This window comes from Bactrocera tryoni, chromosome 4 (genome assembly GCF_016617805.1).
Source record: "Bactrocera tryoni isolate S06 chromosome 4, CSIRO_BtryS06_freeze2, whole genome shotgun sequence".
NCBI classification, from domain to species: domain Eukaryota; kingdom Metazoa; phylum Arthropoda; class Insecta; order Diptera; family Tephritidae; genus Bactrocera; species Bactrocera tryoni.
The window spans coordinates 71501387-71645164 of record NC_052502.1 but is presented as its reverse complement, the minus strand read 5'-3'; the positions used below and the strand labels follow the sequence as shown (position 1 = coordinate 71645164).

The 143778-nt window shown below is 33.1% G+C and overlaps 15 protein-coding genes across 22 annotated transcripts in view; 8 read left to right on the top strand and 7 right to left on the bottom strand.

Annotated features, from left to right (window-relative positions):
• The window catches only part of LOC120776082 (putative mediator of RNA polymerase II transcription subunit 26), a 64339-nt gene extending 52401 nt beyond the window's left edge, over positions 1-11938 (bottom strand). Inside the window, exon 1 of the mRNA XM_040106555.1 lies at positions 11598-11938. The gene's annotated coding sequence lies outside the window, so the exon portion shown is untranslated. The remainder of the gene's footprint in view (positions 1-11597) is intronic.
• Positions 11939-12745: 807 nt separating this feature from the next.
• Positions 12746-15046, bottom strand: LOC120775153 (60S ribosomal protein L22). The gene is made up of 3 exons (XM_040105190.1): positions 14958-15046; positions 14104-14688; positions 12746-13159 (listed from the first exon to the last, which is right to left on the bottom strand). The coding sequence occupies exons 1-3, from the start codon at positions 14967-14969 to the stop codon at positions 12893-12895; spliced, it is 864 nt and encodes a 287-aa protein (XP_039961124.1). The 5' UTR covers positions 14970-15046; the 3' UTR covers positions 12746-12892.
• Positions 15047-15304: 258 nt separating this feature from the next.
• Positions 15305-16173, top strand: LOC120774034 (aprataxin-like protein). Its single transcript, XM_040103334.1, has 3 exons — positions 15305-15557; positions 15618-15843; positions 15903-16173. The coding sequence occupies exons 1-3, from the start codon at positions 15387-15389 to the stop codon at positions 16067-16069; spliced, it is 564 nt and encodes a 187-aa protein (XP_039959268.1). The 5' UTR covers positions 15305-15386; the 3' UTR covers positions 16070-16173.
• Positions 16105-23469, bottom strand: LOC120774028 (poly(U)-binding-splicing factor half pint). Of its 3 annotated transcripts, XM_040103324.1 has the most exons (6): positions 23311-23469; positions 22688-22784; positions 18472-18707; positions 18343-18401; positions 17580-18083; positions 16105-17510 (listed from the first exon to the last, which is right to left on the bottom strand). In XM_040103324.1, exons 1-6 carry the CDS (start codon positions 23311-23313, stop codon positions 16442-16444), a joined length of 1968 nt encoding a protein of 655 aa, XP_039959258.1. In that variant the 5' UTR covers positions 23314-23469; the 3' UTR covers positions 16105-16441. The 3 variants fall into 3 exon arrangements, with proteins under 3 accessions (XP_039959258.1, XP_039959260.1, XP_039959259.1); XM_040103326.1 differs by lacking the exon at positions 23311-23469 and having other exon boundaries at positions 18472-20743; XM_040103325.1 differs by lacking the exons at positions 22688-22784; positions 23311-23469 and adding an exon at positions 20560-22092 and having other exon boundaries at positions 18472-19894.
• A 288-nt stretch (positions 23470-23757) lies between these two features.
• Positions 23758-24574, bottom strand: LOC120774036 (V-type proton ATPase subunit G-like). The gene is made up of 3 exons (XM_040103336.1): positions 24375-24574; positions 24157-24257; positions 23758-24100 (listed from the first exon to the last, which is right to left on the bottom strand). Exons 1-3 carry the CDS (start codon positions 24454-24456, stop codon positions 23930-23932), a joined length of 354 nt encoding a protein of 117 aa, XP_039959270.1. The 5' UTR covers positions 24457-24574; the 3' UTR covers positions 23758-23929.
• A 301-nt stretch (positions 24575-24875) lies between these two features.
• Positions 24876-27878, top strand: LOC120774035 (gamma-aminobutyric acid receptor-associated protein). The gene is made up of 3 exons (XM_040103335.1): positions 24876-25118; positions 26962-27159; positions 27221-27878. Exons 1-3 carry the CDS (start codon positions 25029-25031, stop codon positions 27287-27289), a joined length of 357 nt encoding a protein of 118 aa, XP_039959269.1. The 5' UTR covers positions 24876-25028; the 3' UTR covers positions 27290-27878.
• Positions 27879-28421: 543 nt separating this feature from the next.
• Positions 28422-32886, top strand: LOC120774032 (vacuole membrane protein 1). Of its 3 annotated transcripts, none has more exons than XM_040103330.1 (5): positions 28422-28697; positions 30323-30849; positions 30913-31194; positions 31248-31554; positions 31630-32886. In XM_040103330.1, exons 2-5 carry the CDS (start codon positions 30491-30493, stop codon positions 32062-32064), a joined length of 1383 nt encoding a protein of 460 aa, XP_039959264.1. In that variant the 5' UTR covers positions 28422-28697; positions 30323-30490; the 3' UTR covers positions 32065-32886. The 3 variants fall into 3 exon arrangements, with proteins under 3 accessions (XP_039959264.1, XP_039959265.1, XP_039959266.1); XM_040103331.1 differs by lacking the exon at positions 28422-28697 and adding an exon at positions 28806-28948; XM_040103332.1 differs by lacking the exon at positions 28422-28697 and adding an exon at positions 29215-29365.
• Positions 32887-37738: 4852 nt separating this feature from the next.
• Positions 37739-61595, top strand: LOC120774027 (rabphilin-3A). 4 transcript variants are annotated; one of them, XM_040103320.1, is made up of 5 exons: positions 37739-39069; positions 58082-59468; positions 59549-59763; positions 61183-61514; positions 61546-61595. In XM_040103320.1, the coding sequence occupies exons 1-4, from the start codon at positions 38990-38992 to the stop codon at positions 61484-61486; spliced, it is 1986 nt and encodes a 661-aa protein (XP_039959254.1). In that variant the 5' UTR covers positions 37739-38989; the 3' UTR covers positions 61487-61514; positions 61546-61595. The 4 variants fall into 4 exon arrangements, with proteins under 4 accessions (XP_039959254.1, XP_039959257.1, XP_039959256.1 ...); XM_040103323.1 differs by having other exon boundaries at positions 37739-38318; positions 38515-39069; positions 61183-61582; XM_040103322.1 differs by having other exon boundaries at positions 37739-38323; positions 38515-39069; positions 61183-61582.
• A 2395-nt stretch (positions 61596-63990) lies between these two features.
• On the bottom strand, positions 63991-66742 carry LOC120774031 (skin secretory protein xP2-like). Its single transcript, XM_040103329.1, has 2 exons — positions 65706-66742; positions 63991-65653 (listed from the first exon to the last, which is right to left on the bottom strand). The coding sequence occupies exons 1-2, from the start codon at positions 66499-66501 to the stop codon at positions 64875-64877; spliced, it is 1575 nt and encodes a 524-aa protein (XP_039959263.1). The 5' UTR covers positions 66502-66742; the 3' UTR covers positions 63991-64874.
• Positions 66743-66920: 178 nt separating this feature from the next.
• LOC120774030 (T-complex protein 1 subunit zeta) lies at positions 66921-69692 on the top strand. The gene is made up of 2 exons (XM_040103328.1): positions 66921-67193; positions 68014-69692. The coding sequence occupies exons 1-2, from the start codon at positions 67057-67059 to the stop codon at positions 69470-69472; spliced, it is 1596 nt and encodes a 531-aa protein (XP_039959262.1). The 5' UTR covers positions 66921-67056; the 3' UTR covers positions 69473-69692.
• A 149-nt stretch (positions 69693-69841) lies between these two features.
• LOC120774033 lies at positions 69842-71163 on the top strand. Its single transcript, XM_040103333.1, has 2 exons — positions 69842-69976; positions 70040-71163. Exons 1-2 carry the CDS (start codon positions 69894-69896, stop codon positions 70914-70916), a joined length of 960 nt encoding a protein of 319 aa, XP_039959267.1. The 5' UTR covers positions 69842-69893; the 3' UTR covers positions 70917-71163.
• Positions 71164-71401: 238 nt separating this feature from the next.
• LOC120774029 (ATP-binding cassette sub-family F member 2) lies at positions 71402-75070 on the bottom strand. The gene is made up of 4 exons (XM_040103327.1): positions 74887-75070; positions 73191-73923; positions 72075-73117; positions 71402-71996 (listed from the first exon to the last, which is right to left on the bottom strand). Exons 2-4 carry the CDS (start codon positions 73855-73857, stop codon positions 71874-71876), a joined length of 1833 nt encoding a protein of 610 aa, XP_039959261.1. The 5' UTR covers positions 73858-73923; positions 74887-75070; the 3' UTR covers positions 71402-71873.
• Positions 75071-76074: 1004 nt separating this feature from the next.
• On the top strand, positions 76075-116561 carry LOC120774026 (ras-associated and pleckstrin homology domains-containing protein 1). The gene is made up of 3 exons (XM_040103319.1): positions 76075-77689; positions 111492-112509; positions 112569-116561. The coding sequence occupies exons 1-3, from the start codon at positions 77639-77641 to the stop codon at positions 114836-114838; spliced, it is 3339 nt and encodes a 1112-aa protein (XP_039959253.1). The 5' UTR covers positions 76075-77638; the 3' UTR covers positions 114839-116561.
• Positions 116562-138299: 21738 nt separating this feature from the next.
• On the top strand, positions 138300-139172 carry LOC120775495. The gene is made up of 3 exons (XM_040105702.1): positions 138300-138337; positions 138394-138575; positions 138624-139172. The coding sequence occupies exons 2-3, from the start codon at positions 138441-138443 to the stop codon at positions 139137-139139; spliced, it is 651 nt and encodes a 216-aa protein (XP_039961636.1). The 5' UTR covers positions 138300-138337; positions 138394-138440; the 3' UTR covers positions 139140-139172.
• Positions 139173-139474: 302 nt separating this feature from the next.
• On the bottom strand, positions 139475-140748 carry LOC120774679 (putative nuclease HARBI1). Its single transcript, XM_040104410.1, has 4 exons — positions 140645-140748; positions 140183-140588; positions 139846-140118; positions 139475-139531 (listed from the first exon to the last, which is right to left on the bottom strand). The coding sequence occupies exons 1-4, from the start codon at positions 140722-140724 to the stop codon at positions 139475-139477; spliced, it is 816 nt and encodes a 271-aa protein (XP_039960344.1). The 5' UTR covers positions 140725-140748.
• Positions 140749-143778: the final 3030 nt, after the last annotated feature.

The window sequence follows — 143778 nt, the reverse complement described above, 5'->3', positions numbered from 1 at the left end:
CAGCGAAAAATAGCGGTGCATACACGGTATAGTATTGAACCGAGCACTGACATCAATTGTATATACATATATGTATACGGATGTACATACGTGTATGTAAGTACTCAAGTACGTATGATATAAAAGAAAACGATATTTAGTGCTTAGTAGCCACCAGTGCGTATGAGTAACATACATATACAATGTTCGTTTTTTATACCCTGAATTGCGTATAGTAAGTTTGCCATGAAGTTTCTAACATCTAGATGTAAACGTCGGGAATCCTATAAGATTTTTATACAAACGATCAGCGCCAAGAGTCGAGTCAATTTAGCTGTGTCCTTTTGTCTGTATGTCCGTTTATATATGCATATGTGAATTAGTCCCTCAGCTATTGGTATATCGAACTTAAATTTTGCACACGTACTTTTCTCCCCAAGAAGCTGCTCATTTGTTGGTACAGCCGATATCGGATCACTACAGGATGTAGCTACCTTACAAACTGAACAATCAAAATCAGGTCCATGTGCGGAAAACTTTTTTTATTTTACGAGTTTTCTTTATGAAATTCGGTCTGGATTATTGTTTTGGGCAGCACTACAATCTCCGAAAAAATTGTTCGAATCAGTTAGCTGCCATACAAACTTACCAATCAAAATCAAGATAAAGATTTTTTATACCCCTTTATGCCATAAGAAATGCACTCGTGAAGGGTATAATAGCTTCGGTGCAGCCGTAGTTAAACTTTTGTCTTGATTGTTTTGCGCTGACTTCGTTTCTAATTTTATATTAAAAGCACGCGAAAGTGAAAAGTGTCGATTATTATCAAAATACGCTAATCAAACAGGAAGAAAGCAATTTTATTTGATTAATTGTGTAGAGCTTTTGATATTTTCAAAAGCTTTTGCAAACACGTGCTTATAAACAAAGTTGTTTTGTACTTTTTTGCGATTTTTATTTGTATTTTTTGTTTTCAAACATTATTTACGTAAATATTTTGTATGTGTTTCGCGTGAAGCGGCTGTATATGTACATGTGTTTGAATGTATATTTGCTTTTCTTAGGACAGAACACGCAATGCCAAACTATCTCAAGCACCCTTAAAACTATTTTTAGTGCGTTTAGCGGGAGAATACAGAAAAGAAGCGGTTGACGCACAATGTGTACCTGTTTCGGGAGGTAGTCAAGCAGACTGCCAGCAAGTTGGACAAAAGAGCCAAACATTCAAAGATTTCTTTAAAACAATTTAAAAATCAAGCGTTTAACGCTAAATATAAATCAATGCGATGAAAAGGTAAGTAATTTTCAAAAAAAAAAATGCTGCAAAGAGATTACAACCACACATAAGTTTTTCATATCGGCTGTGGCGGAGAGCAAAACATATATTATCTATACATATTTCTACAAGTAGAATATGAAAAAATAAATAAATAGTTTTTGTATGCGTAATTGTGCTGGTATTTATGTATAACATTTCTATTTAAAATACACTCACTTGTTGTTTGTGCAAAGTGTGTTTGCGTTTGACCGCGATAACCAATGTAAGTACATGTGTACGTCTAATATTAGCTAATACCTCATTAGGTCGGCACTTTGTAGTCTCTAAAGGCAGCTTATTCAACTTTAATGTTATTAGCGTTTCCCTATAACTAACACCTTTCTGCGAAAACCACAGCGAAGAGAGCCTGCACTTTGTATTAAACTTTTTGCTAAACTTTTGCAAAGCTAGTGCAAAAAAGCTGGATTTGGTAAGAAATACAACAGAAGACAATAAGCGTGCAAAATCATACAATGCAAACAAGTGCGTTGCGATAAGCGAAAATCGTATGACCGCAGACAGTATAAAGGATTTGTAAAGCAAAAATGCGAAATAGTGTTTATAGTATTTATAGCAAGAAAAAACGTAAACTTCGGCTGCAACGAAGCTATAATACCCTACACATATGCACGTCTTATAGCATAAAAGGGTATAAAAAGGTCTTTATCCAGATTTGTTTGCGATCAGTTTATTTAACAACAACATAATTTGTGACAAAAAAGCACCCGGAAATCGTAATTAAATTTCTCTGGTAAATGATATTACAAAAAAATATATTTTGCTAAGTTGGTAGGACTGTCCTAATTTTCATGCCAAATATGAGCATTGGTTAACAGTTTGTTTACAGCAGCTGCTTAACTCGGTACACCTCAGTAGTGAGTTACGATTTTTCCAATGGATAAAAATATCGAACATAGAAGTTGGCCCACATTTTGTATTTCTAACCAAATATTCGTTGCGAATTTTGGAAAAAAAACTCAAGTTGATTCAAAAACACAAGCCTGCGTTTGGTACAAGCCTTCAAAGACAGTCGAGAGATTGTTGAAGATTCGTTCTGGACGACCTTCTACCTATTCAACTGATAAAAATATTAAAAACGTGAAGGATATGGTGCTTGAAAATCACCAGGCAAGTGTTAGAGAGATGGCAAGAGAGTTCGACATCTCTCGCGAGTCCGTTCGAATGATTTTTCTGATATTTTGTGTATGAAACGTTCGACTCGTCCCGTTAAAGTCGATTTTTTTCCAAAAAGAAGAAATACCGTAAACTGGTCTCTTTGGACATGCTTGATCGTGCGAATTCCGATCTCACATTCATGGAGAGTATTATAACTGCCGATGAGACATGGGTTTACGAGTCTGACTGTTTGCTTGTCGGCAATCTTTGGAATGGAAGCCGTTTTCAACCGATCGAAGAGATAAAACAAAATTTGCCGAAGGCCGTCCCAAGTGTTGATGAAAGTGTGGAAATGAGTGTTTGGAGTGGAAAAATTGTTGGCATAAGTGTATTACGAACATACTCTGAAGGCGATAAAATAAATATTGTTGAAATATTAAATATTTTGCGTTTTATTTACAATTTCCGGGTACTTTTTTGTCACAATGTATGTACATAAAAAGTTTCCTTCTGGGTATTCAGTGTATAATTATGAGCTTGCACGGGGAATTGAATATATGAAACGCAGAGCACGAATTATGTATATATGTATATACATATGCATGTACGTATGTATGTACATCCATATCTACTAAATGAACAAGCATTTTTTTTTTGTTTTTAAAGTAAATTTGAATTACTTACTGACACTAATTATTTGCAGGAGTTACGAAAATACCAAAAATTTATGGTAAACTTTTTGTAGATGAGACTCTGTCATTTATGTAAAATATAAGAGTCGATTGCAATCGATGATTAGCGTTATCGACCTTACAAAAAATCGCAGCGACAAATAAAACCAACTTTTAGTTTTTTCCTTAAAGTCAATAGTCTGTATAAATATGTATTATTAATTATGTATTTCGCAGACAGTTCAGTCCAGAAGCTTCTGAACGCATAATAGTGGCGTCCACAAAATTTTTAAATAAACAAAAATGTGTTGCGTATACATACATACGTGTTACGTCAGCGAGGCGATAACGACGCCACGCTTAAAACAAAAAATAATATAAAACAAAACTAAAGGAAAGCGAGTGCAAAAAATAAAACTATGCACACACTTTATTATGAATGTGTGAATTTTTCGCAATTTGCCAAATTACACTCGTTCTCTTTCTACCGCAAAGCGTTACCTTGACGAAAAAGTTTAAGTCAATATGCACTGATATTTTTAATAGTAGTATGTATGTATGTACATATGTACGATACGAAGAACAAGTAAAAGCGTATAAATAACTATCGAACAAGGCAGCAACAAACTACCGATCGCCGGTGGCTGATTATGCTTCGGTTAGACTTGTACGTATTTATGGATGTATGAGTCCTAAACGCACCATAAGCGGATCGGTTTTTGGACAGAAGTCATTCCTATTGTAAGGTATGTATGTATCTGCGATTGAATATACGACGTACATAGTTTGAGAAGTATATTCTTTTTGATTAGTAACTTACATAAATTTTAGGAAAATTGTCTGATCATCTCAAGCATTTGACTTCAAAAATTATGTAAGAAAATATTAATCATTTTAGGAAATTCTAGAAAAGTTTTGGTTTTACGCTTGTTTTTAGGATGTTTAACGGTTTAGACCAGACTAGAGTCCTGATAAATGTTACAACTTTGGAAATTTATTCTGAAAGCATAAACAAGGGTTCAAAATTCTTTTAGTAAAAAAAAAATCATATGCTGACATTTTAATACTAAATGCCGCTACTGGGAAGACCTTCGGAATAACCATTTTTATGATTCTAGAGACTTGGGCTATTTTAACCAAAATAGAAAACAGGTATCTACACACATATGCACATACATTCATCTGCATAAGAGCACATAAGATTTCTCGTCAGAATGCGAACTTGAAAACAGTACTTTTTCACCTAAAATATAGTACAACATTTTTTGTAGAAAAAAGTTGCAAAAATAAAAAAAAAAATTGTAAAAAAAAAGTTGCAAAAATAAAAAAAATTTGTCCATAGATTACTAAAAAATGGGACTATATGGATATGTGGAATAATCTCCGTTAACGTTCGTCTCTTGATTGAAAAATGCAGTTTCAAGAAGCTAGCGTTTTAAATTTGCATGCGAAAACTGACTAAGCCAAAAGCTTCGACACTACAACGTATTAAACAGAGAAAAAACTTTTTAGTATTTCACTTAGGACCCTAAAGTTTCACAAAGGGCCTCCTAAAGGCCTGGGAGTGTCGTGGTTCTAATCTAGAGGCGTGGTTTTCGGGAAATTTTTGAAGTGTCGTAAAAATGCAATTAATACTTTTACTAATTATTTAATAATATTAATATTTTTGTAATCAATTTTTTTGTTAGTTATTCATTAACAAAGCAAATAAGATACGGGAGAAAAACAAAAAATAAAAGACAAATGATTAATTAAAAATGAATCGGCAATGTCTGAAACTACGGGAAAGTTGGTGAAAAATACTTTCTCGAAATTGGAGCTGTCTAAAAAAAAAATTACCACTTTTTTGATTGCTCCAAGACAAGAGAAGCCTATTAAGACTCTCTGAAATTTTCATGTAAATCGGTCCAATAGAACCTGAGGAATCGTAAGTATCGTTTACAAACAACAAAAAAAAAAAAACATTTCGATAAAACGCAACCAGTTTGGATGCCGGGTCAGCGAAAAACCAAATTTTTAAAACTCCTCTCGTAGACATATGCTTGAATAGTTAAACTTTAAAAATATAAAAAAACGAAAATCGTTTTTTTTTTTTAACTAAAATACCCCCTTAAGCCAAAAAAAAAAATTTTCGATTTTTTGAAAGCCATAGACTGACCTAACCCCTTAAAGAGAAAAACAATAAGAAGCACAGACGTCAAGGTAACTACGATTGCAAGAGGTAAAGGCTGCTTTGCACTCTGAGTTCGCCACGGGAACTGAAGAATCAGAGAGAAGAGAAGTAGCTGTAGAACACATATTCTTATATGTGTAATAAATATATTATACATAACTACATACAAATGTGTGCACAATATGAACTGGTACATGTAAGTATTTTAGCTTCATATTTTTTAGCTTTAACATACACAGAATAAAAAGTGTGAATGTGTGTGCATAAAAAATAAATTAACATTATTAGAGCGCCAACTAGGTTTTCTATTGCCTGCCTCAGCGCTGATGAATACAGAAAAATGGTGCGTTCCTCGTTATCAGCGAGTAATAAACAATAAATATTTTCCTGATGTCGTCGTTGTTACCCCGTAATAAAACTGGTGCAGACTGAATTGAGTATACATCATGACTTGTGCAGTCATTTTGTTAAGAGAAGGGGCTAAATAAAAACTTTGTATTGAAAAAAGCGCTTGATACAGATTTTTACCGCTCCGTAATGTCTATTAAAAAGTTAAAATAAAATTAAATAGTTTCGCATTAAACTTGGAGTGGTTTGGCCTCCAAAAAGAGTAGTCTGTTATTATATATATACATACATACATATGTATGTACATATATACTAAGTATTTTTCCATTTTTTATGAATTTGTTTGCCCTTTATTATACAAATAACGTACATGACAACAAAAATAAGTAAAATAAATAAAAAAATGCGATTAAGTGTGTACGCATTCGTACTCGTACTCACTCTTGGTAGTTGCAACATCGACTAGAACAGCACAGCAAATGGGGCAAGACAAGATCACCTCATGTAAATATACTGCATATGCCTCTGTGTACATATGTATGTATGGATGCATATTATATTATAGTGCTCCACTAACCGATGTCAACAACTGATATACTACATATGTACTTAATAGATATACTTGACACATACATACATAACAAACAAGTGCAACACATCATTTTTATTTGAACAATTAGGGGAACAAAGAGTAAAAAATAAATGAACAATAAAAAAAATAAATAAATAATTAAGAAAAATATATATGTATTTTTAAAAATTAAAAAAAAAATTAAGGGTGGGTTAGAATAGAATTGATTGAGGCATGCACTGCGACCTTGGGTCTATTGTGCCCTAAGGGTGGGTTAGGGTTTCAAGACTTTTTTGCGGATTTACTTCTTAAATATGGATTGAATTTGCCAAATTTTAGTCAAATCTTTACACAAACGTTCTGTTTTTTTTTTATTTAAAACTTTTTTTTTAAGTGTAAACTGTTATTTTCCACTAAAAATTCCGCCATTTTGTGGGTGGAAAACACCCTTAATGTAAAAAAATAAATTACTAAACGTTGGGGCGGTTTTTTATATGTCAAAAATGTGTACAAAATTTGAAATTAATCGGTCAAGTAGTTTTGAAAAGAGAGTGAACACGGACTTTGAAAAAGTAATTTTCAAAAAATCGCGCCTAAAGCTAAAAAAGTGACGAAAAAAATTACCTTATATTGTCAAAAGTATGCTCAAAATTACTCAATCCATATTTAAGAAATAAATTCGCAAAAAAAGTAATTTTTTTACCTTGAAACCCTATCACCTCCCTTAACTATATTCAAATAAAACGAAAAGTATAAATGTATTAAAAAATAATAAAGAAAGTCCATAATTCAAAATAAAAAATATATATTAAACAAAAAAACGAAAATATGTAAATAAGAAAATATTTAAAATGACACAATGAAGAATAAATAACATATAAATAGAAGTAATAAAAAAGTAAATAAGAAAATTATACTCAAAATGTAAATTAAAAAGTAATAAATAAAATAAATTAATAACCAAAAAATAAACAAATTAAAATAAAAAATATTACATGAATTAAAAAAATTACATACATATTTAAAAATAAGAAAATTTACTTAATAATTAAATAAACTGTAAAATATATCAACATTAAAATTTAACAATTAAAAAAACTTAAAAAAAAATTAAATTTAAAAAAATTAAAAAAGTATTTGAAAGTACATATATAATAAGTAAAATTAATAAAAAATAACATATAAATTAAAATAATTTAAACTTTACATAAAAAAAATAAAAAATATTCGTGTATTTTTCAATAATAAAAAAAGTTTTAAAAAATTATTTTAATATAAATAAACTGAAATTAAAAATAAAACAAAATAAACAAAAACTTATGAAAAATATTTCGGAAACAAATCTTACAAAAATTGCGAAACTAACTTTGTTGAAAACATGAAAATATAATTACAATATTTTAAGTGTAGAGATATTCATCGAAGCATGAACTGTTCGACAACCAGCAATAATCTTAATAAGTCTTAATGTAAAAACACTACTCAAGAAATCTGAAGGAAAAAATTACAATTGATATGCTAAGAGATCTGTGGGCTACGTGTTAAGAAATTTTTACTGTCATTTTCGATTTTAGCAAGCCAAAATTAGCAAGAAACATCACAGTCCCCAAAATGACAGAATTTGACAGAAAAATATTTTTTACATTTGATATATTTGATGTTGTTGTTGTAACGGAGCAATTCCAACGCAACCGATACTAGCGTACTGGATTCGATCCGGATTTTATCCAACCAATGGTTGTTAGTTTTGAGAACTAATTCTCTTTGGATTGGTAAGTAAAGCTTGTTATACCATTATTCATCATTTTCGATCTTTTATTGAACGCCCCTAAAGCTTTTGCATATCCAAAAACTAAGTGCATAACAATTAGCGTAATGGACAACTAACTACACTTTTTAGCATCTGTTCACCGCCTTCATTTACATACTACATACATATGTACATATGTATGTACTTTTATATTTTTCTTGGCAATCAATAATGGACATTTAAATATCTATCTGCTGAAATATATGTATATAACTACATAAATATGTATCAATGCATGCATGTATAATGAACAAAAAGCCTCACGTCAATGAAGAAAACCTTCAAAAATTAGCATAGAACTGCGACTTGATCTCATTCGTCACGAATTCAATCTTATGTACATATTTACATATGTATAAAGAACAACTTGGCCACACTGTTTTAGTGAAACTTAACGATGATATGCGGCACAGCCGATTGATCGCGCAATCGAATCAAGTACATTTTCTTTATAAATTTACTTAGTTTAATCATACTAAAAGTATGAGTATGTACAAATGTATGTATGTAGATACATACATATGTACAAAGTAATTGTTAATATCAATAAAAATGTGACAAAATATGCATAGCGCAGTGTTTCTTTTAAAAACTTTACATGAGCAAATAAAATTTGACACACCGATAATATATATACATACATATATGTATGTATATGGGTTTCTACATACATCACTCTGTTTATACAAATTACTATCATTAACCTATTATATTCATAGGTATTAAGTATTGCTGATTGATTGATGTCTGAAAGTGTTAATAAATAATATAAATTATTTGCTATGCTTCAGATATACGAAAAAAAACAATAACTGCCGAATATCGAATATACACGCATACATACATAAATATAATATTATAGGGTATATGTACATATATACATACATACATACATACATACTACATACTTATGTTGTATATAAATTTATTTATGATTTATGAATTATTGATATGTTGATAAACAAAACTGTTAGCATGAAAATAAAAGGTATAATATAGTTATAAAAAAAGTACATATATGTATAAAATATGTAATAACTACACCTACATACACATGTCTGCATACTATCGTACGTCACGAGCCTCTGTCGTCCACAAACATATAAGTTTTGAATTTTCAAACGCCAAAAAAACTTCAAAATTTATACAAAATACAGTTCAGTTTAGTTGAAATTTTTTTAACATAAATGTAGGCGTTTTGAGTAGTTGAATTTATATATATGTATGTATGTACATATGTATATGTAGACACATGATACGTAACTCGTAAAGCGATGTTGTACCGATGATACGGTGTTGTAAAATATGACTTTATGTGCACGTGCTAACTGAATCGTATACGAGCAGTCAATTATAGAATTAGAGATTACGACAGTTACGCTACTGAGAGTTTATTAAAGAAATAACGGAAATGTATTCCCTTACAATAACTCTGAAAGTACTCATATAAGCTCTCTAATATGTATATTGAGTCATAGTATTGCTTCGTTTTGTATTTAATCAATCAGTGCTATGTTACCAAACTTAGGAAGTAATTCAATTTATGAACTTTTTAGATTTTATAAAATATTGCAAGAATAAAAAATAATTAAAAAAAATTAAAACCTTAAAAGAATGCAAATAGAGTTGTTCTAAAACAAAAAAAATTAATAAATTATGAAACAAAAATATAAATATAATTAAAACATCAGTAAAAAAATTTATACATGTATGTATTTACATAAAATAAAAAATTTTTAAATATAAAATAAAAAAAATTATAAAAAATACTAAAGAAAATTTTAAAAAGTAAATTGTAAAAAAAATATTTTTAAAAAAATTTGAAAGTATTTAAAAAAATATTCTTTTTTTTATTTAAAAAATATTTCATTATACATAAATATGTATGTATGTACATACATATGTATGTATATAAGAAATGTTTTACAAATGTTTAAAAGTATATAAAAAATATTTAAAATATAAAAGCTTAAAAGAATGCAAATAGAGAATAGAACAAAAATAAATAAAATGAAACAAAAAAAATATAATAAATTATAAAACAAAAATATAAAAATAACATAAAAAAGTTAAATATAAAATAAAATATTTTTAAATATAAAATAAGAAAAATTATAAAAAAAATACTTAAGAAAATTATTCAAAATAAATTGCAAAATATATAAAAAAAATAAAAATATTTGGAGAAAAAAATATTTTTTTAAATGTAAATATGTACATATGTATGTATGTACATACATACATACACGTTTTACAAATTTTTAAAACCATATAAAAAATATTTAAAATATAAAAGCAAAAATTTAAAAAAATTAAACTATTCAAAAATATATAAACAAAATTATTTCTTAAAAGGTACATACATATGTATGTACATATGTACATATGTGCAGCGGATAATTCCCCCCAAAAGTTAAAAGTTATACATTATTTCCATCACAAGTGACACTCCGCAATTAACGTCACTTTGGGTTGCAAGTACAAAATTATATACATAGTTCGGCCCCCAAAATTCTACCCTGGATCCGCCCCTGAGTACATAACTATAGTAAAAGTATGTATGTATGCATAAAAACACTTAAATATGTTACGGATTCTGTTAAAAACAAACTCTAACACTCAGCAGTCAACCCTGATCTGTTATATGCACTATGGTTGGTTGTTTATGTGAATTCAACGTTTCATATACATACATACATACATATACATAAGTGTGTATGCATGTATAAATGAAAAAGAGGAAGCACGGGAATTTTTGTTTGCAAAACAAATGCTAAAACAAAATCTTAGCAACGCTAAAGCTCTATTAGACGCCTTAACCTAGTAACTGACCAAAAAAGGTTGACAACAATGAACTTAATGCAAAAAAATTTTAAACTCTCGCGATATTCGTATACACTTATGTATGTATATACTTACATACATGTATATATGTATGTACATATGTGGTCATATACTATACCAATTATGACACACATACATCATCATTCCATAAACGCAAAAAAAAGAATTGAGGAGGAAAATATATGTATGTATGTAGTAAGTGTGTACATATGTATGTATGTATGTATGTATATATGGTAGCATTTAATTAAAAGTAATCACTTTAGACTTCAGTTTGCACTTACCTGCAACAAATACATATGTACATATATAGGTAAATACATCTGTATATATTTATGTATGTACGTATTTACGCAAATATCAATAACATACCTATAAACATATGTATGTATGTACATATTTATGTAACAACATTCCATGCTGTAGTACCCACAACTGGCTACTAGCATGCAGCAACTTTTGTGCCCCCCACTCTGCTATAACACATTTGTCACAAGATTCTTATACTGCAGTACATATGTACATACAACTATACGCAGATATTCTGCTTACTCGCACTCCAATTGGAACTTGTCCGTATTGCGTATTTGCGTCCACATGGAAGCGCAATGCGCTATGTTGTTGTGTAATCACACCTAGGGGAAGCCAAACGGGCAAGTGTATCGGACAATGAGCACAGAACAAAAATTGACCGTAGATATAATGTGGTCCAGTTAAATTAATCATTTAGACAATATGTACTAATATTAAAGTTGATTTTCACTTACCACTATGGAATGCCCTTTGGAACTTTCAATTTATACACTTAAATATATTTATGCAATATAAACGTACTATATGTACACATGAATGTTTATATGTAGTTAGTTTTTCATAGTCCTTTGCACAATTAATGGTTGACAATTTGTTTGTTTGTACACTAAACACAACTTTTGCGTCCATTTAGGATTTATTTCATAAGAATAGAGTATTTATTCTGTATTTTGTCGATTGCACAAACACTTTTGTTCGCTAACTTTTCCACGAGGTGAAGAAAATTTAAATTTTTGTCTATTTTGCGTGCTGCTATTGACTCGAGTACACATCTGATGACAACGACAACACGACGCGTTTTAGCTTTTTAGCGCCGAATGTCGGAATTCGTGCGATAGAAGCAAACAACAAAAGCAATGTCAGAAACGCCAATAACCCAACGAAGTCGACGCCGCTGTCACAGCATTCTGCGGCCGATGAAGTACATATATGCATAAATATGTATTAGGTAAAAGATATTAAAAAGTAATGAACTAACGGCGCAAAACAACAATGCCCTAAGCAATACCCCTTCGTATACACAGCAAGTAGAACGCATACATAAGAAGCGGCAGCGACGTCGTCGGCACTTGCTTTCTTGACTTCGGTTGTTTTCTGTTTACTTTTTACACCGACAGCATCGGCCAAAAACAAACAAAGTTAACAACAACAAAGTAACAGCGACAAAATGCCATAACAAATGCGTTCGGGTGCGTTCAATGGCGTTTGTTTACGTCTGTTCAGCAGTATGTTCAGGCTAAGCCATTTCCGTCGAAATTTGTTGAAAAACATGTGACTGCGTGAAGAAAATTACAGAGATGTGATACTGGCGAGACTACAGGGTGTCTAAGACGATTTAATAAGTGTTACAATGAAGAATTTAATAATTCATTCAATTAAATATATGACTAAAATTAAATGTGTAAATATCATTTTCTAAAATTTTTGTAATTAACAAAATACCATTATTTTATTGTTAATATTTTTTTTCTCTTGTGTAGAAAGTCATCCTAAAAGTATGCCAAAATTTTAAGCTACTAATCAAAATCCCGATTGTTCCAACCGAATTCATAAATTGCTTTCTATGCAACTACCTCCAAAAATCCAATATAAAAACCAATAATTATTTGTCCACACAAAATCAATTTGTGCTCCAATATATTTTTTACCGTTGGAACAGAACTTTAAACATATTTAACATGTTAAAAGTTCTAAGCCAACAGCATCACTTGTATTTTTTCTTTTGGTTAAAAATATTATAAAAACAAGTTTACTCGGCATCCTCATCTTCATCATCGTTGGAGCTGATTCTGAAGTAACGGAGTTCATAGGAATCCTTATCGTTGGAAACGACACGGATCCAATCACGCAAACTGTTCTTCTTCAAGTAACGCTTGGTCAAGTACTTCAGGTAGGCCTTGGAGAAGTGCACGTCCGAGTTCACGTACAATTTCATCTTCAAGCGCTCGAATGTGACGTTGTTACCAAGGTTGTTCACTTTGCCGTTGACCTTTAGGCGGGCTTTAATGTACTTTTCCTGCAGATTTAAAGAAATAAATTATAATAAATTGTCGGAATCATTTAAGAAATCAATAATTTAAATCAAATAAGCTGAGCGTGTCTCTTGCAGTGTTAAGCTACAAAACCAGGCGAGTCATTTTGCAACCAAAAATAGCAGAGTGTGTGTTTACTTTGCCACTGAGTACACTGCCTTCAGAGCGACAGGGCCGAAGCTTCACTCTCTGACGACAAATCGGACGTGGCAAACACCTGGAATTAGGTATTCAAAAATATGATTGAAATTAACTAGATATTTACCTGTGCACCCTGCGCGTATTTTAGGGTATCTTGTATTGCGTATAAAAATACTGCTGCAATTTAGCTTCCTGCGACAATATATTTGATCCGCTTTGAAGCCTACAACGTTCAAAATTTCGAACGTTAACGCAGGGCGCACTATGGGTTTTGGCCTGTATACATGCGGGTGCATGTATTACAACCCGGGACCCACCACTGGGCGGTAGACATAGCACGACTTGGCACTGTTCACAGCCGGTTGCACCACTGGCCAGACCTGGTTCTGGCGATCAGAGGCTACCCCGATGTGCAGCACCCAGAGTCCCGTTTCGAACAGCAACCCCCAAAAAGTTGGGGAAATGAGGATCTTGTAGGTAGATAATGCAGGCTCGTTTAGAGCCGGAAATAACAAGAAACTAAATGGCAACAGCACAATAGTGTATCCATAATTGTTAGACTACTGCGATTGGCTAAAAGCCTGTGCACAGCAGTTTAATTGTTATGGAAGTCACTCTACCACAATTGGAGCTATCACCGAAACTTTCGAAGTTGCAGCATCGATGACGAATAAGTTGTGGGCGCGCTTACATAATATATAAAACTTATGAACTATAATTTAGTAGACAAATGCTGTTTACCGAATTGCGGCAAATTCCTCTTGGCGTACACAACGAAAGTACTTACAAAATCGGCAACATCCATGATGTTATCTTCAGCAATGTTGGTGCAATCGATTCCGAAACGAAGAGACACCTTCTTCTTCTTCAGTCCCTTGCCGCGCAACACGTTCTTCTTGGTAACTTTGCCAGCGGCAGTAGCAGCTGCAGCTGATACGGACTTGCGTTGTGGCTTGACAGCCTTAAGAACTGGAGCCTTTGGCTTCTCAGCTGGTGCGGCAGCGGGCACAGCGGCTTTAGCTGGCTCAGCTTTTTTGGCTGGTGCAGCGGCGGCTGGCTTAGCTGCAGCAGGTGCTGCTTTCTTTGCGTCTTTAGCGGGAGCAGCCTTAGCATCTTTCTTGGGAGCAGCCGCAGCTGGTGACGCCTTCTTTGCATCCTTGGCGGGTGCTGGCTTTGCAGCAGCGGGTTTGGCAGCAGCCTTCACTTCCTTGGCGGCCTCGGGAGCCTTCTTTACATTTTTGGCAGCAGCGGTCGCAGGCTTAACTTCAGCTTTTGGTTTTTCAACTTTGCCCTTAGCAGCGGTAGCTGCTGCGGGTGCAGCCTTTTTTTCGGCTGGCTTGGCGGCGGATTTATCACCTTTGTTGGTTTTAGCCTGTAATAAGCGATGAAAGTTATATTCATTAATATAATTTTGAATAATTTTACAATTTATATATAAAATGAGCAATTGTCATAGACGTGATGCAAATCTTTTACTTCAATATTGAAATTTAATCGCACTGTTCTTTATACATCCTTTGTTTATTCTTATACGAATTAACATTTCCTTTTAGTTAAACTTATATGAGACATTACTTTAATAATATTTCACATTTACATATACGATTGAAGTGGTATTTTCAGATATTTTGGAGCACTTACAGTTGGTGCCATCTTTAACAGCAGGAACCACGGAGAAAAAGAACTTTAAAATTTGCTGTCAACCAAGGTGTTGCCAACTATCTTTCATACAAATTTCCCCAGTATATAGTTAAAGCTGCCATATATTTTTTAATCAAAATATCCCCGAAAGTTGTATTGCCATTATTGTCATCTATTAATTACAATTCCATTGATTTAAGGCAAATTTCACACATTTCATGTAGTTGTTAAGTAGATACCAATAAACAAATTAATAAAAAATATATTAGCATTTATAATAATATTTTTGAGAGAATTAAAGATTTTTTAAATATTTGTTTTTTTTTTTTTTTAATTTGGAAAACTTAGCAGGGGTATTGACTTAATTGGTAAACAGCTGTCAGCGAAGCAAACAAATTTAAATAACTAAATGCACACATAAAACTTGATATGATGAACTCGACTGGTAAATGCTGGGCTACTGGCCTTTTACATACCATTAAAGATGCTAAGAATCTTATAATATCATCTGAAGATGCTGTAGTGATAAACGACAAGTATCCGAAGTCACAGCATCATTATCTCGTACTGCCAAAAGCCGACATTCCGGATATTTTCCATGTAAGCTATTTGTAAATGGTATTTTTTCGATCCAAAACTTTTTTTAAACAAATTTTACAGCTAAATCAAAGCCACCTACCATTGCTAGAGGAACTATTTCTGCTTGCACAAAATGTGATTGAGGCAAAGCGTTGCCATTTAGACGATTTCAAAATTGGATTTCATGCACAACCTAGCATGCAAAGATTACACTTACATGTGATTTCCAAAGATTTCGTATCAGACTGTCTTAAAACCAGGAAGCACTGGGCTAGTTTCAACACTAAATTGTTCCTGTATTATCAAGGTTTTTAGCATATTTTTGATATTTTGTGCTTTTCTCCAACAATAAATTATTGCAAATAGATGTGTATGGGCTGATAAAGGCAGGAGACCGGATCCAACGACTTGACAAGGAAATAGTGCACCAGTTGTATGCCTCTGCTCTGGATTGTAATCAGTGCAAGTTTGTGGCAAAAAATGTACCAGACTTAAAACGACATCTACTAGAACACTGGTCCCATAAGCAATAACAAATATCAATACAATGATATTTAAAAATAATTCATTATTGTTTAAATACTTAACATATTTATTAGTAATTTTACAGAAATTAAGATATTTCTTCTTTACTTAATTTAACGGCATTTTACACGCGAATACATTCATTACATCGTCAACGGTCAAAGGTTTAAGGGGGGAACTAGAAATGGTAATGTCGAAGAAAACTTCAGCTGTAGACAATTAGTGCACATAAAAGGAAAACCTTAAAAACACTCGTTTGTTAAGTATGAAAGCAATGACGGGGATTTGGTACAATACCATATACATTTGCAGCATGATGTTTTTAATTTTTTACCACTATTATTGGGCACACTTTTTCTCATTTCACCGAAAATTATATTCTAACCCGATAGATCACCATGATCAAAAAGTGATTGATCATATAGTTCGGCAACAACGCGGCGCCCACCAAAGAAGCGTCCGTGTAAAGCATCCCGTCCACGCATTGCCTCAATAGCGCTTGAAAACTCGACAAATATTTTAACAATTATTTCAGCTTCTTCATCATCTTCGTTCTCCGTTTGTTTTTCATTGAAAATTATCACACGGCTAACAGTGCCGAATTTTGTGCACTCTTCTTGTATCTCCTCTTGCAGTGTTTCGTCTACATCCTCTGGACCGACCATGTTTCGCAGTATGATCACACGTGACTCTTGTGGTCGCATTAGCCTCTGCATAACTAGCTGCCGTGCGCTCTGGCCCTTAATCGACATATTCTCCTGCTGCTGTAGCGTCTGCGTTTCACCCTCATCCATTAATTTTTTTTGCAATTCCTCCTGCTGTGCCTTCTCGTGCGCCTTTTTCAGTTGCTCTGAATTAGCGGATTGTAAGTTATGCATCGCTGTCACATTATTCGCGGCGGCCACGGCGGCTGCGGCATTTGCACTTACTGCCGCGGCTGCAGCAGCCGCTGCGTGTTGGGCGGCTTCAGCACCCAATACTGTACCAGCACCAAGATTACCAATTGTAGCCATTGAAGGTGCGCCCATAGTTGGTGTTGCTAGTAGAGCGGTTTGTGTAACAACAACTGGTGCAGCAGCAGTGGTCACATTTGGCATACCAGGTGCGGCACCCAATAGATTTGGTGGTAGGGCTGCTGGCGCTTGGAAGACGCCAGCGGGAAGGAATGCAGCGGCACCGCCAGTAGCAGCAGGTACGGCAAGACCTGGTGGATGTAATGCACTGGCAGCAGCAATTGGCAATGCACCCACCTTAGCTGCTGCAGCTAATGGAGAAATACCCAGTGTGGGAGTAGTTGCAGAAAGGCCAAGCACCGCGTTGCTGGCAACTGCATCAAGTGCCTGTATCTTAGCGGTGGCGGCAGCGGCGGCCACAGCAGCGGCTGTGGGCATTGTGGAATTCGTAGAAGCGCAAACCAAAGCATTAGGCGGTGTAATCGAACGGCCCACTCTGCAAGTTACAAAAATATATATTCAAAATATTTTATATTTAAATGGTGTAAAGCCATGAGAAATATACCTCAGTAATTGGCCGCCCAAATCGAACAAATTCATGCTGGCGATAGCTTCATCCATTGCCTGTTTGTTGGCATATTCAATGAAACCATAACCTTTGTGTGTATGCAATGATGTTCCCTGCGCCAATTTGCAATATAAAATAGGACCAAATGCTTCAAAAACACTTTTGATATCCTCTTCGGATAAATCTGGATGTATGGAGGCAACATAAATGCGATTGAAACTCTTTGCTTCCTCTTGTATCTCATCAATAACTTGCTGTGCTTGTGGCATATTACTAGGCCGGCCCACCTTAATGTTACGGCCACCCATTAATGCGCCATTCATTTGCTCCAATGCTAATTGTGCACCTTCAGGAATTTCATATTCAACAAAGGCGAAACCTTTGTGCTTCTGAGTGATGGGATCCCAAGACATGTTGATCGATTTTATTGGGCCAAAAGGTAGAAAAGCCGCGCGTATGGTATCCTCTTTTAATTCAAATGAAATACTGCCGACATATACTCTGCAAAATAGGAATGTTTATATTTAATAATGATAGAAAAGTTTATTAATTTTAAAGGAATAAATAAAAAAACTCAGATCTTATCAGCTATTTGTGGTAGGCACATGTGGCGATTTAAATGTGACAAACACTCATTAACTCGAGCAGATTGTTGTAACATTAAAATTACCAGTTCACAAAGCAAATATGCTTCTACCATGATTCACATCAGGGTTTGTTTTACCAAATAATTTGTATAATATTTGACATTTTCACTTACCTGCACATGAGGGCGAGTGCTTGCTGACGCTGCACCTGTGTACGTTGTGATGCCAATTGCTGCAAAAAAAAACAAGCATGCGTTAATTTTAATAGTTGTGTATGGTTACTTTATCACACAAAAACTTACTTGCTGCTGATGCGCCAATGTTTGTTTCATTAATACCATTTTAATACTTTGCTCCATGGCATATTTTTTAGCCTTACTGACCGTGTCATGTTGATCGGAACTGAGTTTTGGTAGTGCACCACCCAATAGGCCAAGTAGTGCCGAACGTGTACCAGGACCGAATTTCACATCGCCTGTCTGTTTCAGATCATAAATTGGCTGCGAAATGTATGGAATTTTCGGTTCCGAGGACTTGCCTAGAATATTAGGAATATTAATTAATAGCGCACAAATTAATTTACCCAACAAAACGTTTGTTGGTAAATAGAGCAACAAGCAATGTGTTGTTCCAGCTGTGTTGAAAGGAGTTTGTGAGGGGTGAAAGCGCGCAGAACACTTTTCTTATTTTGTGGTTGAAAAAATCACAAGAGTCATTCGATCGATCGTATAGAGTCTGTGGTTCTTTGTTATTGATATATGTGTCAATAAGTGAGTGTCATACCGTATGCTCGCTTATTACACGTCAGTGGTCCTTTTGTTTGACTAACTACGAAAAGAATGTAATCACAAAAAATCATCAACATGTAAACAAGAAATTCATGAGAAAACCAAGGTTTTTTGACATTAGTATTATAATTTTTTTCGTAATAAGAAGCACGCACCTTTAATCATTAAATAGTATTATTTTTGTAACATTCTCATAACTAATTAATGGCTTTCTTAATTTTCATTAGGGTTATCTTATTCAGTCATTCATATTTAAAGTTTAGTTCTTTTGTTTGGTTGAATTTATGCAAACCCTTATTAGATCCCACAATAACGTAGCGCATTACACTCACTTGTTGGCTCACATACCATTATATTTAATTTTTTGAAATGGAAACAAAAGATAATTCGACGCCTGCAAGAAAGATAAAGACAAAAAGAAAAAACATTAATAAACAACACGTTTTGAAGCTTCCTAAGCGTATATCTTCTCTGGACGCGCCCGTGCGCGTATCAGCTTTATCGAGCGTTGTGCATACGTTGAGTGCGGTTTTAAGTTTCACTTTCGCTGCAACTTTCATAACAGTCAATCGAGTTTGGTTGTTGCTATTATTTAAGCGTTAAAACCACTTTGGATTTTTTCTTTATTTCTGTTTGGCCAACGATACCGCAATTCACGGCAACAGGTGACTTATTGTATATTCTATTTTTGAGTAAAGTCGTTTATCTACATTTCTTTCTCATTCACATGCATTCATACTAATGTTTTTTTATGTTTTGTTGTTGTACGCAGCAAAGTTGTAAAACTTACAATTATCAGGCTAGTAGTAGCAGTTTTTCATTTGTTTAACGCATACTTTTCATACGCAATGTGTGGCACGCGTTAATAATTTATTTTTGGCGACTTAAGACATTTCATTCTTTGTATGTCATATTTTTGGTTTATTTTTGAGAAAAGCTGCAAAATGTAAGAATGAAAGAAAAAAGCACCCAAACATTAAAAAAATTAAAATAAAATACGTAGTAGTCTGTATAAATCCAAAATACGTGAACAAATTGACTTTTTTGTATATGAAACATGTAATAAGAAAGATGCACGGAACGGGGATTTACGCAAATATACCCTGGTTAATGCTTAAATTAAACTTAGGCTTAAATATGCGGCTATGGCTAGGTATATTAAATGCCCATAATGACACAAAAAGCTGATGAAAAATACATACAAACATACATACAATATAACACAAGCATAAATGAATGGCACTAGTGATAGGACTAAATTATTACGGTCGGAAAACTGAAGGGCGCGTGTGCCAAAGTCAAAATTTAAAAATAACACGGACCAACGGACTTAATTGTTATCAAAAAAAATGTACAAAATTTTTGCCAATTTTATGAACTTATTGAAAATTGTCATAGTGCACACTTTATAATCAAATATATGTATTTATGTGTAAATTCAACAAATTTGATGCAGTTACTCTTCAAATAAATTTAAAGAAAAATATGAATATTCACATATTTATAAAATATAGAACTTCTGTTTTATCACATGTAAATCCCCTTTCCGCGTACCATATAGTTAACTAGTACAGAAATATAGAATAGAATTAATGAAGCGACCTTATTTCATCTCAAAAATCTCTTGCCCTCTCCAACATTTGGTGATGCTAACGCAATTGGCTTAAACGTTTTTATTGGATACATTTATACATTGTCACTGTGAGAAGTGGGTGAGTGTGGTTTTGAATCACTTCAAGGGCACGTTTAATAAAAGAGAAAAAAATAAAAAAAGAAATAAAATCCGCTGAAAAGATAATAAGAGAGCAACAGTGAAAAAAATTAAGGAATTTCGGGATATTTATGATTTTTTACGCATGTACTATAAATGTAATTTATTTATACTAAATTCTGTCGATTGTGAAAACAAATCATTTGAACATGGGTAGTTTATAGCTTTTATCTTCCAGAAGCACTGGTTAGGGGTGGAGAAAATAGAACATCTCGATTTATGTAAGTATGTATAAACGATCATATAATTATTTATGTATATGCAAAAGCAGTTTGTTTGTAATAACTGAAGAATTTAAATTTTTTTGCATTTTCCAAGGAAAAAAATATTTTACAAAACAATTAGATTTTAAAATTTATTTTAGCATGCAAGTATCTAAAAAATTCTAAATTGAGTATGTCTTAGCAAATGCTTCTCAAAGAGGTTTTTTACTTTTATAGAAATATTTCCACAAAAACAGAAGTTATCCAAACAAAACAAAACATATACATAATATATACCTTTACAAACAACTTTACTTTTTAACTGTAAGTTTCTAAAAGCTGACTATGTTTCCAAATTTATTACTCGCTTTTCAAACTTCTTTATTATAAAGTTAATTGAAAAGTTGTATATTATATACGAAGAATAAAAATGTTGATCACAGTCAAAACTTGGTCGTTTTTCTCTGTTTATAATAGATCACATGGGTTAATCTTTTTCTTGAAGATTTAGTCAAAGAAAAAAGGAACTAAATATTTTTGGATACCAGTTAAACATGTATTAAATATTTGCATAAAAAATCCAAATATACAAATTTATGCAACGGCGTTTCAATGATGTTCGAATTAAGAAGTTGATATTAGTGCAGTCGGGAGAACGATGTAATAGTTGTGCTTTGCAGTATGTAGGCGTATGACACCTGCACCGGTTCAATATGGAATCAGAGGCAGAGAAATTGAACTAAAAAATATACTTACAAAAAGAAATAAAAAAGAAAAGAGAAGAAGAGAGAATCAATATGCGTCATTAGTTCGAAAACATCAGCAACTTTACGAAAAAAACATACATCAAGCGTTGGCTATAAACGTGGTGACGCCACTCATAAATCAAACCACAACACCGTCAGTCTTATTCGATGACCATAAAATTGGCACTACAATGGCGATCTTCGCATGTATTACGCTGTTTTAGCATTATTACATGCCTATTTACTGAATTTGAGTTAAAGTACTTGTTTATGACATTTACCAGCTTTATAGGTTATTGTTGCCCTTTCTGAAAGTGTATCAACCATTTTCAAAACCAAATGTATGTATGATATCGCTTTAAAGTTAAGCTTTTTTTTTTGTTTATAACATTTTACTATCGTCGACAAATTTCTTTTTTACGATTTTAAAGCGTTTTATTAAATATATTTTGTTTTCTCTCAACTCTTGCAGTGTTTTTACTTTTTTTCAATAGGCGCTAGCTTACACGGCAAGCAGAAGAGCAAGTCTCACCTGACCCTGAGAACATCACAAGCGTTAAAGTCTGCAATTACTTAAGCAGAACAGAAAAAACAAAACCGATTATTTAGTAAAATACAGTTGATGGTCTGTGAGGATGTGTAAGTATGTTATTGTGAAACAGATCGAATTTTTGTTAAAGCTTTGAAAAATTCGGTCAATTTATGTTCTTATTTTAATGTTAGTTTTTACGTTTTTTACCTAACTAGTTTTAGTCCACACTCTTTACGCTGCTTACAAATTATTATGTATTATAATACTATAAACACAAGCATATTCATACTGGACAATATTTTTCGGTAGTAAAAAAATCAAGCAAACCGTAACATACAAGACCCTCGTAACAATTTCGTAACACACAAACGTATGTTTGTATCTTTCAAGTATACTTTGTTACCATTTATTATGATTCAATAAATAAAATAAGAATTGATCTATATAAAACGTAATAAAATATATGTAGTGCACTTACCCGAATCCGAGCGAGATTTTTTTGATGGCACCATGCCGTCATTTAGTGGATCATCTGAACGTGACTCTGAAGACCGCGATTCTCGTTCATTGGAACCCTGTAAAAAATAAACAAATAAGTTAAAACGAAATTTTGTGATTTTTTACAATGAAACAAAATATAAAAAAGGATATACTCCAAATGCGAAAATGGTGTCAAAATGTCGAAACGAATCGTTAAGTCAAACGTGCACTGCGTAAACCCCATCAAGGTTAAAACCACATTTTATTTTTTTGTTTTAATGAAAGGTGAGGGGTAGATAATAGCACACCTATTACCCGGAATATACGCGTTGGAACGGCGGCGAATAGCCCTCTTTAGTAGTAATGTCATCTGCCTTATTGAAAGTTTTAGTATACACACACAAATTCCCGCCGTACATATGAAATGCAAAGAGCTTTACTATGTCCATATTATTTGTTACTCACTGAAATTTATTATACTGTTTATGCGTTGATTATAGTTTAATCTTTGAATATCCGTAATATTCATGTTGCAAATCAATTCGCTACAAATTCCACGCCATTTTCTTTGCCGACGCTAGTTACAATAAAATATTGTAAACTTTATACCTATAAACTTACCATACTTTAGCAGAGAAAATTAATATATTAATTGCAAAGCTGATTTGCAATACTTAATTAACAATTTGCTAATGATTCTACAATTTCTTTAGCGATAATTGTAATAAAACTAATGTGAACTTTCACGTATTCGGATCCCTTCAAAACGCTGCAAAAAATTTCGTCAATGACAACGAGTAAAAACAGTGCTGACAGATCGTTGAAATTTAAAACAGAAGTTTTATAAAGTAGAGGTTTTTTGCAATTTTGTATTATCAGAGAACGTTTATAATTTATTTATGTATTTATTTATATTATTAACGTTCTCGATATTAAACACATTTTTTATTACGTGCATTAAATATGTACTTTATTGAAAAATTTGGTAAAGTTGTGTATATTGACTAGTTGAAAATTAATATTTTGTTAAATAAAATAAAATTAACTTTAGTTTTTTAATTTAACAAATTTAAACTATTTTAGACGTTGACTATTAAAATTAAAGCATTCGAGTATTTAATTCAAAACAATAGGACTACATATAAAGTTTACTATTAAATTCGCACATGCACAACGTGTGTCTTCCGACTGAAATTTTCATGAAACATAAATTATCATTGGTTTAACCATTTCATGGCTCTTATTTCTTGGAATAATTCCTATGGACGTCCGATTTGATGTTGTAAACTAGATCTAAAAGATCACCGATTAATAAATCTTTCCGATTCTCCACCGCCTTTTTTAATTCTTCCATTTTATTCTGGGTATCCAGGTCAATTTTTAAAGCAACTCCTTCTCGTGAGCCCATGTACTGTAAAAGAATGGGCGCATTAGTTTTGAATCCCACATTTCCTATGGGGAACCCACCTTTGCTTCATACTCCTTCAATAGACGTTCGCGCTCTGCACGATATTTCTCAATCTCCTCAACCGCCTCGTCTTTCGCTTGCTTCAATCGCTTTGCCTTGCCTAGTCGTGTAGCGAATTATAAATATTTTCTAATTATGACCTCAAATGCTTAATAAGAACATCCGCTTATGTCGGCAGCGAGGCAACAGCAATGCTTTTAGGTGAAAATATACTTACGTTTCCTAGCTTCGGTAACCTTTTCTGCTGCTTTCTTCTCGGCAGCTAGAAGTTGTTGTATCCCTGTGGATTGGCTCGTCATTTTTATTTAAAATTTTCTCCTTAAATACAATGATTTATGAATAAATTTGCTACGAGGAAATTACCACAAGGAAAATAAATATTTGTGTTAAATGACAGCTGATTACTTGACGAATGATTTATACGGCAGCACTGATCGAGTGAGAAGAGTTGATTTTAAGAGATGTGTCGAAATATGATCACTTTTCGTTCAAGTCATAATAATAAATTTTCTAACAACGCTATGCTATGAACTGATTAATAAATACATCTTCAATTATAATTAATTGATGTTTTTTTATAAATTTTTGACAAATATTAATATTTTTAGACAAAGTTTTACTCATATATTTTGCAACACTAGAGATTTGTGTCATAATATTACTGTAGATGTCGCTACCCCGTTTTAAGCTTCTAGCCGTCGTTTTCAGAAGAAGACATTTTGTATTGAAAACTCAACGAGTAAAGAGCAAATCATAATTTCAACGTAAATACTCTTGAACGAGCAGGAAGTTGTGAAAATCTAGTGAAGTCTGGAACTTGGAAATATAATTTACTTAACTGCTATAAAATAAAAAGAATTAAAATACAAAAATGAAGTTTCAATACAAGGAAGACCATGCATTTGAGAAGAGACGTGCTGAAGGTGACAAAATACGTAGGAAGTACCCAGACCGTGTACCAGTAAGTAGAATGAAAAATTTTCCTTGCATTTGTATGCAATTTTATAATATACTCGTTGGTAATGATTCCATACAAACTTAGAAAGTAATATACATATATGCGTGCGATCGTGAAGGGAGTATGGGGATTTCTTTGTTACGAAAATAGCTAAGTGGGGGGGTAAAATACAATAGAAAATATCGTAAAAATTGCGTCATAGAAAATAGATTTTTAAAAAATGTATGATAATATATAAACGTTTAGTTGTAAACAGGTATATATTGTCTGTATATTATTTTATACAACAACTTTGTGTACGCAGTGAGTAGCATATGCATACATTTTCAACAATAATACAAATGTATATGTGTTTTTGTTTTTCGTTTCGTATTGCTGTTTTCGGTAGCAGTGTTACCAACGGTATAGAAAACTTTTACTGATTCACATAGGGATAATGTTTGTGGAGTATAATACAGCAGTAGAATGAAAAACAAATTGAAGCGTTTCCAAATGTTTTGTCAAGGTCACTATGTCGAAACAAAATATTGGCAACAAGATAATGTATAAAGGTTATTGGCAGCAAAACATTTCATTATACAAAAATTTAGAATTCTAAAATTATCAGCTGATCAACTTTTTTGTTTGCATACAAAGTGGTCAAACAGGTATCTTATAATGAAAAAAGCGAAAACGCCAATGCGCACTTAAACATAATTCTACCTTGCAAAGAGTGAATAAGGTTTAATTGTTTACTCATTTTAGAGAGAATATTTATAAGTATGCATGTGTGTATATATACTAAATTCTCGATTTTTGTTTTGTATTGTTTATATTCTATTCGGCCTTATTACTGCGCATATAGATTTACCTATTTGGTATACGTGTGTTTATGGCTTGACTTGTTCACATGTGTTTATATATGTACATAAATATTTTCACATTTTCTTTTATATTTATTTCTTTGCAATTTTTTAAACCTGTTACATTTTCCGAATTTCGTACTATAACTACTTTACCAAATGAAATATCAACTAAATTGTGAAAATTGCTACAAATATCTTTCTTAGTTAGTCATGTTGTGATTAATTTATATGAATTTCACAAGAAACCCGTAATTTATCTATGCCCGCACATGTGTTTTTAAATTTATATTTCCAAAGTTTCCTTGATGCATATGTTTTTTGTGGTATTTACAGTTTTCTCTTGTTCAATGGACTTCAAAATTAAGTCCCATTGTTTGACGAGAATTACACTCAATGCTACTTTATGAAACAACAAATAGATAATGTTCTAAGAATTTATTTGAGGGGCGAATATTTTAGTTTAGGGGCCCAAGGGTATTTTGACAATGTATCAATAAATATATGCTTACAGTAGTAGAGAAAAAGGTCAAGCTCATAAATTTTAGCAATATGTGCACCGAATAAGATCGCACAGTCAAATTTAACAAGAAAGTTTGGTTCAATCTACCTTATAGAATTTGGAAACAGTCCTTTGTAAAGATTATGACCGCTTCTTACCTATGCAAACGCCTAACGTTAAATCAGGTATTCTTCAAAGAAAGATCGTATGTGATTTACATACATATCCCTTCTTCAGATCTGTATACCTGTTCTTATATCTAAGGATGTTAATTTCTTTTTCCTTATGGCTACTTGAACACTCATATTACAAGGTCATAGTTCAGTAATCATTTAGTGCTTGTTGAGGATAAGCCCTTCATAGTCACTACTGTTGATAAAAACCATTCAGTGCTTGTATGTACTCTTGAGTGTGAGAAATATTAATTTTACATTAAAGTTAAAACTTTCAAATATTAGAAACAAATTTAGGCACAATTTAATTTTATTCTCAACTTTTACAGGTCATTGTGGAGAAGGCGCCTAAGGCACGTATTGGTGATTTAGACAAGAAAAAGTATTTGGTTCCATCTGACTTAACAGTTGGTCAATTCTACTTCTTAATTCGCAAGCGTATACATTTGCGCCCCGAAGATGCATTGTTCTTCTTCGTTAACAATGTAATTCCACCAACATCGGCTACTATGGGATCTCTATATCAGGTAAATAAATATAAAGTGTTTTGTATGTATAAATGGTTTTAAAATTGAATATTAATTTTAGGAACATCACGAAGAAGATTATTTCCTGTACATTGCCTATTCCGATGAAAACGTATATGGCAAAAACTAAGCAGCATTCACATTTTGGGGGAAGACGTGTATTGCGGCGTTTGAAAAACTGTAATCGGGTTGGTGTATTACAAAGATGAAAATTGAATAATACAAAAAAATAATTAAATACTTTGTGCTGATTGAAAAAAATTGTTTGAGTAATAATATCTTGGCGAAAAGGGAAGGAAAAATTAGTGAATATCAGCAAAAAAAATTGATAAATTTATTAAATATAATATTATATATATTTAAAAATATATACAATGGATATATATTATGTATATGAAATAATTTGTGTAGCTATAAATATTAGTTATAAATATTATAATCCAATTCATCTTTTATTTTTACGGTACTACCCTTGGGTTTGGTACTTTCAGCTATTTTTAGTTCTTACAGTTCTAAATTTTCTTATAGACATTATATATTTTCCTTTTGTAATAATTATTTTTACAATGCGAATTTTCAAAAACCTATACTATTTTCTTCCTTGGACGATGGAATTGTTCATCGCCATCTAGGACAAAACGTGTATAAATGAATTATTTTTAATTTTTGAATAACAAAATAAATGAAAATCGTGCTTGCGGTATTCCTGTAATATTAAACTCAACTCTCTTTTTTATGGGCCTAATTAATATCTATATCCTTATACTTAATAAGTTGGGTAAAATTCTTTTATTGAAAAACGATTAACTCGAATATATGTATATAGTTTTAAATTAATCGAAAGGAAAGGTTGGAAGATGATACATATGTATACGAGAATTTCAACTCAGTCGCAAAAAACTCGGAAACTTTAACGGAAATCTTGCCTTGCAGTGGTATCAAGTTTGAGATAATTGAAATATTCAAATATATATTGATAAAGCAATAATGTTTTATTGGTCAATTCAAATCTCAAGAGCTGTCATCCCAAAAATACTAAAATATTTTACTGATATTTTTTTTATTATTTCGATTTACTCAAAATTTCGATTGCTAGCAAAAAGGAACTGCGATTGTGGGGACACGTAGCACTAGCTATCATGGCAACACTATAGCAATTTCTTTGGTAATGGCAACTCTATTGTTCATATCAGCTGTTTGCCTGAGTCCGAAAGAAGTTTTTGTCAGTCTTTTACTTTTCTCAAGTTTTTGCTACTGACATTCGAAATATTTTTATTCGGAGTTGAATATTGATGATGGCAGTTTAATCGTTTCTTCAATTGAATAATTTTGCTTTAAGTTGTGGACTGTTCTTTAAATCCTTAATCACGGATTAAAAGAGTAAGAAAAGTGAACAAATGTAAATTAGATATAATTACATAGTAAATTCAACGAATTTATGGTTGAAATTCGCTTAAAATACGTGAAGAGCGTTTGCGGAATTACACAAACAAAGAAAAAACTAATTCGAACAGACGGAAGCGCGAGAAACCCAAAAGGTAAATACCATATCATGTGCTACACCAGTGTTAATTTGCAGAATAGTTCAAAAGCTCATTTTTTAATACGTGACTTTGTTTATTCAAGGTTGTATAGTCTCTTTTTTTATTGAGACCTTACACTAAGTTTGATTGCAATCGTGTTCATTTTGTGATCAACGCAGTCTTGTCAAAAAAAGGGCAATGAGGGTGTAAAATTGATTTTCCCTTAGTATATGGTAGCACAGCCGACCGTAGTTCTGCACTCATTTGTAAGTTATCGTAAATAGGCTTCTAGCATATTTATTTTTATATTATTTTCGTTTGTTCAATTTACAATATTAATTTACTACTTTTCGTGAATTAGTTAAGCGATAAGTTGCCAAGTGACGCTCCGAAACACGAAGCAGGTAAAATACGCGAATGTATGTGTATTTACATACATTTGGTATTTGCAGCCCTTAAAATACCGTGACCGTGCAGTTTGAGTTAATTAGCTAGCCTGTGCTTATTCTAAAGTGCTTTTGTACCTGTGTCGGTCTTATGCAGTCATATGCACCAATGCAGATTATGCTTTTTTACCATATTATTCTTAAGGATGGAGAATAGCTAATGATTTAGAACAACCAAACGATTGGCAAATGTAAATGTTGCTAAATCTTTTGTAAGATAGCAAAACTATATTGAAGGTTTGTCATAAAATTGGTGTTTGCATGAATTTATTCTCCCTATATGTACATATGTGTACACATGTGTTGCTCACATAAAAATAAGCTATTATGTTTTTTCAAAAATGCTTTTTAATACATATGTATTTAGATATATTAATATGTATGTATGTATATGTGAACTGCCCCACTTCTCGCCGTAGTATAGTATGTGGTTTAATTTCATTGGTGGGCCGGTTCGCATGTTAATTTTTTTATTTGCTTTGTTTATTTGGTACTTGGCACCATTTGGTTATAATTTTTCCCTATTTGAGTGATACTCAAGTTTTTTGCTTACTAGCTTAAAAATGAATAAGAATACTTAGTCAAAAAGGTATCGTGCTAGATCGTTGAGTATTTATATCTTATCCGACTATTTTTTTCGAAATGTAAGGCACATAGTTTTTTTTTTTTATAAAAATTCTATATATGCTGTATTAGCATGTACAATAAAAATAGTTCACAGCACCTAAATTTAACAAGTTTGCCAGGTGTTCAAATGTCCAGAAATACATTGCCTCCTTGTATGCTTATGCATGCTGTGTACACAAACTATTTATTAATAATATGTTTCAAATATTATTGATTTATATGAGCTTGTCAATGTGTATACACACATGCATACACAACCACGTAATGTATTTCCCAAAGTTCAATAATCAGCATGCTTTAACATTTTATACTTTTGTCATAAAATAATCAATTATTTAAATTTGAATAACTGTTTCTGTTTAAAACAGTTGCTAAGTCAAATAAACAAATAAAAGTGTAAAGGTAAACCGCATTTAAGACATATTATTCACAATGCTTGAGGGCTAATATAATTTTTAGTTAATCCAATATCTTCCCAGTCACTTCTCATTTCTGTCTATTACACAATGACTGCGTGATATGTTATCTGTATAATAACGTTCATTTAAATTTGTTTCTTTCTCGCAGCTCGTTATAATAACTCAGCATAAACGCTACAACAACAAATCGCTCTTGATGCATGCTATTTCTCTATGAATTAGTTATCGCCGCTCTTTATTGTCTAAGCTAAAGTAAACACCTAAGATACTGAAACAATTTTCCAACACTTGCATCCTTCGAACAACGGTATTTTAAATGTCACAACATTTGAAAAAGAATTCGCCTACTAGCCGAAATCGTAAGCAACAACAACATCAAACACAAAATGCAGACAGTGTAAAACAAAAAGCAAATGCCTCAGGCAACCAATTAACTGCCAATAGAAAGTCGAATGGCGGTGTACCTTGGTCCAGTAACAGCTCCTCCACGCCTAGTGGTAGCATCACGTCATCCGTTTCGGCACCCGCGCTTATGCGTAAAAAATCACAAACCAAACTGCAAAAGGAGAAGGAACGCGCGGAACGTGAGACGCTAGTGCTATGGCGTCGACCAGTTCAGACAGTGAGGTATTGTGGCCTGGAGTTAGTGACGCTAGCCCAGACTTCGGGCAAGCGGTAAGCATGCACAATTGTTAGATGTGGCACAAATATTAAAATGTTTTTTATTTTTTATTACAGTTTACTACAACAACGTGGTTTGCTTGCGGCACTCCTAGTTTTAGGTACTATATTTAGTTTTATTTATTATTTACCGGGTCCACATCAGCTGGTTTTGGATGTGGTACGCCGCAATACTTGGTTTTTCATCTACTGGACCGGTTTGGGTGTACTCTCCTCGGTGGGTCTGGGAACGGGACTGCACACATTTTTGTTGTATCTGGGACCACATATAGCTAGTGTAACACTAGCTGCATATGAATGCAATTCGTTAAATTTTCCGCGACCACCATATCCCGATGAGTAAGTTATGCATGACATAGTATATAAATATTTGTTTAATCGTAATTATTTAGTATTATCTGCCCGGAGGAGCCATATGCAAAGAAAGTGCCAAATCTTTGGATGATTATGAGTAAAGTGCGCATGGAAGCTTTCCTTTGGGGTGCGGGCACCGCTTTGGGCGAACTGCCACCTTATTTCATGGCAAAGGCAGCACGCCTTTCTGGCTATGATCCCGACGATGCCGAGGAGTTGGCTGAATTCGAGGCGTTGAAAGCCAAACGTAATCAAAAGAATTTGAGTTTAATGGATAAGGGCAAATTATTTATGGAACGTGTTGTAGAACGTGTTGGCTTTCTGGGCATTTTAGCATGTGCAAGTGTAAGTTGAATAAAAAAATAGCGAAAATTTATAACTGACGCAAAAATAATCAATTCTATTTTTACTATTGTGCAGATTCCCAATCCGTTATTTGACTTAGCCGGCATTACATGCGGTCACTTTTTGGTGCCATTCTGGACTTTCTTCGGTGCTACGCTTATTGGCAAGGCCATTATCAAAATGCACATACAAAAAGTTTTTGTTATTATTGCTTTCAATGAGGCGCTTATTGAACGTGCTGTTGATGTGCTCGGCAAGTTACCCATATTGGGTAAAAAACTGCAGGAGCCGTTTAAAGGCTTCCTTAACAATCAGAAAAAGCACTTGCACCGCGAACGTCAACCGGCGGCTGAGTCTGGTAACTTACTGTCAAAGGTGTTTGAGACGTTTGTCATCTGTATGGTTTGCTACTTCATAATCTCGATTGTTAACTCATTGGCGCAAAGTTACCATAAGCGTTTGCATAAGAAACATGTTAAAAAAGTGAAGAAACCGATAGCAAAGGATTAGGTGGTAGCGAAGTAGATGTAAGAACAGGCTGCAGTTTGAGGGCGGTGGTTGTAGTGTCGTTTGGAAGATTATGGAGAGCGTAAAAAATAAAAGGAGTAGTGAAAATGACTGAATTATTTTGGCATTGTGTTGTTGCATTGAAAGCGGTGGGTGCGGCGCCTATCACTTGCATTAACAATACAATATTCTATACAAATTGACTATATGCCCACTAATGTTGTGTTTAGCTAAATTCCTAATTAAGATAAGATGAGCAATCATCGTTATGAATTGAATTATAACAAAAAAATAATATAAGACATCATCAGCGCAAATGACTGCCGACAGTCAAGATGGTGCCGTTGATGAATTAGTTAATTTTTTTATGTGAATGCTGTTTTACTATAAATTTTACAATGTGGTTTAAGTTTATCGCAATAACAGTAGAATTTCAGCAGTTATGCAGCCTTATGCTAATTAAGTCATAAGCAGCTAGTCCTAATTTGTATGTGTGCGTGTACAAAAAATATAGGAAAAGTACGTCTCATAATGAAATTCAATTAATTTTACATCAAATTACACATATGTATAGGTATGTATAAGAATATATGAGTGTGTATTGTGTGCATTTATTTTAGTGTAAATGAAATTTATTTTCGTGTACCAAAATATAGCGGAGCAAGGACGAATAGAAATTAGTATAGAAAAGCAAGTAGTGTGGAGAAATAAAAGAAAGGAGTAAATAAAAATTACAGTTATATGTAGTCGCGTTGCAGTTGTATTCTAGCATTAGTTGCGTGATAAAAAATTTTAATTAATAAAAACTAAATTAAATTAAAGTAATACTAAGCGTTAAGTAAAGTAATCGGCCAAAATGCATATGGAAAATAACAACAAGCATTAAATATTATAAAAATATAAATTTAATAAAAATCCATTATGATAAGCTTAAAACATTCATTGAAGTGAAAATGAAAAGACATTTGTGTAAAAAAACGGGTTTGAAAGAAGATTTCGAAACAGACCGTTGTGCGCCATTAATGGCTTTACCAAAAATTCTATGAACAAAAAAATTAACAATACGAAATATTTAACATTAAAAATTTAAATTGAGCATTTGCATACGACAAAAATACAATATAATAAATAAGTTTAAAAAAAGTATGTGGTTTTATTGTACTGTCGCTAAGGGGTTACATTCACTTGTGATTTTCAAAAATCCGAATTTTCTTTTCTATACTAACATATACGAGTATCGAATATACATATGTATGTATGTATATTTGAAAATATGCTACGAAAATTTTAAATTGATCCGACAAATAATTTCACGCGATATAATTTAGTGTAATCGCTATCAAAAATTAACACGTTTTTGTCGGAAATTTTTTCCATAGGGTTGAACCGAACAACGGGAAATTTCTTCAAGACCTTCATAGATATATGTATTTTTCATGATCAAAGTAGTAAGATTTCTGATAATAATTTTGATTTTTAATTTACTTTTAACTAAAATAATTTTTTCACAAAAAAAGAGTTTTTTGAGAAACCGACATTTTGCGAAAAATTCAAGTTTTGATTAATCGTTCGATCATAATCTCCATTCCTCTACAGTAATAATAGTTTTATTTGGTTTTGGGTTTTAAATAATTTGCGTAAAGAAATACTCGCGGCCAAACACTGTTTTTCGAATGTTCTCCTGAAGATTTTCGCAATCGGGGGAATCTAAAAGTTCTCAAAATTAACCCTGGATTTTTTTGACTTACAAGTGGGTAATATTCCTTTACTCAGAAAATGAAATTTTTCGTTTTGGATTCCACAAAGCTCTAAAATTTCCAATATATGTACATACAACGATTTGTACATACATGAAACTAAATTCTAAAATTTTGAAGGAAATTGTTGATGTAATGTTGTTGATGCTATGGGGACAGTTATCGAATAGTTACCGTTAGATCTATTCGACACAAAAAATCTAAACAAGGACTGTCAACTTTGCACAATTTCTCGAAATTATGTATTTCAGAAATTTTTTCTGTCGCTAAAACAACAGCAACTGAAAATACAAAGAAAGACCAACTATCAAAGTATCCAAAGCTTATGTAGGGAAAAGAAGGACACAGCTGAAGTTTTTTCCTTTATCTTCAAGGGACATTGTTAAGTTTACAGGATCGTATTCTCAGCAGTAAAAACTTTTAAGCTTTTGAAAGCTCACAACTGTATAGCGACACCTAAAGCAGTTGAGATTTACTATTAACAGAAGTTGGTTTAATGACATTGAGAAGTATATTCCATTTCAGGTTGTTATATTCTACATAATTTCTCAGTGTAGAATATGACCGCAAAGCTGTTAATGTTTGGTTTTGTTTGCTGTTGTCTCGTAGGAGAACCTTTGTCGTGCTAACGCGTCCTCATAAATTGGCTGTCTAACGGCTGCAATAGACACTCATATGCATGTGGTGAAATATGAATAATGTAAAAATTGTGCAAAAACAACAAATGAAAACATATCTACATAAAAATGAAGTGAACACAATAATGGCGCAGCTGGTGTGTAGCCGAGGCGCTTTGGCAAGATAATCAACAGTAAATACCAGTACAAAGTGATGAGCTTATGGGACTAATAAATCAGACACACAATGATGTATGCTAAATAAATATTCTTTTTATCTAAATGCATGAGGTGTATGAATGTACATACATATGTATGTATGTGTTGTAAAAATGAGAATTAGTGAAAAGAAACAATTTTATTCAGAACTAATTAATTTTTTAAAGTATAATTCTTTCAATATAAGATAATTCTAAAAATGTTAATATTTTAGAATATACATACATGCATATTTTTGAACAAATTTGAACAAAAAAATTCAATAATCTAAAATATACATATGTATGTACATACATACATATGTACATATCGTCACCTGAAATACAAAATAACGTATCATAGAAAAATTCGAAATTGAGTGTCTTATTGATTACGCTTCACTACTTCAAATTACATGCATAATATTACATATGTTCAACATTTTCAGGTCCTGCGCTGAGATATAAACCAGTTTTAACCAATACTCAATTTTTTTTTCATTCCTGTTCCATTTTATTTCGTCTCTCATTCATGCCACTGTAAATTTCCGAAAATGTTGTTACGTTATTTTGCATTTCAAGTGACGATATGTATGTATGTACATATATTTTTGAACACAAAACAAATTTTATGATTTAAAAAAAATTATTAAGAATAAGCTTTTTAGTATAAAGAAAGTTTAATGCAAAAAAATATATTTCATCAAAATAATTCTTTAAATATCAATATTTTAACAGTTATAAAAATGACAGCAAAAAAATTCGATTTTTGAACAAAAAATATATGTACATACATATGTATGATTTGAAGGTTTTCAATAATTTTTAATTTTTTAGTATGCACAAAATTTAATGCCAAAAAACTGTATTATTTGCAGAAATTTAATTTCTTTTAATTTTTTTATAAAAAATCAATTTCTCTATTACAACCATTATTTTAGAATTAACATATATTTTTGGACAATTTTTAAAAATTAAAAAAATAATATTTTATAATATACACAAAATTTAATACTAAACTAAGTTATTTGCAGAATATTCAACTTTTTTTTATATTTTTTTACAGTTAATGAAAGTTTTTCTATTTTAATTTTTTATGTTATATACATATGTATGTATTAATTTTTTCAATTTAGAACGAGCAACAAATCGGTCTCACGCAAACTGATAACGTTGTCACCCTCAAAATATTGTCATAAATAAATTTCCCCAAGGAACTAGAAAACTGTTAGTAAAGTCGCCGAAAAGTGCACGAAGTTGAGCGCCAAGTTCATTTAAGCCACAATTAACGGTGACTTTTGGCAACGTTGATTTTGGGGTTAGTTGCGGTGCTTTCATTGTTAGCGATAGCAGCATTTATGATTGCTATTGTTGTACATACATACATATAGAGATATACATATACTCATACATGCATAGTAACGTCCGTGTATGCTCTTAAAATCCACCCTCTACATTGAATGGTCGTCAAACTCTCCATCAAATTTGTCAGAGTTTGCCTTGTGTTCGTATAGCGAGTATATGCTTGTTTTTGTGTAGACACCCCTTTAGCGGTATGCAGCTGAGTAATCAACTGTCCAAGCATTTACAAAGTGCTAAGGCGCCTTTAACAAGCTAAGCTAAGTGGACACGGTATGCCTTGAAATTATTAAATTGTCCGCTTTTAGGGAGACTTGCTCCGTAGGGGGTATTCACAGAGTTCAAACGCGTGGCGGTCAATTGTGTGAAACAGGTACATGACATGACAAGGACGTTAAGTCGTATTATTGTACTTTAAGACTTACTACTCAAACTATGGGGGTATTCGCAGGGTTGCTATTCTGACTGCAATTCTAATTTAATCTAAATCGGCTGACATGAATAAGTAGATTTATATGTGTATATATAACTGAAGGAAGATTTTTTTAATAAATAAATAAAAGAAAGCACATTTATAAAATTTAATGTACTTTAATAATGGCTGATTAATTTTGAAAAGTTTCGGATACTCTTGATTACGTAGCCTATCTTCAGGGGAACTTCCGAAAGAAGAGGACTGGCGGTGAGAACGATAATTTAGCTCATAATTTTCTAAAATCTAAACACACAAAAAACGTTATTACAATGGTTGAGTATATACATATGTACATATATGTATGTACTTATGTATATGTATAATGATCGAAGGACTAGTCAGAATTTTGATTTAAACAAAAACAAAACGGCTTACGAACAAGAAAAGCATTTTTTATGCAAAAATTTACACTTCAGAATGGCTTAAGAAATCGAAATCGTATTTTTTCGACAAATGTCTATGTAATCGATTTTTTTTAATTCACAAGTGAATATAACCCCTTAAGTTTACATTAATTTATTAAAAAGAATTATAATATTAATTCATTTTAATATTAATTTAGCTACTTTCAATTTTTAATCTCAACATTTCGAATTAATAAAAATAGATTTTAATTTTTTAATACCAATTTTGATATTAATAAATTTTAAACCATCGTCTTTACCATTTTGTTTCAATTTTACATTATTTTTATTATTTTTGTTGTTTTTTTAGTATTGTGCTAAATATATTTTTGATTATGCATGTGAAATAAATAATCTAATTCAATATCTTCGCTTTTGTCTTTATTTTATATATTTTTTTTCAAACTAACATATTTTCAAGAAATTATTTTGATTGTTTATTACTTTTTGCATTATTACTATTAAATATATTTTATATATTTTTTTTAATATTTTCTATTAACTTTATACAAATATGTTTATAATTTATTTAATTAAATTTTGATTTGTTTTACATATAGTTTAAATATTTTCAATTAATTTTATTACAATATATGCACATACATATGTACATATTTTATAATTTATATTTTTTTCTTTTTAATTTTTTTCATATATAATTATTTTATTTATTATTAATTTGTTTTAGATACACATGTACATATGTACATGTTTAAATATTTTCATTTAATTTATTACAATACATTTTATGATGTATATTTTTTTATTTTTAAAATTTTTGTATTATTCATTTTTTTAATTATCGTTTATTCATTTATTTTTAATGCATTTGTATGTATGAAAATTTACATACAGATATTCTCTTCATTACACAGTGAACACGCCTTATCGTTTTTTTCTGTTATCTCTGCCTCCTGTTAGCCATTTTCGCAGCAGACACGAACGTGCTGTGCCCTCACGGCCGAACAGGCATGCAAGTGTACACAAACGTGTGTGTTTGTATGCATGGCGGATTTAGCTTGTGGGGTTGATAACGCACGCACACTAACACACACTTGCACGCTTTCATATACATACATACACATACAATATATTCGCCAACGTAGTGGGGTTTTCGGCACTGAGGCGATAGTGTTACATTACAGCGAATATTTCGTGTTGTTCTTGTTACGTTTGATATGCCTTGTTTTGTTGTTGCTTTTTATATGCCTTGTTTCGTTGTTGTTTTTGGTTGTTTTTTTTCTTTTTGTTGCGTTCAAGTGCGTTCGACTGTGCAACAGGCGAGTGTATCGTCGGCGGCTCAGACTAGCAGCACTCCAGACGCCGATTGTTTGGCTAAGCACTCAGTACATTGCCGTCGACTGAAGAGGGCGTATCGCAGGCGCCAAAGCACGGAAAACTGTGAAAAAGTGAAAGAAAACCAATTCGGCAAAAGTGGCAAAGAATAGGTGCTGTAAGTGGCTACAAAAAACATTGTTTGTGCATATTTTAATTAAAAAACGGTGTGAAAGCAAGCAAAGAGCATGTAAATTAAAGAAAATTTATGAAAAGAAATAAAAAAATTACAAAGTGTGAATATTCAAATGCAAATTATTATTTTTATTATGTGCTAAATACGCATTAATTTGTGCAATTTGCATGTAGTTATATGCTTTTAGCATGCACCAGCTGTAGCTGCGCCGAAAAGTATGCAATATACACAACTGTATATGTGAGCACCAGTGTGGCTGTGAGTGCATGTTGCTAGCGAGACAACCACTTGTGAATATCGAAGTATTGTATGTATTTTCAAGGCGAAGCAGGCACAAAAGCAAAAACAACAACGCTAACGATAGCATGCCACACAACAGCAAATATCATAACAAAGTTTCTTGGAAATATTACAATAACAAAAAGTGAAATATACAGCACGCAGCATACGCCGTGTTATACACAACAAAAACAACAAGAAGCATAAGAAGCACATTGAAGGCGAGGTTTTAACTGACAACATTTAACAGTATTGCTAACAAACAACAAACACAATAGCCAAAAGCACTATTTCTCAGCGCCGCCAACACCACCAGCAGGCTGTCAGTATTTACACTGCCGTCGCCGTTGCTTATTTACAGTGCAGGAAATGGATTTTCAAAGCCACAACAACACCAGCGGAAATAAGTTTGTCTGTCCCAGCGACAGACAATTGGCATTGAGAGCAAAGTAAGCAAACGTGCACACGCACAGATAGATCTTTTAATACACCTCACTAATTAATTATTAATAATTTTGCGGTTTTTAACTCGAAACGTGTCTGTGTTTAAGAGTTAAGAGTTGGTAATTACTTCCAATACGGACATTAAAAACAATTAGGTAGTCGAAAGTTGTAGCATATTCAAGTTTGGTTGGCTGATAACGTTACCCAGCGAACAATTGTTGCACAAAGCATTGAATTTTTTTTTTTTTTAAAGAGTTGTTCTACAATTGCTGCTTGAGACTTTAATAAACTTTTGTGAAAAGAAGCTACAAATTAAACATTTAAAAAAAAATTTATGCTATAAAAATTATTATTTATAACTTCCACCGGTTAGTTTTTATGGTAGCTATATGCTATAGTGTTCCGATCAGAACAATTTTGTTGCTATGCTATCTTGGACAATAATCTGTGCAAAAGTTCGTGAAGATACTTTGTCAAATACAAACATTTTCTAAAAGGAGGTTAGTTTGATAGATCATTTTGTATGCTATATCCTATAGTGGTCTGATATCGACGGTTCCGACAAATGAGCAATAAAGCGCAATAATAAAAAAATATTATCGATAAATTATCGGACCGCTAATATCGAAATCATCTGAATTTGGTCCGATATCGGTGGTTCCGACAAATAAGCAGTATGGGTGCAATAAATTATATGTATAATAAGAAGATATTTGATAAATTTATCGATATGTTATCGGACCGCTAATATCGAATTTATCGGAATTAATCAAAAGTATGCAAAAAAACTTAAAAAATATTGCAAAATCAAGAGCTAAGAAGGTATTACTATTGTTTGAACGAAATAATTGAATGCTTCGGAGAAAGACGTATAATAAAGCACATTAAGCATAAAACGCGTTCGATCCGCAAAAATTATAATTTAACGGTAATGTAACGATTAACAAAAATATCGTCAAAACTTATACTTTTAGGTTAATGCTTATAGTTTTTACATTAGAATTGGATTTTTTTTGGAGAAATTTTTTCTACTTTTCTCTTACAAAAACTACACTTTATCTAACCTGCTTACGATTTTCAGCGTAATTTATATTTTTGGGCCTTATCGTTTCAAAAATATTGGGATAATTTTTCAAAATTGATTTCATAAACGATTTTTGAACTCATAATCGATAACTAGAAAAAAATTCTAGTTGACTTATCGATATTTCTAAGCTGATAATGATATTTTTTTTTCGATTCCCCAAGTAGAGTCGTCCCTTGGTAGCGATTTCAAATAACAAGGAGTATTTTTGTCATAAAAAAGCATATGTAAAGCCAAAACGCCGTTTTTAACGATCTTAAACCTGTGGAAACCCCAAATTTATGAGATAACATTAACCATCGAACATATGTTTTTCCTTCCCTTTTCGTAGTAATGTCTGATACAACCCGCTTTTTGCGAACTCGCGTCATTCCCTAAGTTTTTTAAAATCATACTTCATGGCTGAGACTATGCTAGATTAATTCTCTATCACATTCGAGGCTTCGGGGTCCATTTGCTACTACTAATAAAAGAGAGCTCAGTATTCACTACAATATCCGTTGAAAGTAGCTCGAAAAAGCCATAAATTCTATCGTTTCGACTACACTTAGTTAAGCATTGTCGGTGGAGTCGTGCTGTTTCGGCCACGTATTCAATACGATAAAACCGAGCTTATCCGTAAAACTTCTTACTAAATAAACTAGTCTTTTATACTTTTAAGTTGGCGATTTACACTATATTGTAGGAGATTTACCTTCTCCTATCTCAAACACTTTGGCTTACGTGGTTTTATGACCATTATTTCGGTTAAAATGGTCATCATGGGAATTTGGGGAATGCTTTTAACGTTAATTAAAAATAAACGAGCAGTGAAATTCCTTTGATTTTAGTTGTATGCCGTTATACACATACACCCGCACGTGTTTGCATATGTGGGCAACTGCATACACACTTTTGCACTTTTGGGGACAATAATTCCGTTAGACAGTAAGGCTGAGCACATAGTGCAGCGTAAAGAAATCGCTTGGGTTTTCCATAATGCTAAAAGTGAAGCAGAGATGCATAAAATTGAACAACGAAATAAGCTGCTTTATTGATCATAAGGCCGAGCACATACTGGAGCAAAGCGTGATCACTTGAGTTAACTAAAGACTACTTTAGTGATGAGTATAAATTAGTGTGATGAATAAAAAATTAGTTTTAAGCAAAAGTGATCAAGTTTTCAACTGTATTTTATAAAGAAAATTTAAGTTTTGAAAGTTAACGGCTAAGGCTGAAGAAGAATCGTATCGTGAAACAAAGAAGTGAACTTAAGCTTTGAAAGCTCTTTCAATAACGGTTAAGGCTGAACACATAGTGAAGCAAAGATCATTGAATGAAGATCTATATGACGAAGCGAGAAGTAAATCGGTGTTGAAAATTAAGAAAAACAAAGCATACAGAAAAGGAATAAAGTTTTTAAAGCTATATTCCAAACTACTAAGGCTCACTAAGTACTGGAGTGAGGCTTGGGGAATAAGAGTAAATTAGCGAAGAACGTAGGATGTAAGTTATGAAAAAAAATATATATGTAACAAGTAAGCTTTCAAAGCTTTAGAACTAGATAAAAAAGCTGAGTACATAGTTATTTGAAGTGCATTTGCTAAAATTGAGTTTATATAATAGAATGAGCTGAAGAAAGAGAGAAAGTAAAGCATCTAGGTTGGTTAAAAGTAATAAAAATTACAACGTTTTTGTTTAGAAAGAAAAGTTAAGCTTTAAAGCTCTTACAAAAATTACTAAGGCTAGGTACATAGTACAGCAGATGAGAACATTTAATGAGTCGGCGTTACGAGTTTTCCAGAGAAAGGTTCTGCGGAAGATTTATGGTCCTTTGCGTATTGGCCATGGCGAATGCCGCAGACGATGGGACGATGAACTGTATGAGGTTGGTTAAAAGAAATACAAATTACAACGTTTTTGTTTAGAAAGAAAAGTTAAGCTTTAAAGCTCTTACAAAAATTACTAAGGCTAGGCAAGAATGTTGAGAACAAAGTATAGTTCTAAAATGCTTTCATAAAAAATTTTTTTAAAGCAACAAAGTACTTAAATGATAAAGCAATAAAAAACGTTAACTACAGCTGCTACCGAAGCTTTAATGCCCCTCACAGATGCACCTTTTATAGTATAAAAGGGTATAAAAATATCTTTATCTTAAGTTTGAACGTTCAAATTGTATAGCAGCTATATGCTACAATGGTGAAATATTAGCAATATGTACGTAAATTTTAGCGTTGCCTTGGAAAATAATCTATACCAAATTTGATGAAGATATCTGGTCAAATAAAAACGTTTCCCGTACAAGCACTTGATTTTGATGTATGGCAGCTATAGGCTCTAGTGTTCTGATATCGGCGAAAACTAAGCAACTAAAAATGAAATCAAAGTCAATATTCATAACGATTTCTCAAAAACTGAGGGATTAGTGCGCCTATATACAGACGGACAGACAGATGGACATGGCTAACTCGCTATATGTATATAATTTGTATTTATGTATATTTCATAAAGTCACGACGCTTCCTTTTGGGTGCTCAAAACTTAGTGGCAAATTTTAAACACCGTGTTCAAGGTATAAAAAATCTCAAAAAACTTTTAAACGCTGGCAGCGGCATTATTGTTATTCATCCTTCCGCAAACACTTCTTATTTGGTGCTACTAAAATATACTTATAGCTATAAACTGTCATAATATGTATGTACATATGTATGCACGTCAAAGCCACAAAGCATATCCGGCTGTCAGCGCATCACTGACGCGTATTGCCTATCTGCCTGCTTGGCTGTCGGCATGCATTCACAAAACGCTCGATTACACATTTGTATGCCGTTGTTTGCATTCACACTGTACTGTCAGTTGAACTGTCTGTCGTCAGCCGTCTGTCGTCATTTCAATACACATCATTTTGCACGTCATTTGCGGTATGGCGGTAGCGGCGCAAAAAAAAAACAAGAAAAAAACTAATAAACTTGTGAATTGAAAGGCGGTGTGTAGGGCAGCGGCAATAGTGAGGGGTGAGGCAATAGTGTTATAATGAATATTATCTGTGCAAGCGCAGCACAGCATTGCCACATAATTAAATCAAGTGTCCAAGCCACTCGGCTATGCGATATCATTAGGAAAGTTCATTTCACTTACCCTGCGCCGTGCTTCACTGATGTTTTCATTAAACAGTTTTTTTTCTGATGCGTTGTGTTTCTACTGTCGCTCACTTCACGTTGCACTACACTCAGCTTTCCTCGGGATATAAACGAGTGTATGGTGAAATTTTATTCCGCACGCACTTATAAACGTGTGCGCAAATATACGTGTTTACGTGCACGAATGTACAAATGTTTGTAAGCGTGTACGGAAATCCACTGCTTAGCCGCAAATAAATACATTGCTCAGCGACCTGCGACAAATGAGAAGAAAAAAACAGTCTGTTATAAAATTATCGCACACTGAGAAATATATATTATTATTTTACAATTTGTTATAAAAAATTATTGCTAAAAAAATATATATGTAAACATAAAATCATAAAAAACTTTCATGTCAGAAAAAATTTTACAAATATTTTCTTTCCGCTCCCAATTTCAAAACACATTCCAAGTATGGCTCTGGGCTTCCACAGTAGTTACGGTTTAATATTGTAGCTGACTGTAATTGACTAAGTTGGAAGACCGAGCGAAACCTTGTCGGTTCCTTTCTCACAGCGGGATAGCCGGAAACTGTAAAGCCCATGAGCTTGTTAGAGCGGACACCCAATTTTATTAAGTAGGCAGCGAGACAGTACTCCGCTGTTCTCTGGCGTTGGTTCTATGGACTTCTCGTGAGCTTGGCAAGTGCTGGTCAACAACCAAAACTTGTATGGCTTTGAGATCCTTCCGGCTCAAAGTGAAACTCTAAGGATTTTCTAAATTACTTGTGCTTAGCAAGATTCTTCAAGCCGCGGGGGTATTCTTTATGACTGGACACCATCCAATAGGCTCACATGCGGTGAGGTTACATATTTTGTCGTACGCAAATTTATAAAGTTGTATGGAACAATTTAGGGTGGAATCATCTAGACAGTTTCTTCTCAGCTATTCTGTTTTTGTCAGACTGAGATATTGGTAGACAAATTTTCGACGAACCTGGCGAAGATACTGTGATCGGCCTTAACAAATTTGTGGTAAACTCAAAGCGTTTCGTCGACCTCTAAGGGTTTGGTAATTCATATCAGAGAGTTTTGGAAATCAGAAAGAACCAGAGTTCATAGCAATCTAAGTGGAATCCTATGTTTACGACAGATTTGTGTTCGGACAAGATAAAACAACACAATTTTCTCCAAAATTATTTCAAGAGTAGATGTTGTCCATCTTGGAACCAGCATTAACACCAAAAATAGTGTCAGCTTCGAAATCCAACCCAGAATAACTCTTGTCAAGAGCTGCTATCTTGGACTGCGTAGGCAATTGAGAAGTGAAGTCCTCTTTCGACGAACAAAGATCAAATTCTACAAATCACTCTTTATCCCCGTCCTGCTATATGATGCAGGGGCATGGACGATGATAACATCTGATGAGTCGGCGTTACGAGTTTTCCAGAGAAAGTTTATGCGGAAGATTTATGATCCTTTGCGTATTGGCAACGGCGAATGCCGCAGTCGATGGGACGATGAGCTGTAAGACTACATGTACATACATAGTTCAGCGAATCAAGAGGCAGCGGCTACGCTGACTAGGTCATGTCGTTCGAATTGCTGAAAACACTTCAGCTCTGAGAGTATTCGACCTAGTATCACCGAGGGAAGCAGAGGGAGAGGAAGACTTCCATTCCGTTGAGAAGACCAGGTGGAGAAGGACCTGGCTATACTTAGAATCTCCAATTGGCGTCAAACATAGAAAACGAAGAACGACTGGCGCATTATTGTAAACTCAGCTATATCCGCGTAAGAAGAAGAAGAACGGGACAAAAGGCCAAAAGAATCTAAGGATGGTAATTGTATACCGGACTTCAACGTAAGCCCACTTATTAATAAGTTTATCTTAATAGCTTAACAATAAGTGAACTTAGGTGAAGTACAACCGACCTCTTATAGATCCGGCGTCCACATATTTTCAGGCAGTCCACTAAATTTCTATACCCTCTCAGCATAACTAGGTGTAAGGCCGCTCTATCGAAATCACCGTAACAGGGCACTTAATTTTACTGAACTTATTTCAAAAATGCATTTAACGGCACATCATAAAATCCGTTGAACACACAAATACACTTATTTGTAATGCAAAAGGGCAATAATCAACACTGTACACGCAAATCCGCCACAATCTCACTTGACGTTTACTAAAACCGTTACATGCCCGCCTTTGTGCATTTGTAATTGTGATGGCTTGGACTTGTGAACGTAAATATTTATGATTGACATTTAGACGGAACATGCAGGGGGCGGTGATGATGCTTGCCTGTGCAATGAGTAGTCATCGCCAACGCCAGCGCCGGCCTAAGAGACGCCAAACAAACAACAAACACGATTAAATACGCACATATTTGCCGAACACACACACATACACATCTATGGTATATATACATATATAAGCTGAAGTTACACACGCACACAAACGCATATAAAACTTAAATATGCATGTCGTTGGCACTGTCAATGCACTACCAAAGGCAATGACAGCGTGTTACATTAAATGGAGCGCAGCGTGGTGAGTAGGGCGGAGTGTGGTGAGCGCTGTATAATGAGGCTAAAGTAGTGGCTATTGGCTTACTCATTTGTGGTCGCTGACATACATACGCAGACATTTGCTAATGCCTATTAAAAATAGATTAGATTTATGAGCTCATCATAAATGCCATTGCATGCTGCGTTGGCGGCTGCAGCGCGAACTCGCTGCGACGTCGCATGCTGTGCCACAATGTGCGTGCTAATTAAGTTTTAATAACTTAATAAAATATTACTTTCTAATTGTTATAATTACTTTAGCTCGAATTCAAGTGCCAGCTGCTGGTCCAATAGCTTGGGCGCCCAAAAGACTGCTAGACTGATTTATGTGTTTGCGAATTAGTTGGTGTCGCGAAGGTCAAGTGATAAATTTGCTGTATATATATTAAAAAAGTTTCGAGAGTTAATCAAGAGACAACTTAAATGTGCGTTGCTTTTGCTTCTCCACATGGCTTTTGTCATTTTGGCTTAGTCGGCAACCTTCACAACTTTAATTTTGGCATTTCGAGCATATTTGAAGCCCCAAAAGTCCTTCGCTGCTTTATTTCCACGCAGAGAAAGCTTCTGCTGTAGTTAGCATTGAAAACACACAGCACCTTGTGTATTCATACGGTTGACACAACCTTGTTTCTTGGAGTTTGATGCCTTGAACTTCGTAATTTTTTTGTACATGATGCTCATCGCTGGCGAAATGCGTACACTTTTCAAGGTCGTGTGAGCTAAGCTGAGACTCAGGTTACGCACAGAGGAAATGAGCGCATTGTTAGTAGGAAAAGCCGTCTCAGGCACTTCTTGGAATATAGAAATTACTGCGAGATATCCTTTTCTCTTTAAAACTGGTAGGTAGATGACTATTACTTGATAAGTCGTAAATTATAGTACAGGTCTCAAGCAATATATACGCTAATGAAAATGTTTTTTAATAGTAAAACAATAGCTTAACTTATAAAATCAATTAGTCTTTGAGATGCTGTTTAAAATATGCAGAAATCTTCATGGGCTAATATGAAGAAGCCTAACAAAATGACAAGTTAAACATTAAAGAGGGCTAAAAATCATATAAACGGAAAACATGCACCGAAGCTAGAATATGCTTCACAAATAAAAAAGGTTTCCATACAAGAACTTGATTTTCAGCGGTCAATTTGTATGACAGCTATATGCTATAGTGGTCCGATCTGAACATTTTGTTTCGATATTGTAGCGTTAAATTGAAAAATAATCTATGCTAAGTTTCGTGATGATATCTTGTCAGATAAAAATGTTGTCCATATAAAACTTGATTTTGAGCGGTCAGGTTGTATGCTAGAGTGGTAAGATTTCGTCCAAGCCTAATACATCCTGTTCAGCATTTTATTACATTCAGGATATATTTAAACAAAATTAAAATTTCTGCAACATTTTCATGGGTGTTTTCGCATTTTTATGCCTTTTTCTACTACAACATCGAACGGAAGTCAATAAATGTGCTCACAAGCAGCGCTGGATGGCAACCATCACTTAAGTAGCAGCTTTTTTATACTTGCAGAAATATTAATGGTGCATAAAAAGTCAACGCAAGCATATAAAGATATGCAAAATTGATTAGGCAGACAATTTATAATATAAAAAAATATCAAGAAGTTTTTGTTTTATTACCCCTTTGCTTCCCTCGTGTGGAGCGGAAATGAATGAATTAGATATTATGTTCAAGGTAGTTATCAACGCTATAGGACATTCATAATGAAAATTACAATTACATTAGGGTGGGTCAAAAAATGCGTTTAAAATTTGATTGTTTTAAATAATTTTTTTTTCCTCGGATTGTTATACATAATTCAATGAAAAAAAAATCATTTTAAATAGCAAAGCTCATAGTCTTGTAGGGATTTTCTGCTCTACGAGAAAGATCTATATAATTTTTCAATTAAGTTAAGGACATTCATAATAAAAATTACAATTACATTAGGGTGGGTCAAAAAATGCGTTTAAAATTTGATTGTTTTAAATAAAAATTTTTTCCCAGGATTGTTATAATTCAATAAAAAAAAATCATTTTAAATAGCAAAGCTCATAGTCTTGTAGGGATTTTCTGCTCTACGAGAAAGATCTATATAATTTTTCGATTAAGTTAAGCGTTTACGAGATGATTAGCGTCAAAAATCAACGAAAAAATAAAAAGTACCAAACATAAAATTTAAAAACAAATAAAAAATAAGTGACATTTTTGTAGAGCTGTAAATATTCTACAAAACTAGGAGTTTTCCAATAATTTTTTTCGTTTAATTATAAAATTCTTAAAAAAAATATTTTTTTCTTTAAAATAATCAAATCTTACCCGTTAATATCTTAAATTTACAAAAGAAACTTTGTCGACCTTTAATAAAGAACATTTAATTTACTACAAAATACACAAAACGAAATATTTTTTCAAGTTGGGGAAGCGAGATACAATTTTTTCTATGTGATAATAAGAAAAAAATAGAAAACCGTTAAGCGGAGGACCTCAAGTTACAATTAAGAGCTCTTACTTGGAGAGCCTTACTTAAAGGTCTCTATCAACAAATTTTTCAATGTCAAAGCGAAAAAAATCGTTTATTTTTTGAACCACCCTAAAGTACACACATACATATGTTTTGTTTTATATTTTCGCGTAGTTTCTAGGTGGAACATATGGCCTTCTTGTTAATAAATTTTTATTATAATACATATTTTTAATATCAATATTTTTTTATCTGTCAATAAGAAAACAAAAGTAAACCGCTAATTTTGAAGCGAAAAAAACTTATGGCCCACCCTAAAGTATATATATTTTGTTAGTAAAAAGTAAAAATTGTATTCTCTATGGACTTGTAGCAATATTCTAATATTCTGACTTGTAAATTAGAAATTACTAGAAGCAACGTATTCTTGAAGAAATAAAAAAAATGAAACAAGTAAATAAAATTTTAAGAGAATGTTTGTTATATTAATTTTTTTCTATTGTCATACGAATTCAAAACGGCTAAATCTGTAATAGTATGTTTACTTCTCACTTTTTGTTGGTTTCGAAAAATATTATTTATTGCCAGAGCGCCTTAAACTGTGCTACAAAATCGTTTGAAAACTTTTAAATTGTTTACAAATTTTTTATTTTTACTTTTAATATTTCCAAAATCGCTTAAATTGCGCATTATTATATAGTTATTGCGAAAATCTGTTTTATATATATTTTTATTGCCTTGTAACGCACTATTTTCGCTGTCATATTTTTTACCAGCTTCACCAAAAAAACTGCTTGCATGAGGTCATCTCATCATTTACGTATAATTGATGTTTATTGCTGCTTCCCATTATGTATATGTATATGCTTGTATGCATATGTGTGTGTGTAACTTTCCTCTTGCATAGCATTCGCAGTATCAGTTGGGAACAACTGTTATATTTTATTCAACACTCGCAAACAAGCGCATAGTGGAATATGCAAGTATGTATGTAACATACATACATATATGTATGTGTGTGCAGAAAGAGATAATACAATAATAACCTTGATTTTTGTCTGCAACGTTGCATACTTTGAAGGGCGAGCATTGCCAAAAGCATTCACATCAACACCACCTGGAGTAATTGACTGCTGCGCGCTCGTATTTTGTATGTCTGTGTATGTATATTTTGGCGTGAGAGCGTGTGCGCGAAGTGATGGAAAAGTTCGAGGTTGCTAACAGCTGTTGCGTTGCCAAGGTAAGAGATGGCAAGGCGGAAGTGAAATAAACACAAATACAGTTTCTGCGAAGGTGTATCATTAATTGCGTATGCATATATGAATGTACGAGTATGTACAAAAGTAAGTTTCTTTCGAAAGCTGTGCTCAACGTTGACTGCAATTCAAGTATGAAGTAGTAGAAACGAATTTCATACACTCAGCTGACCTGCGGTTATCGGCGTGAGCTTCACCTTAGCAAAATATGCCGCTTAATATGTTTTTTATTGTAAAATTAAAAATTATCCAACAAATGTGCATCTTAGCAATTAATAAAAATATTAGTTGATAATTTGTATATATTCATATCTAAAACTGCTTCAGAAAAAATGGCCCTCTATTCACCTCATTGCTTATTTTCCAACTCAGTAATTTTTAATTTTTACCACACTTAATATTATTACAAAAATCTAACATTTTAATTAATTCTTTGAAATTTATTTGCTGCTCTGTTTAACAGGCGAACCGCGCTTGCGGTAGTGAAGCATGAGCAATGGTGATGAAGGTGCTGGCACCTTGTTAGTCTCCCTTATCACGTTATGCAAATATAACAGTACGTTAATCAGTATTCAGCAAAGTTCGCAAATCAACATATGGACATTTGTTCAACGGTGTATGTATGTGTTTGTATTTTGTTGTGTATTTGAAGGCCACTTGTGGCTTTTTTTAGAAATATAATCATAAATTATATGCAAAATTAGATTACTTTTCCATGAAAAAATCATAATTCGTTAGCTGAGTAATGAGAAAAATGTTATGCTGCTACGAACTTCTCTTTACTATAATTTAACCAAATATTTTTTGGAAAAATACTAAAAAAATTTAAATTAATAATTGAATTATTAGTTAAAAATTTAAATGTATATGTACATAACTCCAACCGTTTCGATCTCATGATTTTTTAGATCTTAAATTATACTTATAATCTATAATCTATGAAAAAGGATCAGTTTCTTTTTACTTTCGAACGGCTTACTAGAACGGTATTCGACCTCACAACATAACTATCGGTAACCTGCTACTGTCACCGTTTATAGGTTATGTAAGGTTAAAATTTTATTTAAAATTTTAAGTTTAATCCCAGAATTTGAATTAAAAATTGTTAAAATATAAACTGGAATAACCTTACATTCAAATCGGTATTTGGAATTAAACATCTTTTTCAATTCGGTATTTCTTATAAGAAATTTTAAAATTATATGTAATTAAGATTTTCAAGATTTAAAAAAATGCACTTTTCCGAACAATCCACAAAGTTTGCTTTTATATCAATCGCATTTTTCCAAAAATATCGACACGTTACTTTAACACAGAAGTTGCTACAATCCACTCCTAAAGGTAGGCAACGATTTTTTTGTATAGAACGAATTTTGGAAACGATTAAGATAAAAGTGACAAGAATGAGATCGACGATGAATAGAGGCTATTGAGGGAGGGGGGAGGTAATTTATTTCTTTTAAAAATTATTCTCTCTGTGAATTCTAATTTATAAATACAAAAAATTCGATTTTCTCTCCAATTAAAGCGAATTTTCTGCATTTCGCTCCTAGAGGTAGGCAACGAATTCTATTGTGCACATATGTATCTGGGGAATCTCTATAATAGATTAATGTGAAAGGAACAGGTTTGGGATCGATAGAGAATGTGAATACCAATAAATTTACCCATTTTTGAATTAAAATTTAAAAACGCAGGAAAATCGTATATAGTATATACGAGGCCTTGTTAATTAAAACGATTACTAGATCTTGACAACACTCTTATAAAAGAACACTCCAGCTCTGAGAGTTTTCGATACAGTACCCGTCGGGAGCAGCAGAGGAAGAGGAAGACCTACACTATGTTGGAAAGATCAGGTTACACTTGGAATCTCCAATTGGCGCTAAACAACGAAAAGGAAGAACGACTGGCGCGCTGTTGTAAACTCGGATATAACCGGTGTATAGGCCAATAAAGAAGCAGATCTTGACAACTCCCTATTTTAAAGTGGCCTGAATCTACAGCTGATTTTATCTCCGCCAATTGCAAAACAAATTGGCAACTTCTTTAACTTAACCTTACTATGTCAGGGGAAGTCAACACCTTGCTGAGCGGAGATAATCTTGTTCCTAGACCAACAGTTTGATTGTAATGTCAATAAAAATTTTAGATTTTGTTGGAGACACAAAAAATTGGCACATATTTTTGCTTACAAGCAGCAATAAATTATCTTTTAATATCTGCAACCTTTTCACATTTTATTGAATTACTTGTAAAATCTCCGCAGATTTAGTATCTCAATAAATATTTAATTTAACTAAATATTCACGCGAAACGCTGATCATATTTTTTATAGTCCATGTAACCCTTTTCGCCCACGCATAGTAAAGTTTTCTGCACCTTTGACCAATTTTACAGATTTTTTTTCTGATTTAAAAATGTATGGAACAATTGCACGGGGAAAGCCCAATAAACCAAAAACAACAATGAACAAGTAGCAAAAAGGTTTTAGGGTAAATACGGAAATAGCAACATACATATGTATGTACAAATATACAAGTATTGTTATGTGTGTTTGTGTATGAGAAGTGAGGTGGAAGCTTTTGAGTGCAAACAAGCGCAAAGAATTGCGAAAAACAGCGAAAAAATATATTGAAACGTCCAGTAGCCGCATATATGTACATATGGACACTAGGGTGTTTGTTATGTCTCAAAATTTTTTTTTTTTGGTTTTTGCAAAGGACCACTGAGATTTTAGTTTTTGCCCCCAAAACAAACAAGCGCTTTTTTCGACTTAAACCAAATACCGTTACCCTTATAAATACATATGTATGTATGTATATTACATAGGATTTTTTAATATTTTTTACTTAGTAAGTAAATAAATCTTTCACGAATATTGGAAACCATGCATTAAAAAATAATTAAATTTAATTTTTAATCCACATTTTTTGAATATAAAAAATTGCAGCCCTGTCTATATCTTTGAAAGAATTTTTCGGTCTACGAAATAGGCTCAAACGATTTCTTTCATTAAAACTTTTCTTTAAAAGTTATGCGTAGTTAATTTATACAAGTGATTTATACATACTGTGTTACTCATACGACATGGTGTACTATCAGAATACAGTAAAAGGGAAATAACGAGTTTGTTTGCGTTGGGATTTACAAAAAACAAGTTAACTTGTGAAATAGCGAACACCCTAATGCACATAACAATACATTATACATACATATATATACTACATACTACATATATCGATATGTCAATATGTACGTGAGTACGTGCATGGTTGCCAAAAGATTGTGTTGATTGCTTTGCTTGCCCCTAAGCACACAAATTTGTTTGCTTTTTTCGCAACATTTTTTTATGAACAAACCCACTAAATGTCAAACAAGCAACGGTCGTTTACACTCACCGTCAAAACGGGCGCAAAATGGGAAATGACAAATATGACAGATATGGAAAAAATTAAAAAAAAAAACAAAAAAAAGTGATGTTGCCAAGCAAATATCAAAGTGGAATCGGTGTAGCCCAGCGGCGTTGCAAAACAAGCAAATAAACGCACAAACATATAAGCGAATAAATAACATAGCGATGAAAAATGCTTCTCCACCATTAAAAAGAAAGCAGGCGCGAGGAAAAAGAAAAAAGTGAAAAGCACTAAATAAACTTTGCAAAGTAGCAAATTGCTAACCAGCCAGATAAAAGTTATTTCTAAAGTTTTTTGTTCTATTCTTTTGAATGCACGTTTTTGTATTTGCATTTACATACTTTCTTCTCGGCCTCGGCTAGTAAATAAACAGCTTGTCAAGTAAGCGGATTGAAGTAAGAAAATTCAAATAAAGCGCTAAAAGGTGTAAATGTGAAATGGGCGTATAATGAAGTGCACAGTGGCGGCTGCTGTGGGGTGCTGTGGGAGTGAAGTTTACATTTTCATTTACTGTCTGTTTGCTGAGAGTGGTTTTGGTGAGTAAATATTTGTGTGCGTTTGCCACAGGGGGACGAGTGTTGCTAACGATGAGACAAAAAGAAAAAAACATTGCAGCGCGGCTAATAAAGGTGCCAAAATAGGATAGGTGTTCGACAGAAATAATATTAAATAAATATACATATGTAATTAACTAGTTCGGTAAAAAGGTAAAGTTTCTAACTAATTTGTATTATTTGAATAATTATTTCATTATTATAGATTTTTTTGCAACAATAAAAATATGTTTTCTTAAAACATTAAATTGCATTTGCAAATGTAATATTATATGGCCTCATTTTCGTAATTTGAAAATAATTACTTTTATAAAAAAATATTTTTAATAGAGATTAAAATTTTAGCAATATTAATGTATTTTAAATTATATAAAAATATTTTTTTTGAATTTTTATTTTATAAATAATTTTATTTTAGAAATTATAAAAAATATTTTTTGGAGTTAGAGTTTTATACAAAATATTATTTTAGAATTTTAATTTTTAAAAAGTATTTTTTTATAATTTTTTTAATTAATTTATAAATATTTTTCATTATTTTATTTTTAAGTTTTCTAGTATTACAAAAAAATATTTAGCTCAAAACCATTTCATTAATGTGTAAGGGTGTACGATTATGCTATGACAGATGTTTTCTTTTTCATTTATTTTAACTGCGTATAAAAATTTTTAATATAAATATTCAATAAGTGGTAAAACTTTATATTAATTTTTTGAATAATTAGAGGCAAACAAAATATTTTTTTTAAATATTTTTATTTTATTTTATAAATAATTTTATTTTAATTTATATAAAAATATTTTTGGAGTTAGAGTTTTTATACAAAATATTATTTTAGAATTTTAATTTTTAAAAAGTATTTTTTTATAATTGTTTTAATTAATTTATAAATATTTTTCAATTATTTTTAAGTTTTAGTATTACAAAAAAATATTTAGCTCAAAACCATTTCATGGATGAAATGTGTAAGGGTGTACGATTATGCTATGGCAGATGTTTTCTTTTTCATTACCCACTGCGTATACGCAACCTCTATATATTCAATAAGTGGTACAACTTTATATTAATTTTTTGAATAATTAGAGGCAAACAAAATATTTTTAATTTTATAATTCTATTTTATTATTTCTTTTAATTTAATTGAATTAAGAATATTTTGAAAATGGTGCGAAGCAAGACTTTTTGTGTGTACACTGCGTATACGTAACCTATCTTCTTTATACTATGTATTCGCGGGTTAACTAATAGAAGTGCATAAATAGAGTTTTCTATAATTTTAATCTTGAAAGTTTAAAACCTTGTAATTTAATAATAAAAATTAAAATTTTTATAAATTTTTGTTTCAGTTATCTTATACCTGCACTGCTCAAGAGAAAAAAAAATATTTATGACAAAAATTTCAAATAATTATGCCATTAACTTACTCCCAATGAGAGTTTTCTTCTATTAATAAATTTATCAATATGCTTTATGTTATTAAATTTTCATTACTTTTCAAAAATGAAACATGTACTATATTTTCTGCCAAGAAATTTATTCAAATACTATCAGACGTATTTTACAATCTGATTTACATATATTAAAGGGTGAACATATTATTTGAATGGAGATACATATGTATGTACATACATATGTATGTATGTATCTATGTACATACATATGTTCTCACAAAGTAAAAACATTTGTGTGAATTACTCTTTTCCATTAAGTAATATTAAGTTTTTAGATATTTTTTAAATATTTATAATATATATTATGTTTTATATTTGTTTGATAGAAATGGAAAAATTTTTATTTTATTTTACGCACTAATCTTTTCAAGAAAATATTATAGGTTTATTAAAATAAGGATTAGCCGAGTCCAACCGTGTATTAAATACGGGACACTTTCCTTTTTTGAAAAAAAAAGGAGTGATTTCCACAATGGTCGCCTCATGTGTGCGATAGAAAACAAAGAAATAACCCAAAAATTATTTCCCACCCAAGCGGCAGCCGTTCAAATCAATAAAAATGTGTTCACTACCTTGGTTTTCTTGAACTAATTTCAGAAGTCTCTCACAATTCCACAGATTTTTTTTTTTCTTTTTCAGAACATAATCAATAACTTTATATACATATGTATATGTACATACATAAAAATAAAAAAAAATATTAAAAAATCAAATAACAAAATGTTCAATATTAATGTTCGTGTATACCAGGTTGCACAACGGCGTCATAAAGTTGGTCATTAACATAAGGGTTAATCAAATTTTAGTTATTTGTTATGTATACAATAAAGTCAGTGTTATTGAACATTCTCATTTCACTTATGCGGCTTTTAATCAAATATTTAAGCTCCTTTATGTTTGCATCACACATTTTAATTCTAAGCTAAGCTTCATTTTTTCATTTCATTTTGATGTGTTTGTTTTGTTAAGTTCTCCCTGCAGGCCTGAATTGTAAAGCGCCGTCACTCATCAACACATTTCATTGAGTAATAAGTGACAGCAACAATAAAGGAAACGGTATAAAGTAAACGACACGTCGGCAATCACATTTTGCCTGCGGTAGCGTTTATATTATACAAAATAAAAAAAGTAATTGAATGCGAAAATATGTTGAAAACGTGTTTGCACTCGTGCTACTCTTCACACAAGCAATAAAATAAGCACAGACACAATAACCACTACGGTCGTAAGTTAGATAGCCAAGCTCATGGCACTCATACAAACAACTGATATATCACACGCCGGCAGACATTACGGCCATGCATGTGGTTAAGCCGAATGCCAAGCCATTAACCTCGCAAGATACACACATACTTAAAGAGGTATTTACATATGAACTTTAAAAGGACCAACTAACATACTATGCATGTACATATGTATGTATGTACATGCATAAAGTTTTCGTTGGCCTTACCTGCTGTCTGTCGTTGACTCTCAACTTGTATAAGCAAGCAAGAAAACAAATCGTGCTCGTGCGATAAACAAGTAGATATGCAAATAAATGAAAACCACAAACACTAACATAAGCAAAAACAAACAAATAAATACAAAGCTTCGCATGAGAACTTAGCTTCTTTACTTTTAGTGTGCTCTTCTTCGTTTTTTGTTGAGTCATGCAGTCGACTGCGCAGCGCAGTCACAGTGCAGGGAAGCGCTGCCGCTGTGAGGTTTGTTTAATGAGCACAAGCCTGCCATTGATGATATGATGGGGAAATGACGTGAATAACGGCACAACAGGTTAGGGGTGGCTTCGAAAATAATAAAAAAAAACTTTTGACGTGTGGAGGGCTCTTAGACATATGCATAAACATTTTTGGCTTACATATTTGCGTATTTCAGGTTTCTTTTATTTCCTTTGGTTTGTTCTACACTACTTGCGGTGTTTATTTTTGTCATGACGCTTCAGGAAATTAGTCATATGTAATTAAGTATTTTTGTGCTGATTGCCATGAACTTGGCACATGACTGTGTTATAAGAATCAGGTAAATGGCGTGGAAACGTGTTTGTTGTACGTATTACGTACTTATATACATATGTATGTATGTACATACATACATACATGTGTACATACATAGGTATAGTTTGAGTACACAATCAGGGGTGATGAAATATAATGCCTACACGGTGCTCAATTGAAATTGTATACACTATTGTGAAATTTGTTAGAAAATTGTGACTACACATACATATGTACATATACATATGTATGCATACATATTTGTACAGTTGTTTGACCGAGTTTTTTTATTACGCAATTTTTGTTATACTAAAAATGTCGGACTTTACAATTTCGTGCGAAGCCTTATCAGGAAAACAATAATCTTCAATGTTCAGTATTGCGTGTCGAAGCACAGCATCTGTTAGAATATACATTAATGTTGTATAAAATTTCGCCCCTAGGCCTTGGACATGAACAAGGTACATAATCACAACAAAACTACATAAGCAAGTATAACACGGTAAATTTATTCACACAGAGTGACAAAGAAAAAAAAAGATAATTGAACTTATAATTATAATTATATTATATATTGGTGCTTTGATAATAATTTTTTATTTAATTTTTAATTAATTTTTATTTTTATTTCGAATAAGAAATTTGATGATTTTCTGTCACATGAAGGCTTTTACAATTTGAGATTTTAAACCGGCCGAAGAGATGCGCTTTATATAACTAATTTTGCAGTTACTCGAAAGAATTTCGCGAACTTTGCTTTGAAAATAAATATTTATTTGTTAAATTTGTAAAGAAAAAAAATTAAAAATCAAAAATCTAGTTAAAACTAGTTGTTTAGAATTTTTCACATGAGTTTTGAGAAAAAAGATATAAACAAGAAAGTTGTAGATTTTTCTATTACCTACAACTTCGTCAGTTAACTTTTTCTGAAAATTTAGCAAACCCTTTTTACACTTAAAAACTCAATCGCTCCTACTAACGGTTTTCAGAACGTCCGTAAATTATATTTTCTCTCGATTTTTGTTATATTCTCTTCCTTTTCCATTGGATGTTAACCAAAAATTTTTTCACTTATTACCATTTCGAAGGCTTTAATCTTTCTCTCCCACTATTCCTCTATAGATTACGCGCTGGATGGAGCAGCTCCAAGACCAACGAACCGCTTCGGCCCGATGAGCAAGCCGCTATTATTTCCGTTATACGCCGCAATGAGGAAATCGAGACCGCCGAGCGGCAACGCGTTGGTCGACTTGTTGAACGTGTGGAGAAAATTAAACAACGCGCCGTCGAAGGTGGTCCAAATTGTTGTCGGCTCTGCGGTGACACCTTTGGGCTGCTGCGTTCGACGCGCATCATTTGTGAGGACTGCAAGAAATCGGTGTGTGCAAAATGTAGCGTCGACATTAATATACGTTATCATACCAGTGATCGCACGCGCGAAATATGGTTGTGCCGCATCTGCTCGGAGACACGCGAAATGTGGAAAAAGTCGGGCGCATGGTTTTTCAAAGGGCTTCCTAATTATGACGCACCCAGCAGCACTAATTCGACACCCACACACCAGTCAGCAAGTGGCGGCGCCATGTCTGATGTGTTGCTGCCACCGCGTGGCGCACAAAGCTGCAACAATACGCCCACACGCAATGTGCGCGTTAAGAAGCTGACAATACATGTGGACGATAGCAGTAGTTCGGAAGAGGATACAAACGGTGGCGGCGGCGGTGGTGGTGATGTTGTGGATGGCGCCATCAGCGCTGTGTGTGTTGCAGCGCCGTTGACAACAGCACGCACACCGAACAGAAATTCCTTCAACGCTGATGTCTCACCACCAGCAGCGACGCGTATGCAACGTGAGGACAGTTTTCGTCTGCGTACTTTCGGCTCCATACGCAGTTTCATTGATAGCGGTGAGCGCAAACTTTCCAATTCTTTTTTCGCCAATCGTCAGTCATCGCGTACAGAAAGTAGTCAACAGGACTATGATACCATATCAACGGCATCGACTGTCACTTCGGTGAACAATAGGCGTGAGAGCAATTGTAATTATACGCGTCGCAGTTCCGTCTCGTCATCTTGGTCGATCAGCGGCGAAAGTTCATCGGGCAATTCGGCGAACACGAGCAATCATGTGCCCAATCACAATCAAGTAAATTTGCACTGTCGCGAGTTGCTCGGTTGGCTCGAGGTGGCGGTTAGCTATCGTGAGAGCGTACATAGTTTAGACTGCGTAATGGTAAGAGCGCGCGATCTGCCTGCTATGGATGCGGCTGGTTTAACGGATCCCTATTGTAAGGTGAACCTCGTGACGCCCGATGGTATGACCAAGTATTCGCGTTGGTTGCGTACCAAAACTGTGCATAAGACTCGCAACCCTGAATTTAATGAAACTTTGCAATTTGTGGGCGTCGAACCGGAGGAACTAGGCGGTTCGTCGCTGTATGTTGCGATATTCGATGACGATAAGTATGGACATGACTACTTGGGAGGCGCTAAAATTTCGCTCTCGCCGGTAAGTTGACAGTAAAGAGTAGTCGTTAATTGCGGAGAATTTAATAATTATTGGTTTTACATATTTTTTCTAAAACGCAGGTGCACAATACTAATCAATATCGCATATCTGTGCCGTTGGGTGGCGAGGATCGGTTTAGCAATGAAGCGGAAATGTCACAGGAGTGGCCGCATGGCAAAATTCTAATATCACTATGCTATAACACAAAGCGACGTGCTTTGGTGGTGAATGTAAAGCAGTGCATTAATTTGATACCGATGGACAACAATGGCAGCTCGGATCCATTTGTTAAGCTGTAAGTGTGAACGTTTTATACCCTGAATAGTGAATATTTTCGGCCCTATTACCGTTGTCGTTATGATTTTAAAAGGAAATAAGATCGCCTATGTGGCATTCCCGTTGGCGTTATCGGCATTTATCGCAAATAAATGGGTATTTCCCATTTTGAAACGAGTATAGTAACGACGAGAGCGATATAGAAACGAGAGCGATATAGAAACGAGCGTGAATATTTGAAGCTTTCACTTCAGTTACCATACTTTCTTAATTTTAATTTAAGGGGAGAAATACCTTTAGAATTTTCAAAAAATTGAACAAAAATTTTTCGCTCTAATTAATTGAAAAACTATTCAAAAATATAGTCCCAAAGTTTCATTGGTTTACTCCGAATATTTTCGAAGAAATAGGCCCTAGAACCATTGCACTTCACGCTGCAGTCTATACAACCAGAGAACTTTGAGGCTCGTTTCCTCGAAACTAACTTTTGTCATCCGGCCGTCAAAATTTCGAGCGAATTATTTAACCAAATTACTTGAACTAAAGCGTATTTTATAGACAACTTTATACTCAAGTGCGTGATAGAGCCTTTTCTGAGAAAAATGATTGACAGTTGTTTAAGTATTTTGATCTCGAAAAATACAGGCAAAAATGCCACTTTTTACAAAATCTTGGCCTCCGTGACCATATAAAGTATATATACATGTGTATGTACATATATTTGACAGTCTGTCCATCTGTATATAAGCGAACTAGTATATCTTTCCACGAAGATGGCAATTTGTCGGAATCGTCGATATCGGGCCACTATAGTGTATAGCTGCCATACAAACTGACCTATTAAAGTCATGTTCTTGTGTGGAAAACTGTTTTATTTGACAAGATAAAATTGATTTTGCCAAAAAAACCATTTCTTCTGTTTTTTGTCCTGTTTACTTTGGAACGCACCTTGTATAACATATAGCTGCCTTACAAACTAAATCCAGAAAATATTTTTATACCCTTTTATGTCATAAAAAAAGCACGTGTGAAGGGTATTATAGCTGCAGTGCAGCCGAAGTTAGTGTTTTTTAATTTATTTGTACTTTTTCTTTTAGCTCAACTCAATTTATATGAAAACCAAAATATCGTTTAACTTCAACAACTTCCCAAAATATGCTAATTAGTTAGATAAGCTTTTGAAAACTTTTTACGCGTTTAAATAGCGCTCTACATACATACATACAAGTACTAAACATATGTACAAAAACACTTGTACTCTATATATGTACATATGTATGTACGTATGTACATATCTACATACATAATTATAAAAGCCTTCTGCTCTTTTGGAAAATATGTCATGTTTATTTGCATATTCATATCCATTCAATTTGCACTCTGCTAATTGCAACTGAGCGCTTCATTAAACTAAAAATTTCTTTTTTTTTTCATTTAGACAACTGAAACCTGATTCTCATAAGAATAAAAAATACAAAACCGGTGTCAAATGGCGCACATTAAATCCAATATATCGCGAAGAATTCTATTTCGAATCCAGTCCACATGATCTGAATAAACAAACGTTATATATAACCGTTTGGGATAAAGACATTGGCAAGAGCAATGATTTTCTGGGCAGTTTGGTAATCGGCTACAATAGCAAGGGCGAACGTTTGCAGCAGTGGCTGGATTGCATAAAATTGCCGGATCACTTTCACGAGAAATGGCATTGTTTGTCAGGGGAACACCCAACGCATTAATCAAATGAGTGACGGAGCGTATTGAAATGTATAAAAAAAAATTAACACTTATAATAAAATTATAAAAAAAAACCTGACCAGGGTTGCGAATTTTTTAATTAAACATTTTTGAATTTAAAATTAGATTTTTGTCGGATCCGAATTAAAAATTTTTTATCGAATTTTTTTAATTAATTAATTAAAAATATTTTTTCGAATTTTTTTGAAATTCCAATTTTGGCAACTTTATTGCAGAAGTGTAATACAAATTAAATCGCTTCAATGTGCAAGTTTGTCAGCCACTTTTCTGCGTATAGGCACGAAGTACACCATCGTGCAAAAATATTAATTCGAAAACAATTATTTTTATTACAAACTTGGGATTAACTTTTTGTTATTTTTCAATCCAGTATTTGGGTTTAGAAATACTAAATTTATTTTAATTAAAGTTTTCGGAATTACAAAATAAAAATTTCCAATCCTGGACCTGACACAAGCATTATATAATGTTATGATTGTAAAAATATAAATATGCATTTGGCTCGAAGTGCAATGCATTTATATTTATATATGTATAGTTACATATGCATTATACATATATACATACATGCATGCATATGCAGATGTATGTATGTATGTACATATATAATCCACCCACAGAAATTGTTGCCAAAATTTTTAAACTAAAAATTACGTATGTATATTAATTTATTTTGTTATACAAACTGCTACACAAACTCTTACATAAGTTATTTACTACATATCGTGACCTGAAATGCAAAATAACGTATCATCAAAAAATTCGAAATTGAGTGTCTTATTGATTACGCTTCACTACTTCAAATTACATACATAATATTACATATGTATGTTCAACATTTTCAGGTACTGCGGTCAGATATAAACCAGTTTTAACCAATATTAAAATTTTGTTTCACTCATGTTCCATTTTATTTCGTGTTTCATTCATGCCACTGTAAATTTCCGAAAATGTTGTTACGTTATTTTGCATTTCAGGTGACGACATATACATATGTATATGCATTTAATAAATAACGTGCTGTAAATACTTACATGCACACACATGTTTGAAGGTACTTGGACATGTCTTTGCTTGTCACCTGTATCATCCGCAACGGCATCGTCGACCCTCCTTATTCAGCATATTTATTACCCCAATTTTGCTGCATTATATTTTATAGTATGTACTATAAATTGTTTTTAAGTGTCCTTAAATGGGTTAAATAAGCATCAATCAAACACACACACACACACGAAATATATTTTTAAATAGCATTAAGCATATAAAAATAAAACACGAACTGTAACTGCTATGTAAGCGAACGCGTATGCATTAATTCACACAATTACTTTGTTTAATACAAAAAAATTTTGCTGGAATAAAATATGAGAACTTGATACGATAAAATTAATATCGAATAACTTTTATTTTTATTTTTAGCAAACGATACATGAGTTTTTATTATTAATGGTTTATCTTGGCTTTGAATTGTCACTTATTTATGAATGTTTACTGAAGTTGCGTTTAATAAGCACATATTACAGAGAACATTCTCTGCGCGTTAACGCTGCACACGTTACAGAGAACGCGCTCTCTGCACGTTGGCGGTACAGTTATTTATGAATATTATATTATTGCTTGTTTTAAAAACAAAAATTTAGACGTATGAGTAATTTTATTTTTAAAAATACACTTTGACAAGCAGTCAAATGTTAATATTTAACAAACAAATATGTATTTAAGCTATGCATATTTATTTAGGCTTAATGAAGATTTGTCGCAGCGGCTATGCTGAAGTGAGTGAAATCAGACTGCGCTAAATTGGTGTATACACAAGCATACATATGTACATATGTATGTATGTAGGTATGTATGACTTTTATTTACTCAGAACCGGTGTTTGTTTTTTTATTTGCATATTCTACATTTTGTTTACTAACAAAAATATCAATATAAGCATTGTTGTTGCTCTAATAAATGTATAGGCAAAGTGTGATATTGAGTAAAGTAGCATTGTTAGCTAACTAGACACGGCTAATGGCACCTGGGTGGAATATTTAAAAGAAATACAAACTTAACCTTGCGCATTTGGGAAATTAATTAAATATTCTGGGTGGTGTCTAGCATTTTTATTGACCATTGCAATAAAACTTGCATAGTTAATACATGGTTTTTATGGAAAATGGTTGAAAATAAATTGTAAGTAAGCATGAAAAAATAATATGTGAATATTTCTAATTTATTATTGCTTTGTCGTGTTTTAATAATTTTTAACTTAAATGAAAGGCTGGAATACACTCACTATTGAAATTAGTAGAATAGATGAACTCGTAGTATAATTAGCAAGACTGCACAAATTGTTTTTAATTCAAATTTTCCACGTAATGGGTGTATAGTTACAAAGAAATTAAGCATACACGTATTTACATACCTGTTTTACTGCTAAGAGAGATGTTTGCCTTTTTTATTTATTACAACCATTACTCAACGTAAGTCAAACAAGTTTTTGCGGTTAGTGTGGGGTGCTTGCAAGCTAATTTTATTGCATTAAGTATTTTTAATTTGTTAGGTGCACAATACAATTAGCAAATATCTATGAATATATACATACATATATTTACTACTGGTTTATTGAAATGTGACTATTGGAATTACGTTTTTAACACGGATTTACATTTACTTTAAACACTTTTTTATGGCTTATGAAGACAAGAGATATTTACTGATTTAACTGCATTTATAAGAAGACATTTGTTATAAAATATTTTGAGCTGCAAATGTTATTTACTTGTTGTTGTATGCATTAAAAATTCCCTAATTTAAATTACAAAGGCGCGAGATTCGAGTTGGAATATCTGTTTAAAATGGAGAATCATATGTTACAAAGAGACGCGCAAAACCGCAGTTATTATTCGACGTATATTTAAAGATCACAAAAATTAGACGTGTAAATTCACAGGTTAATGACTTACAAACCAATATTTGTATGTTTGTTTTGATCGGCCAATTTGTTCTTTAGTACATGTGATGGATATGTGTATAACCATACTTTTTAACATTTAAAGCATGTATTGCTTATAATACTTTACGACATATATTTGAGAAATTTTAATAATTCTTAATAAAAAAAACGTGTTATATTTAAAAACGAAGCATTGTAAAATATGCTGAGATTCTTCCGATTCGAAGCATTATGCAAAGGTAAGAAAATTTTAGTTACAAAAAGAGGTATACGAATTCCATAACATTTGTTTCGATTTGTTGTTGCATCAATTTACTAAGCTTGTCGCCCTTTAGGCATATCGATTTTTTCCTACTATTTTTAACTCACTACTTTACTGTTTTTTCGTTTTGTCTGCTTTTTTTGCCTTCTATGGTTTCACATACTTAATGCAGTCCAAAAAAAGCAACAAATAATGGCAATAGCACAGTTGTCATAGAATTGCAGGCGGCGTAATTGAGCCATGCCCCAGCACCGCTTGTTTTTACCGAAGCATTGTCCGGCAACAAGGGTGCTTGGGTTGGATTTGCTTGCAATTGCTGTGAAGCTGCGGTTACTGGGCTCATTGGTGCCAACGGTACACTTCCTTCGCTAGCTGGTGGCATAACCGGCGCGGTACCATTCATTTCAGCGCCAGTTACAGGTGCTGGTGGTGGCGGCGGGGGTGCTGGGTAGCAAGCAATTTTTTCTACTTCAATCATCTTGCTACTATCTGCTGGATCGGTATCATTAACGCGTACAGGTACACAAATTATGCCGCCTGGTGGGGGTTGCTCGGGGGCTGGTTGTGGAGCGGCGGCGGCAGCAGCACTTTCTGCAGGTGCAGCACCTGGCGCTGGTGTTGGTTGCGCTCCGTTATTATCACCTATGGGGGCAAGCGGTACGTTTGGTATTGCCGGATCAGCTGGTCCAGCGGCAGGTGCTGGCGCAGGCATGGGTTGTGTGGCGTTTTCGCCAACGACACCAGTTGTAATGACGGTAGCACCGGCAGCATTTGTCGTAGTTACTGAACCTGGTGGACCGTTATTAATAATGATGATTTTGTCATCAGCGCTACCTGGTTGTCCAGCGGGTGCAGCTGGTGCTGATTCCACACGGGTATGAGTTGGTGTAAGCACGTGACCAAGAATTGCGCCTCCAATTGCACCAGCAGCCAAACCAGAACCTAATATTCAACTATTTAGAATTGATATTTTTTTCAGTATTGAGTACCTTACCAAATCCTAATCCTGACGATGTTTGTTGCGGTGGTGATGAGTAAAGCACAGCACCTGGAGGAAGTGCAGCACCAGGAGCTACGTAAGTAGCACCAGCTGGTACACCAGCCGAGGGATATTGACTGCCTCCAGCCGGATAGTAACCGCCATTTACTGGCATATGTCCAGGCGCTGAATATGGGTTTCCTCCTGCGGGGTATGAACCAGGTGAATGGTATGTTGCGCCAGCAGGTAGTGCACCAGGCGAGTGGTATGTTGCGCCAGCAGGCAGTGCTCCAGGCGAGTGGTACGTTGCGCCGGCGGGCACAGATCCGGGTGAATAGTACGTTGCGCCAGCTGGAACTGAGCCAGGTGAATGATATGTTGCGCCTGCAGGAATCGAGCCAGGAGAATTATAAGTGGCACCAGGATAAGAGCTCTGCACACCCTGTGTATTAGTGGCTGTTATTGGAGTGTGTACATTGGTTCCTGAAGCCGGGGATCCTTGTGATTTCGGCACATTCCATCCAATAGGTTGAGTATTGGTTGCACCACTTCCCGCAGCCGACGCTGGGCGATTTGGTGCCGAATTGTATCCTGAATAGCTCAACTTGGCAAGATCCGAGTGTGAGTTACCGGCACTGCTTTGTGTCGGATAGCTCTTGGTCACATGTCCACTACTAGGGGTACGTCCACTATTAGATTTGCGATTGCTGCTCAAAACGCGCTTTGCTTCACTACACCCTAAATTTTGGGTAAGCAATAAAATTGCAAATATAGCGACCGATGCGCAATTCACTTTCACCTCCCTCGCCATTATTGCACTACGGTGGTTTTCCGCGTTAAAACAGGTTGCTTTCAAGCAAGTTAAATTGCTTGCGTGTCTCTGTTTCTTTGTACCGTCAGTCACTTCACAACTAAACAAATTAATTATACTTGCTAATGGCAAAATACACAGAGTTATTTCCAGAATACGTTTCCTATTGTACAACTGAAAGATTTCTGTTTAATATTGAATCGTTTGGTTTCGTTTGAACTGAATCACTGAATTCGACGAACATCAGCTGAGAGGCTCTACCGTCGGCTATTGCAAAATTATGGGAACGTGACTCAACGTTGCATTTCAGGGTCAATGCTGCCAATGTGGCGCTGAAATGCCTCAACTTAGCGAATTACCGCATCGTGAACTGACAGCTGTCATTGCAACACTGAACACACTGCTTTGGTTGCACATCTGCTAGTTGGTTTCCCTGTTAAAGATTCCGATAATTTTGTTGCTTTGCCGTACCCAACGTGTGTCAGAAATATTTGATTTTATTGAAGATTTAATTGATATAATTAAATAAAAGTTATTTAAAATCTTATATTAAACATGGCTTCGATAAGTTTATTGAACCCAAAGGCTGAATTTGCACGTGCTGCTCAAGCTTTGGCCATTAATATCTCGGCTGCAAAAGGCTTACAAGATGTGATGCGTACTAACTTGGGTCCGAAGGGAACAATGAAAATGTAAGTAAAAAAGCATTTTTTCAATTTATTATTCTTTTTTAATGCATATATTGCATTTCCGTGTTAATTTTGCTTTGAAAAATGTAATTTTATATTCATATGGTCTCAGAGAGGCCGCCGCCTCAGTACGAATATTTGAGGTTATGTACCCAAACGATTCGTCATCAGACGGCTGACTATTATTTTTTGTAAGAGATATTAAATGAAAATAAACGCATGTAGGCTGTAAAATGAAATATTCTAGAATTTGTTATAAGAAGTTTGCGCTAGTAAAAACTTGTTTTAATATTTTTGGGTTATTAAAACTTAGTAAAATTACTCATGTACCTAAACCGATAGTAGATTAATTGAAAATGCTGCACACTGTGTTATGTTCACATTATTTATTAATTTAGCTTTTTTCTTATAGATTTCGTATATAATTAAAGCACATGTAGCCTGCAAATTCGAGTATTTCCATCGAATTTGTTATAAAGCTTGTGCCAGAGAAAAATATGTTATCCTTTTCATCACCTGTATAGTTTATCACATATCTATATGTTTTACGAAAAGCAGTAACGACAATATGCTTTAACACTTATCTTTTTCTAGAATGCAGGTTTTTAAGTTAATAAAAAGCGCATTTAGCCTGCGGATTTGAGTAATTGCTTCAAATTTGTTATAAAGCATGCGCAAGAAAAATGTTTTTATAATTTTTAAACTGCGGTAGTGCTTACAAATTGAATTTAGCGCATAAAAATTATAGAACAAAATAATGACATGGCAGAACATGGATTTTAAAATCATATACCTTATTAAAAAGAAAATTTTGACTTTTTAGGTTGGTATCTGGTGCCGGCGACATCAAAATCACCAAGGACGGCAATGTGCTGCTGCATGAAATGCAAATTCAACATCCAACAGCTTCCATGATAGCACGTGCCAGTACAGCTCAGGATGATTCTACTGGTGACGGCACTACATCAACTGTCTTGCTTATTGGCGAGCTTCTGAAGCAAGCAGATATTTTCCTTACCGAAGGCCTTCATCCACGCATTGTAACAGAAGGATTTGAAAAAGCATGTACCAAAGCTTTAGAAGTGCTGGACGCAGTTAAAATTCCTATTGAAATCAATAAGAAGAATTTAATCGGTATTGCCAACACTAGCTTGCGCACCAAAGTGCACCCAGCGCTTGCTGATGTGCTAACTGAAGTGTGTGTAGATGCTATATTAGCTATACGTAAGGATGATAAACCGGTCGATTTGCATATGGTTGAGCTGATGGAAATGCAGCATAAGACTGCCACCGACACAAGTCTTATTCGCGGTATTGTCATGGACCACGGCACTCGTCATCCTGATATGCCAAAACGTTTGGAGAATGCGTATGTGCTCACTTGTAACGTTTCTTTGGAATATGAAAAGTCTGAAGTCAACTCAGGATTCTTCTATAAAACTGCCGAAGAGCGTGAGAAGTTTGTTCGTGCTGAACGTGAGTTTATCGATCAGCGCGTACAGAAAATCATTGCATTAAAACGCAAACTTTGTGACGGCACTGAGAAAACTCTTGTTGTTATCAATCAGAAAGGTATTGATCCTATGTCGTTGGACGCTTTGGCTAAAGAAGGTATTATGGCGCTACGTCGTGCCAAGCGCAGGAATATGGAACGTTTGGCTTTGGCCTGCGGTGGTACTGCCATGAACTCCTTTGATGATTTGGAAGAGTCACATTTAGGATACGCTGGTGTGGTTTACGAACACGTACTAGGCGAGAATAAATACACTTTTGTTGAGGAGTGCAAAAACCCACAATCGGTTACAATTTTGATCAAGGGTCCCAATAAGCATACTATTGTGCAGATTAAAGATGCCATTCGTGATGGTTTGCGTGCCATTAACAATGCGCTTGTGGACAAGTGCGTTATACCAGGAGCTGGTGCCTTCGAAGTGCGCGTATATAACGAACTGAATAAATACAAGGACACCGTTAAGGGAAAGGTTCGCTTGGGAATACAAGCATTCGCCGAGGCTTTATTAGTCATTCCTAAGAATCTAGCTATTAATAGCGGTTACGATGCCCAAGATACTATTGTTAAGCTGACAGAGGAAGATCGTCTTAATCCGGAACCCATTGGATTGGATTTGTCGACAGGTGAACCAATGAAACCTGTGGATATGCATGTGTATGATAACTACTTGGTGAAGAAGCAAATATTGAACTCCTGCTCGGTGATTGCTAGCAACTTACTGCTAGTGGATGAAGTTATGCGTGCTGGCATGACAAGTTTGAAGGGTTAGTCAAATTTGACTGCAGTCTACAAAACAATGTCTCAATGAACAATACCCGCATTCGCTACTACCTTAATTTTTCATTAATTGTATTATTTGTTTTTATTAACAATTGCAAATAGCTGACGTCAACGAACTAAATGATTTATAATTTTACTTCAGCTATTAATACCACTTAAATACTTTTGTATTAAATGAATAAAATGCATTTTTCTGGACGCTTATAAAATCCTGCATATTTAATTATGGGTGCTATTGGATTGGGTAGAAGTGGGACAGATGGTTAAATTGGCTAGTTTTTACATAGGCTGTGTTTCATAAGTATACCACGACTTATTACGGAAGGTTGAACAACAATTAAACACAGTGTGTCAGCTGTTGGTATTGACAGTTGTATAGCAACAACAGTTGCGCTTTATAAACAATTAAAATGGATAATTATCCACAAAAACTAATCGATCAGTATTTAAAGGTTTCAAATAAACTTAAAAAATTTGACAGAATTGTATTCAAGTAAGTTTGGCACAACCAGTTATTACATGTATTACAAAATCATTTTAATGCTCTCTAATTCAGGCGCTTTGCACCTAATGTCACCGAGGTGTTAGATGAATTTGCACGGCTAGCGACACGCTTTGAGGAAGCTGGCATTTATCAATATGCTGCTATGTGTCATTTAGGCGTGGCCAAGTGTGAGCTTTCCTCTGGCAATGTGGTTAATGAATGTCAAGCTTACTTAAAAGCCGCACGCGCATTCATGCGCGCTAACAATACAAATGCCGCACTACAATTGCGTTCGAGTGGCGGTGAATGCACGGAGGGCGCACTACGTTGTTACTGCCAAGCTTTGGAACGTTGTCCTGATGACACTGTCTTAAAAGCGGCTATAATACGCGAAATGTCGCCACTGCAACCACACTACGATGGTTGTAGCAGTTTCGCTTCACCTGCTCATCGTATTTTTGAATTGGAGTTAGCTGCACACGCATCTCTAGAACAAAAAGACTTTCTCAGCGCTCTACAGCAACTTGATGATATAGTGGATAACATTTGTGAACGTAAACAATACGAATTGTATACGGATCTACTGCGACGCGTGGAAATATTACGTCTATTATTACTTATTGCATTGAATCTACCACCAGCGCGACAGTCGCCTTCACACATTAAGTTAATCGAATATTATGAACGTTTGGCTGACCTCGATGATGAAAATACAACAAACACAGGCTCGCCATTGGCGACTGCTAGTGGTAGCCACTATAGCACTGGTACTTATGTACCGCTGCAAATGAAATGGGAATTAGCAGAAATAGTGCTGGCTTGGAAAGAGTGCCGTATGTCAGATTTTAAAATTATGCTGGAGCAATTTTTGGTTAATTTTAATGCGCTCAATGAGGCACATAAGCATGTAGTACGGTACATATGTGAAAGAATAGCGCAGAAATATTGAATATCATTATCCATCATGGAAAGTAACTTAATTTAAGAATTACTTATGAAAACACTTATACTGCATGTGCACTTAATTAAATAATAAAAATAATTTAAAGCAAATATTCTTTATGGTTAGTTGTTAGCGTAGAAATTTTAACAGCAGTCAACGCAGCATTGACAACACTGTTAAGAAATTTCAACAGCCCGTTAGCTAATAATTTTGTATAATTGCAATAAAACTCGTTTATTGTTGTTTTAATGAATGTCTGCAAATTTTATTTCAATCGGTGTGGTAATGTATTATTGAAGCTATTGGCGTACTTCATTTGCCGATCAAATACATTTTTAATAACTTCTTTTTTTTCTTTGAAATATAAAAAATTCACCTTCTAATATATAACCTATAGGTGTGTGTGTTCACATTAAAGTATATTTCAATTCAATTTCTAAAGACCTAAACGTGTTCGCTGTTTGCTTTCAAAAAATTTAATGAAACGTTAATTCAATAAATATGTATGTAAAATGTATTAAGTTGTGGCAAAGTAAAGCACAAACTTTTCACACTGTAATTCTTCTAAATCGAAATTTTGGATATTCCGTAAGCGCCGTTACCATCAGCTTTGTAGTTATTGTTTGGTTTATAGTACATTCACAATATTATTTGTAGCATAGCATATGTAGTAGATATTTAGTGCATAATAAATTACTTAAACAATCAATCACAAATGTCGTTTTGTTACGCGAAAATTTATTAAGTTTTTCTATTACTTAGTTAAACATGTTTATACCATTATGCCGCTTTTTTCAATTGTAATTATTTTTGTTGTACACACATAGGGGTTCTTTCGCCGTTTAGCTACATTATTTAATATATTTTTTGTAATTTTTTAAATAAACAAATTCGCTTGGCCTACTATTTAAAATTGTTGTAAGTTTATATTTGCTTTTGTGTGAATACGTATGTATGCATGCTTTATTTCTTCTTTCGCTCGTTTTCATTAGTAATTTTATTTTTCAAATGATCCTTGTAGTCCAAAATATTGCCCTTCCATTTCGTGACAGTTTCATTCTCACACACCCAAATTTCTTCAGCAACCTGTGTATAGCGTTATATTGCAGTTGATTAGAGATTTTCTTCAGCAGTTTATTAACACACAATTTTGTTATTACTCACCTGATTGATCAGTCTGAAATCGTGACTAACCAACACCATGCCGCCGTCGAAATCATTGATGGCATCAGCCAACGCATCGATGGTTTCCATATCCAAGTGATTGGTAGGTTCATCAAGCAGCAGCAGATGCGGTACCTGCCAGGCTAACCAGGCAAACACAACACGGCAACGCTGACCATCGGATAGCTGACGGATCGGACAGACTTGCTGACGACCGGTTAAACCGTAACGGCCAATGATCTTACGCATCTCTTCTTTTTCCTTTACATCTGGGAATTCACGCATCATATACTCAAGCGGACTGGCATCCAAATCAAGCAGTTCATGCAAATGCTGATGATAACGGGCAATACGTAAATGAGAATTTTTGCGTATCATGCCGGAAGTGGGTACTAAGTCACCATACAAGAGTTTGAGCAGTGTGGATTTGCCTGCACCGTTGGGTCCTACCAAAGCCAATCGGGTGTCCAAGTCAATGCCGAATTCCAAATTTTTGTAGATCCACGGCGTGGTTTCGTTGTAACGGAAACTGACATTCTGTACCATAATCACTGGTGGTGGCACAGTGCCGCAAGAGGGGAAATAGAAATTCAGCACTTTGTCATCGGTCACTTTTTCGGTTAAACCTTGCGCCACCATCTTGGCCAGCGTCTTCTCCTTGGATTGTGCCTGACGCGCCAACTTGGCAGAACCGTGACCGAAACGCGCTATGTAGTTCTTCATGTGTGCGATTTGATCCTGCTCCCAGTTGTATTGTTTCATCTGGTTCTCTAGCAGTTCCATGCGTGTGCGCACAAATGCCTCATAATTACCAGTGTAGTATTTTAGGCGCTTCTTGGTCATGTGTATGATGTTTGTGCAGACACCGTTGAGAAAATCTTGCGAATGCGAAATGAGCACAAGAATACGCTTATACTCTTTCAATTCCTCCTCAAGCCACACACAAGCATCCAAATCCAAGTGATTGGTCGGTTCGTCCAGCAGCAACAGATGCGGTTTGACGAAGAGCGCACGAGCCAGCGCGATGCGCATACGCCAACCACCTTTAGTGGAAATCAAGTGTTAATTATTGAAGCCAAAAGCGATGGGTGTATTATTTTTTGTGCTTGTACTTACCAGAGAAATCCTTGGCTTGTTTCTGTTGCATTTCCTTGTCGAAGCCGAGACCGTGCAAAATGCGCGCCGCCTTTGCTTCAGCCTGATCGGCCGACATGTCGTCTAGCCGTTCATAGATATCAATCAATTGTTCCTGAGCATCATCTTCGTCGCTCATTGCGAGCTCTTCGGCGAGCTTTTCCAACTTGATACGTTCCTCATCCACTTCCATAACACACTGTAGTGCAGTTTTGGTGGACGCTGGTATTTCACGTGTCAAATGGAAAATATCAATATGTTCTGGTATAGGTACCTCACGGTTGCCCAACACTGCCAACAAGGACGATTTGCCGCAGCCATTTAAGCCAATAACACCATAGCGACGTCCACAATTCAACTCGAGCATAGTGTCCTGCAACAGCTCGGAACCGAAGAAAGTGATGGAAAAATTGGCTATTTTCACATCACGTGAACGTGGATGTACGGCCAATGAGCCTGTGCAAGAGCGCGCTTCGGCACTGATGCGTGCCTCCTCCTCCAGCTTGGCACACAGTTTCTCCTCCTCGGTCAATTCACGCTCCGGTGTGCCGTTTTGTGTTGGTTTCTTAGACGATGATATTTGCTGGATTTTCTTATTGCGTGCGTCCTTTTTACGCTGCGCATCGCGTTTCTTAGCATCAGAAGGCATTTTTGTTTAAACTTTCTTAAAACTTTTTTGACGTTTACAAATATTTACGCAGACACAAATATTTTACTTTTAAAATATAGTAAAAGAAAAGGTTGATTTTCGTTAATAAATTTGGACAGTAATTTTGACAAATTTAGCGAACGCTCACTAAATTTGTGTACGCACAGCTAACAGCTTTAAGAAGTAAAGAAAACTTAATGGTAAATATATGTACATATAAATACGACAAAGAGCTTCCACGTTTACTATATGCTAACAAAACCATGCCTTTCCTAAACTTTTCCCCCCGACAACGTTAACAAAACATTAAACGAAGTATGTAACTATATCCGAACGCTTGAAGCAGACAAGATTAAAGGCTTAACCCTTCTTAAAAGCGACACATTTGGTGTCGTTGTTAAAACGTTTAGCCATGTTTCCCCTACTTGAAAGTTAATAAACCAAACGTTGGATTTAAACAGTTGGCTGATGCACCAATATTCATACATTTATAGTAGCCGGAGCCACAACAACCATATTGCCGTATGACAACAACAAGGTTATCTAAAACGCACATGTGCGCAAACAATTAGTGTCATGTAGAAAGGCGGCGATAAATAAGTAGGTAAAACGTAGCAAGCGAGAATGCAGAAACAAAGACGAACTGGCGGTGGATACATACGATGATAAATACATTTGGTTGAGTTATAATGGAAAATTACAGCAACTAAAATGTGCAACATCCACACAAGTTTTCAGCACTTTGTTCAAAATACTTCCAAAATATTTTTTTTTAATTTTCATCAATTTCTTTCAGCAAAACAAGATATGCGTAGTAATTGTTCATGCCGCCCGTGAAAATTCAATAATGTCGACGTCGCATTGAGAAAAGTTAAGAAAAGACGTTGGTGGTGTGCAGGAACACAGCAGCGCCAGCGCATAGCAATAGTCCACACATTTTTTCTTTACAACTTATTTCATAATTAATTCGCACGAATTCCAAAGCTGATAGCTAACTGTGCTGAAAAACGTGTTCACTTGTATACCTACCAAAACTCTGTTTTGTCAGCTCCTTTTTAGTTTACTATTATTAGAAAGGTGCTAATGTCGCCTAAATGTTGTGAATTTATGCTCAAATTCCGTTTATGGTTTAAATTTTCACGTGTTGAAAAAATGCCCCCGACAACAGCGAAATCACGACCGAGCAGAATTAGCGACCGAGAACGAAAAAACTTTAATTCTAAAGACACTGTAAAACATATGTACGCAGCTGGTGGCAGTGCAGCCAAGTCGATGCTGCCATTCACAGAGTACGTTCAGAGTTGAATAATACACAGGGTGCACAAAGGATTTGCAAATGGGTAAGGTTATTTAAGCAATTGTAAATACTTACAGAAGAGTGATGGCTAGTCAAATCATTATATATATTTTATATATGTACATATATAATTAAATCAGCTTATGCAAGTATATACATATGATTAACTAATAGTAATATAAATACTATTACTTGTAGTATATATGTATATTTATGATATAATGAAAGCCTGTCAAAGTAACTGTGTGAAATTTTCTATAGAAATATGTTAGTAATTTTGTCTAATGATATTTTGTAATTTTATGACATTGGACAATAACTATTTTGCTATAATTTATGAATGGGAAAGCGAATTTAATTGTGTATTCAAAATTTGTATATAATTACAATGAGTGCTCTCCGAAATATATAGCTCGGCAATGTTGTCCCATTAAAAAAATGCCTCCATTTTAGTATTTCCTGCTATATTTCTCAATTATAATAAAATAAATATACATAACTCTATTTAATTTGGCGATTTACAATATACACTAAGAACAAACCAGCCATTCAGTTCAATGACATTGCATTGCCAAAAGAAGATAATACAGCGAACTTTAGGCGCTACTGTTCGCACTCACAATTAAACAGAACCTGCCTACGACCATGGATACGCGTAAATAAGCTGAAAAGGAAAGCAAGCAGCGACAAGTTGCCGTAAATGGAAGTTTCCGGCATAGACTGGTGTCATCAGCAGTAGCAGACGGCGTAAATAAATATGCGCCAATGAAACACAGCTGCTTTGTAATTATGAAGCAACTAAACACAGCTAAGTAGTCAAGCTTGTTTGGCCACTGTTGCTGTCAACGGATATTCCTCCACTTCCATCTACCATTTTACCATTTTCTGGTTATTCAGTACTTGTGCAGCGCTTGTGGGGGCGGCGGTTTTGCTCGGACAGCTCGTTTAACTCCAAACTACGGTTCGTTCTTACACAGACATCAACGCGTTCGGCTGAATCATAAATTTTTCAGTGAAAATTTTCATTTACAATTTCTTTGACAAAATTAACAAACTCCAATTGGACTTTTTAAACAAAATTCTTGTGTGCAATAGAAAGTGAACGAAATTCGGAAAAGTCGCAGCGAAGAGGTGTGAAAAATAGTAGAGTTTTATAGCAGTCTGTGGCACGGCTGTAAAAAAGAACGAATGTAGGAAAAGGAAGGAAATAAAGTGTGAAGTGTAAAGAGCAGATAGTAGTAGTGGGTGGTAAAAGTGCAGTGTGGCATGCGGGACGCAAATGCTACACAGTGAAGTGGAAGTGCGTAAACGATAAAGGCTACGACGGCGAAGACAACGGCAACGACAACGGCGAATGAATTGAATTGGAGCTGAGTGGGTGTACGAAAACGAGGAAGCAGTGCAATACATAGTAAGCAGACAAAGTTGAACGGGGGCATTTTGGAGTCGAAAGGAATACATTGTGGACGATTGGAGCAGAAATTACTGTGAGAGTGAGTGTGTGGGAGGGCGAATTACGGGCAAATCGACAATTTAATAAAGCGGAAGAAGAGAAGAAGAATGCATTTATGAATATACGGCGAATACGTGTGTTAAAAGGCAAAAGGAAAATTATATTGAGAACTGGAGTAGAAGCAACAAAAAAAGCACAAGCGCACACATACAAATAGACGATGAACTACACCCAAAAAAGTGCTGCCAACGGCAACAGCGACGCATAAATGTGAAAAAAATAACATTAAAGTGCAGACGAAAAACAGGAATATTACAAAAATTAAATACGCTACTGCACTTTTAAGCACTAAAAGTGTGTGCCAGTGTGCGAGAGTTTGTATGTTGCTACAGCCTAAGGCATATTTATGTGTATTTGTATGCGCTTGTGTGGGCATTGGCGTAGGAAATTAGTAATTGCACAAACGAAACGGAACCGAAACGCACATATGCTTAACCGTCGCACACACGCGCACATACATAGTGCTGCATAGGTGCTTTAGGCATATAGCGGCCAAGCGTTCGTTAAGTGGCTGTGCAAGTTATACCTGTGCCACCCACACAAATGCGGCGCTGTGCAGCAATCTTCTGCCGGATACGCGAAAGCCAGCTTCCAATTGCAAGCGCTTGATGCGCTGTAATTGTGTGCAGTGCATGTAAAATAATTCGATTATCAAACGTACAAACATACACACATATTTATATATGAATAATTGCGTTGCATTAATTTGTGCGCGTTGCAGTATTTGTTCGGTAGAAACTGTGTGGCATTTTATGCATTTTTGTGTGAACATTTTGAAATGTAAATTTACATATATACATGTACACAGTGGCGTTATTTTGTTTAAGAAAAATATAAGATTTCGTGTATTGTACGTGCCATAATTTTTGTACAAACCCCACCAGCGCGACCCACTCGACAGTTTTACTGCCGCAACAACAACACTCGCACACTACTTATCGGTGGTTTTTGGTATTTTGTTTTGTTGGAATATGGATTGCAGTCTTGCAGAACAAAATTCCGTGAATTCTTTGGACGAAACTGTAAGTATATTATATACAGTGTATAAGCATATTTTGCTTAAGAATGCGTATTATTAAAAGATGTTGATTGTTGGATACATGCAAACTGACATAAATGTGCATTTTTGTATGTAGTTAAGTATGTGTATATTGCTATACAGAGACCCCGTGAAAAAATAATACAAATTAATAGGTAATAAACACAGAATATAATTTTTTGGAAGATTTTGTGTGTAAAAATGTAAGAAATATATTTTTATAAATTACTGTTTTATAAAATAATTTTTGCAAGCGTGGCGTATATTTAGAAGATTTTGTACGTAAAAATATTTATATTTCTTTAATTGAATTAATTTTTTTTAATTAATTGTAGAAAATGAAGGTAATACATTTTTAACTCTTATTTTGTAAACAGTGAACTGTAATAGATTCTTTAATTTATCGGAAGCCCCGTGGGCATTAGTGTAGGATTGAGTAAAATGAGTTTTTTACTTTAATAGAGTAAACAGTAAAAAATATAATAATATTAAAAACATTTATGAAAAAAAGCGTATGGAAAGATTTTTTACTTTTATTTAAAAGACAGTCAAAGTCGCAAAAAAATAATAATAAAATATTTTTGAAAAATTGTTTAAAAAAAATTTATATACAAATTTTATTTAAATTAATTCTTCAATTTTGCCAATTGGCTTTTAAATTGCATTTACAGGGTGACTCCACTTTTACAATATAGCAAATTTATAAAGAAAAATTATGAGAATATTTATGCTTATGTACATATGTACATGTGTGGAAAAAATATAAAAAGCCTTGAGGAATCACAAAAAAAAATCAAAAATAATACTTTTAAAAATTCTTTCAATGTATAACATTAGGGCGTTTCTTCTCTTAAATTAGGATTTGAAATCCAATTAGAAAAAATTAAAAAATAATTCCAATAATAATGTGCGTTTATTTAAATATTTTTTATATGAAAAAATGCACATGGATGCGGTATCCACATCACGTTTGCGATAGCAGATTCCAGCAGACATTGTGCAAATATGTTTTTTCTGCATTTTCTTGTGTTTTAAATAGCGATAAGAATAAACAAATATATTTAAATTTACATAATAATTTATTTTAAGCAGCTTATTGAGTGCATGACTCAAAAAGTATGCAAACATAATCATAAAAGTGGTTGTATGTACAAAAATATATGCGGAGTTAATGGACTTTGCACAATTTTGTAAATATTTGCAGAAATTCGTAAGAATTTGTGTACACATGTATGTATGTATATTGGTATTTCCTCTCACAGTGAGTGGCTGAAGTGTGTGTGCTTTATTTATGGTTTTGCCGGAAGAGGTAAATAAATGGGCTAACTAACAATTGTTTACATTTTCCGAAATCTTTTCTATTTTTAATAAAATTTCATGAAACAAAATTTCTATTTTTAAGAAAATTTATTTTAGCTAACGGTTCTAATTCATATCGGGCACAAATTGCCGGCTGATGCTTAGATTTATGATGAGTTCGGTCTGTTTTGGTAAAATACTGAGCTTCTTCATTTAAAATATGAATTCTGAAAAGCATGGCAAAAATTTGGGACTTATTTTTTCTTCTGCATTTAATTCTCTCGTTTAAAGCTCAGCTGATGGTCGGCAATATTATAAAGATTCTGAAGATCCCGCTAAAAAAAAAGACACAATTTTTCTTCTGAAAATAATTTCTCCCATCTAATTCTCAGCCGATGGTCGGATTTAGTTTTGTCGGTCTTCCCGTTTTTGGTAGACTACTGAACTGCTAAAGCGATAGAGAGAATTTTTCTTTACTTTCTTATAGTATTTTTTTCTTGGAGAGCAACTCATTTTTATCCTATGCTCAGCTGAGCTTTCGTATGAGCATATTTATGGTGAGTTTTGGTGGGGGGTTTTACTTATATTTTCGAGGAAACTAATTTCTATTTAGTGATGATCAGATAAATGATGAGTATTGGCAGTATTTTACATTTTTCTTTAAGAAAAATTAATTTTTATTTAATAATACTCATATTTATCAAGTTTTTCTTCCATTTTTCTTCGAGAGAACCAAACTTTTATCTAATGCTCGGCCGTTTATGATAGTTTTGCTTATTTATAACGGATTTCTCACATTTTTTCTACGAGAGAAACAATTTTTTTAGTGATTTGTGGCGGTTTTATTTAATTCTTTTTCGAGAGCAACAAACTTTTATTCAATGCTCAGCTGGTTATTAAATTTCTGATGACTGTTAGCGATTTTCTCACATTTTTTTTCGAGAGAATCTAATTTTTATTGAATGATGTTAAGATTTCTAAGCGTTTTCTCACATTTTTCTTCGAGGGAGAGAATTTTTATTTAATAATGCTTAGATTTTTAAGGGTTTTCTCGCTTTTTTCTTCGAGCGATACTAATTTTTATGGAATGAATAACTGATGGCCTATTGAATATTATATTTTTATATTTTTTCGTTTATATCGTGTGTTTCAGCGGTGTTATTTGGATAAATTACTCATTTATTATTTTTCTTTGAAAAAAGAATTCATGCTGGCAATCGCTTCAGCGCTCGTTAAGTGTTTTATTGTCTGACTCAACAACTTTTCCAACACGCTCACGCATACATCTGTATGTACATATGTATGTTTGCATGCATTTTCCAGCAACAATTTTCTTTCTTATATTTTACAGTTAATAAATCTGCTGATCTCACAATTTCATTACCTTTTCGTAAACGTGTTTTCACCTTCACACACTTAATTTATCCACACTGAGAACGAAGAAAAAAATCGTGTTGCACACAAAGTACAACGTCGCCAATTGCACACTAAGGCAACAACAATTCTTACAGTTATTGCTTTCGGAAATCATTTACCATATATGCCTGGTATTTGGCCAACATATGGTTGCCACAGCAATGAGTTGGCGTCCTATTGTGCATTTCAAGGATACGCCTGCATGTGTGCGTGCACCTACGACAATATAGTAATACCTGAGGCAGACTGCACAAATAGACATACAAACGTACATACATTCATATATTCCCAAAAAAATAAAATAAATGTCTATAAATTTGTTACACCATCAGGGGGTTGAAAATTGTGGCTTGAGCATGCATTCACACTCGTCACTCGCGTGTGACTTTCTCTTCTTCAGAAAATTCCTTTTTGCCACGAAAATGTGTTGAAAACTTGTTAGAATTTTTCACGTCTAATATTTTTAAGGTAAACATGCATTTAGTTGCCACGGTCAACCAGCTGGAGCAAACTTTTATATGTGCTGCCTTGTGTGCGGTATGAGTAAACAATGAGTCAGTTGTTGAGAAATGTAAACAGAAAGTCGGGAATCAAACATTTCTAATGCATAAAGCTTCTACAAAGCGAATAAAGTGAGTTTTTTCCAGTGCTTTGGAGATAAAATATTTTTCTTATTACTGTATGATTTGTGCTTGAAGTATGCATATAATTTATAATGGAAATATTTTGCACAAAAAAAAGATAATAATAAAGAAAGCTCGTGGTATCAAGTGCGAAATGTAGAATTTTTTCTAGAAAAGTCTTTTTAGATTATTTTTTCGAGTGATTTTAGGTTACTCTCTCCTAGAAAGTCACAAATATTTATATTTTAAATTTTTTTTTATTAACAACGGTTTGTTGTGCCTTATGGGTCGGGGGAATCATCGGTTAATATTTCTTCAAAAAATATACCGGTGAAACGTAAGCGTTAATGGCGGTTACCGCGTCATGATAACCGACTATTTGATGCCTGAAATGGAAACTCGTGATCTCGGTGACACTTGGTTTCAACAACATGGCGCCAATTCCCGCTTATCGCATCAATCAAAGGATTTATTGAGGGAACATTTCTGTGTGCAGATAATTTCACGTTATCGCCCGGTCGATTGGCCACCATGATCGTGTGAAATCACAGCGTTAGACTTTTTCCTGTGGGGATATGTAAAGTTCAAAGCCTATGCGGACAATTTTGGACAATATCGCTTCGATTCAGGCCTTGGCGCAAAACATTACGCTTGTTATTCGCCAGCTACCAGTCGAGATTCTCGAAAGAGTCATCGACAATTGAAATCAACAGATAGACCATGATGATCTTTAGAAAATAAATGCCAAAGAATGTTCTTTCGAATGATAATAAGCATTTCTCATTAAATTAGAAGTTTCCGTGTTTTTTCTTTTAAAAAGTTGGGAACCTCGAAATAGATCACGCTTTATAATTTGTATTAATACAAATTTTTGCTATATTTTGTTGCTTCATCAAGTAACATGAATTGTTTAAGAATTGTTTATATAAACAATTATTTAATTTATATAAAACAAAATTCTTGCTGCTTTTTGGCATTAAAAATTCCATAATTATAACGCGAATTTAAAAAAAATTGGCAAAAAAAATTATAAAATTATTTATTTAAGAATACTTTTTTATAAAAATATTAATATAAAAAATTATTTCTTTTTTAATTTCAAAATTATGCAAGAGGAATTTTTAAAGCAGTGTTTAATATAAAAAATAAAATAACTTAAATCTAAAAAATTTAGTTATTTTTTGGCACAAAAATTTCATAATTGTAAACGGAATTAAGAAAATGGCGTAAAAAAATAATGCAATATAATTTTTTAAGAATCATTTTTTATAAAAATAATAATATTAAAAAAGGCAATTATTTTTATTTAAAATTTTTGTAAGAGGAATTTTTAAAGAAGTTTTGAATAAAAAAATAAAATAATTTAAATAAAAAAAATTGTTATGTTTTGCTATTAAATATTCTTATTTATGTAATAGACATTTTTACGAATTTTCTTATGTAAAAAATAATAATTTAATTAAAAACAAACAGCCTTTGCCATAAATTTGAAATTCTTAATTATGTAAATTGAATTTTTAAAAATTCTTCTTTTATAATTATGCATGTTCGTTTGTATATAATTGTAACATTTTTTAAATCAGTTTCATGCATTTTGCTGCGTTTTATAGATCTCTACGCTTTTATAGACATACATATTTATCTATGTATGTATAAATGTACATACGTATGTACGTACATATGTATATAATACATATGTATATAGTGCATACATATGTATGTATGCTTGAAAATTTCTGCTTCAAAATGTAAACAAAGAAAATATATTACCAACAAATTACTCACGCACCCAATCAATCTTGAATAACTCATTTAAATTTTAGTTCTTTTATTTAAATTATTAATCAGCTGTCAAACGCGCAAATCAAATTCTTTTTTAAAATTCATTCACACACACATATGCAATCCTTTGTTTGCATTTCTCATATTTGAACTATATGCATACTACACATACTATGTACATATGTATGAATTTACATATGGTTATATGTATGTATATAGAAATGTAAGTATGTATATTTTATATGTGTTTGTACGTGTGTACGTGCTGGCAACACTCTTATTTCACTTATTTTCACCTAAATGTTTCTACCTTTTCTTTTCATACGCTTGTAGTCGAGTTTTCTCTATTTCTTGTTGGAGTCCCTATTTCCAGTTGCCCATACTGGCATACACACATACTCGCACATTCATTTCCTTCCTTTTCTAATTCTGCTGACATTATTTCAACGGGCACAACACACAGCGCTCATGTTGTTGCTATTATTTTTATGTTGCTTGCAAACGTCATATTTACTGTCATCGCTGTGGTTGTTGTTGCCGTTGACGTTTTCGTTGCATTATTGAAAAGCTTCGGCCCGGCCCGACGCGGCTTAGATGGCTAGATAAATAAATAGTAGTGTGTTCATTGAATATGCAGCATTGGTCGCTGCCGTGACATCAAAGTTAAGTAAATATCTGTGTGTGTGTGTGTGTGTGTGTGTGTGCACACGTTGGAAATGCATGCAGTAAAAAGAAAAACATATTGCTTTTGAGCAATGAGGTATATGGGACGTGCGCACCTATCCATCCAACAAGCCATCCATCTGCTATAAGGTATCCATAAATATGTATGTATGTGTATATAACTAGATATTAATATATGTATATATATATGGGTTTTTGTAGAAAAGTGCACTTTGGATTTGCCTGTTGGTTGTTCGATTGGTTATTGCTGCGTCGGCGTCAGCGGAGTAAGCAGCGCCATGTGGTGTATGGCATTGTGTTTGTTGTAGGAAACGTGAGCGCTGCCATATGTTTTGAGGCCACACGGGCGATTTGCTGGATTTTGTATCGTTTATTTGCACATACAAATAGATTTAAGTGAGTGAGACAGAGAGAATAAAAATCTCTTAACTGCATCAGCTCCAGAGATTTGGAGATTACGGAAATGTCGTCAAGTTACATTTTTTTGGAGAGCGTTTGGCAGAAAGATATATAGTTTAGTGACGTCATATGCTATATTTATAAGAGAAAAAAGCAGTATTACTTTTCAAAAGCTGTAATCGACTGCAGATTTGAATAATTTATTCTAATTGCCTGTTCGATTTGCCGCTCGCTTAGTTAAGCGAGCAGTAAAACTATCTATTATGTAATTGGTATCGGTTGTAAAGTCTTTTATATGCCTTAAAGAAGTCTTACTTAGCGAGACAAAAAAGGAGAGACGCCAAAATGCGTGAGTACGAAGAGCTTGACAAGCTGGCAAACATGGCCAGTTCTAATAGCAATAGCTGAAGAACAACAAAGCGGCGGGTGCCGATGGATTGCCGGCCGAGCTATTCATATACGGCGGCGAAGAACTGATAAGGAGCATGCCTCAGCTTATTTATAGAATATGGTCGGACGAAAGCATCCCCGACGATTGGAAATTAAGTGTACTCTGTCCAATTCACAATAATGGTGACCCCACAACCTGCACCAACAACCGTGAGATAAGCCTGGTCAAAATCCCATACAAGGTTCTATCGAGCGTACTGTGTGTAATATCAAACCGATTTGATCTTATCAGTGTGACCTTAGGCCTGGAAATTCAATAACTGTCCAGATATTCACCATGCGCCAAATCTTGGAAAATGCTTGTGAAAAGAGGATCGACAGCCACAACCGCTTCGTCGATTTCAATGCTGCTTTTGACAGCATAAAAAGGAGCTGCCTTTATGCCGCTATGTCTGAATTTGGTAACCCAGCAAAACTAATTAGGCAGTGTAAACTCACATTAATACCAAACGAGATATCAGACAATATCTATCTGTCATCTAACAAACAGTCGTCGCACTCACGACTTGGCTCATACGTCACTGTTGACAGTCAAATCTTTGGAGTCGAAGCAGGCATATTAAATTTTTCACGAAATTTGTGGCACCCAGAAGGAAACATCTGAGACTCTAAAAAATATATAAGTACATATATGTATGTATATCTATTTGTAAATGATCTGCATGTCCAGCTTAGTCGTTTTCGCCATATTCATTGTCTGTCCGTCTGTGCATATGCGAAGATACCTTTTATGCAATCGTAAAGTTCGATTCTACAGCACCTTGATTTTTCGTGGTAATGCCAAAGCATTAATGTAAAATAAAGTGTTAAACTATTTATCATGAGTCTTAAAATGTCCTAGATGACAGTACTGAATGTTAGGCTTGTGGTTGTGGTGGAATCTCAAAATGAGTATAAGATAAACCCTGGTTTTCAAAGCATTTAATATACGGTAAATCACTGCGTATAACGGAAGCTCAAGCATGTTGATCAACATATTAATAAAATCTGAGTCATTTTACAGCAGATCTGGATAAAACCAGCATATTGGCAGTTTGATTAAATTACAAAGAAGCACGACGCTGTAAAGGGCTTGCATAATCAAAGATCCCATGACGTTTACTCTCATTATTATAAAATCATAAAATATACCGCAACTAGTTTTCGAGAAAGCTAAGCTGGTGATGGTTCTTGGAATCATTGAAATATATGTATATTGAAACCAGTTAAGTTTCATCTATTATACGGAAGGGAGGAGCGAATATGATACAGAAGTTGCTTAGGAAACGTTTTCAGCTTAATTAGTTTCCTAGTAATATAAAAGAAGAAGAATAAAAAAAGAAAAGACGTCTGTATGCGTCATTCTGATATTAAGCTTATTATAAAAAACATTTTTCTTTCCGAAGTTTATAAAAAAAAAAATTATACAATAAAAAATAAAGTTTTGAGAGGCACTTACCAAGAATATGCAGCGATTTGCTGTAAACAAAAGAAGAAGTTTGCATTAGTTTAGATAAAAATGCGTTATTATTTAATTGTAATATCAAATTTAATGATAATAATGTAAAAATTTTAGTTGCATTAGTTTAATTAGGCACATTTTTTAAACATAAATATAAATAAATTTCAAGAAAAGTTTAATGAAGTAATGTAAAGAAAAAAATTACATTTATTTTGGTAAACCAATTTGAAAATATTTTAGAAATATTAATTGTAAAATAAATAATGAAAATAATGTAAGATACTGGTGGTCAGTCATTTGTTTAAATAACAAATAATTTAATTATTTACAATAATTCAGCACCAACACCACAATCTTAAACAAAATAGGCGCTAAGGTAGAGGAAAGGTTAAAACACATTCACGTACATTGAGTTGTACAAACATATGTAAGTTAATAATAAAAGTGCTGCCAAGTCAAAATAATTGTGTCAACACACCTCAAAGTCTGCACAGCCGTTGATTTAGGCTGTAAACACACGTTGTTTCAACGCACGATAAGCTACGAGTGGTGACTATGACTTTGAAATTGACTTACGTGCACACGAGTTGTGATATTGTATCGTCGAAAATAAAAGCAAGGCGCAATATTTACCTTGCTATTTTATTTGGCTACATGAATTGCCAGTTATTTTTTTTATTTTCTAGTCACATAACTAGCAGCTTATTCTTCTCTATTTTTCTTTTTTTTCTCTCTTATTTCAACTTTGCTTTTGTGTACTGCGTTGCGCTCAGTCACGTCGAAGCATTTAGCCACTGCTGCTGCTTTTTCACTCACTGACTTTACCTTTTGTTTATTTCCACAATTTTGTTGTTGTACGTTGATGTTTGCGACAGCCGCTACTTCGTGTGATTTGCTGTGTCACTCGGTTGCCACATACAAATGACTTCGCCAGCGCCATTTAGTTTGCTATGTCACTTTACTTGTTGTTACTGTAGTGCGCTGCTGACATTCGCTGCGTGCTGCGTTGTTCTGTCGCCGCCAGCTTTGCGACTTGCTTTTGTTGCTGCTGCGGTGGAGCATTTCTGCTGACTAGCGGAGCTCACGCCGCTTAGTGCACGAACGAGCATAAATAAACGCAAAAGAAACGAGCTAGTGAACGGACGTTGGCATAACGATTGCACGCGAGCGCAACAACGAACGATCAAGCAGTTAAAAAGCAAAAACGCATGCAAGCAACAAAGTAATATACATATGTATAAACGAAGCGACGAAGTGTGAGCGACGGGAGTGCAGCAGTTTTTATTGCATTTTTACTAAAAATTATTTTTTTTATATTTGCTGTTTTTTGAAGACATGTGGTGTTTAAGTCTTTAAAACTTAATAAAATGAAATGCAATAATTTATTTATGCGCTACACTTAGCGTAGGAACAAAGAAACGACATAAATTGCTGGACAATAATAAAGAGGAAAATTAAGTGGCAACGAAGTTTTATTACAAGTGTGCCTACAAGAGTACATACATAATTACATATATGTATAAAATATATAGAAAAACAAACGAGTAACGTTTTTTTTTTGCAAAAACAAAATAACAAAAAAGCGAAAATAAAAACCAAAAATAATAAAAAAAAGCATAAAGCAAACCACAAGAGCAATAATAAAAGTGCCTTAACTTTTGTGCATGTGCATTTATGCTGATTAATAATATATTTTTTACAACAACAAAAAAGTGTTTTTCGATTTAATTGCTTTTTGCATAAAATTATATGTGGTTTTACAACAATAGCAGCAAAGTTTATTTAAAAGTAATAACTAAAGTGCAAATAAAGGCAATAAAAAGCAGTTAACAACAACAGCTGTTGGTGAAAAATCAATGCAACTAGCAGCAGCAGTGGCAGAGTCAACGCCGCAACAACAACACTAGCAAAAAACACCGCACTAAAGTGACAGCAGTAGTGCAGCGGTCGTGGTTGTGACGTCGTCAGGCGTTGCTTTATTCGTTTTAATAGCTGTAAGTACGACAAATGCCGGTTCTAGCAAAGACAGGCATACAAAATACAGGAATACAATTTAAAAAATGTAAAAAATATAATATAGAAATGAGTAAAAAAATTACAGGAAAAAAATTAATAAAAAAAATACAGAAAAAAATTTATTTGCGCTCTCACTACATTTTACTTGTATTTTATACAAATTCTGCAGCCATTTTTACTTTATTTACACGCTTTTAACGCTTATTTTAACCCGCTTGTTTGCATTATGTGTGCAAGTGTGACATTCAGTCGGCGAGAATAATTAAAAAGTAAATTAAAAATGAAATAGGCACACAGCAATAAAATAAAATGGCACAGGCCGCTCACATGCCTGGCCTGCCCGGCTCGTGGCCGGGGCTGTTTGGCTAAAGCTAAGTTAAGCTGGCGGCAGCACGCCGCATAGCCACCGCCGCTGTCGTCGTCGTCTGTTCATTACCCCAAAAGCGACGACATACATAAATTAAAAACAGAAAAAAAAACGAAATAAACTGTAATGAAAATGGCAGAAGAACGCGCATTCACTTATGCTGACAATCAGACTACAAGTACGTGTACGAAAAACACTGGCTTCTGGCGCTGTTGGTAGCCAGCCTTGCTTGCAATGTGCTTTTCGGACGTTGTCAGCGGTGCTGCAGTGAAGTGGCGCGTTGCCAGAGCGGTTGGTGGTGTTAAGTGTCAGAATAGATAAACTCTTCTTCTTCCTAATTTTAAGGTGGTTTGTATGGCTGCGAATTTTTGGTATGAAATCTTATCAGAGTTGCTCGTTGTTCTGTTGTTCGCTTATTCTTTAAGTATATATATTTTTTTAATGATTGCCTATGGAAAGGTTAACCCAATCCATCTGCACTTCGAAAATTCAAAATTTCAAAAGCCTACCATAAGTAGGAGACGAATCTACACCAAAAGCAAATTCGTAAGTATTTAGAGCATTCCAACATTACTTATCAGTACATTAGCTGAGCCTAGCAGTATACTAATATTTAGATTAGACTCTCAACTCCGACAACCGATATCGGAAATAATGACTTTCGCAGTCACTGTTGTTGTTGTTGTTGTCACGGCAGAAACATTTTTGAAGTGATTTCGAGGAAAACTGTTGAGTTTAGTTACCGTCCTTGATCGGATAAAAACTCGGGTCGGTTTCGGTTATATAGACCCGACTGTCTTGGAAACGGGCAGTCAGTTTAGTTAAGAACCCAACAATTTATGTTCTATGGGAACTGCAAAGTCTAACGAAATCTGAACTTTACCCCAAATAGTTCAACTTTCTTTAAGTTTTGAGGTTATGTTTACACACAGAGACTCGAATAACTCGTTGATGTTCTTTACATATTCGTTAAAGCCACTAAGATCTTATATAATGTGCATGTAAGGGCATTTTGGGCTAGGCCTAAAGGGTTAATGCCTTAACCGAGTCCAATTATTTTCCGATTGCGTTTGTAAGTCGTAAATCTTACACACATATTTATGTTTTTTAATCATACAACAATCTTTCATTTTCTTCGCACCCATTAAAAATCAGAAAAAAATAAATATCTTGCAAAACTATCGATTTTTAATTAAATTTTACGTCCGGTTTTTCGAAATTAACTTTTTCATATTTGCTGCCTTGGAAATTAAACGTTTCGTTTCTTCAAATTTATTTTACCGTTTTTTGTATTATTATAATGTATGTTTTTTATGCCCTGCACAGGCCTTGTCAGACGTTGCAGCCACGTCCGTTTGGCTGTCTGTATGTATATACGCGATTTAGACAGTTTTCGAGATATCGTTCTGAAATTGTGCATCCAACCTTTTCTTCCCAAGAAGTTGGTACTGTGTCGGAATCGCCAATATCGGACCACCGTAGCATTTAGCTGCCGTACAAAGTGAACGATCAAACTCGAACTCTTGCATTCAAAACTTTTTCAGTTGAGAAGATATCTTCACGAAATTTGGTACAAATTTTTATCTAAGACAGAGCTACAATCTTCGAAGAAAGCTCAATAAAAGACCAGCTCCAACTAGACTTGATCTGGGTTCCCGGCCACAGGAACATTTTCGGTAACGAAAAAGCAGACGAGTTGGCAAAGGTAGGAGCTTTCCAAGCCCACTAGGATTGATCAAAGGAGAGGTCAATAGACAATTTCAACAAGTTGCAAATAACAGGTGGAAAAACATTACAAAATGCGGCATAACAATTATGGCCAACATATGACAGGAAAAGAACTAACGATTTATTAAATAGGTCAAGAAAAAGTATCTACAGAGTAACCACAGCAGGGCACTGGCCATTTGGGAAACATGCGTCCAAAATGGGTATGCCCTACAACGACATCTGCCAAGGCTGCGGAGTAGCAGGGAACAAGGAAACAATCTTCCACTTTCTCTGCGAATGCCCAGCTCTAGCACAGATCCGACACAAAACACTTGGGATCTATCAAGCACCAAACCTTGAATGGATTTCCACTAAAAGCATATCAGACCTAAGTAGTTTCATCGAAACCTCAAAATGCTTTGAGAGGAAGGTGGAACATAATAGCAGATACAGGAGGTTCTACGAATAGTGTATCAAAATGGCACATGAAGTGCTAATTGAGCCCGATAGGGCTGCACCTCTACCTATCTACCTTATATAACATACTTATATGTAGCTTCCATTCGGATCACTATATGCTATAGCTGACATACAAACTGCACGATCCAACCCAAAACGATGTTTTTAAAACATTTTTCTGCTATAAGCAATCCACCTGTGAAGGGTATTAAAGCATCGCTGCAGTCGCAGTTAACGTTTTTGCTCCTTTTTATGTTTCATTTCATTTTTTTACTTTTTTTTCATTTATATTTTTGGGAATTATCCACACAGTTTTTTATTGCTTGCGCTGCTCTATTTTATTTGCATTATTTTTCGATTACACCATTTTTTGCTGGTTTGCATTTTATTTTTGCTGCCGCTTTATTTGTTGCCTTATGTTGTTTGTGTATTTTTGTTTTCGTTTAATTTAAAAATTCATGCGCTGCACTATTTCTCCGGTTGTTGTTGTTTTCGCTTGAATTTGCTTTGTTTTCATCGACAGCGGCTATTTGCCAGCGCTGCTTTCATTTCATTACTGAATAAACGGTGGTTTTATACTTATTTGCCTGTTGCGTTATTTTTGGGCCAACATGCCAAGTAAATGTGTATATATTTTTGGGCTTATAGAAACCGAGAAAATTCTCATTAATTTGCTTGCACACGTTCGTCAAATATTTGCGCAGCAGCAGCAGCGTCGGCGCCGGCGCCGGCGCGCACATCAGCCATTCACACCAGCCCATTAGCTGTGAAGTCAATAGGAGCGAAATAATCCAGCCAAACTAAGTCAGCCATCCATCTCCAGACATTCAACCGGGCCGGGCAGTCAGTCATTCATACAAATGGACATACTATATACATACAAACATAAATAAAAACACACATACTAACATGTGAACATGTGGGCAACCATTTTGCTGTCTGCAAGTCAGTCAATTTGTCAGTGCGTCAGTGAGTCGTCGAGCGTTTTTTGGTGCTAAATGTATTTATGCATGTGCAAAATGCTGACCGCCTTACCGCTGACGAACGCCTTCGCGTAAAATCGTCGTTAGTAGTCCATGCCGCTGCTGCTGGCCAACGGCGGCAGAAACTCTTTTTATACCCTGTACAGGATTTATTAAGTTTGCTACGAAATTTGTAATACCCAGCAGCCAACGTCGAAAACCTTATGAAATGAATATATGTATGTATAAACAGTCACCGTGATGAGCCGAGTGGACTTACATAGCTACATATACATATACTTAAAATATCCGACTTTATATCCGTTCATCTGTATTTAGACGAATCAGTGCCTCACTTTTTGAGGTATCGATCTGAAATTTTGCACACATCCTTTTCTCTACAAGAAGTTGCTCATTTGCTGAAACTGCAGATATTAGACTACTACAACATATCGCTGCCATACAAACTGAAGGATCCAAATCGAATCCTTGTATAGAAAACTTTTTTATTTGAAAAGCTATCTTCCCACAATTTAGCATATATTAGTATCCAAAGAAAAGCCAAAATATCCGAACAAATCGTTCAGATCGGTTCACTATAACATATCGCTGCCATACAAACTGAGCGATCCAAATCAAGTTGTTGTACGGAGAACATTTTTAATTGACAAGATGTCTTGACGAAATTTGGCATACGTTATTGCCCCAAATAGCGGTATAATTTCCGAACAAATTGTTCAGATCGGTCTACTATAACATATAGCTGCCATACAAACCGAACGATCCAAATCAAGATGTCTTGACGAAATTTGGCATACATTATTGCCCCAAACAGTGGTATAATTTCCGAACAAATTGTGCAGATCGGTCTACTATAACATATAGCTGCCTTACAAACCGAACGATCCAAATCAAGTTCTTGTATGGAAAACCTTTTTATTTGTCAATATATCTCCGCTAAATTTGACCTAGATTAATGTGTAAGGGAAGACTATAACCTCCGAATAAATTGTGCAGATCGGTCCACTATAACATATAGCTGCCATACAAACTGAATGATCCAAATAAAGTTCGGATATGGAAAACTTTTTTAGTTGTTAAGGGTATTATAGCTTTTGTGCAACCGCTGTTAATATTTTTTTCTTATTTTAATTTCTTTTAATTACATTACATTAACTGCTACAACAACAACAATAACAGCAAGAGGAGAGCAAATAAACACAGTCATCACATACTATTCACCCTTTACTCAATACATACATATGTATGTACCTACATATATTTTCAATACTTTACTGCTCCACCAAGTTCCACACACCCCGCACCTTCCGCCGGCTGCCGCTGGCTCTTCCGCATTGCTTGTGTCGCACATTTGCCGGTCGATCGCCTTACATATTTGCCTTTCTCAGCTGCCTGTTACATACATATGTACATACATATGTATATGCTTCACAGCTTCTACATCGCTGTAGTGATTTCTACACACACATATACATACATATGTATATATGTAATCATATAATGTTATCCCCTCCCCCATGCGGCAAGCTTGAAGTAGTGAAATATTTACTATGGCACTATTATGCTATGTATTGTTGTTGTTGTTGTTATTTTCTATAGTTTTTGTTGTACTTCAGTCGCCATGATCTGCTTTATATTCTGCGCCCCATATGTGTGCCTCTAAACGCACTCGTCTCCCCCAGTTAACAACAGTTCACGATCCATGCCACAGCAAGTATGGTACTTACATACTTATGTACATATGTAGATTCCCTCTTATAAGATTTTCTGCGCCGCATTCGTACATTTTTTCAGCGTGCTCCATTTCTTCCGATTGCCTTTTATATGTACATTTCTTGCGGCTTTTCAGTTTCATTCGTTTGCTGGCCTTTTACATGTGTTGCCGCTTTTGTTATTGTTGTTGCAATTCTAGGCTGCTGTAAATATTTTATTGTCGCTGTCAGCCGCGAGCGTCCATTTCCGTTTTGTATTTGGTTGGCAGCGCTGGCGCAAGCGAAAGAGTGCGCGCGTGTGTGAGAGAGAGCGAACTTACTTCTCGCTGTAATGCTCCATATTGAAATACTAACGGCTAGATGATCTGACGAAATCCACAACGTATACAACAACAATAAAAATATGGAAATTTTGATGAATAAGTAGACGGCAATTATGCACTACGTGCCACCCCGTCTCCCGCCACAAACTCATAAGTCGTCGTTCTGCTCAGAGCTTATTTTGTTACTTGTCACAGCGCCCCGTGCACCTCTTTGTTGTAATTTGTACCATTTCCCGTTGAATTTTTGCAGTTGTTGTAATACATCGACGTTCGGTCGCGCTGCCATTGCCGTTCGTCACGTTCAATTAGTCTATTTCGAAAATATGTATGAAAGTACGTTTGTATGTTTGAATTTATAGTTGTGTGTGCGGCATGTTGTTGTAATACAGTTCCCTTCGAAGTGTTGCTAAATGAGATTTATTACTATAATGCTCTTGTAGGGCTAAAACGCTTTCCGATTACACAAACACACACATTTATAAATATATATATACAAATGAATGTACATATGTATTTACCGTATGTATGTACATACATATGTATGTATGTATGTTCATAGTTTTCAAGCTAATCACAAACGCTTTCAAATGTGCACTGTGTTCCGACACGTACGTTCGCGGAAGTCAACATAATCTTTCTAGAATGTTTCGAGATACTATTTGCGAGTATGTATGTACATACATACATACATACATATGTGTACATATAAAATTCCACCTCTCACTAATTTTGCTATCCAAAAGGTGAAATTACCGTAATCAGCAGCCGTTGGAGTAACATGAAGCCATGCGCTGATTTTGTAGGAGCTCGCTGATCTTGAAAAAAGTTGTTTTGTAAATCAAAACAAAAATAAAATAGCTGGAAATTTTCTATTAACGGTTCCAAATACCGAGATATTATATTATATATTATATGTAAAAATCAGATTTTGAAAATTTCAAAAAATGTATTTTTGAAAAAGTGAAAACAAATTTTAAATTCCGAAACATTCGTAAAATACAAATTTTGAAAAATTCAAAAAAAAATATATTTTTGAAAAATTCAAAAAAATATATTTTTGAAAAATTCAAAACTTTCTTTTGAAAAAATTTTAAACATTTTTTTTTAAAACTCGAAATATTTTTGAAAAAATTTAAAACTTTTTTTTGAAAAACTTTGTTTTTTTTTTATTTCGAAAACGAAAACGAATTTTCGAAACTTCAATTTAGTAATGTTTGAAAAAAAGATAAACTGAAAAATTAAACACCAGAAGTTTGTAGTTTCTTATTACTTTGTTTTTTTTTTTTTTAATTTCGAAACCTGATTTTCGAAACTTCAAATTAGAAATAATCTGAATAAAATTAGGATAAACTCGAAAATTAAACACACGTCTACAAAAGCTTATAAATTGCCGTTAATGGTCTTCAAATTCTCGAATTCTCAGAGTAAATTGGACATAAAGGTTTGAGGTATAGAAATAATGAAAAAGACTAACGTGTATTGTAATATAAAATGAGAACTGAGCATAAAAACATAAAAAAACTACAGAAAATAAACCTTTTTTTTTCAATTTACGGTAATCGGTTCTTTAACCGGGAACGGAATTGTTCAGGAGAACTTTTCTGGGAAACTTTCAATCACCAATGCAATTATTTTTAATACCAAAAAACGAAGAAGAAGAACCCTCATTTCTTTCATGCTATAAAATAGATGGACATTTTTTATTAACGCTTCCAAATACTGATATATTCGTACAAAACAATTTTGAAAATTTCAAAAATATATGAAAAAAAAAATTAAAACCTGGAATATTCAAAAAATACGTTTTTTGAGAAATTCGAAGAATATGTTTTTGGAAAATTCGAAACTTTTTTTTGAAAAATTGTAAAACTATTAATTTTTTTTTGAAAACCCCAAATTGGCACCAATTTTTTTAATGCCAAGAACCGAAGATGGTAAGTGCATGAAAGAAACCTCATAAAAGTCTCTTCATGCACTGATGTACTTCCGCTACTTTCAAAGCTTTATAAGCTCTTTCCAATGTTAACAACATACATAACCTCAAAAAAAAATCATTGATCTTAATCGCCAATGAAATTAATGCTTTATTTTCAAATCGTTTTCGCACGAACTTAATTGCTTATCATCCCCAAAGCATATGCGCCAGTCGATTAAATTTTTCCCAACACAAAAAAGTACAACAAAAAAGCAATACGAACACGATCTGCACGCCGTGACTGGCTGTTTCCGTCGCCCCCAACAATAGCGACACCGTTGCGCGTACATCACGCTCAACATGAACGATGATCGGTTCGTCCAACATTGATATGCGCCGATCAACCCCAATTAATGCAAAGTATAAGTATTAATGGCTGCTTGAAATTTAAGTGTGGCTTCATGGCTTGTTTTAGGCGGAGCAACAGAAAAAAGTTGATTAAATTAATGAAAAAATTTTAAATATAAATAAAAGTGCAGACAATTGTACGTGATCGTGTCAGGGTTGCTGTCGCAAGAAGGGTTCACAACTTAAGCTGCGGCGCGGCAGATGTTATGCGCAGCAGAAATCTTTTACAACAACAACTAGTGGACTGCTGGTTGATTAATGCATGATTTATGTATATGTTGTTGTTGTTGCTTTGGTTTTTGTTGTATTATATTTGGTGAAAAACTACTTAAGCATGCAGGAAGGGGTGTCTACGCCGCTATTCCGCGCGTCGCCGCCGACGTCCTTTCATTTTACGCAGCGTCAGCTGTCAGATGCTGGGGCAGATTAAGTGCGCGCGTGCAAAATACACCAGGCTCGTGTCCAAATTTAAACAAAAGGACGCTGGTGAGGATAATAAATGCAAAAACATAAAAGAAAAAAACAACAACAACAAAAAGTAAGATTAAAAATTGTAAAAAATTGGGAAGAAATCACAAAAGAAGCCAGCAAGACAAATGCAGCTGTGTGTGCCAAGGAGCAGCTGGCGTCTTCATTTCAAGCGAACTTGCACCTGCAACACGGCGCACTTGAGCGCTGTGACTGTGTTGGTGGCGTGGCAGCTGTTTTGTGTGCCCATATGCCGGCCAGGTCAAAACTATCAATTGTATAGGGGCTGAAAGAAAGACGAGCTATGAAGACTACTACGCTAATGATCAGACAGCGTGTTGTGGGATCGAGATAAGCGTGCAAAAGAGCTGCAGCAATGCGTGAGTGGCGATTGGAAATTTAAAACCATACAATTATTATAATTTTTTTCGAAAACCCAAAAATGAAACAGAAGCAGCGCGGCGAGCGAACGCATAAATCTAAAAAGCACATTTTAAGGGTTGCTTTTAAAAATAAAAAAAAACAAGAAACGCTAATTTCAGCAGCGATTAAGCTATATACCCTTCATAGCTGCATTTTTATAGCAAAAAAGGTCTAAAAATATTTTTATCTGGATTTTGTGTGGTCAGTTTGTATGACAGCTATATGCTATAGTAGTTCGATCTGTATAATTTGTTCAGTAGATTGTAGTATTGCCTTGGTTCATCATCTGCACCAAATTTCGAGAAGATCTCTAGCCAAATATGAAAGTTTTCCATACAATGATTTATTTTTGAACGTTCAGATTGTATGACAGCTACATGCTATAGTGATCCGATCTGAAAAATTTGTTTGGGAGATTGTAGTGTTGCCTTGGTTCATCATCTGCACCAAATTTCGAGAAGATCTCTCGCCAAATATGAAGGTTTTCCATACACTGATTTAGTTTTGAACGGTCAGTTTGTATGACAGCTATATGCTATAGTGATCCGATCTGAAAAATTTGTTTGGGAGATTGTCGAGAGAAGATCTCTCGCCAAATATGAAAGTTTTCCATACAATGATTTGGTTTTAAACGGTCAGTTTGTATGACAGCTATATGCTAGAGTGTACCGATATCAACGATTCCGACAAATAAGCAACTTCTTGAGAACAAAAAAAACATGTGTAAAATTTCTGATCGATATCTCAAAAACTGAGGGATTAATTTGGGTATATACAGGCGGACAGATCTATACAGGGTATAACAAATTTCGGGTACATTATTTGGGGTTGGCGCGCCGCGTAAATGTTGGCACATGCGTTGCGGCAAGGCAAATATGTACTTTTCAGAAATGAATGTGTGCAGATGCGCGCTGCAAATACAGGGTACACAGCAGCACTTCAACTTGTTGCTTGTTTGCCGCGTTGCCTGCTGCGTTTTTAATTTAGGGCACAGTGCTTGCCACAAAAGGCAAGAGGCAATAAAACTAACAAACTCATTACTTGCAACAAGGAAGAGAAAAACGCATTTGAAACGCCAAAAACAAACAGCGGCGCTTGCCACACTTCCGTACAACTGTACACACAAAGCCAAAAATAAAAGCAAGCATAAAAAAATTCGACAAAATTATATGTTGCACATAAAAGTACAGAAATTGGTGCTAAGCAATTGAGCACGCAGACATGTGAAACTATCGAAAATTTAACAACGCTGCACAACAGTAGCCAGCAAAAGTCACCCCTCATGCCAAAAGTTAGACTAATGATGTCGCGACTACACAACGCACTTTCCAACCAGCTACTTCACTTAGTTTTACTCCACTTTCGTGTGTGCGCTTTCCCACACAGCGCTCTGAGTTACGCTTGCCAGCTAAGCGGAGGTTTACTTTGTAGTTGTTGGCCGCGGCGCGACAAGTCAATTGAATAATTGTGGGTCAATAACCCCAAAACGACCGCCAAGTGACGTACAGGCTGGACGCAAATTTCGTCAAAGGATGAGTATACTTGGTGTTTTCTGATGAGAAAAGTGCTAAAGAAGGAGCCATCAAGTTAATTTGTGCTGTTAAATTCAATTCAATCAAGTATTAAAGTACATAATGTGGTACAAGGGAGTTCCGTTATCTATTTATACAAATCACTTAATACTTTATTTCCGTTTATTTATGGTCCTGCTAAGCTTTGAGCTTCGTTTTATGGCGAAAAACGAGATCCTCCGTTTTTAAAGCGACGTTCGAACAGCTTACAGAGCTTTCTTTGAAGCTTCGACTATAACTGCTTAGCAGGAATCTATCAAGAAGTACTGCAGAGGGCTATCCTAATATACTAAAGTGAGTACAGCAGATACTTTCCGCAGGTTTCTGATTTTAGTTCAGAGCTTTTGAGTTTAGCTCTGAGGTCGCAAAAAAATCAAGAAGTTGGTGGTTCTTCGCTTAAGAATGATTGTGGTATTTTTTGAGAGGCTTTCTCATATCAGAGATCACCTGCTGCGGGACGCCAACTACTAAGAACCCAAAAATTTATAATTTTAGAATTCGTCTTCGTCGAGATTTCGAATCTTGAACTAGCGTTACAAGTTATTGTATATATTTTAAGGGCCAAAAATGTAAAACTTTAACAGAATTGCAGAACTTTGTTCCGTACGTGCAGTAGAATAAGATTTTTTGATATAGAATTGATAAAAAAAATTCAGTTCGAGTACTGGAACGAAATTTCTTAAAAGAGAAAATGGCAAAACAAATATTGGTTCGATATTTTTTCTAAATTTTTTTCAATATTTTCTCGATGTTTTAATGCATTTTGTTTTACTTTTTCTAATAAATTTGTTATCAAAGGGCAAATGCTACTCTATCACGAAAACAATTTTCTTTATCAAAATATTCGAATTGCTTTAAGACAAATTTAACCTACTTTTAAAATACTTCAGCTTAACAAAAGACTTATAATTACACTTTTACACAATATGTTAGCCACCTGCGTCTAATCGCCGCTACACACAAATATCTATCACAGCAAACAAAGATAAAGAAATTTTTGAAAAACTGCTCATAAAATGCTTGTCGCTACAATTACTATAAGCGCAACAACAAAACAAATGTAATTGTAACAAATTATATTTGGTTGGTGATGCATTTTCAATTCCATGAAAACTATCAAGCTACAGATAAAGTAATTTAAAGTAAGAAAGAAAAACTAGTTGCACTCATATTTCCACCACCACTTTTACACACCACTTGGATTTTGTTCAAAAAAATATAAAAGAGAATAAAAACTAAAGAAGCACAGGTGACTCATCGAAAAAATATGTGCATTCGAGATGAATAGCACTAACACATATGTACATAACTATACATACATATACAAAAATGTCTAGTTACCTGTTTTTTATCGTTTTACTAAATCTCGATTTTATTATTGTGTGGCATGAGATGAATTAGATTCTGACGCATAAAATCGTACAAAAAGTAGATGTTAAGCACACATTTAAAGGTCACACAAAAGGTAACAAGAATATGCGTGTCGAAAAGGTAACAGTAGTTGTTAGTGCATTGATTGCATGGCAGTGTCAAAGTGCGTGCATGACAACATACGTGAATATAATGGCTGTGTTCAGTGAGCACAATGTCTGCAGGTGATGAGACTGTGTTTCGAGTTATGGTTGCTTGTGACGAGTGCAGCATTAAGATAAAGTTGCTTGTTGAGGATTAACGTGTGTGCTTGAACGTGTTAGAAAATGGTGAGAATGCTTTGTTTTGAGTAATTAAATGAGGTGTTGAGCAAATTAGTGTGGATAAGCGGGCTATTATGAGAAAGTAATAATAATATAACAAAAATGTGTGAAGAAAAATAAGCAAAATACAAATAAAATAATTAAAAATAAGGAAAAATTAAATGAAATTTTACAATATTATACATTCAGAAATAAAAAATATAAAATAAAGAAAGAAAATAAAATATGTTTAAAAATATAAAACATTAAAAAATAATAATAAGAATAAATTTTTATTTGATTGAAATATGTATATGTACATATGTATATATATGTATGTATGTAATAAATAGCATAAAGTGAAAATAGTAGTTTTAAATACAATAAAAAAATTAAACAAAAATTACAAAAAATAACAAAATGGATTTAATATTAACAAAAAAGAATAAACTATATTATAAAGATAAATTAAAGTAAAAAATATATAAATGAAAAAGTATGAGTTAAAATTTAAAATAGTAAAAAGTATAATAAAATCCTGTAAATTTTGTAAAATTCGAAGGAATTAAAAAATAATTTTACGTAAAAATTGAAAAATAGCTATAGAGAAAAATCTTAACAAAAAAATGAATAAAGGACTATGAGTAAAGATAAATAGTATTCAAATACAGTAAAAATTAATATTAAAAATTGTATTCAAATACAGTAAATTTAATAAAATAAAAAGTAAAAGAGAGTGTTATATAAAGTAATAATTAAATTAAAATGTGAAATTTTATAAAATAAAACATTAAAAATAAAAACAAGACAAAGTGAAATTTATAAAAAGATTGTAAAATTAGGAAAACAATGAAAGTAATAATAATTTAAAATTGAATTCGAATAAGTTAAAAAAATAACTTGATGAAATAAAGTCATGAAATAAAAAAAATCACTAAAATAAAATTACATAAATGGAGGAAATTAAAGAAATTAAATCATAAAAAGAAGTGAAATATCAAAAAAATGATAAAAATAAAACCTTAACTATCATTTCAATACGATATAAATAATCAAGCCAAGAAAATTTTTTATTTTATTAGTATTTTTGTCTGATAAAGTAAAAAAAAACAAGTAAGGAAGGGCTAAGTTCGGGTGTCACCGAACATTTTATACTCTCGCATGATAAAGTGATAATCGAGATTTCATTATCCGTCATTTACATATTTTTCGAATACCATATTTGTGCAAAGTTTTATTCCGCTATCATCATTGGTTCCTAATGTACATATATACTCGTATTATACAGAGAAGGCATCAGATGGAATTCAAAATAGCGTTATATTGGAAGAAGGCGTGGTTGTGAACCGATTTCACCCATATTTCGTACATGTCATCAGCGTGTTTAGAAAATATTATATACCGAATTTCATTGAAATCGGTCGAGGAGTTCCTGAGATATGGTTTTAGGTCCATAAGTGGGCGACGCCACGCCCATTTTCAATTTTTAAAAAAGCTTGGGTGCAGCTTCTTTCTGCCATTTTTCCGTAAAATTTAGTGTTTCTGACGTTTTTTGTTAGTCGGTTAACGCACTTTTAGTGATTTTCAACATAACCTTTGTATGGGAAGTGGGCGTGGTTATTATCCGATTTCTTCCATTTTTGAACTGTTTATGGAAATGCCTGAAGGAAACGGCTCTGTAGAGTTTGGTTGACATAGCTATAGTAGTTTCTGAGATATATACAAAAAACTTAGTAGGGGCGGGGCCACGCCCACTTTTCCAAAAAAATTACGTCCACATATGCCCCTCCTTAATGCGATCCTTTGTGCCAAATTTCACTTTAATATCTTTATTTATGGCTTAGTTATGACACTTTATAGGTTTTCGGTTTTCGCCATTTTGTGGGCGTGGCAGTTGGCCGATTTTGCCCATCTTCGAACTTAACCTTCTTATGGAGCCAACAAATACGTGTACCAAGTTTCAGCATGATATCTCAATTTTTACTCAAGTTACAGCTTGCACGGACGGACGGACACAGACGGACGGACAGACAGACATCCGGATTTCAACTCTACTCGTCACCCTGATCACTTTGGTATATATAACCCCATATCTGACTCTTTTAGTTTTAGGACTTACAAACAACCGTTATGTGAACAAAACTATAATACTCTCCTTAGCAACTTGTTGCGAGAGTATAAATATTAAAGATAAAAAATAAATAGCGTTAATTTATACATATACTTTTATATTTTTCCTAACTTAATTGGTCTTAATTTTTAAATCACCGCTTACCTTCAATAAAATCGTACATTTAGTTATTCTACAATTTAATTACAGACTTTGAGCCTTCAAATTAAATTCACATTATCGAATGTCAATCAGTTTGATAACCCAGTAAAATTCAATGAAAATTAATTTCTTGCACGCAATCTTGCTTCACAGTACAATTCAAGCATTAGAAAAAGAAGCCGCCACGAAGGACATTGCAAATGTAGAACAACAATCACAACTTAATGAATTTGCCGATATAAAATAAACAAACAAGAAGTCGCTATAAAGCGCATAAATATTGAAACAGCCTTGACCATACATACAAAAGTACGTACATAGATAGTCTATTACTTAATACGCGCCGCGCGATTTCACTTCAAGCATGAAATGCGACAATTACTGTTTATAGTATATGTTTGTATATACATATGTATGTATAGTATATGTAGATACATAGTTCATAGCTTTTATCATTTTTTACTGTCTCCATTTGGTATGATGTCAACCGCAACGCGGCAATATTTGTATGTTTGTCTATTACTTGCCCTCAAAGGCGGCACACATGGAACGCTGGCTACTAACTGCTTACTAACCGCTTACTAACTTAAATACACAAAAGTATACACATACCTAAGTGGATACTAAGTGCTTAGTTAATTTGTTAATCCCGCTTGTTAAAATAGAAATAAAACGTAAAACTAGGTTAGGGAGTGGTACAGTTTAATGTGCGTCAAAATAAAGGCAAAAAAAAAAATTGGCGCAGGAAGGAATTTTGCGGGCATGTTGGCGGAACAAAGTCTGTAATTATTTAATTAAGCGCAGAAAAATGGCATAATTGTTGTTGAATAATAACGGAACTTTTTTCAAATATTTATATTGTGCAATATGTGCCGACAAAGCAAGAGAAGTAGGGGAAGCGAGTGCGAGTGTGGTGGAAGTGGGCAGTAAAGCAAGTGTTTATAATGGAAATTTGCTGGAAAAATTAAATTAAGCACTTGGAAAATTAAAAATGCGCCACAAAATGTGTGCAATTTAATTGTCGAGGAAATGTGCAACAAAAAATATTTTATATTTTAATTATATATTTTTTTTCCATGCGCTACTAAAGTTTTATGGGTTTCGATTGGCTATGGTTTGAAATAATTATTTATGCAATTATTGGAAATATTTTACGATTTTCAAGCAATTTAAGCATACAATATAACTTGCGTAATTTGATTACATTTTTTTTGCAATTTTTGAAATTTAGCTATTTATATTATAATATATTTTTTACATGAGGAAATTACATATATTTTTTACAATTAAACAATATTACTACAATATAAATGTAAACAAATTTTAATTGCCTCATAAAAAAATATATTATTTATATTTTAAATAACTTTATTTAAATAAAATTTAGTTTTTTATTTAATTTTTTTTTTTAATTTTTTACATGCATAACATTTTATTATTTAATTAAAATTAACGTTAAAAAATTTTCTAATATCATTTTCAAAAGCATTTTTATGACCCAACACATAAAAATTATTCTTATTAACTTTAAAATATTTTATGCGTTGAGTTTAACTTTTTTTATTTGTACCAAACTATTTTTTAAACACTTTTTTATTTATATATAAATATATAAATTTAGCAATGCATATACATATATTACACATATTTAATGCAATTTTATCACCTTTGTTAAAAAAAAAGTTAATGCTTTTTTTCTACAAATTTCTTTCTTTTCTTTCAAACTTTTTACACGTTTTCTTTCGTTTTTTAATTTAAAATATATTTTAATATTTAATTTTTCCTGAAATATGTGTAAATACTCAAACGATTCGTCAAGTGTTTTGCCTTTAAAAGATTAATAAATTATAAATTAATATTAGCAATTTATACAATTTATCAACGTGTGGCCACAGTGTAATTGTGCGTTGACAGGCCAATCATATGGTAACAGCAAAAGAAAACAATATACAGAGAATTAAATATTAAAAACTCAACAACTTTAAAGTACATATTAATAAAAATAAATAATATTAAAATAACACTGAAAATAAAATTAATTAAATTTGCCAAACTAGCAGCAAACAATTTGTGCTACAAATTAATTAAAAAGTGGCAATAAAAACTAAAAATGAATGCATAAATTAGAAGCTAATAAATTACAAAGTACAAACATATGTATGTAACTGTTTGTATGTACGTTTAAATGTATATATTTACAAGAAGCACCACACAAAAATTAAATTAAACAAGTGAAAGAACGCCGAAAGCGGCAAATCCCATTAAAAAGCCCATTAAAAGGGAAAGTGACGTCAGGCTTCGTGGGCGCGCACAACTTGCTTGTAGAATGCCTAGCTCAGCATAGTTGTTTACAACGCTTTGGTGGCCGGTTTTAGCAGCAAGTGGGTAGGTCAAACAGTCGGCGTTTACAGTTACAGTTATAGTTAGTGTTACCTTGAACGCCACTTTAGCGTTTTCCACAAAAATATTTGCACGCACATTTGCTTAAACGCCGTTTTTTCGAATACGTTCTTTTATTAATTTAATTTAATCATTTACATAAATACTTTTTTGGCATTTTCAAATGCTCACATACATATGTATGTACATTTTGTGGCAACACTTTTAATGACAGCGCGAAAATGTGCAACTAATATTCGTGTTTGATGAAATAAGTGCGATTAGCAGGAAATTTACTCGCCGCATTTTAATAGATTAAGTGCTTGGAAAAACAGCACAACAACAGCAACAAGCGAAAAAATGCAAATACCGAGTAATGATAATAAATTGTAAAGGCAAACAAAAGAAAAACTAGAAAAAACTACTAAACGACTCGTCACGCGATTGTCAGCGCGCGCTTGCTGGCTTTGTTTTGCTTTTTTTATTTGCTATAACATATTAATGGTAATGCTGGCAGCAGGGTTGGCTGTTTGCTCGTAATTTGGCGCAGATGTAGAGCGGAAAAGCGCACAAATGGATGTCACGTTTGCGCGCATCGCATGTGACGATAAAAAGCTTAGAGCGATTAATATTTGTACACACATAAATATGCATAAATGTATGTGTATATGTGCGTACATAAATATATTTATATTAATGCATGCATGCAAACACTTAAATGTACAAATGCGCCGCCGCGGGCAAATGCTTACGAATTTACTTTGTTAGCACACAGTCAAACGTACTTACATGTGCATATGCATATGTACATAGATGTAAGTATTAATGTACATATGTTTGCTGTAAGCACTTAGCTGTTGAAATGTATGAGCAAACAATGGCACATTAATCTTAGCGCGCTTTGATGGCGCGAAAAACGCTGTACGGCGACGCTTTAACAACAACTCAACATATTTTCAATTATAGCAGGGTAAAGTAATTGTTGGCAGCAAGTATTTATGTAAATACTGCATATGTACAGCTGTGTTCATTGAAATAGCAGTGCAGATGACCTGTACGTTTTAGATGGACAAATTCTATTATAAAGTCCAATATTAGATAAAAAATGTTTTAGAAGTGATAAATTATGTATTTTTACATTATTTAGAAATTCTTTTGTGTTACTTTTTTCTATATTTTTTAAGTATGAATGAATAATAAAATAAGAGCGCTAATTTGTGCTGTTCAGTGAAATAGCAGTGTTAACAAAAAATATTAAAAAAATCAACATAACTCATTAATTAACTCATTTATACCAAATAACATTTTGGTATTGTCTTAATACTTTGTTGTGTATCCTTTATTGACCATTACAGCCTCGCAGCTACGTGGCATGGAGTCGACCAAGTCCTGGCAACGCTTAAGGGAATCTACGCCCATGCCTCTCGAAGAACCTGCCAAAACTGCGGCTTAGAAGATGGGGATTGCTTTGAAATTAAGCTCTTGACGTCTCCCCATAAGTTTTCGTAAGGTTGAGATCCGGGGATTGAGCTGGTCATGGCATTAAATCGATTTTTTCTTGGCTGAGCCGATTTTTGGCTACTTTGCTGAAGTGTTTTGGATCGTTATCCTGCTGGAGTGTCCATTTTAAGGCCATATTCCAACTGGGATATGTCAGCATAGCGTTCCTTAATATCTCCACGTACACCTTTTGATTCATGATCCCAACGATCATATGTATTGGGCCCACACCGCTATAGCGCGCTATAGGAAAGACAGGTCCTTATCAAAATTTTAAAGCTACCATGGTTTACTGTCTTGACCGTGTAATTTGGAATATACTTGTGTTCGGGGGTCGACGGACGTACTGTCTAGAGCCTGAACCACAAAACAAGACCATTTTGGACTCATTTGTTCAAAGGATATTGCCCCGTTGTGATATTAGCCAGTTCAAATGGCTTTTGGCAATCTCCAACAATCTCCAACCGGGATTTGATATGTATTTGACTAAGTAGAGGCACCTTTTGTGGGCTTCGCGCATTCAAATTTTCATTCACCAGTCGTCGTCGAATAATTTCGTTGCTGATCCCCAATTCCCGCTCCGCTTTTATTTCCCTAGATGATGCAAAGGGATTGCTTTTGCAGAAGCGCACTATGCGTCGGTCCTCTAAATTTGTAGTTTTGCGTAGGGCACCATGTTTTTCGGGCTTCAGTTCATGATTTATGGCATTGTATACCATCTTGGCAGAACATTTTAAACGATTTTGTATTTCTTTGTATATTTTCCCCTCTTTTTTAAGCTCAACAATCAAAAGCCTATCTTTCTTGGAGCAGTGAGGTCCTTTACCCACTAAAATTTAAATTTTTTCATTGTTATAGTGTATTGTCATTTAACTTACAATAATAAACTTAATCGAACTCATTATTCAAAATTTTAAAATTTTTCTCGGCACTTTTCGTTGAGAAAAATTAAAAACTGCTATTTCAGTGAACAGCCAAAAAGATGTGGATTTTCGCTAAAAATATGAAAAAAAGCATCAAATACATCAAATTTAACGAGGTTTTTACATTTTTCTATACTCTATATTCTATTTTACAAAAACCATGCGCAAGCGATCAACAAACAGATAGGAGTATGCAAAAAAAACCGTTATATATTTTCGCATCTCTTGCACTGCTATTTCAATGAACACAGCTGTAAAAAAGTGAAAAATTAGTGATTAAACAAAACACTTATGATAATCAAAGCGTATAAATTAAAAAAAAATGCAAAAAAAAGGCAAAAAATAATGACAAAGGGAATTCAAAGAAATTAATATTAAAAAAATAAAATAAATAATAACAAAAAATTGAAAAAAAAATTGAAAAAAATAAAAATAAATAAATTGTAATAACAAAAAAAATGAAAAAAAATATTTTTTTTACATACATATACATACATATCAACATCAATTATACAGATCGTACAAATATTTTTATTTCCTCTTCAACGCGTGCCAATTGCTTTTATTGTTAATCACTTTGTCATTAATGATTATACAAGTTTGAATAATAAACACGCTTTATGATAATAGCTTATTTATTATTTGTTTTTTAGACGTTGGTTGTTGTTGTATGTACATATGTATGCTTTATACATTTATTGATACGTTTGATTATCATAATAATAATTATAAATATTTTTTTTCCAAATAAGAAAATTTTATATATGTACATATACATATATGTATGTACATACATACATAAATGTATTTGAAAGGATTTTCTAAATGCAAATAAAATTTATTCGCACTAGTGGCAAGTTTTTAGTTAATCTACAATTAGCTGCGAGACAAGCAAAAACATTTTTTAAATACCATATATGGTATGAATTGATTGAAATTTAGAAACTTTTAAAATTTTCAAAAATTGTAAAATTTTTAAATTTTGAGAATTTTCGAAAATTTTGAAACCTTTAAAATTTTCTAAAAAATGCAAAATTTCTAAATTTTGAGAATTTTTGAAAATTTAGACTTTGTATTTTTGGAAATCTTAACATTTCTATTTATTATTATTTTTAAAATTTTAAAACTCTCCAAATTTTTCTAAAAATTGTAAAATTTGAAAATTTTGAAAATTTTCAAAAATTTTGAAACTTTTAAAATTTTCTAAAAATTGTAAAATTTCTAAATTTTGAAACTTTTAAAATTTTCCAAAAATTGTAAAATTTCTAAATTTTGCGACTTAAAATTTTAAAACTTAAATTTTTCTAAAAATTTTAAAATTTCAAAATTTTGAAAATTTAGAATTTGTATTTCTGGAAAATTTTAAAATTTCTAAATTTTGAGTATTTTTAAAATTTCTAAAATTTTGAAACTCTCAAAATTTCTTTAAAAATTGTAAAATTTTAAAATTTTGAGAATTGTTGGAATTTGAGAAGTTGTATTTTTGGCAAGAAAAAACTGCTTGTCTCGATCACTTGCTCACTTTCTCCAAATACGGCGACGTTTTTTAATTTACCTTAGACGAAAACCTTGCCTAGTACGCATACCATTTTTCTTTGCTAATTTGAACAGGTACTCTTTGCAAAAATTCCATTACACTCGAAGAAACTAGTTAACTGCAACTATTTATTTCTTAAACGATCTTAATCTTGCGCTTCTTCCATAACGACTTAAGGTTTTGGCCTTGCTGGCGCCTACTCTAAATTTAATGAATTGTGTGCAATACCTTTTTTGTAGTATGTGGAAGGAAACTGTCATTATTGCAATTATCCTTTTAACATGTTTGACAGCAGCTTTCATTCCAGCAATTATACTGTCGTGCTAATCTTTTGAGTATACAAATCTAATTAGAACTTTCCAATTACATCAGTAGGTACTTACAAATAGTACAAACATTTATTACAAATTGAAATCTTCGGAAATTGCAACCTTGACTCATTTACACACATAGCTTTTTACATGCATATATGTACATACATACATATGTACGTATGTATGTATGTACATGAAACCTCATAGCAACACATATTCAAATAAATTAATTAAATGCCTATAAGTAAATTGTTTTCAATTGACTTTACTGCATTTCGATAACGATTCATATGTATGTATGTACATATGTAAATACATGTGTTTTTTGCTCCACCACAGCAAACGGTCACAATGTCAACGCGGCAACGGCATCTTATTACACTTGCGTTGTTGGTGACATTTCAAGGCTGTTTAATTACAATATTACAATCACATTTATGGCGTCAAATGAACAATAAATAGATTTACAAATACATTTGTAAATACTTATTTCTCCTCCACACGCTTGCCAGATAAAAATTATTACAAACTTTTTGTTTTTGTTTTTGTCTGCGCTTTGCTGAAAGTGCAATCGAGAAAGGAAAATGTGAGGACGCTGATGGCGCCAGGCAATGTGCCAAAATGATAATTACAAATGGCAAATGGAAAATAGATTTTATAGCTTGTAATTGCATGGAAACTTAATAAATGTGTATGCAGGTGCTTGTAACGACAATTTTTATTGCATAAGTGAGTTTTTTTTATTGTGCAATGTGGCTACTCTTTTGTAAATGACTTATTGAGCGAACGATAACTGTGCAATTGCGATATTGTGTACTTGTTTACATATTAGAATCGTAAAAAACATGAATAAACTTGCTAAATTTTGTGCAGTTACATTTTATAACAAAAAAAAAAAAAACAAAATATGAAAGTTGCTGTTGTGTTGTAATTATAATGAAATTTAAAAAAAGATGAAATTTCTTGGTTTTATTGTATTTTGTGCAATTTAAATTGCTAATAAAAATTAAAAATGAATGTTGATTGTTTTTGTATTGACTGAACGTGCCGATAAGCCATACAGCAATTATTAATAAACAAAACAACAAAAATAAAAACAAATTAGCACTATTGGACTTCGTCACTGAGTATGAATAACGAGTTAACGAACGTATCATTCACAGTAGACGCGAGGCAAGCGCTTTGTTTATTTGCCTGCAAAGGTCAGTGTACGAACCATGGTGAATTTTACTTTGACTCAGCAGCGGCAGCAACAATTGCGGTAGCTGCCGCAGCTTCCGTTACTTCGCACAGTTATTCTCTGTTAGCAGCAACTGTTATGGTAGACCAAATACTAGCTACGGTATAGAATTAAATTTAAAAATAAACTCAAACTTTGACTTTGAAATGCGTGTTCAAGTGGCAAACTGGTTGTAGCGGCGGCATAGCCTGTGTGTGAGAGCTCAAGGTATGTGTGTATGCTTATGCAATACAACAACTGCGGGTGTAACGTATTTACATAAGTATGTAGGTTGGTTTGTTGTTGTTGGCGGTGACATTTCCAGCTAGCCGCCGGATGTTATTGTAATAGCAATAACAACCATATGCATAACAAAGGCTTGCAAATGACCTTGACTGGGTGGAAGTGAGACGCGCTGTGTAATATTTTTGTTTGGTTTTTGGTTGGAAAAGGGTGTTTTAGTTTTTTTTTCGCTTTGTTTGTGCTTTTAACTAATTGAAAGGTGTTTTTATTTGCATATGAAATGTTTTGAAGTGATTAATTTGCATATGTATGACGTTTATATTTGCATTTGTATGAATGTATGTACATAAATTTGTATGGCTCGTGCGCGCTTGCAATCAAAATTATTAATTAGTGAGAGCATAAATTAGCGGGAAGACGTTATGGTAGAAAAAACAGATTAAAAAGCTAAAATTTAAGAAAAAAATTAAAAAAAAAAACAGAAAATGTATTCCAAAAAATTAAAATAAATTAATAAATAAATATTTTAAATATATAATGCAAATACCAAAAATAGCAAATATAATACTAAAAATATTTAAAAAATGTGTTTAAAAATATATTTAAATATTTATAATAATTAAATATTATATAAATATGTATGTACATAAATACATAATAAAAAATAAAAAAAATTAAATTTGATTAAGAAAATAAATAAATAAATATATGTATGTATATAATAGTAAAAAGCAATTTGTAAACTTCAATTATAAAAAATTACGAATTATTGGAAAAAATATATAAACCGATATTAACAAAAATTATTAAATAATTCGGTAATTAAATATAAAAAAAAACGAAAAAAATAATTAAAGTTATTGATATATAATAAATACCAAACAGATAAAATAATTAAATATAAAAATTGTAAGAAAAAATAAATACGGTGATATTTGTATATATACATACATACATATGTATGTATGTATGTACATTTGTATGACGCATTTATTGGATTAAAGTCATATTTGTTAATTGATGCCGACTAAAAAATGTATGGCCAACTCCGCAGATTTAAATAAACAATTTTTCGTGAAATAAGTCAAATGTAAATCCACTCCCAAATGAAAATGAAAGTTAGTGATCTATATTGCTAAAAAGCTGCAATATAGTGCAGATTATGCAAATTGTTACAATTCATCACTCAGTGAAATATATAAATAAATTAATTTTTATGCCGTCGCCACCTTTCACTCGCCAAATAACATGTCTTTCACTTTACTCTCGCCTACAGATTAGAAGTCTCACGCAATTAGCTTCGAGCGGCAGCCCATTGCGGCGCGAAAACACCTTCACATCGGTCACAGCCCAACAAGTGACAGTCTTATCGTCGTCGCCATCGTCTACGGCGGCGGCGATACAAACTGCGGCAGCCATTAAGCTGCGCAAGTACAGCGATCGTTGTCTGACCACAGCCGAGGCCAAATCGCACACCTACCGCATTTCGATGGCCAATTTGGAGGAGACACAAGAGTCCGAACTGGACATGATATTGGGCGAACTGAGCTTATTGGAGGCGCAAATTAATTGCGGTGATGCTGCCTTTCTACCCGGTTGCGGTGTGCCTGGACCGCAGCAGCATGTAAATCAAACAAGCGGCCTGAACATGGGTACAGCACCGCCAACACGCACACATTCGCGCACAAATTCCACCATTTCAGGTGCCACAACTATTTCGCTATCCGGTTCGTCGGAGTGCGGCAGCAGTGCCACCACGCATTCGTTGGCCTCCTCCTCGGGCGTTTCGGAGAACGGACAGAGTAGCGTGGGCAGCGGCGGTAGCGTGAGCAGTGTGATGGGTGTCACTATGGTTGGTGTGGGTGGCGGTGTGGTGGGCATGATGCGCGAGCCGCGCACCGAATCGCCGGACAATGATTCCGCTTTCAGTGATACGGTTTCGCTCTTGTCCAGCGAGTCGTCCGCCTCGAGCAGCGCTAGCTCGGCGCTGCATCACAAGCAAATGCAGCAGTTGCAGCAGCAACAGCAGCTTCAGTATATGCAACAACAGCTGAGCGGCACTACATTGAGCAGCAGCAAGGCGGCCAAGATACAGTTGGCGCTGCATAAGTTGGAGCATCCATCCATACGCAGATTGTTTGTGAAGGCGTTTACCTCGGACGGCGCTTCCAAGTCGCTATTGGTTGATGAGCGCATGACATGTGGTCACGTGACACGCTTGCTGGCCGATAAGAATCACGTGCACATGCAAGCCAATTGGGCGCTGGTAGAGAATTTGGGCGATCTGCAAATGGGTGAGTACTAGTGGTATTTCGATGAAGAATTTATTTTACCGTTGCTTTGTTATTCCCAGAGCGTCTCTTCGAGGATCACGAGCTGTTGGTGGATAATTTAATGACTTGGAATTCGGATGCGGGTAATCGTGTGCTTTTCCAACAGCGCAGCGACAAGGTATCGCTTTTTGCCAAACCCGAAATCTACTTGCCGGGCCCACAAATGGCGCCTGGCAGTCAACATGATGAGCATACACGCGCTATGTTGTTGGAGGAGTTCTTCGAGACCAACTCACAGCTGCAGGTCGATGGTCCACTATATATGAAAGCCGATTCGAAGAAGGGCTGGAAACGTTATCACTTCGTGTTGCGATCTTCCGGTCTCTACTACTTTCCGAAAGAGAAAACGAAGAACACACGTGATTTAGCTTGTCTAACGCTCTTCAATGGCTACAATGTGTATCGCGGTTTGGGCTGGAAGAAGAAATGGAAGTCGCCCACGGACTATGCGTTCGGCTTCAAGTCAGCCGTTGATTCGTCATTGGGTAAAACATGCCGTACATTGAAAATGCTGTGCGCTGAGGATTTGGAGACAATGGAGAAGTGGATCACGGCCATACGCATCTCGAAATACGGCAAACAGCTGTGGGATAGCCACAAAACACTAATGGATGATCTCAGTTTGGGTGATGTGATGTCACAGAGCAGTTTCGGCGTGTCGATGCGTAGCGAATCGATTAGCAGCATCTCATCGGCTGTTCCTTCACAGTGCGGTAGCGTCTCCTCTGCCGTTTCGAGCATGTCCAATTCGAGCGGACGCGTTTCGCGCGCCTCCTCATCTTCGTCAAGTGGCTGCCTTTCGGACGACAACAACGGCTTCGACTCTGAATTCACCACAGGCACCATCAAACGTAAACCTTCGATGAAACCGAATCTACCGTTGACTACTATGACGCGCCAGTTGAAGGAAGTCGGTGAAATAACTATTTGTGAGGGCAGTGGCGCTGATGTGCAGGACGCCACCTCGCCTGAGCGCAGCGGCACGTTAACGCGTCGACACAGTCGCCGCAAATCGCAAGAGAGCAACGGTAGCGGTACACTAAAACGGCGCCAGCCCACAGCGGCTGTGGCCAAACGCGGTTCGGCCGAAAGCATGAACGCAACCGCTTGCAATTCATCTGGTTCCTCCAATTCGACACCTACGCCAACGCCCAGCATTTGCACCAAGCCGCTGCTGGAATATGAAGCGTCACGCGCCACACCTGTTAACGATGTGGCCGGCGTCACAAACTGCATGTCCTCATCAACACTCTCGCTAGACTCGCTGCCGCCACCACCACCGCCTCCGCCGATTACCGATGAACATGAGATATACGGCTCACAGCTGTCGCTGGTTTCATTGCCACCGCCGCCACCACCAGAAGATGTCATGGTATATCCACAGCCGCCACAAGAATACGCGTGTGCTGGTGGCCTTAAGTCAAACGGCATGCCACCGGCGGTGCCTGCAAAGCCGCAAAAATCGCAACAAACGCCCGTCAAGGGACCGGCGCCACCCTACAAGGCGCCACCAGAGTATGTGGGGCAAGCGCACGCTCAGCATATGAACAATAGCAACAACAACAGTGGTATTAATGCTGCTGCGGCCGCTGGACTGCCACCACCACCACCACCAACGAATACGGGCACACAAAAGAAAGTCTCCTTCGCCGATTCGCCAGTGTTGTTGCGTCGCAAAATGTGCTCTCCCGAGCCGCCCGTGTGTGTAATGCAAATGCATGCACAGCCCATTTATGGTTACGCGCCTTGTCCGCTGCCACCGCCACGCGCTGATATGACGCGTCTTTCCACGAACTCTTCGAACTGCAGTTCCATCGACTTTGGCTCACCGAAGCGCCTGCAGGAGTCCACCTCGAATCCGCCGCGTGACTTTCTCAAGGATCTGCAGCGCGTAATGCGTAAGAAATGGCAAGTGGCCCAGAAGTGCAAACTGGAACCGGCCACAACGCCGCACGAAGTGCTCGGCTTTCGTGATTTCAACGACGAGTTGCACAATTTGAATGCCTCCGCCACCACACACTACTACCGCGAGACGGCCAATGTGAGCAATTGGGTGCAGGAGCATTATGGCGCAGGCGCACCACCACCGCCGCCGAGCGAGTATGCGCTCTACGAAAATTTGCATGCGAATGATGCGCCGAACGGCATGGGCGGCACAGCAGTCATGATGGAACCACAATTCCCTATGAGCGGCACGGCGGTGGCTGCAGCAGCGGCACAACGCAAGAAGCGGCCACCGCCACCACCACCCAAACGCAGCGATTCGACGCAGCTGACGCATAGGGTTTAGGGATGTGGCGGAGGCCAACGTCGCCGGCATTGGTTTCTGTGCGGTTGGTAAAATATAGCGTTGAGGCGGCTGCTTAAACGCCTGCTAGTGTTGCGAAGTGCGAGCGAGAACGCTGCGTATATGAGCGCCGAAAAAGGTGGAGAGATTTATGTGTTATGCTTAGGTAGGGTTCAGAACCTGTGTCTGCTGCGCGGCCAGTTGCTAAGCGAATTGCGGCGGCAATAGGCACAAAATATGTCCTTTTAATGTAGTTTATAATTCAGCTATATATAAAATTAACAAATTTTTATATATATTTACATGCTTATACATTAATACATATGGTATGGACGTCTAATAGTTAAGATTTACATACATACAGGCATTAATGCTTTAGAGTAAAGCGAGTTTTCGCGCAAAATTTTTTTTAGGTTAAGATAACAAAACGCTACTTAAATGCTTTCAGAATGTCTACGCCTAGGAATTGTACAATATGCCATACTACTTGATTGAAGCGAAAAGGGGGAAGGTAATTTGCTAAGAGGGGCACTCAGTAATGCATCTATAAAATAAGCTAAGAAGTTTTCAAAAAAATTTATATCCTTTAAATCATAAAAGGATAGCGCATTACATTTTTTAAAAAATTATAATTTTTTGTAAACTCTACACAACCCTCCATACAAATGCAAGTATAAGTAAAAGCGCTTAAGAATATGCGTGCAAATGCTAAGGAATAAGATTTTTGAAACTCTACACAACTCTCCACACACTTTTAAACTAAAAAATTCCAAATATGCGCAGAACAGCTAGCGCAAATGTGCATAAACGCTATGGTTTAAGTTTTTCAAAACTCTACACAACCCTGCACACTTTTTTTAACTCATAAATCCCAAATCTGCGCAGAACAGTTTACGCAAATGTGCATAAACGCTTTGGTTTAAGTTTTTCAAATCTCTACACAATTCTCCACAAAATTTATTCGCTATAAAAATGCAAGTATGCGTAAAAGCGCTTAAGCAAATGCGAGTAAATGCTAAAGATTATAGTATTTGCGAAATTCTACACAACCCTCCAAGAACTCTCCACTAAATTTTTCGTCCCTAAACATTTTTGTATGTGTCTTGTCTTAACAAAATCCTTTAAACATATTAGCGCCATAAAATAATCGTGAAATCTCCACTCTTTGTGCTCCACCTGTATTAGGCAAGCAATACTTCGCAAATATCCAATTAATATGTCATGCGAATTTTGTATTTTAGCAAAAATTTTTAAACGAAATTTAAAATTTGTCTAATTCTAAAATAATATAATTATAAGCCAAATTTTTTATTTCGCATTAAGCAGCAACTAAACGAATATTTAGTACTTTAGTATTATTGTACCAAAATGGCAAATCTACACACATTTAACGATTGCCAGCAGCATGTAATGCAAACTTGAAACCCTGAATTTCATTTCATTTTACTGTAAATATAAGTCTACACTTTTATGTGTGCGAAAAATTTTCGAACAAAGTTATGAAGTAGTTTATTATTTGTATAATAATTGAAATGAACTTTAACGCCTTACGATTTAGAAGCGAATATTAGCGTTTAGCTTTTAGTGTAAAATTTGAAAAAAATAAGAATTTGTAAACTAAAAAGATAATTTCTTATTGTCCAATTGGCGTCTACAAACTAAGCTTGTATGTGTATGTACTTATTTAAGTGAAATTCTTAAAGTAATATGTGAAATGAAACGGAAAGGAAATTAATTTTATGAATTTTTGAATTTTGTAAAAAATAATAAATTAAAAAATACCGCTTTTCCATAAAATTTCTAAAGCAAATTTATTTGTGTGTAAAAATAATTAATAATAATAGTAATTAAATTGTTCCTAAGCAAAAGCATTTCACTTGAAACATGAAAAATAAGTTGAAAAAAATTAAAAACAAAAATATTTGAAAAAAATATTTTTTAAAATATTTGAAAAAAAAATGAATTTTAAAAAAGCTAAACCGATTGGGCAGTTAAAAAGTTTAAAAAAAAAATATTAAACTGATTTGTGCGTTTCGTGCGACGAGGCGCCGTTAATTACAGGCATGGAATTTTGTAAAAAAAAATTAAAATTGTGAAATAATAATTTTTGCATTTTTTTCGATTGTAAAATTTAGTTGTTACGCTTGTACAGTATGTTAGATACAAGAAATATGTATAAAAATTAAAAAAAAATATAAATAAATAAACTAAAATTCTGTCAAAGTATCAGTGTTCCCCGCTTTTTCTACTATAAAATGCCTCGTAGCGATTTTAGTGCGTTGAAAGCAAAAGTTACTCTCAAACAATTACTAAGTAAATGAAATATTATAAAGTAAATTAAACTATGCATAAAATACGCTAAATAAATAAATGAAAAAAAAAAATAAATTATTAATAAATTTTGCTAAATAAATGAAATTTGCTAGAAAAAAAAAAAAAAAATTAAACAAAAAAAAAAATTAACAAAAACAAAAATATAAAAATGCGAAAAAATACTTATTAAGGCGTCGAAAATATTAATGTAAAAAATCTACAGTTTTGCATAATTTTATATTATATATTTATTACATAGAAAATGTAATTGTATACCACAGATATTTGTAAATGCCATACAAAAGCAGTTTATCGAATATTATACAGCAACTACTATACTACAAAATATAAAAAATATAAATACTTATAAAAGTAAAATAAAATATCAAAATAATTGAAAAAATAAAATACAAATTATTATAAAAATGAAATAAAAATTATGACAAAAATAAAAAAAAGTTATGATATAAAGCATTAGCATTACATAAGCATTGCGTGTGCGCCTTTGTTGTATCTCAAATGTTTGTTTTTTAAAGAAATAAATTTTATTTTGTGTAAATTCAAATTTTCGTTTTTTTATTTTAATTATTGCTTTCCTCTTTTGCAGTTTATGTGAAAATTCAAAAAAAAATATATATATTTTGAAATGCCAGCTTATAAAAAATTTAAAAGTTTTGAACTTCTCAAAAATTTTATAAAGTTAAAAAATTCCAAATTATAACAGTATATGGTATATAGTTTTGAAAACTTGTAGAAATGCTTTTGTTCATTCCAGCTGATTTTAAATATTAAAAAAAGAAAATATAGAAAGTTTCTAAAAATTTTAGAATTCAAAAAATTTTGAATTTATAAAAATTCTAAAATAACAAGAAAAATGTAATATGTATGTACATATGTATATACAGTAGTTTCGAAAACATGTGGAAAATTTTTTAAAAATAAAAATTTAAAAACTTCAAAAATCTTGGAAAATTTTAAAAATTCTAAAATTCCAGAAAACATACATACATATATGGTATACATATTATAAAATTCAAAAAATTTTTAAAAGTTTTAAAAATTCTAAATTATCAAGAAAAATATATACAGCAGCTTCGAAAATTTGTAGAAAACTTTTTAAAAATTATAAATTTTAAAAAATTTGAAAAACTTAGACAATTTTAAAAATTCTAAAATTCCAGAAAATATATACATACATACATATGTATGTATGTATGTATGTATGAATATACATATGTATATGGTAGTTTTGAAATTTATAGACAAGTTTTTATCTAAGCCGGTATATTTTCGAAAAATTACAAAAAATTGGAAAATTTTAGATATTGGAAAAGTTCTAAAATTTGTAGGAAGTACATATGTACAGATGTGTCTACCTTAGAAAAATAAAGGAAAATCTTCTATTTAAGTCAACATAAGTATTGCTAAAAAATTCAAAAAACTTAGATTATAAACATTTTATACATAAAAATTTGTTTAATAAAAAAAATAAACTTAATTCGTAGGTCTTTCCAGTTTATTTAAAATAGCAAATTTCGATAAAATTAAAAAATCAAAAAATTTAGAAAATTATAAAAATTCTAAAATTCCAGGTTGCAAAAATTTGTAGAAAATTCTAAAATTACGAGAACTAATAGTTTCGTAGATTTGTAGGTCCTTCCAACTTTTTAAAAACAAAATAGAAAGTAAAAAAAAAATTAATATTCAACAAGTTTAGAAAGTTATAAAAATTAAAAAAATTCTAAAAATCCAGGAAATAAACATACATATAGGTTGCAAAATTAGTAGAAAAGCTTTTAGCCATGCTAGCATGCTCTTCGAAAATTTAATAAATTTAGACATTTTCAAAAATTAAAAAAAAAATTGGGAATTTTAATAATTCAAAAAATACTAAAATTACAGGAAGTATATATGTATGTACATATGTATATGATTTTTGGAAATTTGTAGAAAAAGTTTTAGCCTTTTTAGCATATTCTTAAAGAATTACAAAATATTTGAAAATTTTCAGAAATTTAAAAATTTTTTAATATTCAAAAAATCTTAAAATTCTAGGCACTATTATAGTTTTGAAATTTTGTAGAAAAGTTTTTATTTGAGTTACTTAAATTTTTTTTTTTGAAAACAATAATTTTTCTTGAAATGTTTGCAAAATTTATTTAAAAATTTTAAAATTCTACAAAATTCAAAATTTAGGAAAAATTCAATATATACATAAGTACATAGTAGATATATGTATGTATATATTACGTTTCGAAAATTTGAGAATTTTTCAAAATTTCGTTTTAATATTAAAAATTCTTTTTAAATATGAAAAAAAACAAAAACTTTTTGAACTGGAAAATACAATTTATTTTTTCCAACAATAAAAATTATGTAAAACTTTTTAAAAATTTTGCGAAGGACAGGGAAGATTTTTCAAGAAAAGGCTTTATTATATTTTTTATACTGAGGAAATCAGATTTGGCTATATTAAAACTAAAGTATTATTAAATTTTTCTTAATAGTTTTGAAAAAATATTTCACATTATTATTTTGTATTTTATATAAAATATTTATGTATACATATTTCATTATGGTAAAAATGTGTGGACCTTCAAAAATATACCTACGAGTATTGAACTAACAAATTGTACACATATTTTATAAACACACTGTGAAATAAAAAATAAAATCAAAAATATATTTATGTTTAAACAAATTGGTATTTCATTGAACTTATTTTTCAATTTTTGAAATTATTTTCAAAAAGCAAATTTTATGAAAATTTTCGAAATTTATTGAGTTTGTTTTTGTACGTGTTTTATAATTTTTTTTAAGAATTGCTTACAATTGTTTGAAATTTTGTACATATTGCCATCGACTGTTTACTGAATCGAAATATAAATATTTAAAATTTCAATGAAAAAATTTGATTTTAGTGTCTTTGTGCTAGATAGTATGTTACTAGAGAATTTTTTTAAATTTTTTAGCAAACATTTCAAGTCTTTTAATTTTTTTCAGATTGTACAAGAAAGTTTTAGAATTTTTTTTATAATTTTTAAGTTTTTGAAATTTTTTCAGATTGTACAAAAAAGTTTTGAAATTTTTTTTTATAATTTTTGGGTTCTTATACAAAATTTTCACACTAAATTTAGAATTTTAAATTTATTTGAGTTTTCATAAAAGTTTTTTACTTAAAAAAATAAAAGGGTTTGAATTTGTTTGAGAAGTTATCCAAACTTCCTTTCTCAAAAATGAAAATTTTTGAATTTTTTTTGGATTTAAAAAAATGTTTGTTAAAAAAATTAAAATTTTTCATTTATTTGAGCTTTTATGAATTGTTCTTTATTAAAATCTAAAAAAATTTCAATTTATTTGAAAACCTATCAAATTTTTTGGAAATAAATTAATGCTTTTGAGTTTTTTACTAAAGAAATAAATGTGTGGAAATTATTTGAAAATTTAACCGAAAATTTTTTGCTAAAAAAATTAAAATTTTAAATTCATTCGGGAATTTAAGCAAACTTTTTACCAAAAATTCAGAATTTTTTTTCTTTTAGGATATAAAAAAAAATTTGATAAAGATAATAAAATTTTTGCATTTATTTGAGCTTTTATGAATTTTTTTGTTATTATTTATAAAATTTTTTATAAAATAGCAAATATTTTTTTGCTAAAAATTTATAAATTTTTTTGCTCAAAAAATTTAATTTTTTTGAAATTATTTGAAAATTTATCAAAAACTTTTTTATTAAAAAAACTAAAATTTTGGATTTTATGAGTTCGAAAAAGAATGTGTACAAATTTGTGGCAACCTTCCAACTGCTTGACTAAGCTTGAAGTATTGTAGTAATAGCTGGAATATGAAATCAACAAAAGTTGCAAATAAAATAAAAATTAATAAGAAACAAAATGAAAAATAAAAAAACTACAACAACAAAAGAGCAGACTCTATTAACTTTTGTGGAATTTCGAGTAGTTTCAAGGCATAAACAGATAAAAAATAGAGTAAAAATATAATAATTATACATAAAAACAACAAAGTTAAAACAACAATAACTTTTATAACAACAATTTTTAAATTTTTATAAAAACTCAGATTTTTCTCCAAGCAAAAATTACTACCAATGAAAGGAAAAAAATAAAAATAAATTTAAAACACGTCTTCAATCAACCGATCAAGCATAAAAAGCAGCAACTAAACGCGTGAATTATAAAAAACTTTCCACTTTTTATAAAAAAAATAGAATTTATGACAAGTAAGCAGTGAAAATTCGAACTTCAAGCAAGACTCACAGTAACACACAACTCAAGCAATCAGAAAATTTAGCAACTCAAGCATGTAGGCAGAACATTTCTAAAACAAAAGAGTTAAAACAAAATCGTAAAAACTTTTTACCGAAAAAATCACTAAAAAGTAAATATTTGTAGTAGAAAATAATAAGAATGAATTTCGAAAAAATCAGCAAGCACAGAACAATGCTTGTCAAGCAACACGTTGCGGAAATTTTATGACAAAATCAACACCTAGGGAAGAACGAAAATTGTTTACTTTCAGCAAGCGAATTTACTTTGAGAACTCATTAGAGACGAAATTAAAAGCAACAACAAACAGTAATTAATAAAAAGCAGTTTAGTAAACCAATGAATGACATAAAATAATCAAGCAACTTAATGGCCAAGTAAATAGGGAAACTAGCACTACAACCACATAGTCTTAAACTTACACTTTTTGATACTACAGATGTAAATTTTAAAGCAGCAACTAAGCAAATATGAGAGTGAATACAAGAATACAAACAAGCAAAAAGACTACGGTTATTCAAGCATTTTATACAAGCGCACACTGAGCGTAAAACGATTGACTGAAATAGCTAAGAACTTGCACTTTTCAAAATGAAACATATTTAAATGCACTGGAGGCTAAGAGTTTGGAGTAAGCGCTGAGCAAAGTCAGGATTTAGGGCGCTCAAGCAAACGTTGAAAAATTTCATTCAAGCATGTTAACAAGCATGATTAAGTTAGGTTAGTGTGGCATAAAATGAGCTTAACAAGCAATCAAAATAATATTGCAGGAAATGAGAGTTTGACTATAAAAAAGAGAGCAGATGTAAAAATTTCGCGATCCTAAAAATATTTTTTTTGTCAAAAAATCGATTATTACAAATAGAAAAAACGGATGAGCAACTTTTAAATTTATTGAAGCATTTCAATTTCATGTCAGATTCTACAGTTTTTAAATAGATCGCTAAAAGTCAAATATTCATTATATCGATACCAGAATTTTTTTATATTTTTATCGATTTTTAATCGATAATTTACCTAATTCTATTTGACAGTTTTCAAATATAAACAATTATGGTAACGGTTTTGGTTTATTTTAATCGATGTTAATCGATTTTTAATCGATAATTTTATTAAATCAGTTGATAGTCTTCAAATATATTGTTTAAGTCAAATATTCACGATATCCATACAAGACATGTTGATTTTACATGCTTTAATTAATTTTTAATTGAATTCGATTTGACAGTTTTCTAATACAAATAATTATAGTTTTGGTTTATTTTAATCAATATTAACCGATTTTTAATCGATAATTTATTAAATCAGTTGATAGAGAGTTTAATAATTTTGCTAAAACTTAACTACTCACGATGTCGTTACAAGAAATGACGATTTTATTTATTTTAATCGTTCCATAATCGATAATTTATTGAGTTATATTTGATTTTAATATAACTCGCTAAAATTCAAAATTTATATATATGTACATACATGTATAATTTATCACATTTGAGAATTTTAAAAAATTTCGCTAGAATTAAAATATTCTTGATATCGATAAAAGAAGGACGATTTAATGTGCTTTAATAGATTTTTAATCGCTAAGTTTTCAATTCCGATTTGACACTTTTCAAATATAACAGTGAAAGACAAATATGCTTGATATCGATACAGTAAGTTTCGGTTTTATCTTTCTTAATCGATTTTTAATCGATAATTTATCGAATACGATATTAAAAATATATGGATAAAAAATATTCATGATATCGATGAATTATCGATAATTTTCAAATCAGATTTGATAGTTCCAATATGTTGGTAATAAATAAATATGCATGATATCGATATATGTAAGTAATATCGGTTTTGGTATAATTTAATCGATTTTAGTTGATAATTTATTAAATTAGATTCAACAAATATACGGCTAAAACTGAAATATTAGTGATATTGACGCGTGAAATACTCCTTTCAACATTTTTAATTGATTGTTTATCGAATCAGGTTTAATAGTGTTTCAATATATGAGTAATATGTAGACAAATGTGCATGATATCGGTATAAGAAATATCAGGTTTGGTCTATTTTAATCGACTTTCAAATCGATAATTTATCAAATATTCTTGACATCGATGCAAGAAATAACGCTTTTATCATTTTTAATCGATACTTTTGAAGTCAGATTAAATAGTCTTAAAATATATCGCTAAGAGTCGAATGAAATCATTACAAGAACTCATTGTGAGATTATTATCATTTTCAAATAATTCGAAAGCATATTATTCCACGCCCATCTTTCAGATAAAGGTTATGTTTGCAGCTATTAAAAGTGCTATAACCTCTTAAAGAATAATGATTTATGATATCGATGATGTAATTTAATTTTAAAGTTGAAGAACTGGCCTTTAAGCGGTCTTACTTCCCATACAATGATTTTCGTCCTAATGACCGGATTTTTGTTGTTAATATGGTGCAATATTTAAGAAATTTTCATGGAATTAAGTGAATATGTTTTCTCCAGCGTCATTCGTGATACGGCTCTAATTACTTTTTTCTTCATTTCAACAAATCAGCAAGCAGTAAAAAAATAAAAATTAAAAAAAATTAGCAATAGCAAATATAATACTGAAAAACTCCGAATGATACAAAAATTCTGACATTTTACAAGCTTGAGTGATATATGATTAGCAAACAAGCGTGCAATTTTTAAACAATCACGCCAAAAATAATAGCAAAAAGCGCAAAAAATAATAAAGAAAGTTATTTCAAAATACTGTCAGCCATAAAAAGTGACTAGGAAAGAGGAAGTTAATAAAAAATTAAATAAAAAATGATAAAAGTGCCATCAAGCACGCAGGCAACGGACAAGCGAGTGAGCAAATGTACGCAATAGTATTACTAGAAATCAATCATGAAAATCAGTATATATGTAAGCAACAAAGAACGCCAAAAAGAGATAGTAATTCAGGTGCAAGCAAACTTCTTTCAAAACTTTTAACGAACTCCATATTTTTTATTCTTTTTTTAGTGTAAGACAAGCAACAGGTAATCAAATTAAGCAAACATATTCAATACAACTGACGTATACTACTATTAAATACAATAAACCGCAAATAAATAAGAAAATAACTGTAAAATATTTCATACAATAATTTATACAAAAGCATAAGTACTTACTTACATACAAATACATACATACATACAAGCATAACTTACAATTATAAATTGTCGTCTAACTCAATACGCGTAGCCTAAAAGTATGCAATATGCAACAAAAAGCAGAAATAGTGTAATAAAGAAGCATCCTAACTAATGCCATGCATTTACAATAGACTGGTTAGTTTTTTTTTTAAATAACCTTAACGGTTATTTGCTGTAGGTGTAGCTTAAACGGTAAAGTAATGGATATAAAACGGTAAACTAATGGATATGGTAGTGTAATGCAGCTAGTAATTAAAATGAATTTGAGCAGTAAGTGAAGAGCAGTAAATGAAGCAAATAATTTATATGTAATTGTATTTTTACAAAAATAAAACCATTATGTAATTATTAAAAATACAACAACAACAGTTTGTAATTTTATAAAAACATAAAAAATATGAGTAATTATGTAAAATACAAGTATAATGCCATTCGTAAGTTAGTAAAATAAAGCTATGCATACTGAGGAATGTCGAAGGCAGATCTACAAAGCATACTTCTAGGAGCTGAGAGTGAAAAAAGAAAGAGGAAGTGAAAAATAAAAACATATAAACATATAAATACAGCATAAAATATAAAAATTATAAAACTTAACAAAAAATCCATTAAAATAAAAATAAATAAAATACAAAAATTAAATAAAATACAAAAATTAAATAAAAAAAATAAAACAAAAAATTTTAATTGATGAAAAATTAAAAAATTAAAAATTTATTTAAAAAAATAGAACAAAATGAAATGAAAACACAATTTAAAGGAATAAAAAAGAATTAAATAAAATAATAAATAATTCATAAATAAAATGAAATAAAAATTTAAAGTACAAAAATTAAATAAAATAAAAAGAATTTAAATAGGAAAAATATTAAAAATTTAATTAAAAATAAATAAAATACAAAATTAAATAAAAATAAAGAAACATAAATAAGAAATAAATAAAATTAAAAAATATAATAGAATTAAATGAAATAAAACCAAATAAAAAATAAATTAAATAAAACACAAAAATATAAAATAATTAATAAATAAAGTTCAATATAAAATAAAGTACAATATCGTATAACAAAATTTAATAAAAAAAAAATAAAATACCGAAATTAAATAAAATAAAATATATGTAAATAGAAAACAAAGAAAAAAAAAAAAATTAAAAAGGCATAACGTGAAATTATATTAAAAAGAATAAATAAATTTGTATAAAAATTAAAATAAAATGAAATAAAATTATCAATTTAACATTTATGACATCGATACGAGTTGGTTATCGATTTTATCAATTTTAATCGTTTTATAATCGATAATCTATTCAGTTGCATTTAAAAGTTTTCGAATATGTTACTTAAGGTCAAATAATAATTATATCGGTATCAAAATTTTATGTTTAATCTATAATTTATTAGGTTGGATTTAAAATTTTTCGAATATATTACTTAAAGTCAAATATTCATAAAATCAATACAATCAGATATTGGGTTAATCAATTTTAGTCGATTTTGAATCGATAATTTATCAAGCCAGATTTGACAACTTTCAAATTTATTGCCAAAGGGCAACTATTTCTGATACCGATAAAATAAAATTTAGGGTTTATAAATTTTCATCGATTGTTAATCGATAATTCATCAATTTTACTAAATTTTAACCGAAAATTTATTAAACCAGATTTAATACTTCGCAAATGTATCGCTAAACTCAAGTATTTATTTGAGAATGATAAAATAAATGACGGTTTTATATATCTTAATTGATTTTTAATATTATAAGACAAATATTTATGATATCGATACAAAAAATGTGAGGTATATCTATTTTGATCGATATTTTATCAAATCATAATTGACAGGTTTTAAGTATTTTGCTTAAAGTAAAAGGAGATTTCAGTACAAGAAATTGGTTTTACAAAAAAATGTATATCGATTTATAACCGATTTTTAATCGATAATTTAACAAACTGGACTTGACAGCTTTCAAATATATTGCTAAAAGTCAAATATTTATGATAGCGATACAAAATTTTCGCGTTTATTTATTTTAATCGACTTTTAATTTATCTCAAACGATTTGATAGTTATAAAGTATATCGTATAAAGTCAAGTACTTACGATACCTATATAAAAATGGCGGGTTGATTTATTTTAAACGATAAATTATCACATTAGATTTTTGAGGTATATCGCCATATTTCAAATAAAAAAAAACAAAATAAAGAGTTTTAGGTTTTATCTATTTTAATCGACTTTTAATCAATAGTTTATCAAACGCCAAGTATTTATGATATCGATTTATCTATTTTCATTGATTAATCGGTAATTAAATATTGGTTTGATTTCAAAATAAAAATAATATAAAATAAAATAAAATAAAATGTAATATAATATAATAAAACAAAATATAATAAAATATAATAAAATAAAATAAAATATAATAAAATAAAATAAAATGTAATATAATATAATAAAACAAAATATAATAAAATATAATAAAATAAAATAAAATAAAATAAAATAAAATAAAATAAAATAAAATAAAATAAAATAAAATAAAATAAAATAAAATAAAATAAAATAAAATAAAATAAAATAAAATAAAATAAAATAAAATAAAATAAAATAAAATAAAATAAAATAAACAAAAATAAAATAAAACAAATTTTAATAAAATAGGTAAAAATATATCGGAATAAAACGAAGTAAAACCGAAGATAGTAAAACAATATAATACAAGCCCAAACAGTTTTTTTTAAATAATTATAAATAAATAAATAATAAAATAATCAAGAATATACAAAAATTGAATTAATAAAATAAGGGTAAAGATCTGAAAAAATATGTATTCATTACCAAAAAAGCCAGCTAAAAAACTAAGTTAAATTAAAAATATAAAATTTTTAATTTTTAACAATAAAAATGTAAACACACACTTTCCGCATTACTCTTTTATACAATTTACAACAATACATACATAAGATACATAAATGATCAAAAATATAAATAACCAAAATGTATATGCAATAGACATATACAAAATTACTAAAATAAAAAAAACTATATATTTTATTATATGCAATAAAATAAAAATTTGAATAAAAAAATCTAGATTAATAAAAAATTATAAATAAATAAATATTGCTATGTAATTATCAATAAGAAAACTGCAGAAAAAATAAAATAATAAAAACCAAAACATATACAGTCATGTGAAAAATATGCATTGCCTACTAAACCGTTTAATGACTAATAAATATTTAAACAAAATACTTGTAATGCATGTGACACAGAAAATTATTAAAACCATATACATACTTATACATAAATATATACATAACTATAAATATATATACAGATACATATATGTATGTTTATATATAGTATATAAATAAAAAAAAATATCAGCTAAATAACTGTAGTTATAGTGCGCTAATATTCCGTTATGATATGGTGGAATTTTTTGTAATTTTGATAAACTGCAAAGCTAATGAAGATTTGAGCGTGTTAGAGAGAGACAGAAATATGCTAACGTAATGTTTGATAAGAAATAATCAAACAAAGTAATGAAACTTGTGCTGAAACTTATGTAGTGGCCGATAAGAGCTAAGCAAATAGTAATGCTTAATGAAGGAAGTGATTCAGCTGAACGCGATACAGATAAATAAATAATAAAAATAAATTTGGAAAATTATGAAAAATCGTGTTTTGAATTTCTGGGATGGGTGTGTGTTTGGAAAGTTTCAAAAAGATCCGATCTTTTCGAGCCAACTTTTGTTCAGACCCAATTCTGACACAATGAAGAGATTCAAGAGCTGCTTTTCATTAAGAAAAAGGTTCATCAAGGTTTGGTGTGGTTTGTGGGCCGGTGGAATCGTTGATCCATATTTGTTCAAGAATAATGCTGGTGACAACGTAACCGCGTCATGATAATCGACTATTTGGTGCCTGAAATTGAAGCTCGTGATCTCAGCGACATTTGGACTCAAAAAGACATCTCCACTTCCCACACCTTGCACCAATCAATGGATTTATTGAGCGAACACTTCGGTGTGCAGATAATTTCTCGTTTTAGGCCGGTTGATTGGCCACCAAGATCGTGTGATATCACTCCGTTAGACTTTTTCCTGTGGCGATACGTAAGCTATAAAATTTATGCGTACAATGTCGCTTCGATTCAGGTCTTGAAACGAAACATCACGCGTGTCATTCGCCAGATACCAGGCAAATGCTTGAACGAGCCATCAAAAATTGGGCGCAACGGATGGATCATATGAAACGTCACCGTGGCCAACATTTTAAAGAGATAATCTTCAAAAAATAAATGTCATAGAATGTTCTTTCGAATGCTAATAAACATTTCCCATCAAATTTGAAGTTTCTGTGAGTTTTCTCTAAAAAAGTAGAGGACTTCGAAATGGATCACCATATACAGAAGCAAAAAAACGGAAAAACCGAACCAGAGTATAGGCAAAAGCAATGCCAAGTTAACCGGCAGAATGTCGTAGTTATGCCGCTGTGCTTCAAGACATACGACAAGACGTTATGAGAACCAAGACAAGGGGCAAGTCTAGGCAATACGGAAAATAAAAAATCGGGCTCCTGATCTTCGAACGGAAGAAAGGTGAAAAACCAAAATCGGAGCTACAAAATGTGCTCAAGATGTGTTCTACGTGGTATTGCTTCTCTAAGCGAGCTAAAGCAGAAAGTCACAACAGAGATCCGAGGCTTAGAGTCATTAACCATCGTAGCAGAAGCCAAACACTAAGTAAGACTGCTGCTAGAGGAAGCAGACATCGAAATAACAGTAAGGATCAGCGCTCCATATACGCGCATATGTGATGTTAACAGCCGATAGCGCAGGATGGATCAGTCGCGGGATGAAATTTATGAAGAAAGTTAAGAAAATGCTAGATGTTTAAACTTAGTCCATCTGCAATGGGAATAAGACTAATGCATACGATATGAGAAACCCTGTCACAAACTGAAAGACTGCAAAATATTTTATTGTTTCCAAAAAATAATCCACCTTCAGAAGGTCAGCATAATGTGAAAAAAATCCCTACATCACACTGGTAGCTGAAGGAAACGAAACCAGTTACATGAGTGGAAAGTGCTAGAAAACTCTGCTGGTAGCAACCACCCTACTTCGAGGGCCCAAATTAAATACCAACAACAGCTAAGAGATAGGGTACACTTAGATGTTTACTTCCCACTAAAACGGGATGGAACGGAAGAGCATAAGTAATATAAAACTACGAAACTGAGTTACAATAGGAAAGATAAATGAGAAGAACTATCCGTGGTGCCTCGGATACTAGATTGTGCTCGTCGGAATCACTTTGTTCTCAACCCATTATCTGAGAAGAAACCCCAACCGTAAGAGTCACCATGCCCCCCTTTTACTTTGTAGGTAATGAGCGCGGCCGCGAGCTCTTTAAAGGCTAAAAACGCTTTCGGCCCGACGGGATAACGGCTGAAGTAATAAAGTTAATCTCTATGAAACGCCCGCTCCTATTGCTAACCATGTATAATGCATGTCTGAACGACGCCATTTTCTCAGACATATGGAAGAGACAGTATTTGCCTCTGATAAAAAAGTAAAGGAGACCCAGAGACAACTTCAGCATACAGCCCCCAACCAACACTGATGATAGGCCTTCGACATGCGACAACAGGGTTCAGACCAGCAGTTCCACTAACGGAGCCGTTGAAGACGGATAGCAATTTTTCGAGGCCAATGCACCTCCTCGCAATATTTAATTTAGGAAGCTCGCTCAATAGCGCGAATAAATATACAAATATATATTTTTAATATTTTTGTTATTATTCAATGTCACACCCAATCTTCAAACTTTTCATAACCTTCCTTCTCCCTAATCCTGCGCCAAAAGGTTTTGAAAATACTTAGCGACATTTTCTTCACCGCCGCAGTTGCGGATAGATCCCAAAGGCTTACAATTAAATCCTTACAAAATTCACAAACAATTAAAAGCACTTGAAGGACAAAATTATCATAAAAAGTTGAAAAGGAAAAATCGACAAAAATGGAAAGGATGGTGGGCGGTTGGTCGCAGTCCGTAGAAGCCAGCAGCGGGTCCACTGTCTAATAGCGTAATTAACGACATTTTTGACCTAACTGTACTTTGGCGACATTATTTTAATGCACGAAAATATAAATACATAATGAGCATTTACATAATGATATATACATACATATATACAGATACATCACCGTTATTATTTGGCATTTGAAAATAAATTAAGCCGGGCTGCCGTCGAAGGGTACGAAAGCAACGGAGCAAAGGCGTCGCAGGACATTAGCAAAAATCTCTACTTTTTTCAGTAATGAAAAAAAAAAAAAAAAGAATTGTAGCATATATAAAATGAGGGGAAATTTTTACGCACTAGCGCTGCTGATGAAGAAGAAAATAAAATAAATAATAAGAAGGGTTTGGAGGTGTGAAGAGTGGGTGGGAAACAAAAAAACAAATGAAATGGAGCGAGAAGTAATGTGGAAATAAGTTTAAATTAGTAGAAATCGAAGAGATGCGACATGAAGGTAAGAGCAAGAAGCTTGGTTAAGGTGTTGGAGGAGGTGTGGTCGAACAAAATGCTGGTGATGGGATTGAGTGAATGTTGCACAGTGCAAAATGAAGGTAAAGGTAGAATATGGAAGAAATTTCTAAGAATGAAGTGTCGAGAATTCATTTCGGAGCTGCATTAAGCATAAAAAAATCGAGCTTGCGCTTCGTCCAAAAAAAAAAAATTGGTACCGTTGTTTATCACACTACTTTCGTGGATAAAAAACGCTCACCTGGAAAATGAGACCCAAAATGTCTTCTAAATACAGCTTTGGGGTTTCAGATTTGTTTTGAAAATCGGAGGCGAGGAAAATATAGCTATAGAAAACTGTTACGAGTTAGATCCTTTTATGATTTCAGTATCTTTTATGTTGGCCACTTTGAATCTGTTAAATGATTCAGATTCATATTTCACTTCAATAATAAATAGGTGGCTGTCTTTAGCAGGCTATTTCTGAATCCCGCAAAGCTAATACGGCTGTTTTAACTGACTTTGAGCAATACCTAAGGCTCCGTCCGGATCGGAAAGGACCTCTCCGTTCGATACCAAATGGGGTTTCAGACAAGGTGACCCCTATAGTGTGACTTCTTCAATCAACTGCTGGAGAAAATATTTCGAGCTACAGATCTGAATGGGGAAGATACAATCTTCTACAAGAGTGTTTAAATGCTGGCGTACGCCGATGACATCGAAATCCACAGCAGAATAACTCTTGCCAACAGCTGCTACTTCGGACTGAAGAGGTAATTGAGAAGTAAAGCCATAAAGTCACTCAAAATCCCCGTTCGGTTATACTGTTCGATGACAACAGCTGATGAGTCGGCATTTCAAGTTTTCGAGAGAAAGAAAAGGAAGAACGACTGGCGCGTTTTTGTAGCGCCAATAAATAAGAAGAAGAAAAAGTAATTAGGTGAGTAAGTATAGAGCATTTTTTATATGTTTACAGCCCCATTCTCCCAGCTCAGCTACCAATATAATTATCTTCGGAGCTCTAAAATTAATTTGAGTTAATAGTGTAACTGATGGATCTACCATAGACTTCTTACTAGTATCGCTATTGTAGTAGATCTCTATTTAAAGTTGGGATGTCTAAGAAAACTTAATTTTTGCAGAATGAATTGCAGATCCTCTAATAGAAGACTTAAAAATCAACTGTGTTTCGGCGGTATTGGAAAAAATGGGGTTAAGTTATTCGGAAAACTAGCGGATACCAGAGCTATTTGCAAAACTAGAGGACGCCGAGTACCCTTTAGTCTTTCAAGCACATATTATGTAGAATTTTGGTTCCAAACATCTCAATGGCGTCTTCTCCATTCGCGATTGCCTCGTTGGCGTTGCAGAAGGTCGCCGAGGAAACCCTATCCAAAAATATTTTTTTAGAAGATTGTTGCTTGCTGTTGTTTGCTAAGCGAACTGTTTCAACACCCAAGAAGTATACAAAGGTAAGCACTAGGTAGACCTATCGAAACTCTGATTCCGTTGCTTCACTTTTTACCTTGAAGAACCTTGGAAGACTAGGAAATCATACTCTCGCAGTGGTTCAACTATCTGTGAGACTACTAATTTTTGAAATATCGCCCAGCTAATGCAACCCTGCCCACTTTTCAGCTAACATTTAACGCGCCAAACAAATAATCAGTATATATTGTAAATATTTAGCAGTAAAAGAAAACGCATAAAAATGAAATAAATGTGGAAAATGTGAAAATGAATAATGACAACAAGGAGAACGCGTATAAAAATGAGATTCATTTACTTGGTAACGCTTACGCAAGGCAAATAAATTCGAATTTGAAATTGAAAGCGAAGAAAAATGCGCGTCTAGCCAAAGGCGAGAGTGGCCAAATTGAACGAGTTGATTGCAAGAGTCCATGGGCAGCAAAAAATAAAAAAAAAAGTGTAAGGAGATTTGCGAAGAAAAGAAAAAGCGGAAGGAGTAGCAGTACAAAAAAAATGTTCAAACGTAGATATGTGTGCGTGTGATGAAAGAGTTGCGCCAGCGGCGTGGCCGAAGCTCTCCTCAAGCGCGCACACAATATCGCTACAACGAATTGAGTTTGTCACGCAATCACAGCAACAAAAATCAACATTTTGCTACGCACTTTTCGGTAATAACCGACAATAAAAGCAAACGGCAACAACAACAGTAAAAGAAAACAACAACAATACGCACACTAAAGTGACAGCAGAAGCAAAAAAAACAGTAACAAACAGAAAAATGCAAATGGGCAGTATCGTTAACGCAGCAAAGTGGGCGGGGCAGTACAGCATGATTGCGTTTTCTGTTGAAGAGAAAGTGATTTGAGCTGGCAATGGCTAGAGGATTTTAAAACAAATGACAACCACTCAGCGAGGCACAAGCCAAGAGACAAACATACATACATATGTATATACATATATACATACAACGGCAAGACGATGGTATTGCGGGAAAAGGGTTCTATGATGGAAATATACTGGCAAGTAGGTGGACAGGCGGTTCAAAGACTCAAAGTACTTGACAGTTTGACAGACAATGGATTGAGTGATGGCAAAATGCAGGTACAATGGGGTGGGTTGGGATAATTTTGTGTAATAAAGTATGAATTTTATAAAAATTAAATGAATTATAATTTTATAAGTGTGTTTATTTTGATTATTATAAATAAAAATAAATAAAAATATTTATAATTGTTTTTTTTTATTATAATTTTTGATTTAATTTTTTTAAAAAATTTTCTTAATTAAACTTATTTCAATAATTTTTTTAATATCATTACAAAACATTTACAAATAATTGTTTAATTAAAACATTATAATTATTATTATTTTTTCAATTAAAAATTTATAACGAAATTTTTTCAATTAAAATTTAAAAAACATCATAATTAATTTTTTTGTTATTAAAAACTTATAATTCAGGTTTTTTTATAATTTTTTAAAAATAATTTTTGATTTAATTAGATTTAAAAAATTTTCTTAATTAAACTTATTTCAATAATTTTTTTAATATCATTACAAAACATTTACAAATAATTGTTTAATTAAAACATTATAATTATTATTATTTTTTCAATTAAAAATTTATAACGAAATTTTTTCAATTAAAATTTAAAAAACATCATAATTAATTTTTTTTTTATTAAAAACTTATAATTCAGGTTTTTTTATAATTTTTTAAAAATGATTTTACTAATTATTAGATCGGAATTATAATTTTTTTAATACATTTTCTTAATTGAATTTTTTCAATAATTTCTTTAAAATCATTAAAAACCAATCATAATTATTTTTTTATTTAAAACATTAAAATTAATTTTTTTATATTAAAAATTTATAATATAATTTGTTTTAATTATTTTCAAACTAAAATGCTCAGTATCTGCGTTCAATATAAATAAATAAAATGCTGGCCTTATGTTTATTGTAAAACTTTTAAGCTGAAGAGCGTTTATAAAAATTTCAAACAGGGTTACCACATGCTTTTAATTAAAAACAAGGAAATAGATTTGAATACACATTCAAAGTTTGAAAATTGTATATGCCAAAAACAATGCACAAAGTATTTGCTAACAAAGTACAATTTAATAGGGTTGCCACCTTACTTGGAATACAAAGTGTTTTAATTGTAAAATTATTAATAAAACCCTGAAAAATAATAATTTAAACAACTCAAAAACAGAAGTCACAAAGTTATCTTTTTTATAGGGTTACCATCTAACTGTCAATAGCAAAAGATTTTAAAGAAAAATATTTTTGATTAAAAACTCCAAATAAAAAGAGTACTAAAACAAAAAAAACTCACACAAATTATCTGGAATACATATGTATGTGTGTATATTATGAAAAGGGTTGCCACCTAACTTCCAATAATAAAAGTTTTTAAATGAAAATATTTTTGAATAAATCCAAAATAATAAGCATACTAAAGTAAAAAAAACCCAAAAAAATTATTTGAAGTATGTTATGAAAAGGAGTTGCCATACTTATTATTTTTTGAAATAATTTATATGTTCAAAATTTTATTCAAAATGTATTAAGGACATGAAATGAGTGTATTTAAAAAAATCTTACAGTACTCACCATTATAGTGTTGCCAATTTATCACCAATGGCGGCAGACTGCTGTAACTGCAATAAAAAAATTAAAGTTAAAAAATTAAAAAAGGGAAAATGTAATAATAGTTAGCATATACATATGTACATACATAATAAGTTTGAAAAAAAACTGCTATTGAAAATGTGAGGTTAGGAGGTAGTTAAATGACTAACAGTTAAACAGGGGAGTCGGGACATTATTTTCACTAAAAAAATAATTAAATAAAAAATCCAAACCATTTAGTAATCAAAGTCTAAAAGTCGGGAAATTAATTTGTTATAAAAAAAATATTTAAAAAATTCGTGAAATTACTTTAATTGTATTACTATTTTTTTTATTGTTTTTTGATTAAATCATTTCATTATTGAAAAAATTTATTTAAAAAAATTTCTTAAATGTCAATTCATTATGTAAAAAAATATACACAAAACTAATAATAGTTTTTTAAATTTTTTCTTAAATGAAAAATCTGTTAGTCCGCTGGACCCACTGTGCAGCCAATATTTTGCATTAAGTTGTGTGTATGTACAGATGTGCACAAATTAATAAATTTTTTATTTATTTGAAAATTTTTACAAATTAAAAACACTTTTTCGATTTCTGTTAGTTTGAATATGTGTAATTAAAAATAATATTTAAAATTTCATATCCCACAATTTGAAATTTTTGTATGGTTTTCCGTATTTCTTTGATATTTTAGCATTTTTTTTTAATAAATGACTTTTGTTTAAAAACATTTCGGTGGACTTGACCCACTGTGCCACGTTACAACACATAAAAAATATGCCACATTTTCTTTTAATAATATCATAATTATTTTAAAAATTTTTTATAAAAAAATTTGCAAATAATTTTCAGTTGCAACCCACTGTGCTATTGTTTTCTACCACATGTTACAAAACATAAGAAATATGCCACATTTTCCCTTAATAATATCATAATTATTTTGAAATTGAAAAAAAAAAAAATTTGCAAAAAATGTTCATTTACAACCCACTGTGCCATAGTTTTCCACCACACTTACACACACAAACACTTTATGGACCAGTAATGGCATCTATAATTTTGCTTATTTTCAGCTGTATTTTCTCGTCATTTTTTAGTGCGGCACTTTGCGTCCAACCCTTTCATGCCGCCCGCAGCATGCCAACCCCCCTCCAGCGCGCACACACACACACACAGGGAGACAAGCTGTCGCATTCTTATCTACGCAATGCGAAATAATTACTTTTCTTTGGTTTTTAATTTTTTGTCGGCGCTTAAGCAAAGCGCATTTTTCAACCACTCAAGTGCGTGCGTAGGCGAACGGTTGCGGGGGAGGCGGGAGACGGCATATTAAAAGCGCGTTTTTCTACTTTTTTGGTATTGAAAACCGTTTTGCCCGCAGCTTGCGCTAGTTGCCTTGGCGTTGGCTATTTATCTGCTGCTACAGCCTCATCTTCCTCTTCTTCTTCTTTGGCGCGCATCTAATTAGACGCAATGTGTTGTGGACATAGCGAAAAAGGGTTAAAAAGTTTTACTCGAATTTTTTGTTATTATAATTTTTGTTTTTTTTTTGTACGTTTTGCTTTAATTTTTCTATTTATATTTATTTAAGGCGGCACAGCGAAAAAGGGGTAAGTAAATAGTAAGAAAATGGTGGTGGCGAACTTAACTTGTTGTTTTTGCTGTTTTTGTGCTCATGTAATATTAAAAAGTGTTTGAGAAAATGCAGAAAAATTTAAGAAAAAAATAAAACCAACAAAAAATAGATAAATAAGTGACAGCTACAGGGGCGGAAATTCGGCAAAAGAGAATACATTAAAAGTAAATCGCGGCCAATGTCAAATAAGCAGCAAAGCAGCAATAAAATATATGTACATTTCTGAGAAAAAATCAAACGTGGACCAGCCTCGCAAATTTACGCAACGAACGCGTAAGGACTACCGTTATATGCTGTCACAGCCACACCGGGCACTAAAGGACACAAATGTCCTTTTTCGTATTTGCGCGTATCTTTACGCCTGAATTAACAGAGTTGGGTAATTTCCTTTGCCTCGTTCGGCATTCACTTGAATTTCTCTTTTTATCTCCAATTTTTCTTCTTACTTCTGACTAATGCAATCAATTGGCATTTGTTAAAATACAAGTTGAATTTTAATTCTTTTTTCACGGTTCAACCCTTTCAAGCAGCAATAAAAAGTTTTGTGGATGACAACTCACTTGCAATTAGTAGTATTTGCGGAGAGAAAATATTTGGTGATTATTTATAAAGTTTTCACTTTCTATAGTAAGCAGGAAAGCGAATCTACTTTAGGTTAAAGTTCAAAATTTTTTTCCGAAAAACGATTTTTCAACCGAAAATATAGATATAACAAGTGCAAAGTAAACTTCGGCTGCAACGAAGCTATAATAATGGTAGCTTTGCATTCGGCAATAATTCATGCCAAATTTCGTGCAGATATCTTGTCAAATAAAAAAATATTCCATACAAGAACTTAATTTTGATCTGTCAGTTTGTATGACAGCTCTATGCTACAGTGATGCGATCTGAACAGTTTTCACAAAGATTGCGCCACTGTTTTAGGGAATAATTCGTGCCAAATTTTGTGCAGAAATATTGCTAAATAAAAAAGTTTTCCATACAAAAATTTATTTTGGATCGGTCAGTTTGTATGACAGCTATAGCCTGTATCGATGGTTTCGACAAATGAGCAGCTTTTTGAGCAGAAAAAGACATGTGTAAAATTTTAGAGCATCTCCGTTTCCTTCTACCTGCTAACTTAATGTACCCTTTTCAGGGTATAAAAACATAAGCTTTACTTATTTTCCATTGAATTTCGTTTCGTCACCCAAACAAGCCATATCGGAAATCATATACGGGAATGTGCTGCAATTCGTTTTCGCATGAAATTGTCAGCGAAATCGTGCTGACATGTGCTGAATTTCACTGATCCGTTTTCGTTTTCGAACATCAAATCGCAACGATTTGACCATGTGCCAGAAATCGAAACCGCCATTTGTTTTCCATTTTTGAAATCGTGAAGCTGCGGGCACGCGAATTTATTGCAAAATTGAAGGAAACATTAGAAATGTAAGTATTTTAAATTTGTATTTATTGATATATATTAATTATGCCTTTAAATTTAGGGGCAAGCATAAAACGCCAAGGCAAGACGAAACTTTTTTTAAGTTTTATGGAGCAGCATCCTGACATTGCCAAAAATTATGTCAAGGGCGACCGAGTGGCAGCGGAGGCTCTTTGGGCAGAACTGGCCAAAGAATTAAACAGCCAAGGACCACCACAAAAAGATATCAACGGATGGAAAAAGGTCAAAAGAGATATTCATAAGTGGTTATTAACAATTTTTCTTGAGCAGGTTTGGTCGGACTGGAAGGGCTGCGTACGCAAAAAAATTGCACACAACAAATCGGAGACAAGAGCTACCGGCGGAGGTCCCTTCGACCAATTTGTCTTAAGCTGCACTGAGGAAAAAATTGCAGAACTTTGCGGTCTTTATACTTGTGTAGAAGGTATTCCACAAAGTTCCTCATTCGGTGTACAATGCGACAATAGCAATGAATCATCTGATGACGAAAATCCCACACCGAGTACTTCAGCGGTTGCAACAAGAACGCGAAGACCAAATTCAATGCAAGCATGTATCAAAGAACACATGGCCACGGAAGCAGGTGCGGTTGATTGTATATCTGGAACGTTAGGGAAGCTCCTGGAAAGTTTTGATGACACCAAAAATATTTTGAAAGATAGCAATGGTGCAGTGATAAAATCGATGGAAAAGTTATGCGATCTCATTTCAATACAGAACTCTCTTACCGCAGAACAAAATGAAATTTTGCGTCAGCATAATTCCATAAAGGAGAGAATTGCGTAAGAAAAAAGTGATATGAAGAAACGCATGTTGGAGATGGAGGAAGAAAAGTGGGAGTGGACGAAACGTGCAAGATAATTTTAATTTATTATTTTTTTTAAACACTTAAAATGTTATGAGATCTCGGAATTTTTTTTTAGTTATTTAAGAATTAAAATTTGTTTACAATTTATCTAGTTATTTAAGCATATCATGTACATAAGTACATACATATATAATCCTGTATAAACGAAGAATTGAAAAAATTTTATTTTAGTACATATAAGCAATGTGATAAATTAAATTTTATTTTTTTTAACTGTAATATAAATGTGATAGATACCATTAAATTCTTATTTTTAAGTATCCCAATGCAAGTAGTATATTAAGTTCTTGAAATGCAAAGCAAGCACCTTCTGTAAATAATATTGAAGTACATTAAGTCTTTTCATTTTGCTACCAAACAATTCAATAAAAAAAATTATGAAATTGAAAGCATTAAATTGTTTGCAATTTGATCCCTGATATTAGTCGCGGTAGTTTCAAGACTGCTATTATTTTCAGCAGGGTCATCATCGATTACTTCTTCGGAAAACGCATACATGGAATCATCAACATTATAAAATCGGCATATGTTGTGAAAAGCACAGCATACGTTATTAATTTTAACAACTTTCTGTGGGGTGTATGGCAAAACAGTTTGCAAACATTTAAAGCGACTTTTTAGCACCCCAATTACTCTTTCCACGATGTTACGAGCTTTTGCATGTTGCAAATTAAATTTATGCTGCGATGTTCCAGAAGTCGGATTGCGATAAGGTGTGAGTAAATATGGTTCTAACGCATAGCCTGAATCCCCTAGTAACCAGGAGCTGTGGTCACCGCTTTGAAAACTGGATAAAAGAGACTGTTTTATATTGGATAAATTGAAAATAAAAGCATCATGACTTGATCCGGGGTGGCACGCATCCACAGCTGTTATACTCATTTTATAGTCACATACCTGCAAAAGCGTTAATATTAATTTTGTATATACAATAGTATGAAAGCCATATTATTTAACTTACTATCATAGCATTGACGCTAAAACAACCTTTCCTATTTAAATATAAATGCTCATTGTCGCAAGGTTTTAGTAATAGCAAATAGGTTTCAGGTATAGCAAATTTGTTGTAAAAATGTAAATTGGACTGACGAACTTCATAATGTATCCTTCCAAACTTTACCCACTTTGGACATTGTGTTCGCTCTAAAACGTTTAACATCTCTTTTAAAATTTTTGACACCGTCGTCCTATCACATACAATATGTGAATCCTTTCCAATAGACCGTTGGAATCCTCCTTCCGCAAGAAATCTCAACGTGGTTGCTAATTTCAACTCAACAGGTATGGACGACAGATGTATTAAAGGCTTAATATCGTTAACTACATTCCGAAAGGCCTCTTTGTTTATCCTGTAGTACGAAATAAAACTGCAAGAAGATGTTGTGTTTTAATTTTTAATAGAACGCCTTGCGCATGCACTTACACAGGCTCTGGAATATCCAAAGGATTGGAGTGGTCTCTTAAATGTCGTCGCGCAACCTTTTCATCACTTTTCCAGTTCATTTGATTCAATAAATAAGCAGAAAGAATGAAAACGCTCATTTTAACAGAAATCTTCAACTCAAAATTAAACAAATTTTTTCTTTTCTCTGACAATCAGCTGTTTCGAACTTAACTTCGAACTTCACTGAAATCGCGTGGAATTCAGCACACCCCAAACTAATTCATGCGATTTGCAATTTCGGAAACGGAACGAAATCGCGTGATTTCCAGCACATGCCCGATAATCTTGATATAGTGAAGTAAAATCTAGTAAGCACGAATCTCAAATTACAGAATAACGATTTTTACAGCATGATTTGAAACCGTAATCTTTAACAAAACCTCTTAGAGACCGGAGCGGAACTAGTTTTATATCCTCACTTAACATTTTGACAGCCATATTTTCAACTTCCCAGAGTAAGACAATGAAACACATTTCATTTGAGAGAGGATATAGTAAATATTAATAAAATCTCAGGACTTCGGATCTGAAATTACTAAAGAATTAACTTTTTGATCTTGATTTTTAAGTGGATGAATGAAAATCAAGCTCAAAATAACCAAGGGGAGTAACGTTTAACAAAACCTTCTGGTCTAATACTATAGCGGTATCATTTGCCCATTCCGAATTTTTCAAAAAATACCGTTTAAACAGCCTTATATTAAATTACCACGCATTATAGAATGGAATGGAGCCAAATTTTGAGAGTTCAAATCTAAAACTTCTTATATGAGGAAACAGTATACGTAACACATTTGATATCACCGAAAAAAAGGGAGCTGGACAAAACCTTAAGCATTCAGATCAAAAACTTTAGAGAAACTACTAATCCGAAACTAGATCTGCAAATTAATAAAATTATTCGTGACATTTTCAGTACAAAAACGGGAGACAAACGATTTCTTGAGAACTACGACTAGCGAGAAGAAGTTTTTAGGCACGTTTGTCAATCTATAGTCTAAATGTTCGTATATTTCTGATTTCTAGCAGAAAACTACAAAGCAAAAACAATTTTATCTAAAGGTAAACGTTCTTTATCCTCGAATTAATAGGAATAAGAAGGAAGGGAGTTGTGCATAAGATTTGAAATCAAAAACTTGATAGAATCCCTTTTCCGTATACTTCTGATTTTTAGCGTGAAGAGCACAAAGTTCTTTCCGTTTTTTTATTCCCGAATAGGCAAACAGTAGCGGTATACTGTGTATTTATCATTTCCATCTAGGAAAGAGGAGAGCTGAGTATAAGAATTCTCGAAGGAATACCCTTTTAAGCTCATTTTTGAGACCGTAGTGAGCTTACTTGTCAAATAATAGTCAAAACCGGCAAATACAGTTGAACTTTCCCAACTCGAATCATCAAAATCCATAAAAAAACTTCAAGTTGGAGAGACCTCGAGTTAAGGAAGTTCAACTGTATTTTCTATTTAGGCAAAAAGAGAATAGCTAGATTTTTTAAGGGCATTACCTAAAACTAGAGAGTTATTGAAATCAGAAAAATCCAATTAAAACCGTTTTACCATGCATAACAATAGATTAGATAGAGAATTTATCTCGGAGTATTGGCGCTATCGCATTATTGGTCAAGTTCTTGAGCAGTGGCTGCGGAAAAAGCAATTTCGATCGACCCTTGAGCGCAATAAGACAATTAGATACTATGGGAGAATATACATACATATATACAAAACCATACTTATAAATGAGTATGACCTCTACAAAGGCATGATAAGCAGTTTTTTGGGAATTATTCGCTTGGGTTTCACTTGTTTAAAGGGCATACAAATTCTGAAATCTTATTTAAAAAAAGCTTTTCAGTCATTAGGTCAAGTAAATAAGAATATGTCATGAAATATTAAAAGATTTGCGAACTGTCGTACTTTGCGGTAGTTTTAGTCTATATGGTTTTTAAGGGTTAATAAAATACTCAAAATTATTGAAAAAAATTTTAAATAAAATATATTTAGCAAAATGTATTCAATATTTTCTATAAACATCTATCGAAATAAAAGTTGCATGGGAGTACAACTGCATGGCCTACATATTTTTGCAGTAATTTTGTAATTTTGATTAATCAGAATTTTAAGGGTGAATAAAACTTCGACAATTTATGAAGAAAATGCTCACTTATATAATGGGTTATCAAAAAGGTCTAGCGGTATTTTTATTGAATTTTTTTATTTTTATTATTGAAATTGAAATGAATTTTTGATGACTCATGCCCAGCTCTTGAGCGATGCTACGGCTGCTACTATGCCGGTCTCTTTCGACCAATTCAGCGATTTTATCGCAATTTTCGACGACAGGCCTTCCGGAGCGTGGCGCATCTTCGACCACCTCTACATCAGAACGAAAACGTTGAAAGCATCGTTGTGCGGTGGAAATGGAAACTGTATCGGGTCCATAAACTGCACAAATTTTATTGGCGGCTTGAGATGCATTTTTGCCTTTATCCTAGTAGTACTTTAAAATATGCCGTATTTTCTCTTTATTTTGCTCCATGTTTGCGACGCTATAACTCACGAAAGACTTAAAACACGTGATAGCGCGTGAAATGAGCTTCCAAAAAGGTATAGCATGACCCGATGCGACGAATAAAACTAGAACTACAACTAGCGAAAATACCGCAAGACTTTTTTGACAACTATTATGTATTTTTAATAAAATTGCTTCAATATTAACCACATAGTATGTAGAGATGTTTTGGAGAGCTGTTAAATTTTGCGGTACTTAGTTCATGAAAATCTTAAGGGTTAGGAAATTCTTATCTGCGGTAATCTTAGTTCATGAAAATCTTAAGGGTTAAGAACTTTTGAAAATTTTTGACGAATATGTTCAGTTATATATTTTTAATAAAATTTTTCAATATTTACAACATAAGTGCAGAGTTACATTCGAGAGCTATCGCCTTTTGCGGTAATTTTAGTCTGTAAGGATTTTAAGGGTTAATAAAATTTTGAAAATTTATGGGGAAAATGTTTACATATATGTATATTTTAAATAAAATTTCTTCAATATTTAGAACATATCTAGAAATTTTGCATTGGGGTACTATGTGATTTTGCGTTAAGCTTAGGCCAT

What these genes read in the sequence shown, in the direction of transcription:
- LOC120775153 (XM_040105190.1), bottom strand. An exon ending in TCATGGATGTTGCCGATTTT is followed by an intron (nt 13,160 to 14,103) that starts GTAAGTACTTTC and finishes TTAAATCTGCAG; the next exon opens with GAAAAGTACATTAAAGCCCG.
- LOC120774034 (XM_040103334.1), top strand. Translation starts at nt 15,387, where the DNA reads ATGATGAACTCGACTGGTAAATGCTGGGCTACTGGCCTTTTACATACC. An exon ending in ACATTCCGGATATTTTCCAT is followed by an intron (nt 15,558 to 15,617) that starts GTAAGCTATTTG and finishes CAAATTTTACAG; the next exon opens with CTAAATCAAAGCCACCTACC. An exon ending in ATTGTTCCTGTATTATCAAG is followed by an intron (nt 15,844 to 15,902) that starts GTTTTTAGCATA and finishes TATTGCAAATAG; the next exon opens with ATGTGTATGGGCTGATAAAG.
- LOC120774028 (XM_040103324.1), bottom strand. An exon ending in GCACTCGCCCTCATGTGCAG is followed by an intron (nt 18,084 to 18,342) that starts GTAAGTGAAAAT and finishes CCTATTTTGCAG; the next exon opens with AGTATATGTCGGCAGTATTT. An exon ending in TTGGGCGGCCAATTACTGAG is followed by an intron (nt 17,511 to 17,579) that starts GTATATTTCTCA and finishes TGTAACTTGCAG; the next exon opens with AGTGGGCCGTTCGATTACAC.
- LOC120774036 (XM_040103336.1), bottom strand. Translation starts at nt 24,456, where the DNA reads ATGACGAGCCAATCCACAGGGATACAACAACTTCTAGCTGCCGAGAAG. An exon ending in GGTTACCGAAGCTAGGAAAC is followed by an intron (nt 24,258 to 24,374) that starts GTAAGTATATTT and finishes CTACACGACTAG; the next exon opens with GCAAGGCAAAGCGATTGAAG. An exon ending in TGAAGGAGTATGAAGCAAAG is followed by an intron (nt 24,101 to 24,156) that starts GTGGGTTCCCCA and finishes ATTCTTTTACAG; the next exon opens with TACATGGGCTCACGAGAAGG.
- LOC120774035 (XM_040103335.1), top strand. Translation starts at nt 25,029, where the DNA reads ATGAAGTTTCAATACAAGGAAGACCATGCATTTGAGAAGAGACGTGCT. An exon ending in AGTACCCAGACCGTGTACCA is followed by an intron (nt 25,119 to 26,961) that starts GTAAGTAGAATG and finishes CAACTTTTACAG; the next exon opens with GTCATTGTGGAGAAGGCGCC. An exon ending in CTATGGGATCTCTATATCAG is followed by an intron (nt 27,160 to 27,220) that starts GTAAATAAATAT and finishes TATTAATTTTAG; the next exon opens with GAACATCACGAAGAAGATTA.
- LOC120774032 (XM_040103330.1), top strand. Translation starts at nt 30,491, where the DNA reads ATGTCACAACATTTGAAAAAGAATTCGCCTACTAGCCGAAATCGTAAG. An exon ending in CGACCACCATATCCCGATGA is followed by an intron (nt 31,195 to 31,247) that starts GTAAGTTATGCA and finishes GTAATTATTTAG; the next exon opens with TATTATCTGCCCGGAGGAGC. An exon ending in GCATTTTAGCATGTGCAAGT is followed by an intron (nt 31,555 to 31,629) that starts GTAAGTTGAATA and finishes ACTATTGTGCAG; the next exon opens with ATTCCCAATCCGTTATTTGA.
- LOC120774027 (XM_040103320.1), top strand. Translation starts at nt 38,990, where the DNA reads ATGGATTTTCAAAGCCACAACAACACCAGCGGAAATAAGTTTGTCTGT. An exon ending in CTAAAATTTCGCTCTCGCCG is followed by an intron (nt 59,469 to 59,548) that starts GTAAGTTGACAG and finishes TCTAAAACGCAG; the next exon opens with GTGCACAATACTAATCAATA. An exon ending in TCGGATCCATTTGTTAAGCT is followed by an intron (nt 59,764 to 61,182) that starts GTAAGTGTGAAC and finishes TTTTTCATTTAG; the next exon opens with ACAACTGAAACCTGATTCTC.
- LOC120774031 (XM_040103329.1), bottom strand. Translation starts at nt 66,501, where the DNA reads ATGGCGAGGGAGGTGAAAGTGAATTGCGCATCGGTCGCTATATTTGCA. An exon ending in ATCGTCAGGATTAGGATTTG is followed by an intron (nt 65,654 to 65,705) that starts GTAAGGTACTCA and finishes GTTGAATATTAG; the next exon opens with GTTCTGGTTTGGCTGCTGGT.
- LOC120774030 (XM_040103328.1), top strand. Translation starts at nt 67,057, where the DNA reads ATGGCTTCGATAAGTTTATTGAACCCAAAGGCTGAATTTGCACGTGCT. An exon ending in CCGAAGGGAACAATGAAAAT is followed by an intron (nt 67,194 to 68,013) that starts GTAAGTAAAAAA and finishes TTGACTTTTTAG; the next exon opens with GTTGGTATCTGGTGCCGGCG.
- LOC120774033 (XM_040103333.1), top strand. Translation starts at nt 69,894, where the DNA reads ATGGATAATTATCCACAAAAACTAATCGATCAGTATTTAAAGGTTTCA. An exon ending in TTTGACAGAATTGTATTCAA is followed by an intron (nt 69,977 to 70,039) that starts GTAAGTTTGGCA and finishes TCTCTAATTCAG; the next exon opens with GCGCTTTGCACCTAATGTCA.
- LOC120774029 (XM_040103327.1), bottom strand. Translation starts at nt 73,857, where the DNA reads ATGCCTTCTGATGCTAAGAAACGCGATGCGCAGCGTAAAAAGGACGCA. An exon ending in ACAAGCCAAGGATTTCTCTG is followed by an intron (nt 73,118 to 73,190) that starts GTAAGTACAAGC and finishes TTTCCACTAAAG; the next exon opens with GTGGTTGGCGTATGCGCATC. An exon ending in ATTTCAGACTGATCAATCAG is followed by an intron (nt 71,997 to 72,074) that starts GTGAGTAATAAC and finishes CGCTATACACAG; the next exon opens with GTTGCTGAAGAAATTTGGGT.
- LOC120774026 (XM_040103319.1), top strand. Translation starts at nt 77,639, where the DNA reads ATGGATTGCAGTCTTGCAGAACAAAATTCCGTGAATTCTTTGGACGAA. An exon ending in TGAATTCTTTGGACGAAACT is followed by an intron (nt 77,690 to 111,491) that starts GTAAGTATATTA and finishes TCTCGCCTACAG; the next exon opens with ATTAGAAGTCTCACGCAATT. An exon ending in TTTGGGCGATCTGCAAATGG is followed by an intron (nt 112,510 to 112,568) that starts GTGAGTACTAGT and finishes TGTTATTCCCAG; the next exon opens with AGCGTCTCTTCGAGGATCAC.
- LOC120775495 (XM_040105702.1), top strand. Translation starts at nt 138,441, where the DNA reads ATGGAGCAGCATCCTGACATTGCCAAAAATTATGTCAAGGGCGACCGA. An exon ending in ATATCAACGGATGGAAAAAG is followed by an intron (nt 138,576 to 138,623) that starts GTCAAAAGAGAT and finishes TTTCTTGAGCAG; the next exon opens with GTTTGGTCGGACTGGAAGGG.
- LOC120774679 (XM_040104410.1), bottom strand. Translation starts at nt 140,724, where the DNA reads ATGAACTGGAAAAGTGATGAAAAGGTTGCGCGACGACATTTAAGAGAC. An exon ending in TTGGATATTCCAGAGCCTGT is followed by an intron (nt 140,589 to 140,644) that starts GTAAGTGCATGC and finishes ATCTTCTTGCAG; the next exon opens with TTTTATTTCGTACTACAGGA. An exon ending in TCGTGGAAAGAGTAATTGGG is followed by an intron (nt 139,532 to 139,845) that starts GTGCTAAAAAGT and finishes TATTATTTACAG; the next exon opens with AAGGTGCTTGCTTTGCATTT.